Genomic DNA, 144,179 nt, shown 5'->3' with positions numbered 1-144,179 from the left:
GGAAGGTAGGCCTAGCTACATGACATTTTAATACCACTTACACAGGGCCCTACTATATGTAAACAATACACCTACCTCCTCCTTGTCATCGCAATGGAGCACGCTCTCCAAATTATCCTCCATTCTTGTCACGCGATCCTAATGGTCACCTTTGACAGTTAGCTAAAACACAAGAGGTTTTTTTAAAAAAAACTATAGATTTAGCAAGTGAACAAGAATCATAGCTAGCGTTAGCTGACAAACTAGCTAGTTAGCTAACTAGTGTTAGCTGACAAACTACTGTAACGTTAACTACCTCACATTTTCAGAATAGTAGCTAGTAGCTAACTATTTCATAAAACGTACCATTCAAAGCCTTTTGTTTCTTTATTTATCGGCGTCAATATGCTAGCTAGTCACGTTTTTTTGGGGGGGGGGACAGGAAAAATTCCAATCCAGTCGCTGTTTCTTCTGGTTCAATCAATGAACAAAGCAGACCAGACCCAGCTGCTATCGCATTGGTGTCTATGGGAGCGCCACCCTTTTAAGCAGACCGTAAATTGATACCTTTTTTTAAACGGTCTGAGTGAACTCCATTTATTTATCCACCATTTTTGTCCAAACTCTCCCGCGACTTCACCGTCCAGACAAGACCAATGGATAACCGAAAATGCAACAGCCGGTTGACTGACTGCTTCCAGAAGGGAGGGTGGAGTATATCTTCTTCTTTGGTATCATGGCGTTCACACATTTTGTTTGTGCATACCGCCACCTACTGTGCGATAGTGTGTGTTCAATCACGTTACATTTGTGATACAAACAGAGGGAGAAAAAAGTTGGCCACCAACCAACCAGACACCTGTATAGCACAGAGGAGGCTGGTGGGAGGAGCTATAGGAGGACGGGCTCATTGTAATGGCTGGAATGGAATAAATGGGACGTTATCAAACATATAGAAACCACAGCTTGTTTGAATACTACACAATGAGTACATACTATTAGTTAATTTTAGGATACTGTAAACGAACGATACTAGTACTTCGCCTGTCTACTGGAAGTTGATGCTGTTGCTATGCAACTTCTTGCTAGCATAACAAATAACTAGCTGACATTTTACGATTTTGGGTGTGTTTGTAAATTCAATCTGGAGTGCCAGAGTGCGCTCTGGGCCTTTTCGTAAATCAGGAGTACGGTGAGTTCTGACCTCACAATGGCAGTCAAGCACCCAAGCTAACTGGCTAGCTATTTCCAGACACAAATGAGAGAACACCTCACTCTGGCCATTTTACTCTCCCTAGCAGAGCTGGTTAGGCTGTTTTCATGTTATCCTGAGCGTTGGTGAATGTAACTGTGCTGCTGGCAACAATTTAATTACGCTTTTTTTTTGCCTACTTTTACTAACACCGGCCATATATTCAATTATTCAATATATTCAAGGTGTTGAGCGGCACACTCAAACGAGAGTGCTCTGAAATCGGAGTAGATAGCCAGAATTTTGTATTCGATGTATTAGTAGCCAACTAACTTTAGGGAACTAGCTAACATACCGGTACGTACTGATGTAATGCTATGCGGTTCGTAAGGATAGTGTAGCTAAGAAATTGTCAGCCAACATAACGTGTAACTTATTTGACAAGTCATTACTTTATTACATTCATCAACATTTTGCATTTACTTTTACGTCATTTAGCAGATGCTCTTATCCAGAGCGACTTACAAATTGGATTTTCTTAACATTTGTCATAATTGGTTAAAGCAATGAATTTGTATCCACTCTCATCGGACTTTGGCTGCATATTTAATTTAATTTTCTTAAAATCTGAAAACATTGAAGCCACGCCCATTTTCGGAAGAATTGCATTATGGGCCCTAAAAGCACGGAAATAGTGTCCACTGCTTGTATAGTTCGTATTTTGGCGAATTTAGTACGACATCTGGGAACTTTTAGCATACTAACTATATCCATACTATGACCAAAAAACATACTACATACTCAATTTACATCGCAAATAGTATGGTTAGTGCGGTTAGTATGAGTATTCAAACAAAGCTCACGTTTGACTCCGTTCCATTGATTCCAGTCCAGCCATTACAATGAGCCCGTCCTCCTATAGCTCCTCCCAGCAGCCTCCACTGGTATCCCACAATTTCATATATATAACTCTTCTTTAGTAAAATGTCATACACCCATGTAATTCCCTGCAGCTTCCACTTACACTCATTAAAAACCTACTAGCCCATTCAACTACTTTGACAATATCTGCTCCTGCACCATGCCAACGGCCTGGGAGGACGGGACACTACCTCTCAACACACCCTGTAACTCTTTGGAAGTCAAATCTCATTCACTCCCTCTCTCTAGACTGACACCCCTCCCTCCCTCCCTCCCTCCCTCCCTCCCTCCCTCCTCCCTCCCTCCCTCCCTCTCTCTAGACCGACACCCCTCCCTCCCTCTCTCTAGACTGACACCCCTCCCTCCCTCCCTCTCTCTCTCACTAGACTGACACCTCTCCCTCCATCTCTCTCTCTAGACTGACACCCCTCCCTCCATCGCTCACTAGACTGACACCTCTCCCTCCATCTCTCTCTCTCTCGACTGACACCCCTCCCTCTCTCACTAGACTGACACACCTCCCTCCATCTCTCTATCTAGACTGACACCCCTCCCTCTTTCTCTCTCACTAGACTGACACCCATCCTTCCCTCTTGCTCTCTCGACTGACACCCCTCCCTCCCTCTCTCTCTCTCTCTCTAGACTGACACCCCTCCCTCTCTCTCACTAGACTGACACCCCTCCCTCCCTCTCACTAGACTGACACCCCTCCCTCCCTCTCTCTCTCTCTAGATTGACACCCCTCCCTCCCTCTCTCTCTCTCTCTAGACTGACACCCCTCTCGCCGTCTCTCACTAGACTGACACCCCTCTCTCCATCTCTCTCTAGACTGACACCCCTCCCTCCCTCTCTCGACTGACACCCCTCCCTCCCTCTCTCTCTAGACTGACACCCCTCCCTCTCTCTCTCGACTGACACCCTTCCCTCTCTCTAGACTGACACCCCTCTCTCCCTAGACTGACACCCCTCCCTCTGTCTCTCTCTAGACCGACCGAAACCCACCCCTCCCTCTCTCGAACAAAACCCACCCCTCCCTCCCTCCCTCTCAAGACTGACACCCCTCCCTCTCTCTAGACTGACACCCCTCCCTCCCTCTCTCTAGACTGACACCCCTCCCTCCCTCTCTCAAGACTGACACCCCTCCCTCTCTCTCTCTCTCTCGACAACAAAGTCCTTTCCCATTATTGATGTGTATTCTATTAACTATCTGTGTTGATTGTTGTATGTGTTATCTTGTCCACAGACTTATTACAGTGTAAGGAAACCAGTATGTCATTTTGTTATTAGGGTGAACTAACTTTCTTAAAACTACGTCTTTGTTGATTGTAATTGTGTTATCATAATCTGATGGCTCGTAGAAATTGTTACTTTGTTACTTTTTTAAATTGTTATAAATTGTGTCTTTTCCACAGCAGTACAAGTGAAAAAGAAAAAAATCTGTACTCACAGAAATATCCTTTATAATAATAATAATGTTAATAATATATAATTATAATTATATTATAATAATATAATAATAATATGTTATTATTATCTATAGTGTGTGTCTAATGGCAGGGTATTCCAGAAAGGGGAAGCTCTTAAACTGAAAGCAGATTGACTAAAGGTGGTTGTCCTTAAGGGAACTATACAGTCATCTCTCATGGCGGACCTTGTGGATCTGCGGCTATAAGGTTTGGATTTTCCGTCTAACAAAAGTTCTGAGTGGAGGGGAGCCTGGACATTTAGAATCATGTATACAAGACATGCGTCAGTGTATTGCCTAAGATTTTTTTTCAATTCAGGAGCTCATGATTTTTGAGAATGTAACAGTGATGAGGGCTATGGGACTTCCTATCAAGCACTTTGAGAGACTGTTTGCAGATTGAATGGGTTTTAATGTTGTAAAGCAAGCTTGGGCCAAATTAGTCAAGTAGTATGTTAAGTAGGGGAGTTTAATAGATTTGAAGTACAGTATTGTATCCAAGGGTAGCGCATGTTCAATTAAGTACACATAACCATTGAGGAAGTTTAAAACTAATGATTGGAGGGAGTACAGTGAAATTATCATTATTATTAGGTTTTGTTTGTAGTCAACTTTTGGGGTTCTGAATCAGTGTAGTATAATGAATGCTGACCAAGTGTTTGTGTTGTTTTTGGGGGGGGGGGGGGGGGGGAGTGTTTCATTGTCTCTCTTTGGAATGTTTTCTGGGGCTATAATCTTGGAGGGAGCGAGGGTGTCACAGTTGTCGTAGTGATGAGACCAAAATGCAGCAGGTATGTTTATGCTCATCTTGACGTTTGATAAATTCAAAATGAACACCAAAATAACAAAAGAACGAACGATCAACAAAACAGTCTGGCTAGGCCCAAGGCTAAACACAGAACAATCTCCCACAAATGACAAACACAAACACACCCTAATATATGGGACTCTCAATCAAAGGCAAATAGATAACACCTGCCTTCAACTGAGAGTCCCAACCCCAATTAACCAAACATAGAAACAGACTCACTAGACTAAACATAGAATACATGAATATCAAACAGTGCCCAAACACCCCGGAATACTTAAATCAAATGCCCCTTCAACAGACACACCACCCCGAACCACATAAAACGAATACCCTCTGCCACGTCCTGACCAAACTACAATGACAATTAACCCTTATACTGGCCAGGACGTGACAGTACCCCCCCCCCCCCCCCCCCCCCCCCCTAAAGGTGCTAACCCCGGAATCACCTCAAGAAAAACAAAAACCCCGAACAACAACAAAAATCCCCGTAAACTAAAGGGAGGGAAGGGAGGGTGGCTGCCGTCACCGACGGCACTTGTGCTACACCCCCCCTCCCCAACCCACCTATGCAGGTGGTGGTTCAGGCTCCGGCCTATTGTCCTCCAGAGTGCCGACCGACCCGATCAGCCTCGGACCGTAGGCAGACTCCCCCTGCTCCGGATCATGGGCAGACCTCCACCTCTCCATCCTGTATGCAGACTCAGAAATTAAACACTTAATCTCTTTAAGTTCTGAATTGTCAGGCTTACTCAGTTCAAGGTTGCTGCTAGACTCCCTTGGGTTTTGGTCATCGGCAGACTCTGGGCAGATGGGCCACTCTGGCTGATCCTGGCCGCTGGGGCAGTCTGGCAGCTCCGGGCAGTCTGGCCGCTCTGGCGCTCCGGGAAGTCTGGCCGCTCTGGCGGCTCCGGGAAGTCTGGCCGCTCTGGCGGCTCCGAGCAGTCTGGCCGCTCTGGCGGCTCCTGACTAGTGGGCGGCTCTGGCGGCTCCTGACTGACGGGCGGCTCGGGCGGCTCCTGACTGACGGGCGGCTCGGGCGGCTCCTGACTGACGGGCGGCTCGGGCGGCTCCTGACTGACGGGCGGCTCGGGCGGCTCCTGACTGACGGGCGGCTCGGGCGACTCCTGACTGACGGGCGGCTCGGGCGACTCCTGACTGACGGGCGGCTCGGGCGACTCCTGACTGACGGGCGGCTCGGGCGACTCCTGACTGACGGGCGGCTCGGGCGACTCCTGACTGACGGGCGGCTCGGGCGACTCCTGACTGACGGGCGGCTCGGGCGACTCCTGACTGACGGGCGGCTCGGGCGACTCCTGACTGGGATGACGCACTTGAAGCCTGGTGCGTGGTGCTGGTACTGGACGTACCAGACTGGGAACACGCACCTCCAGGCTAGTGCGGGGAGCGGGAACAGGACGAGTCAGACTGGGCTGACGCACTAAAAGCCCGATGTGTGGCGCTGGTACTGGAGGTATCGGCTTGGGAACACGCACCTCCAGGCTAGTGCGGGGAGCGGGAACAGGATGAGTCGGACTGGGCTGACGAACTGGATGCCTGGTGCGTGGTGCTGGTATTATCTTCACCAGACAGCTAGCACGCACCTCAGGACTATTAATAAACGCTACTCCAGGTGATAACATTAGGACACGCTCTGTAGGGCGAATGTCGTGCCTAAAACCCCAACACAGTAGCTCTCTCATCCTTTTCTCCTCCAATTTTCCCATCAACTCCCTTATAGTCTCTGTTTCTCTTTCCTCCACTTTTCCCCTCACTAGCTCTGGTTCCCTCCTCGGCTCCGCCGATCTGTCCGTGTGCCCCCCCCAAAAAAAATTATTGGGGCTGCCTCTCCGGTTTAAACGCCAGTCACGTTCCTCGGTAGCGTTCCCGGTCCTCACCGAATTCCCCTTGCTCCTTCCTCTGCTGCTTGGTCCATTTTTGGTGGGAGATTCTGTCACGGTTGTCGTAGACATGAGGCCAAAATGCAGCAGGTACGTTTATGCTCATCTTGGCGTTTGATAAATTCAAAATGAACACCAAAATAACAAAAGAACGAACGATCAACAAAACAGTCTGGCAAGGCACAAGGCTAAACACAGAACAATCTCCCACAAATGACAAACACAAACACACCCTAATATATGGGACTTTCAATCAAAGGCAAATAGACAACACCTGCCTTCAACTGAGAGTCCCAACCCCAATTAACCAAACATAGAAACAGACTCACTAGACTAAACATAGAATACATGAATATCAAACAGTGCCCAAACACCCCGGAATACTTAAATCAAATGCCCCTTCAACAGACACACCACCCCGAACCACATAAAACGAACACCCTCTGCCACGTCCTGACCAAACTACAATGACAATTAACCCTTATACTGTCAGGACGTGACAGTACCCCCCCCCCCCCCCTAAAGGTGCTAACCCCGGAATCACCTCAAGAAAAACAAAAACCCCAAACAACAACAAAAATCCCCCTAAACTAAAGAGAGGGAAGGGAGGGTGGCTGCCGTCACCGACGGCACTTGTGCTACACCCCCCCTCCCCAACCCACCTATGCAGGTGGTGGTTCAGGACGTGACAGAGGGAGATAGAGGCATATTTCTACCAAATTGAAAAAGACCTGGAAATGTTTTGTTTGTTTTTAACTAGGGTTAGCAAATACTCACACACAACAAATAGTGTATAACTATTTGTTGGTGTTTTTAAAATACTATGTTTGGGTTTGTGTGTACTATTTCTTTTGGGTTTGGTGAGATTTCCATTTGCTGAAGGGCCATATGGAATTTTAGAATTTTATTTTCTGAGTTTCAATTAAATACGTGAATGTTCTGGGAAACTGGGATCCAACATGTAGAAAATGTGATGTTTTTTTCTTTAATTTGTCTAATATAATAAGAAACATTGTTTTGAAAGGGTGGTAAGACTTTTGACCTCTATCATGGCTCTCCTTTGTGATCTGATCAGCCTCATGGGAGGGCCATTTGGATAGTGAATTTAAGGTCATTTGTAATACTGGTTTTAAGGTAATTTGTGTAAATGATAATTATGATGGAGTTTATAGTTCTTTGACATATTTGTAATTTGAACCAATGAGAAGAAAATGATAGAGCCATAGAGAAAGCAGAAAGAAACTTTCAAGCTAGACACAGGGATACCGGAAATGTTATGGTTAAAAGGAGTGACAGATGTGGGATTTATTAAAGCAGTTTTACCTGTAACTGTTACTCCTAAATATATTTGACACTGACTGTTATGGGAAAGAAAAGATACGTAAGAAAGATAGAGAGAAAGGCAGAAGGAGAAGGGCTCCCCCGCACTAGTAGGAAGAGGAGAGGGGGCCAGGAGGAGAGCAAGATAGAGAGCAGAAGGTAAGAATCTCATAATAAGCCAGGATTGAGAGAAGATAGAAGTGATACAGAATGGTTAGATAACAGTTACTGATTGGAGAGCAGCATAGTTAAGTTATAGGCAGGTATAGATGAAAACTGAATTGTAGAAGCGAGAACTTAACCTGGGGTCCACTTAGACGTGGGCCCCAATTAATGACAGGATGATTTGTTTTTAACTTAGGAACAGGAAAAAGAGTTAGAAGCGGTACCCTCCGTGTTATGGTCCCAAGGACCCGTCGATGTGGGGTTAATTAAAGGAGTTATTTTAGGATAAGTAATCCTGAAGTCAAATTATAGATTTTATTAAAAGTAATTATTAGTAATTTAGGAAAATTTGAGCCCCCAGAGGGAAGCTAAATTTTGATTTATGAAAATGATATTTTAGTGACGAATCCTTCTCAGGAGGGCTGTAAGGCAGATACGTTAGGACTATTAATGTTTTTGGCAGAACAGGGACACAAAGTTAGAAAGATGAAGTTGCGACTATGGAAAAGGGAAGTTATCTATTTAGGACATACCATAGCACAGGAAGGGAGAACACTTAACTCTAACAGAAAAAGCTGCCATTTTAGAAGTACCTAAACCACTTACTAAGAAGCAGATGATGAGTTTTCTTGGAATGATTAACCTCTCTTGGGCAGGTGGGATGCTAGCGTCCCACCCACGGTTCACACTATTCAACAGCCAGAGAAAAATCAGACCGCCAAATTCAAAAACAACAAAATGTCATAATTCAATGTTCTCAAACATACGACTATTTTACACCATTTTAAAGGTACACTTCTCCTTAACCTGTTTAGGATAGGGGGCAGTATTTTCACGGCCGGATAAAAAACGTACCCGATATAATCTGGTTACTACTCCTGCCCAGAAACTAGAATATGCATATAATTAGTAGATTTGGATAGAAAACACTCTAAAGCTTCTAAAACTGTTTGAATGGTGTCTGTGAGTATAACAGAACTCATATGGCAGGCCAAAACCTGAGAAGATTCCATACAGGAAGTGCCCTATCTGACAATTTGTCCTTCTGTAGCATCTCTATCGAAAATACAGCATCTGTGCTGTAACATGACATTTTCTATTGGCTCTCAGAAGGTGCCAGAAAGTTTAATGGGGTGTCTGCAGTCTCTGGGCGAAAAACAGCAGGAGTATTTGTGAGTGGTCAGGCTGGGAACAGTGACACTGGAGATGCGCGTCCACGAGACTACTCCATTTTTTTCTTTCAGCCTTTGAATGAATACAACGTTGCCCGGTTGGAATATTATCGGTATTTTACGAGAAAAATAGCATACATTTATTTTAAACAGCGTTTGACATGCTTCTAAGTACGGTAATGGAATATTCTGAATTTTTTTGTCACGAAATGCGCTCGCGCGTCACCCTTCGGATTGTGACCTGAACGCACGAACAAAACGGAGGTATTTGAATATAACTATGGATTATTTGGAACCAAAACAACATTTGTTGTTGAAGTAGAAGTCCTGGGAATACATTCTGACGAAGAACAGCAAAGGTAATCCAATTTTTCTTATAGTAAATTTGAGTTTGGTGAGGGCCAAACTTGGTGGGTGTCAAATTAGCTAGCCGTGATGGCCGGGCTATGTACTCAGAATATTGCAAAATGTGCTTTCGCCAAAAAGCTATTTTAAAATCTGACACCGCGATTGCATAAAGGAGTTATGTATCTATAATTCTTAAAATAATTGTTATGTTTTTTGTCAACGTTTATCATGAGTAATTTAGTAAATTCACCGGAAGTTTGCGGTGGGTATGCTAGTTCTGAACACAACATGCTAATGTAAAAAGCTGGTTTTTGATATAAATATGAACTTGATTGAACAAAACATGCATGTATTGTATAACATAATGTCCTAGGAGTGTCATCTGATGAAGATCATCAAAGGTTAGTGCTGCATTTAGCTGTGGTTTTGGTTTTTGTGACATATATGCTTGCTTTGAAAATGGCTGTGTGATTATTTTTGGCAGGGTACTCTCCTGACATAATCTAATGTTTTGCTTTCGCTGTAAAGCCTTTTTGATATCGGACAATGTGGTTAGATTAACGAGAGTCTTGTCTTTAAAATGGTGTAAAATAGTCATATGTTTGAGAAATTGAAGTTATAGCATTTGAGGTATTTGTATTTCGCACCACGCTTTACCATTGGATATTGGTGAGGCGTTCTGTCCCTAACAGGTTTAATGTAACCAAATTGTCCGATTTCAAAAAGGCTTTACGGCGTAAGCATAAAGTTAGATTATGTTAGGACAGGTACAACACAAGAAAAACCACACAGCCATTTTCCAAGCAGGAGAGGGGTCACAAATACCAGAAATTCAGCTAAAATGAAGCACTAACCTTTGACGATCTTCATCAGATGACACTCCTAGGACTCAATGTTACACAATACATGTATGTTTTGTTCGATAACGTTCATATTTATATCCAAAAACAACCTTTTACATTGGCGCGTGATGTTCAGAAAATATTTTGCCGTTGATAAAATATTAAACTGTTATTCAAAGAATTATAGATAACCATCTCCTTATTGCAACCGCTGTGACAGATTTCAAAAAAGCTTCACGGGGAAAGCACACTTTGCAATAATCTGAGTACGGTGCTCAGAAACATACACCAGGCAATACAGATACCCGCCATTTTGGAGTCATCTAAAATCATAAATAGCATTATAAATATTCACTTACCTTTGATGATCTTCAGCAGAAGGCACTTCCAGGAATCCCAGGTCCACAATAAATGTTGTTTTGTTCGATAAAGTCCATAATTTATGTCCAAATACCTCCTTGTTGTTTGTGCGTTCAGTAAGCTACTCCAAATGTAGGAAGCGCGCCCAAAATTTCACGACGAAAAGTTAAAAAAAAGTTATATTTACGTTCGTTGAAACATGTCAAACGTTGTATAGCATCAATCTTTAGGGCCTTTTTAACATAACTTCAATAATATTCCAACCGGACGATTCCAATGTCTTGAAAAACGTTTTGGAACACAGATACCTCATCACGTGAATGCGCGCCACAAAACTCATGTCATTTTCTGAGTCACCAACTTCCCAGCCTTCTTGTTTGCTCTGTTCACTGCAAAAGCCTGAAACTAGGTTCTAAAGACTGTTGACATCTAAGTGGAAGCCTTAGGAAGTGCAAAATTAACCCTAAGTCACTGTGTGTTAGATCGGCAATGACTTGAAAAGACTACAAGAACCAGATTTCCCACTTCCTGGTTGGATTTTTCTCAGGTTTTTGCCTGCCATATGAGTTCTGTTATACTCACAGACATCATTCAAACAGTTTTAGAAACTTCTGAGTGTTTTCTATCCAAATCTACTAATAATATGCATATTCTAGTTCCTGGGCCCGAGTAGTAGGCCGTTTAATTTGGGTACGTTTTTCATCTGGCCGTGAAAATACTGCCCCCTACCCTAGAGAAGTAAACCAAACCCGTATGTCCGAGGTTGTGTCCAACAGGTGAATTACAGGAGAAGGTGATTCACTCAATCCAATCAGGAGACTGGGTGTGGATCCAGTCCCTGAGGAGAAAAGACTGGAAGCAGCCACGGTGGTAGGGGCCATACCAAGTACTTCTGGTGACAGCCTTCGCGGTGAGAATAGCTGAAAGAGCTACCTGGGTGCATATCACACTTTGTAAGAGGGTAAGACACACTGACACTGTCGAACAATCACAGAGTTAGGAGAAAAACCGAATACCAATAAGGTTCGGGGGTTACCTCTCTAACGAAGATTCCCTAACCCGCCCGATCCTCACTGTGTGCGTTCATAGAAGTGAAAGTATGGGTTGGCCTCTAGCCAGTGATATGTTCTCCGGGAGGGAGTGGGGCTTTACAGGGGTACTGGTCAGTCTAAGCTGTCTGATTGTGGGAGCCATATTCCTAATACACCATGAGCCACTCAAGAAGTCAGAAAGTGGTAACTTGACCCGTAGTGTAGAAGAGGAGGATTTTGTATTACCTAAGTACAAAAGGTTACTCGATCTGGATAAAAAGGAAGTGAGAGTAGAGTTAGGGAAGGATGTCTCAATAGAGTTATATGCAGACCAAATGGGGTCCCTAACCTCCTGGCAGTCTAGGACTCTGACTTCATGGGGAAGATATGTGTAAATCCCCATGTAACTCATGGAATCAGGTCATAGCTCACACAGAAAGAGAGGGCTATGTCAATCCACACACCCAATATAGAAACAGATGGAGCATAGTAAAGGTCAGGGTTTTTGACTGCAATCCAGAGCAAGGGAAGTATTGCTTAAAGGTAGGAATTACCATTAAAAGTGTAAAGAAAGAGGATTTAGGGTTATGGTATGTTGGCCTTGACCAGACCAGTGTCGACACTACGGTACCATTCCGAGTAGTAGAGGTTAGGACAGGAGATAGTTCTACCGCCAGCCAGAATACCAGTAGTACCCCTGATTAAACGGACATTACCCGTGTAGTCATCCAGAGCCAAGGACCGGTGAGGATAGTTCAGACAAACAATCTTAAGGAAGTGATTGAGGTGGAGACTGGGTTTGGGGATTCCAACCTATGGCTGGAATGGATTCAGTATACAGCTAGATCAGTAGCTAAAGAAGAATGTTATGCCTGCGCAACAGCCAAACCTCAGTTGACAACTATCCCCTTTCCAATCGATGGAATTAATTTACCAAGGGGAATGGCCTGAATGGTAAAGCTGTTATTGAAGGCAGGGAAGCCAGACAATAACAGTTGCACTGATCTGCATTATCTGTATCCTATGTGCCCATTAGATCCAGACTTCCCCCTTTCACAGTCGCAGGAGAAGACTATTATTGTATGGCTCGACACAACACACACGGACGGGACGTAGGGGAAGTAAGAACATGCAATAGGACAGAGAATGTTACAACTGATGAGACAATGAGGGACCTGACTGGGTGGTTGAGTTCTGAGGACTTTAGTAAGATAAAAAGGCCGAGAGCGGATGTCTGGTGGTTGTGTGGAGGTATGAAGCTGTGGCCTAACCTGCCTGCAAATTGGACTGGTATTTGTGCATTGGTACAGTTAGGCATGCAATTCACCCTTATACAACACAAAGACCTAGTGCCAGGTAAAAGAGAGTGGAGGAGTGCTCCGTCAGGGTCCTTTGACGATAGAGTTTACATTGATAGCATTGGGGTTCCAAGGGGGGTGCCTGATGAGTTTAAAGCTAGGAATCAGATATGGGCTGGATTGGAATCAAGCATCTTCTGGTGGTCAACCCTCAATAAGAATGTGGATTGGATCAGCAACTATACCAGAGATGCGATAAAAGGATTAGCGGAAAAGACAGAGGCAACTAGTTTGATGGCTTGGCAGAATAGAATAGCATTGTATAGGTTACTGGCTGAGGTGGTGTGTGTGATATTCGGATCAATGTGCTGTACTTTCATCCCAAATAACACAGCTCCAGATGGATCAGTGACCAAGGCCCTGGCAGGTTTAACCACATTGGCTAATGAGTTAGCAGAGAATTCAGTGTTATAATCACTGTGTTGTGGGCTTCTTTCACCTGTATGAGTGTGTTGGTGTTATGTGGATGTTGTTTGATCCCTTGTGCGAGAGGTCTCATTTCCAGGGCTCTGGAGAGATCGATGGCGGAGCAGATGGTGAGGTACGGACCGATCCCAAGTTCAGACCAGTGGGACGATAAATACATGCCGCCGAGTCTGGTGGAGGATTCATTCAATTACGAGGAGCCCATGTTAGATGAGACCATATTTTAATGTTTAGGAAGACTTTCTTTAAATGAAGATCATAGCAAAAATCCTAATCCGAAGAGTTATGACTGGATACAGGCCTAGAACAGTCATTGATAAGTATGTGATGAAAGTACATGTATTTGTTTTCTTTGATCTAGTTTGATTTTGTGACATTTCTGAATCCAATAAAAATAGATGTGTTATAGTGTATGTGAAATATTTAGCCAATAGGGTGGATTGTAATGGAAATTATATGATTAAAGGTTTGACTAAATGATTTCACCCTGAAAATGTATAACCGAGTGATTATAAGATGAATGTACTAATGTGTGTGTGTAGGAAAAGTTTAAGCTTAATGATTTAGCAATGTAAGCAAGACATTCAAGGAAAAGGGTAACTGTTAACAGACAGCAGACAACTTGTGACTACTGTGAAACTGATAAACAGGAAGGTCTTAGGCTTGCAGTAGATTATGTAACATGGGGCAGGATATGATAAGCAATGTATGTGTTGGAGAAGACTTGTAAATAAGCATTGACAGTGTTAAAGAAGAGTTTTAGTGTTATCTTGTCCACAGACTTATTACAGTGTAAGGAAACCAGTATGTCATTTTCTTATTAGGGTGAACTAACTTTCTTAAAACTACGTCTTTGTTGATTGTAATTGTGTGTTATCATAATCTGATGGCTCGTAGAAACTGTTACTTTGTTACTTTTTTTAAATGGTTATAAATTGTGTCTATTCCACAGCAGTACAAGTGAAAAATAAAATCTGTACTCACAGAAATATCCTTTATGTTTGAAGGTCTTTTTAAGCAGCAGCGGTCATAGGAAACGGCTGTGTTTCTGCGACAGCCTTCGTCAGACATGAAAACTTAAACAGCCTTTCCAGTATATATATGCCTTTTAAACCCAGCAGCCGAAGACATTTTGTTACTGTATAGTTTTGAGTTGAGCACGCCAGTTCCTCATTCTAGTACAAGTGATGTGCAATGTGATGGATGCTGCCTCTCATAGCTACAGTAATATTGGTTTACACCTCAAATGTTAACATTGATATCGACTGTATGCAGATATGACCTGTATTTACGGTTTGTCTGATGTTCCCGTTCATACAGGAGAGAGACGTGACTATTGTGGGTCCTCTGGGGAGCCTCAACAACATCATGAAGCCGACAAGGCAGAGAAGAGTCTCTCGATTCCCACCTGGGACCTGTATGAAATATTGTGAAAAATGTATGTACTCACTACTGTAAGTCACTTTGGATAAGAGCGTCTGCTAAATGACTTAAATGTAAATTGTAAGCCTGACCTCTGCTCTGTCTGTGGGGAAATTATTTGCTCAATCAACCCATTTTTAAGTACACCAGCGCACACAAGAGAGAAGACATAAGGTTGCCATAGACACCATTGAAAACACACGTGAATTTTGTAATGATTTGGGGGTGAAGGGGGTCACTGGGTACTTACACATCCATAAATCACTTACAGTCCTCATCTTATTTAATGTAAGCCTACTGAAATGTATACATATACACAATGTCAGTCCGGAGTTCACACCAGTCAAACTCAATCAAGCCCAGATAAAGTATTTGAAATGATTTCAGTCACAATGTACACAATGTAATACTAAGTATGTTTAAGCAATGTAAAAAAAACAAATAAAAGCTTGTACATCACAGAATTGTTATCAGTAATTATGAGCTGTCTTTTGCCATGTGCTTTCATTCTTTAATTGAGTCTGCATGTACGTGTGTGCATACATGCATGTTTATGTGTGTGGTTGCGTGTACATGCATGTGTGGTGCAATGCATACATGTGTGCGTGTTCTCTGATATATACAGGTAACTGCCAAAATAAAGGAAACACTAAATGAGGCAAGATATATAGAAAGCAGGTGCTTCCACAGGTGTGTTTTTTTGAGTTAATTATCATATAAAAATGACCATCATTTTGGCTACAAGAGATCTCCGTGACTGTGATAGAGGGGTCTCCAAGGAGCACGGGGGGGGGGGGGGGGGGGGGTTAAAGTGTGTGTGTCAGTCATCAGATCACAACCGAATTTAACACTTACAGTGGGGCAAAAATGTATTTAGTCAGCCACCAATTGTGCAAGTTCTCCCACTTAAAAAGATGAGAGAGGCCTGTAATTTTCATCATAGGTACACGTCAACTATGACAGACAAAATGAGGGGAAAAAAATCCAGAAAATCACATTGTAGGATTTTTTATGAATTTATTTGCAAATTATGGTGGAAAATAAGTATTTGGTCACCTACAAACAAGCAAGATTTCTGGCTCTCACAGACCTATAACTTCTTCTTTAAGAGGCTCCTCTGTCCTCCACTCGTTACCTGTATTAATGGCACCTGTTTGAACTTGTTATCAGTATAAAAGACAACTGTCCACAACCTCAAACAGTCACACTCCAAACTCCACTATGGCCAAGACCAAAGAGCTGTCAAAGGACACCAGAAACAAAATAGTAGACCTGCACCAGGCTGGGAAGACTGAATCTGCAATAGGTAAGCAGCTTGGTTTGAAGAAATCAACTGTGGGAGCCATTATTAGGAAATGGAAGACATACAAGACCACTGATAATCTCCCTCGATCTGGGGCTCCACGCAAGATCTCACCCCGTGGGGTCAAAATGATCACAAGAACGGTGAGCAAAAATCCCAGAACCACACGGGGGGACCTAGTGAATGACCTGCAGAGAGCTGGGACCAAAGTAACAAAGCCTACCATCAGTAACACACTACGCCGCCAGGGACTCAAATCCTGCAGTGCCAGACGTGTCCCCCTGCTTAAGCCAGTACATGTCCAGGCCCGTCTGAAGTTTGCTAGAGAGCATTTGGATGATCCAGAAGAGGATTGGGAGAATGTCATATGGTCAGATGAAACCAAAATATAACTTTTTGGTAAAAACTCAACTCGTCGTGTTTGGAGGACAAAGAATGCTGAGTTGCATCCAAAGAACACCATACCTACTGTGAAGCATGGGGGTGGAAACATCATGCTTTGGGGCTGTTTTTCTGCAAAGGGACCAGGACGACTGATCCATGTAAAGGAAAGAATGAATGGGGCCATGTATCGTGAGATTTTGAGTGAAAACCTCCTTCCATCAGCAAGGGCATTGAAGATGAAACGTGGCTGGGTCTTTCAGCATGACAATGATCCCAAACACACCACCCGGGCAATGAAGGAGTGGCTTCGTAAGAAGCATTTCAAGGTCCTGGAGTGGCCTAGCCAGTCTCCAGATCTCAACCCCATAGAAAATCTTTGGAGGGAGTTGAAAGTCCGTGTTGCCCAGCGACAGCCCCAAAACATCACTGCTCTAGAGGAGATCTGCATGGAGGAATGGGCCAAAATACCAGCAACAGTGTGTGAAAACCTTGTGAAGACTTACAGAAAACGTTTGACCTGTGTCATTGCCAACAAAGGGTATATAACAAAGTATTGAGATAAGTATTTGGTCAATAACAAAAGTTTATTTTCCACCATAATTTGCAAATAAATTCATGAAAAATCCTACAATGTGATTTTCTGGATTTTGTTTTCTCATTTTGTCTGTCATAGTTGAAGTGTACCTATGATGAAAATTACAGGCCTCTCATCTTTTTAAGTGGGAGAACTTGCACAATTGGTGGCTGACTAAATACTTTTTTGCCCCACTGTTTGAGAGATTCTGTAGTGGCGCCTGAGAAAGCATTTTCCACCACCATCAACAAAACCCAAATGATGGAATTTCTCGTGAAAGAACGGTGTCACATCCCTCCAATAGAGTTCCAGACATTTGTAGAATCTATGCCAAGGAGCAGTGAAGATGTTCTGGTTGCTGCAAAGCCTTATGTTAGTGTTTCCTCAATTATACCTGTATATGTACTACTACTACTACTACTACTGTTCTCTACATACATAAACAATGTATATAACAACATATTTATACAACCATATAGAATTAAGAGGACTGGAGCCTAGGGCTTTAACATGCCATAGACCTAGGCTACACAGGTTACCTATAACATAATTCCACTTGTGACCTATAAAACAGATTCCAGATAAGACATGTATTTTCATTTAATTACACCTTTAAACTTCACATTTTATCCTGGTTAGTTTCATTGATAAAGATTTATGTCTTGCAATAAAGGAATTTATCTCAAATGTTCACATGAAATCTGCATGAAGATTTAAGTTACCATGGAAACATATTTAGTCCTAAATATTCTGAAATAACTTAACCATACTGGTAAAAGAATATAAGGACTTGAAATTGGCATGGTGGAATTGACTCTTGCGTTACTGTGACTGGGAGCAGCGGGGAGTTCCAGAGACCAGATCCTTAAAACCATTTGATCTCTTAAATCAGGGGTTTATTTTGAAAGCTAAACATGAACATGTGTTGCTGGTTTCAAGTTAATGACACCATGCCAATTTCAAGTCTATATTTGTCTAAAAAAATATGATACTTCAGAATATTTAGTAGAGTAACTCAATGAATCTGCCATCTGGAACAGCCCCCAGGGAAGGGGAAAGTGTTGGGTGAAGTTGCCCCTAGATGCTGATCTTGTAGCATTTTTGCCACTAATGCTTAATAATAGGATTTGCGGAGGAGAACCTGATCCTATACCTGTCAGGTGTGTATGCATAAAACACAACACTGTGATTTCAGATAATTTAAAAGCCACAAATCCTTGTTTTGTGATTCAGTCCAATGCGGAGGAAACATAGTAACTACTCTCAAAAACCGTAGTAACCACTCTCAAAAACCACTCTGTGCTCCCAATTCCTCTGGGTGGAAAATAAATTAGGGATAACTAGCCAGTTGCACAACTAAATGCCTTCAACCTTCCGTATCTGAACCCTCTGAATCAAAGAGGTGTGGCGGGCTGCCTTAATCCACTTCATATGTTCCCGGGGAGGAGTTGTCGGGGGCTAACTGGCTTGCTCAAGGCCAGAACAGCACATTTTTCTTCTAACCTTTGCCGGCTCGGGGATTCGAACCAGCGATCTTTCGGTTACCGGCCAAACGCTCTTAATTGCAAGGCTACCTGCCGCCCTCTGGGTTTGTCTGCGTGTGAGAGTGTTTGTGTCTCTCTCTCTCTGGGGGTTAGATTGTAAGTAAAACGACAAATTGATGAGGTCTTCTGCAAGTTACAACACAAAGTTCTCTCTATTCATAAACAGAGCTAGAATCATCCTGAGGCCATTCTGCACAGAGTACATCACCTGCAGGATGTCCATGTCCTTTCTTATGTTTCAACATGGCTACTAAATAGGTGAACCTCTCCTTGCATATATCACAGCTGTAAGGCTTCTCTCCAGTGTGAGTGCGCTTGTGTACAGCCAGTGCGTCAGTTCGGGAAAACCTCTTCCCGCACTGATCACAGGCGTGAGGCTTCTCTCCAGTATGAGTTCTCTTGTGTGCAGCCAGGTTTTGTGACCGACTGAAGCTCTTCCCACAGACAAAGCATGGGTAAGGTTTCTCCCCAGTGTGTGTTCGCTGGTGAATCACCAAAGAATTGTACTGAGAAAACCTCTTTCCACATTGATCACAGACGTAAGGCAGCTCTCCGGTGTGCACACGCTGGTGTGTTGTTAAACCTTGGCGGAATACAAAGCTCCTGCCACAGTCGGAGCAGTGGTACGGTTTCACTCCTTGGTGTATCTTCATGTGTGTTCTGAAGTTGCTTGGATGGTTGAAGGTCTTCCCGCAGAGGTCGCAGACAATGGACTTCTCTTTACTGTGCCTTTTCTGGTGTTTCTTCAGATATATCGGATGAGAGAAACAATGCCCACACTCAGAACAGCGGTAAGTTCTCTCTCCCCGGTCGTGGGTCAGCTGGTGAAATTTAAGATTACCTTTTGTAGTAAAACATGCCCCACATTTAGAGCAGTGGAAGGGCCTTTCGGCAGAGGGTTTGTGTTTATGTTTGTGTGCTTTCAGTAAACTGGCGTGAATGAACCGCATTCCGCAGACGGAACATTGGAATGGTTTTTCTTCAGTATGCATTCTCATATGGAAATTAAAGGATGCCGAAATACAAAACTTCTTCTCACAGAATAGGCATTGGTAAGGCCTTTCTGCAGCAGGCATGTGTGTTTGCTCGTGGGCTTTTAGAGTGGATTTCTGAGCAAAACTTTTCTCGCACTTGGAGCATTGGAATGGTTTCTCTCCTGTGTGTTTTCTTTGATGGTTTTTGAAGGTTGATAAAAAACTGTAGCTCTTCCCGCAGTCAGAGCAGTGGTAAGACCTTTCTGCGGGAGGCTCATGTACCGTTTTCTCATGTATTTTTCGATAGTGGTTGTTTGCAAAACCTTTCCCACACTTGGAGCATTGGAATAGTTTATTTTCAGTGTGGGTGCTTTGATGGATTTTCAAGCTTGATAAAACACTGAAACTCATTCCGCAGTCAGAGCAGTGGTGAGGTTTCTTCCCAGTGTGCATCTGCTGGTGAATCTTAAGAGTAATTTTTTGACTGAAAGTCTCCCCACACTGTGAGCAGCGGTAAGGTTTCTCTCTTGTATGGATTCTTCTGTGCATTTTGAGAGTCGCTGGACAGCCGAAAGTCTTCCCACACTCAGAGCAGCAGTGGTGTGGTTTCTTCCCTGTATGTCTCTGCAGTTGTTTATTGAGGTGTTTTGATGTGGGGAGACTCCAGTCTGTGTTGTCAGCATGAGGTTGTTGTTGAGGCTCCCCAGAAGATCCACGGTTGCCACGTCTCTCTCCTGTGTGAAAGAGACAAACAAACAGTGAATACAGTTTGTCCAACAGAAGAAAGTGACATATTGAGGTATTAGTCCCTTCCAAAAGTATTCCCACCCCTTGATTTTTTCCCACATGTTGTTATGTTACAGCCTGAATTTACACACATATTACGCCATAATATCAGTGGAATCATCTTTTTAGAGATTTTTACAAATTAATAAAAACAAGAAAAGGTGAAATGTCTTCAGTCAATAAGTATTCAACCCATTTGTTATGGCAAGCCTAAATAAGTTCAGGAGTATAATTATTATTTTTTAACATAAAACAGACCTTGAATAACCCTTGGAGCCTGGTGAAGTTATTAAATACACTTTGGATGGTGCATCAATACACCCAGTCACTACAAATATACAGGCGTCTTTCCTAACGCTGTTGCCGGAGAGGAAGGAAACTGCTCGGGAATTGAAGACTTTAATGGCTGTGATAGGAGAAAACAGAGTGAAAAATAGGGACACTGTACAAGGCTCTGCATCTGTCCTCGTGCTCCTAGACCTTATTGCCGCTTTTGACACCGATCACCAGATTATTTTGGAGAGATTGGAAACCCTAATTGGTCTAACATGGACAAGTTCTTGCTTGGTTGTCAGAAAGATATCATTTTGTCTCTGTGGATGGTTTGTCCAATTGACAAATCAATTGTAAGTTTCGGGGTGTTACTGAAGGTTTTGTTTTAGGACCATTATTTATTCTACTTCTTGGTGATGTCATTGGGAAACACAATGGCAACTTTCACTGCTATGCGGACAACACATAGCTATAAATTTCAACGAAACATGTTGAAGCATGAAAATTGCTTACCCTGGAAGCGGATGGTGGCAAATTTTTTTACTTTTAAACTGTGACAAAACGAAGATGCTAGTTCTAGGTCCCAAGAAACAAAGAGATCTGCTGTTTGATCTGACAATTAATCTTGACGGTTGTACAGTCATCTCAAATAAAACGGCAGGACCTCAGCGTTACTCTAGACTCTGACATTTCTTTTGACGAACACATAAAAAATATTTCAAGGGCAGCTTTTTTCCCCCCCATCTTTGTAACATTGCCACCCAGATAAGCACTAAATGCACTTCAATTAGTGCTGTTAATCACTGTGGTGGAAATGTAATATTCATTATATACTATACTGTTTAATTAGACATACTATGCTGTTTTACTTAGAGATTTGTCCATTGTTATATGTTAATATTTTTACCGATACAGGCTAGTCTTGTGTGACTTCGTCATTAATCTGAGCGTACAGCTTAATTAGCTGCTTGGGTGCAACCGCATTATGCAACCTCCTGTGTTTACGATCGGCAGGAATTTAGCTATGTGGGAAGTGCAGGGAGGAACAGAGAATGGTGGCGATATCAGCCATCTTGATCTACACAGACAAGCTAAATTACTTTTTACAACTCTGTTCCCAGGGCCTGATTCTGCACATCTGCTAACTGTCACAAAGATAAAAGGATGTACTTTCTTTAAGAGGAGAGAGACAACTTTGTTCATTGAGCTTTCAACTCTTAACTATTCTTAGTGATGGTTGATTGCTTCATTTTTGCAAATCTTATACTAAATATTTTTTTAAGAATCTGCAGTATCTCTTCCAATAGAATGTCTGCGACACCACAGCTGCTAGAATCTTGACTAGAACCAAAAAAATAACTATCATATTACTCCAGTGATAGCCTCTACACTGGCTTCCTGTTAAGGCTAGGTAATGGAGTGACGTGAGACAGAGAGGATAGACAGAGAGATGGGACAGAGGCAGAGAGAGAGGTAATGGAGCGACGTGAGAGAGCGAGGATAGACAGAGAGATGGCACAGAGGCAAAGAGAGAGGTAATGGAGTGATGTTAGAGAGGATAGACAGAGAGATGGGGCAGAGGCAGAGAGAGGTAATGGAGTGATGTGAGAGGGCAGAGGGGTGCATTGCAAGTCGCTGTGCTCTATGTTTAACGATTCTACAATGAAAAAAGGTATTGATGCAACTTACAAAACGTTGATATCAGACTGCACTGTAATGTTAGACAACAACACCTCACACTTCTGATCCCTCCTGTCTCAGCCTCCAGTATTTATGCTGCAGTAGTTTATGTGTCGGGGGGCTAGGGTCAGTCTGTTACATCTGGAGTATTTCTCTTGTCTTATCCGGTGTCCTGTGTGTATTTAAATATGCTCTCTCTAATTCTCTCTTTCTCTCTTTCTGTCTTTCTCTCGGAGGACCTGAGCCCTAGGACCATGCCTCAGGACTACCTGGTATGATGACTCCTTGCTGTCCCCAGTCCACCTGGCCGTGCTGCTGCTCCAGTTTCAACTGTTCTGCCTGCGGCTATGGAACCCTGACCTGTTCACCGGACGTGCTTGTTGCACCCTCGACAACTACTATGATTATTATTATTTGACCATGCTGGTCATTTATGAACATTTTAACATTTTAACATCTTGACCATGTTGTTATAATATCCACCCTGCACAGCCAGAAGAGGACTGGCCACCCCTCATAGCCTGGTTCCTCTCTAGGTTTCTTCCTAGGTTTTTGGCCTTTCTAGGGAGTTTTTCCTAGGGAGTTTTTCCTAGCCACCGTGCTTCTTTCACATGCTTTGCTTGCTGTTTGGGGTTTTAGGCTGGGTTTCTGTACAGCACTTTGAGAATATCAGCTGATGTACGAAGGGCTATATAAAAATAAATTTGATTTGAATGGTACATAGAACCAAAAGGTATCCTGCTGCACTTACTTTGATGAATCACGTCTCCTTCCTCCTCCTCATCTCCTCCAGCAGTTCCTCTCAACCCTGGTGTTTTCCTGCAGTCGACCAGCTGCACAGACACCCTCTTCAGACCCAGCAGTAAGGCATTACCAGGAGAGGACAGAGAGGGGGACCCACTCACGCTCTCCTCCCTCTGCTCTGGTGTGTGTCTCTCTGGTGCTGGTTCTGCCTCCAGCCCTTTGCTAGGCAACAAATCCCTGTCCTTCACACATTCTTCATCGCAGTCAACAGCATCCTCGTCATCAAAGGATTGGCTGGGACTCATGGGTTCCCCCTCCAACCTTTTGCTAGGTAACCAATCCATGTCCTTCTGGTTCCCTTCTTCATCACAGTCTACAGCATTATCATCAATGGATTGGCTGGGACTCAAAGGTGCACCGATACAATCCTCCTGTATCTTTCTGATGTCCTCTTTCAGTCGGAGTAACCAAGACATTCCCTGCTCCTCCGATTCCATTGAAGCTGCATTTTTCCCAAGTTCCTCCAGGATTTTACGGCACAATGAGTGATGGTGATTCTTTCCTTGAACATCAGAGCCATCCTTGCCACCTATTCCACTGCGTTCACACAGGCAGCGTAAACTGTCGTTGGTTAAAGTGTATAAACTCTGTTCCATTTCCTCCATCAACGTTTCCCTCTCTCCACTCATATTGTCCTGCTCACGTGGCAACAACAGCAATGAAGTCAATGTCAAGACAGATATAGTTCAGTTAGATGACCTGTAATGAAAATAAAATGAAAAATTAGAACACATTAGCGATTGCATCTGTCATTTCACCCTAAAATGTTGTTTCTTTTTACTTTGAGTGTTAAATTGGTTTAGGAATATTCAGGCATCTTTAAAATTAAATATTCACGTGGGTATAGTCACAAAATGACATGAAAAGGCTATGCATGTCAAGATGAAATGGTGGTTTACGTCTATTGTGTTTTGCCTTAGTTTGATTAATACCTAGGAACTAAGATGACATCATATAGGGAGATCTGTGGAAGGGAGCCATTTCAATTACGGCGGGCATGGGGTCCCTACTTGCAGATCTTCACAGAGGAACCCAGGCAGTGGGAGAGCAGGGTTTGGGATACATGTTCCCCGGTTTCAGATACACCAGGGGAGGCAGATGTCTGATACAGTTTCAGTCTTCTCTGCTGTGTTTTTGGCACTAGTGTGGGCATTGGGGTGGGTGGATGAAGTGGGGCCTAAAAGGGTTACTTTGTGTTCAGACTGCCGCTGCCCTGGTCACGCTGAGAGAAGGGAAGTCTAGAGCACAACCAGACTTGTTAATCGAGCTGTTGATGGCGCTTAATAGGGTGGAAAGCTTCTCTGTCAAATGGCACCTCCCGCTCTCTGCTGCAGCAGATATTTGAAAGGTCCATTGGATTTACTCATATTTTCATCATGGACAACATGCAACGTGTAGCTACAGCTTTCAATACCAGTGTTGTCCTGAATACAGCTGCTGGTATCGACGCAGCTCTGTCTTTTGTGGCTAAAGCAGTCTGGACTGGTTGAAGCCGAGTGGGAAGGATTATTCTGAAAGTGTTTCAGTCTGCCGTGAATCATCATTATCCATAGTTCGCTATATAGCTAGTTAGATAGACAGTTGCATACAGGTAAAGTTATAGCCAACTAGCTAGCTGAGCTGGCCAGCCGCATTCTGCTGTTAAGGTTGATAGCTGATGTGCTATAGCTGCTGTGCTAAGCCCTGCATGACGATCCTCTTTTTCATGTTTGTCATTTTCAACTAGCTAACTACTGAAAATAGCCACTGTGGTGCGAATGCTAATCGATTAGCAAGCTAATCAAACCCCATTTTAAGTGATTACGGACACATGCTAAGTTGATTAGTTAGCGAGCCACAATGAAATGATCGCTAAATAGCTAGCTAGCTATTGGACAATAGATTTCAAGGTCATTTTTCCTTGCATGTTCAACTAGCTAGATGAATACCACTTACATCTAGCCAGCTGGTAATTATGAAGCTAAATGTTTGCTAAATCTAGCTTGTAATCTTGTTTCTGCACTGCCATTGTTGGACTGGAAGCAGGTTAAGTGTGTACAGGACGTTTTAGTACAGCTGTAGAGGTCAACAGGAAATAACAATCTATAAGAGATTAATTCACTGATGTTTCAACACCCTTTTCTGTAATTTGTCTTTCAGCATAAACCTGCTCTCCACCATCAGTACAAGGAGATGATCGAGGGTGAACAAGAAACACTTCAGCTATTTTGTCTTTGTACTTCCCTCTTAGGCCTCCCTCCCCCCATCTGAGATATCTACCCTCATCCTCCACATACAACACCCGTTCTGCCAGTCACATTCTGTTAAAGGTCCCCAAAGCGCACACATTCATGGGTCGCTCTTGTTTTAAGTTTGCTGTGCCTAGCAACTAGAACGAACTGCAACAAACACTCAAACTGGACAGTTTTATCTCAATGTCTTCATTCAAAGACTCAATCATGGACACTCTTACTAACAGTTGTGGCTGCTTTGCGTGATGTATTGTTGTCTCTACCTTCTTGCCCTTTGTGCTGTTGTCTATGCCCAATAATGTTTGTACCATGTTTTGTGCTGCTACCATGTTGTGTTGCTACCATGTTGTGTCGTCATGTGTTGCTGCCTTGCTATGTTGTCGTCTTAGGTCTCTCTTGTCGTGATGTGTTTTGTCCTATATTTAAATGTTATTTATTTTTAATCCCAGCCCCCGTCCTCGCAGGTCTTTTGCCTTTTGATAGGCCGTCATTGTAAATAAGAATTTGTTCTTAACTGACCTGCCTAGTTAAATAAAGGTTCAATTAAAAAACATATTGCTTGGACTTGGGGGTTAATTAATGTTATTTCTGGTATGCAAGGTTTGAATGTCTTGTCTATTTCGTCTGCTTTCGTCCTTTACAGCTTTAATTGTCTGGAGCCTGGTGTTGTTGTGGCCAAGGAGCTTTCACTCAGATGGAACCAGGTTTCAGCTGCTGTGCAATGTTGACGTCCTTCCTCCCAGAGATGTGAAAACATCCCCAGGACTGGACACAACCCGGCAAACATTTGAGAAGATCAGGACTTTTGCAATGAAAATGCCATGGACATTACATGTCCTGCTCCAAAAGGGCAGGACAGAAATATGCTCTCAGGCTAGATTCCTTTGTCCATATCATAACCTTTAGTACTTGAAGTTCATACAGGAAGGCTGTATAGTTTAACACCATCTGTTCTAATTTGCTCACAAAACAGTAATTCAATCAGATCTAAATGCATATGTAAATGCTGCCAAATGGTTTTATTCATGTAGGCTACACTGTTCCACAATTTACCTGCAAAATCATCCTGTTGTCCTGCATGTGGGTATTTTAAATGTGGTCACCCTAGGCATGTGGGTATTTTAAATGTGGTCACCCTAGGCATGTGTCTGTACAGTTTCGCTCAGACACATGAAAGCAATTGAAGTTAAATTCATCGATGGGAGCGGATCAGGCTGTAATTTCATAAAGTAGATGACTCAACTGTTGACTCATTTATACTCGCTTGGGTAACCGATTAGTAGTAATTTATACCCGCGTGTGAATTTTTGATAACCAACATTACCTTTTCTGTAGGCTACAGCAATAACTCGATGGAACCGAAACTTGGAAATTTAAACTTTCTGTCCGGTAGAAGATTTGGTCAGTGCCATTAGTATTGATATGATACAGTGCACTCGTATGTGGGCAATGCACTGCCTTTTGACGTGAGGCAGGTTGGCAGTGCTTGCTGTGACTTGCAGTGCAGCGCATCGCAGCCTAATGGGGGAACTTGAGATAATGTTCAGAGAATCAATTTTGGCAAAAGTATTCATTTTCTCATTTTTTTTACCCACCTTTTTCTCCACAATTTCGTTTATATCCAATTACGATCGAGTCATGAATGCTCCGAAACATGACCCGCCAAACAGCGCTCCTAAACACGCCAGCCACACCAATGTGACGGAGGAAACACTGTTTAGCTGACAACCGAAGTGGTGGGCCACAAAGAGCCACTAGAGCGCGATGAGACCCGGGTTTGAGCCAAGTAACAGCTTTGTATCAACATTAAATCTTATTAAAATCTGTTCATATACAGTCGTGGTCAAAAGTTTTGAGAATGACACAAATATTAATTTTCACAAAGTCTGCTGCATCAGTGTCTTTAGATATTTTTGTCAGATGTTACTATGGAATACTGAAGTATAATTACAAGCATTTCATAAGTGTCAAAGGCTTTTATTGACAATTACATGAAGTTGATGCAAAGAGTCAATATTTGCGATGTTGACCCTTCTTTTTCAAGACCTCTGCAATCCGCCCTGGCATGCTGTCAATTAACTTCTGGGCCACATCCTAACTGATGGCAGCCCATTCTTGCATAATCAATGCTTGAAGTTTGTCAGAATTTGTGGGTTTTTGTTTGTCCACTCGCCTCTTGAGGATTGACCACAAGTTCTCAAGGGGATTAAGGTCTGGGGAGTTTCCTGGCCATGGACCCAAAATATTGATGTTTTGTTCCCCGAGCCACTTAGTTATCACTTTTGCCTTATGGCAAGGTGCTCCATCATGATGAAAAAGGCATTGTTCATCACCAAACTGTTCCTGGATGGTTGGGAGAAGTTGCTCTCGGAGGATGTGTTGGTACCATTCTTTATTCATGGCTGAGTTCTTAGGCAAAATTGTGAGTGAGCCCACTCCCTTGGCTGAGAAGCAACCCCACACATGAATGGTCTCAGGATGCTTTACTGTTGGCATGACACAGAACTGATGGTAGAGCTCACCTTGTCTTCTCCGGAAAAGCTTTTTTCCCGGATGCCCCAAACAATCAGAAAGGGGATTCATCAGAGAAAATGACTTTACCCCAGTCCTCAGCAGTCCAATCCCTGTACCTTTTGCAGAATATCAGTCTGTCCCTGATGTTTTTCCTGGAGAGAAGTGGCTTCTTTGCTGCACTTGACACCAGGCCATCCTCCAAAAGTCTTTGCTTCACTGTGCGTGCAGATGCATTCACACCTGCCTGCTGCCATTCCTGAGCAAGCTCTGTAATGGTGGTGCCCCGATCCAGCAGCTGAATCAACTTTAGGAGACGGTCCTGGTGCTTGCTGGATTTCTTGGGTGGCCTGAAGCCTTCTTCACAACAATTGAACCGCTTTCCTTGAAGTTCTTGATGATCCAATAAATGGTTGATTTAGGTGCAATCTTACTGGCAGCAATATCCTTGCCTGTGAAGCCCTTTTTGTGCAAAGCAATGATGACGGCATGTGTTTCCTTGCAGGTAACCATGGTAGACAGAGGAAGAACAATGATTCCAAGCACCATCCTCCTTTTGAAGCTTCCAGTCTGTTATTTGAACTCAATCAGCATGACAGAGTGATCTCCAGCCTTGTCCTCGTCAACACTCACACCTGTGTTAACGAGAGAATCACCGAAGTGATGTTAGCTGGTCCTTTTGTGGCAGGGCTGAAATGCAGTGGAAATGTTTTTTGGGGGTTCAGTTCATTTGGATGGCAAAGAGGGACTTTGCAATTAATTGCAATTCATCTGATCACTCTTCATAACATTCTGGAGTATATGCAAATTGCCATTATACAAACTGAGGCAGCAGATTGTGAAAATTAATATTTGTGTCATTCTCAATTTTTGGCCATGACTGTACACCCCCAGGAAGAATGACACTTTTTCAATTACAATTCTGACAAGCGAGCACTTTGATATGATCATTTTCATTGCCTGGTTCACCAACTACTTCGCAGACAGATCAGTGTGTCAAATCGGAGGGCCTGTTGTCCGGACCTCTGGCAGTCTCTATGGGGGTACCACAGGGTTCAATTCTCGGGCCGACTCTTTTCTCTGTATATATCAACGATGTCGCACTTGCTGCGGGTGATTCCCTGATCCACCTCTACGCAGACGACACCATTCTGTATACATCTGGCCCTTCTTTGGACACAGTGTTAACTAACCTCCAAACGAGCTTCAATGCCATACAACACTCCTTCCGTGACCTCCAACTGCTCTTAAACGCTAGTAAAACCAAATGCATGCTTTTCAACCGTTCGCTGCCTGTACGCGCCCGCCCGACCAGCATCACTACTCTGGATGGTTCTGACCTAGAATATGTGGACACCTACAAATACCTAGATGTCTGGCTAGACTGTAAACTCTCCTATCAAACATCTCCAATCCAAAATCAAATCTAGAATTGGCTTTCTATTTCGCAACAAAGCCTCCTTCACTCACGCCGCCAAACTTACCCTAGTAAAACTGACTATACTACCGATCCTCGACTTCGGCGATGTCATCTACAGAATAGCTTCCAATACTCTACTCAGCAAACTGGATGCAGTCCATCACAGTGTCATCCGTTTTGTTACCAAAGCCCCTTATACCACCCACCACTGCGACCTGTATGCTCTAGTCGCCAGACCCACTGGCTCCAGGTCATCTATAAGTCTATGCTAGGTAAAGCTCCGTCTTACCTCAGCTCACTGGTCACGATAACAACACCCACCCGTAGCACGCGCTCCAGCAGGTATATCTCACTGGTCGTCCCCAAAGCCAGCACCTCCTTTGGGCGCCTTTCCTTCCAGTTTTCTGCTGCCAGTGACTGGAACGAATTGCAAAAATCGCTGAAGCTAGAGACTTACATTTCCCTCACTAACTTTAAACATCAGCTATCTGAGCAGCTAACCGATCGCTACAGTTGTACATAGTCCATCTGTAAATAGCCCACCCAATCTACCTACCTCATCCCCATATTGTTTTTATTTACTTTTCTGCTCTTTTGCACACCAGTATCACTACTTGCACATCAGCCTCTGCTCATCTATCACTCCAGTGTTAATCTGCTAACTTGTAATTACTTCGCTAATTTGGCCTATTTATTGGCTTACCTCCTCACGCCATTTGCACACATTGTATATAGACTTCCTTTTTTCTATTGTGTTATTGCTTGTTTATTCCATGTGCAACTCTAAGTTGTTGTTTGTGTCGCACTGCTTTGCTTTATCTTGGCCAGGTCGCAGTTGTAAATGAGAACTTGTTCTCAACTAGCTTACCTGGTTAAATAAAGGTGAAATAAAAAATAAATAAAAAATAGAATGTTTGGGAATGATGTAGAATAAGGCATATGTGAACATTCCTAAGCAATATATTCAGCTGGTGTTGCGTGTTGGTAAAGCCATCAACTATTCTGCATCAGGCGCACACACACCAGAGTGCTCTGAAATCCAAGTAGATAGCCAGAGTGACTTTTACGACCGCAAGAGATATGCTAACTGGATAACAGTCGTTCAAGTTCAGCATAGCTAACTAGCAAAGCGAATCACATTTCTTGCTAGCTAACCAAATGACACCTGGATCTAGTTGTAGCCACCGAAAAACGATATGAGGAGTTAAAAATCACTCGCCCACTCCTCCAATGACATGTCATCCTCCCAGCAGCTAGCTAATATGAGGCGCCGTGCTTTCAGCTTGCCACACAAACAGAAGCGCTAGACTATTAGCCACGTCATAACTGATTTGTGATCATTGCCCTTGCTAGTTTGATTGTATTGACATTCCCAGCCTTAGTTACATTCGTCCGTTTTTGTCCAAAATATAGAGTAATTGAAACTGAAACGGTGCATTTCGAATAAAGGCAGCAAACAATGTACCAGGCCAGCTGTGATTTACAGAACATTTGCTAACTACCAGGTACAGTAGAAAGGCTAGCTAGCTAACAGGCTAGCACGTCTCTGTCCAACATGACCAAGTGGGAAAGAAGTATACCTCGCTTGATGTTCCTTCGATAACGTTGTTTTGAGATCAGTTTTACGCTGTATTTTGGAGATTGAATGTAGAAATTCCGACAATGTTGGAAGACTAATCTAGTTAGGGCTAGCTCCTCATTCTTTGCTTGCTTCCAATGTATGCTATGCCCGTCATCACAGACAGACCAGACCAATCGAGTATCGATATATCAATGGTAAACTCTATTGCTAGAGCAGTTGTGGCTGATGATGCTTCGCGTAATCTCACTTCAGGATACATTTTTGGTGCATTTAGAATGTTCTCAGGCAAATGTAAATTGTGATGAAGTTCAGATGAGCTTTTTCTGTGATTTTATTAACATACAGGCTTAGTTGTCTAAGGCTTACTACGCACTTCTTAACATGAAAAAAAGGCGTGCACAGTTAAAAAATGTAATCAAAACACTAACATATTACTCAATTATACCTTATAGATGTTTTCTATTGAACCTTTATTTAGAGATCTGGAACCCACCACTAGTTGTTTTCTGTCAGGTGGATGGATTATCTTGGCAAAGGAGAAATGCTCACTAACAGGGATGTAAAAAAAAAAAGTTGTGAATAACATTTTAGAGAAATAAGCTTTTTGTGTTTGGAACGTTTCTGGGATCTTTTATTTCAGCCCATGAAACATGGGACCAACACTTTACAAGTTAAGTTTATATTTTTGTTCAGTGTAGATCACAGCTATAAGGTTTCTCTCCAGTGTGTACACGCTTGTGTTAAATCAGCACTCTTGTATGAGCAAAGTTCTTCCCACAATCAAGGTGGGCTAAGGCCTCTATCCCCTGTATGAAGTCTCTCAGATTAGATTTTATGGTGTTAGATGCAGCGAAACTATTCCTTTGCTGAGAGAGTCTAAGGTTTCTCTCCTGTATGGATTATTCGTTGTACTTCAAGATCCGCTGGGCTGGAAAAATAACCCCTCTCCACAGTCAGAGCAGCAGTGAGGGTCCTTCCCTATACGTCTCCGCAGATGCTTCTTTGGGTGTCTCTGACCACATCGTTATGTTGAGGCTCCCCAGAGGGTAAGCCCCTCCCACTGAGAGAGCGAAGGCTAGAGCTGTCTCCTATGACACAAAGACAAAGACTTCTGCAAATATGGGCCCATGAACAAAACATGATGGTCAGTCTCGTTGAGATAAAAAATATTTTTTTAATAGAGACCTGGACCTAGTAGGATCTTATTGTGAAGGACAATAAATCTAGAAAATTAATACATTTCTACTGTCCAACCATTTAAAATTGGGCGCAGAGAGCAATCAAGCATTGATCCTGTTGTCTGCTATCATCTACTTTTACCTGACAGCTATACTGAACAAAAATATAAACGCAACATGTAGTTGTATTGGTCCCATGTTTCATGAGCTGAAATCAAATGTCCCATAGATTTTAGACACACAATAAGCTAATTTAAAATATTGTGCACAAATTTGTTTACATCCCTGTAAGTGAGCATTTCTTCTTTGCCAAGATAATCCATCTTCCTGACAGGTGTGGCATATCAAGAAGCTGATTAAACAGCATGATCATTACACAGGTGCACCTTGTGCTGGTGACAATAAAAAGGCCACACTAAAATGTGCAGTTGTGTCACACAACACAATGCCACAGATATCTAAAGTTTTGAGGGAGCGTGGAATTGGCATGCTGACTGCAGGAATGTTCACTAGAGCTGTTGCCAGAGAATTGAATGTTCATTTCTCCACCATAAGCCGCCTCCAACGTCGTTTTAGAGAATTTGGCAGTATGTTCAACCAGCCTCACAACCGCTGACCATGTGTAACCACGCCAGCTCAGACCCTCCACACCCGGCTTCTTCACCTGCGGGAGCGTCTGAGACACTTCAAAACTGTTTTGACATTGGGCAATTTACCAAAAGTTATTGTCAATGGGAAGCACCAACAGCATCATTTTCAAATTATGTTAGAGGAATATAAATGGATCTTTCAACATTAATTTCCAATAGAATTCTACTTAATTAGGTAAAAACTACTGAATGAGTCCAAAAACATGTTGTAATTTATTTATTTTGATGATCTATCAGGAATCATAAAAACGGGTTGGACTTGCCTATAATAAAAGGCAGATATATTTAGCGATAACAAATAAGATAAACATTTGTCATCTGCAATAACAATAGTGACAAAAAAATAAACTCAAATGGCTATAACTTAGCTAGCTAGTCAGCTGACAGGCAACATGTGTCTAACAGTAGTTTCTTAGTTAGCTAGCCTATCCGCTGACTGGCAACGTGTCTACCAGTAGCTGACTAGCTAGCTAAGAACCTGACAGGCAACATGTGTCAAACAGTAGTTTCTTAGCTAGCATAAACACTAGTGCATAAAATGCTATACAATGACGAAAATTTGACAAATCAAATTATATTTGTCACATGTGTAACAGTATAGCTTCCGTCCCTCTCCTCGCCCCTACCTGGGCTCGAACCAGGGACCCTCTGCACACATCAACAACTGCCTCCCACGAAGCATCATTACCCATCGCTCCACAAAAGCTGCAGCCCTTGCAGAGCAAGGGGAACAACTACTTCAAGGCGAGTGACGTCACCGATTGAAACGCTATTAGCGTGCAAATAGTCTGGGTAGCCATTTGATTAGCTGTTCAGGAGTCTTATGGCTTGGGGGTAGAAGCTATTTAGGAAGCTCTTGGATCTAGACTTGGCGCTCCGGTACTGCTTGCCGTGCGGTAGCAGAGAGAACAGTCTATGACTAGGATGGCTGAAGTCTTTGACAATTTGTAGGGCCTTCCTCTGACACCGCCTGGTATAGAGGTCCTGGATGGCAGGAAGCTTGGCCCTGGTGATGTACTGAGCCGTATAAACTACACTCTGAAGTGCCTTTCGGTCGGAGGCTGAGCAGTTGCCATACCAGGCAGTGATGCAACCCGTCAGGATGCTGTCAACAGTGCAGCTGTAAAACCTTTGAGGATCTGAGGACCCATGCCAAATCTTTTCAGTCTCCTGAGGGGGAATAGGTTTTGTCGTGCCCTCTTCACGACTGTCTTGGTGTGCTTGGACCATGTTATTTTGTTGGGGATGTGGACACCAAGGAACTTGACGCTCTCAACCTGCTCCACTACAGCCCCGTTAATGAGAATGGGGGCGTGCTCAGTCCTCCTTTCCTGTATTCCACAATCATCTCCTTTGTCTTGATCACGTTGAGGGAGAGGTTGTTGTCCTTGCACCACACGGTCAGGTCTCTGACCTCCTCCCTGTAGGCTGTCTCCTCGTTGTCGGTGATCAGGCCTACCACTGTTGTGTCATCAGCAAACTTAATGATGGTGTTGGGAGTCGTGCCTGGCTATGCAGTCATGAGTGAACAAGGAGTACAGGAAGGGGCTGAGCACGCACCCTTGAGGGGCCACTGTGTTGAGGATCAGCGTGGCAGATGTGTTGTTGCCTACCCTTACCACCTGGGGGCAGCCGTCAGGAAGTCCAGGATCCAGTTGCAGAGGGAGGTATTTAGTCCCAGGGTCCTTAGCTTAGTGATGAGATTTGAGGGCACAATGGTGTTGAACCCTGAGCTGTAGTCAATGAATAGCATTCTAACGTTGGTGTTCCTTTTGTCCAGGTGGGAAAGGGCAGTGTGGAGTGCAATAGAGATTGCATCATCTGTGGATCCGTTGGTGTGGTATGCAAATTGGAGTGGGTCTAGGGTTTCTGAGATAATGGTGTTGATGTGAGCCATGATCAGCCTTTCAAAGCATTTCATGGCTACAGATGTGAGTGCTATGGGTCGGGAGTCATTTAGGCAGGTTACCTTAGCATTCTTTGGCACAGGGACTATGGTGGTCTGCTTGAAACATGTTGGTATTACAGACTCAGACAGGGAGAGGTTGAAAATGTCAGTGAAGACACTTGCCAGTTGGTCAGCGCATGCTCAGAGTATCCATCTGGCCCTGCAGTCTTGTGAATGTTAACCTGTTTGAAGGTCTTACATGCTGACCACACCACAAAATAAATGTAAACGTACATTTTATTCAATTATTGCGTGCCAACGAGCGTCTGCGTTGCCAAGAGCTAAAATAGAAGTCAGTTCTATTTGTGACGTCGAACACGGTGCAAGTCCTGCCTCTCCCATCTCCTCATTTGTTTATAGAAGCAGATACCCACGTGCCATCTCCTCATTGGTTATACCCACGTGGGTGACTGAAAGATTAACTGAGTTTGGTCGGTGGTCGTGGTAACACCAATCACCATATAAAGTCCAAAGAAGAAAAGCCTGGAAGGAGGAGAGATGACTAGAAACGATTCGGTTGACCGTTTCATGTGTGGATTAATTGTCGGAGTAGAGGACCTTGTGCATTTCATGTAAAATAACAACTCAACGTTTTTAACCCAGGACAAATTAGCTAGCAACAGCAAGCTAGCTAAATAGGACAAATTAGCTAGCAACTGCAAGCTAGCGAGCTAAATTGCCATACATTTTTAATGCTTTTCGACCTGTCCCCAAATTAATATAATTTGTTTAGAGTTTGTTTTGATATTTTAACCTGCGTGTTGTGATTGCGTTTGATTTTGTCCCCCAACACCAATTTGTGCACAATGGTGCACACGCACGGCTGGTTTGGGTAAGATGTTCCTCACATCGGCTGCAGAGAGCGTGATCACACAGTCGTCTGGAACAACTGATGCTCTCATGCATGTTTCAGTGTTACTTGCATATAATTTATTTAGCTCGTCTGGTAGGCACGTGTCACTGGGCAGCTCTCGGCTGTGCTTCCCTTTGTTGTCTGTAATAGTTTGCAAGCCCTGCCACATCCAACGAGCGTCGGAGCCAGTGTAGTATGATTCGATCTTAGTCCTGCATTGATGCTTTGCCTGTTTGATGGTTCGTCGGAGGGCATAGCGGGATATCTTATAAGCTTCCGGGTTAGAGTCTCGCTCCTTGAAAGCAGCAGCTCTACCCTTTAGCTCAGTGCGAATGTTGCCTTAATCCATGGCTTCTGGTTGGTGTATGTACGTACAGTCACTGTGGAGACGACGTCCTCGATGCTCTTATTGATAAAGCCAGTGACTGATGTGGTGTACTCCGATGCCATCAGAAGAATTCCGGAACATATTCCAGTCTGTGCTAGCAAACTTTTCTATAGACCCAGTCACTGGTGCTTCCTGCTTTAACTTTTGCTTGTAAGCAGGAATCAGGAGGATAAAATTTTTGACAACTTCGTCAGGAAACAAAAGCTGTATTCACAGTTCTTGCATTCACGCACAGTGAAGGATAAAACACTTATAAAACCAGAGATTCTCTGTACAGCCACAGATAGCTAGCTGAACTTGGGGGTCAATTAACACTGCAAGCCTGTGCCAGCTGTGACTCTTAAAGAGACAGGCTTTTTTACAGGTGAATAAAACAGAAATTAATATAGGACTATTGTTTCCGATCAACAAAAATGCTGTTATTCATGTTGTTGTATTGTACTGGAATTTATGACAAAAATATATAATTGAATGGGTTCAATTTTTATTTATTTTCCCTTTATTTAACTAGGCAAGTCAGTTAAGAACAAATTCTTATTTTCAATGACGGCCTAGGAACAGTGGATTAACTGCCTTGTTCAGGGACAGGACGACAGATCTTTACCTTATCAGCTCAGGGATTCGATCTTGCAACTTTTTGATTACTAGTCCAACGCTCTAACCACTAGGCTACCTGCCACCCCCCAATTAAGAAACAATATTTATAGGATTCTGATTGCGGTGACTTATCAAAAACATAAGATCCAATTGAATTACTTTTGATTCGCAATAAGAAAAAAGTAGTCTAATAGGATTCTGATAGGGGTGACACAAAATCCTATAGAATTGTGAGAATCCAATTGGAAAAATCACTAATCCTATACAATATTTTGACTAAGGCAATTGAATACATTCCTACTATTGTTAAAACATAATCTACATTAACCCTATTTAATTAATAATAGGAGAATATGAAAGAAGATAGTGCTGAACAACTTGAACTTCCCTACACTGTTACAGTAATCTTCCATCATGTTGTGTGCCAGACCAGACAATGACCCTCACACGGGTGTGAATATGCAGCTGCTTACACAGGATAGAAGGCAGAGAACATAACATATTGACCATATAAGGCAGACATCTGAGCTCCTGTAACAAGAAGTTCATGTTTTATGACAGAAAGATTGATACACCACCCCAGGCCATAGAGATCGAGGAAACTTCACTTTGTACTAGTCTTTGCATCCTAATGTGACGGTTTGTACCCACTGTGAACGCACCTTGGATCCTTAACAGCTTCTATCCCCAAGCCATTAGACTGCTAAACAGTTAATCAAATGGCTACCCTGACTATTTGCATTGACCCCCTTTTTTACGTTGCTGCTACTCGCTGATAATTATCTATGCAGTTACTTTACCCCTACCTCCATGTACATATTACCTCAATTACCTTCACTAAACTGTAACCCCACAAATTGACTCAGTACCGGTACTCCCTGTATATAGCCTCGTTATTGTTATTTTATTGTGTTAATTTGTAGCAATTTAAAAAAACAATTTTTATTCTGCCTTGTTGGTTAAGGGCATGTAAGTAAACATTTCATGGTAAGGTCTACATCTGATTTGATTCACGTCCCATCCTTTAGTCAAAGTCAACTGGAAAATTGTGGTCTTCAGGTAAGCTATGTACTGAAAATTGGTGCTCGATTACTCAGGTCTACAGGACAGTACCCAATCACAGAAGAGACAAAACATTAGTACCATTAGGCAACTTCATCTGAACATAGCAGAGCAGTAGCCTCTAACGGAGGAGTGCGATATCTTCTGTCACACGGTCGAAGAAGGTTGAATTCAATCACTTTTTGACAGCACTCTTTTAGATTTGAACAAAATCTTCCATACATATACTAATGTTCAAAGTTTGGGGTCACTTAGAAACTTCCTTGTTTTTGAAACAAAAGCACATTTTTTGTCCTTTAAAATAACATCAAATTGATCAGAAATACAGTGTAGACATTATTAATGTTGACTATTGTAGCTGGAAATGGCAGATTTTTGGGGGAAACAGACACCTCACAAGTCCTCAACTGGCAGCTTCATTAAATAGTACCCGCAAAAAAAACTGTCTCAATGTCGACGGTAAAGAGGCAACTCCGGGATGCTGGCCATCTGGGCAGAGTTCCTCCAGTGTCTGTGTTCTTTTGCCCATCTTAATCTTTTTTTTTTTTTTGGCCAGTCAGATATGGCTTTTTCTTTGCAACTCTGCCTAGAAGGTCAGGATCCCAGAGTCGCCTGTCCACTGTTGACGTTGAGACTGGTGTTTTGCGGGTACTATTTAATTAAGCTGCCAGTTGAGGACTTGTGAGGCGTCTGTTTCTCAAACTGGACACTCTAATGTACTTGTCCTCTTGCTCAGTTGTGCACCGGGGCCTCCCACTCCTCTTTCTATTCTGGTTTGGGCCAGTTTGTGCTGTTCTGTAAAGGTAGTAGTACACAGCGTTGTACGAGATCTTCAGTTTCTTGGCAATTTCTCGCATGGAATAGCCTTCCTTTCTCAGAACAAGAATAGACTGACGAGTTTCAGAAGAAAGTTCTTTGTTTCTGGCCATGTTAAGCCTGTAATCGAACCCACAAATGATGATGTTCCAGATACTCAACTAATCTAAAAGCCAGTTTTATTGCTTCTTTAATCAGAACAACAGTTTTCAGCTGTGCTAAATCAATTGCAAAGGGGTTTTCTAATGATCAATTAGCCTTTTAAAATGATAAACTTGGATTAGCTAACACAACTTGCCATTGGAACACAGAAGTGATGGTTGCTGATAATGGGCCTCTGTACGCCTATTAAAAATCATTCATTTCCAGCTACAATAGTCATTTACAACATTAACAATGTCTACACTGTATTTCTAATGAATTTGATGTTATTTTAATGGACAAAAAAGTGTTTTTCTTTAAAAAACAAGGCAATTTCTAAGTGACCCCAAACTTTTGAACGGTAGTGTATATATGCATAGGAGGTAATGACAAGAGAATCGTTGACGATGCATACAAAGTAATAAAGGAGATTACAGAGTGTGTTTGGGAATAGTACTGAGTGAATGTGGACGTGAGTATTGTGTGATTGTGGGACTGACTAATATACTGAACAGACGTTTAGTCACGGTGTGAGAGTTCTGTGAGTGTGATATGATGTGTTAAGGTGGACGTTTTTTTATGAGTTCAACAAAGGATTTAGTATGGGCAAGGGAAATAGTAAGAGTAGGATGGAGGATCCGTGCTGGGAATCAAAAGGGCCATGTAGTCTAATGGCAACAAAACAAATTGGTAGGGAGGTACTGAACCAAACAGAAGACTGGAAAAGATGGAGATTTCCCTGCTGATGGGACACTTAGCACAGAAAAACTGGAGTCCGTGAGAGGCCAACTTGAAAGAAAATACAAAAAAGTTAAAGTGAAGTGGGACAATTTCAGGAAGTGGGAGAGAAGGACAAAAGAAGCAGCAGCCTGGCTGGCCTTTCTCCCTGTGGAACCCTTTCATGGGACCCCCCTTTGTATTCGCCACTGCCAGATCCTCCACCAGCAGTCGGAGATGGTGGGCTCCCACCCCCTCATAACCCACTTGGGGGTGGGCCTGTGCCAGGTGGAGGCAGCGTGGGATTAGGGGCTCGTGGAGGGGCTGGAGCAAAAGACGGAAGGCAACTAGCAAAGGCAAGGACCAGAGCAGACAAACAGAGAGAAAAAGAGGAGAGAGAACGTGAAGAAGAAGATGCAGAGGAAGAGATAGATGCAAAGGGGCCTCTGCTGGAGCTGACGGAGGGAGACACAGGAGCTGCTACAAAAGTGGGAAGTTAGGGAATTTCTCAAGACATTGTCCTGGAGCAGAAGGCCAAGGGAGAGTAGCCGTCCCCACCTGTTGGCACCTGTTGGCACCCATTTGGAAGAGGAGGTGGATGAGGGGCTATGAAACATAGGAGGCGAAAACAAAAGAAAAAAACGAATGAATAAAACAATGATGAAAAACCAGAAGAAACCTATCAAATGCTACAATTGACCACCTTGTCAACCCAAAACCCCCTTATTGACATTTTTTGTTTCTAAACATAGAATTCCATAATTGGTGGACACTGGTCACAGTGTTGAAAATATTTGACCCGTTTGTCTCCCCCCAAAGAAAACGCACACAGTTGCAGCATCTGGAATTCCCTCTGAAGAATGTTTTTTTTTTTACCTTTTCCCTGGACGTGGAGTGGGGAGAGGGCAAACGGAAACACCAATTCCTATACTCCTCTGCCTGCCCAGTGAATTTATTAGGAACAAATTTGATGTAAAATTAATTTCTGTTGCCTGTACTGAAGGACTGTCATTGGGATCGAGAGAAAATGGAATCTTCCCGTACCTGATGAACTGTTACTATTGTTGGATTCGGGGTGAAACTTTGAACATTGCTATACTACAGACATTGTTATACTCAGAAGCATAATATATAAAGGAGAGAAGGAGACTGGTTTTTACATCAGAAGTTAATGGTTATCTGTAGGAGACAGATGGCTGTGGAATGTGTTGGTGGAGATCTTTGGATTAGGCCTCAAGGTGGTTGAGGTCAGGTCAGTTTCCCTTAAGGGAGAAACAATGGTTTATTATCCTATCACTTGGTCTTCCTGTCAGACCATAACAGATGTAAGGATTGGAGAGAAGGAGGAGTGTCTAAATTGGAGTACATATACTTGTGGTGGTGGAAACGTGATGTCTGAATACAGCTGCGTCGACCCTTTGGGAAGAATTAAACTTGGTTAAGCTTCTCTAGTGTCCGTCGAGTTATTTACTCTAAAAATTAGAACCTAACTGATGGCGTTGTCGGCAGGATTCACCACGATTTGTAGTCAAACCAGAGAGTCCAGATCAGTGGAGCAGGAGCTGGCAACAAACAAGGTAGGCGAAGTTCCTATACCCGTTTCCACTCATTTTGACATCTTGAGGAGATGAGAATCGTAGGCTGAACAATTATAGGATACAGACCTGGAGAGCCTGAGTTCAATTTGGTAGGCCCATTGTGTAATGACCGGTCAAAAATATCTGGTATAGGGTGGGTTCCATAAGGATAGGTCCTGAGTGGAGGTTTTTCTCTGCGAGATCCAGGAGTGACAATGCAGTTGAGGGTAGGTTCCGTATTAGCATAGGTCCCTAGTGGGGGTATTCCCCTGCGAGATCTGTAAAAGGGACAAAAGTCCCAGTTGCAGAGTTTTTGTAAGATGAGAGTTCTAGAAGCTAGTGAGTTAAAAAAACAAAAAGGAAAAATAAGATATTCGAACACTGTTTGATTTACGTGTAGTCGCAGTATCAATACGGAGAGAGTTGGTTTATGCCCTATGGGGAGGGGGGAACCATGAAAGATTATGTGGAAATAGGAAGACAAGTGTGAATACTTTTGGTATTGTGGGTTATCAATAATAGTGATATTTGAAGAATACTGGAATAAGACATTTAGTCATCCGTATTCTCCGGTAATACATTTGCAGACGCTATAGGATAGGTTCTAATACAAGGTATTAAGTGCCGTGACCAATTAATTATTATCCGGGGAATTGGGTAGTGCTACCTTGGAAAATAGTTAATAGATGTTGTGTATTATAGACAGGAGTGAAGAAATCTAAAATACCCTGAACACCGTCGGGAGAGGTTAGGGAATAATAACTGTTGATATGGCGACAGACGGCCCTGATTCTCCCTGTAAAATGGAGCTAGAGGTTCAATGGCCAAGGTAAACCAAAGAAATGTAGCGGAAAAACATCAAAGCGTAGGGAGACAGTCCTGTTTTAGGTGTGGGGCTATTGGTCATTGGAAAAGGGAGTGTAAAGTGGGTATGGTGCCTGCTGTATTCGGAGGAAATGTTGCTAGGAAAGCGTTTGTATCTTGTTCAAAAGAGCAACAACAAATCCTTTTGAGATGAGCAGGAGAGGAAATGTCACATATTGGTGTATAGCCTCGGTTTGATCGATAGTGGTTCATAGAGATTACAGTTTCTGTGTGAAGGAAGATGTATGTGATCACATCTTACCTAATTTTTTAGTAGAGGCCAGGGATCAAATATCGTGGATTCCTTACTATGAGAAATTGGCTAAATCTGCCACAGGAAAACTTATTTTGGGTTGAATAATCTAGGCAAAAAGCCAGGGGAATGTATTCTAAAGTTAACAAATTTAAATGACATGGCCAAACACTCGAAAACTCAGAAAGCCTTGTTTTATTTTTGATCTCATGAAACATTTTATGTCGTCTTATTCTGAAATGGATTTCTAAAATGGACGAAAGGGTGGAGGGGTCACGAGGAATTAGTATAGGGGTTACCAAACTTTAAAAAAAAATGTATGTGGTGCGGTGGTTACTTACTCTAAAAATTAGAACCTAACACTATGCTTGGCACCTGCATAACCAACATGTTGAGGGACAGCTGAGAGAGCAATCGCTTCCTTCCCTGTTGTATGTGTCATGACATTGGCCTGTGGGTAAGGTTTATGACCCCCCCCCCCCATAAATACCTTTCTCCCTTCCCCTCTCTGACCCTACTGAAGGACTTGAATAGCCTGTGTTAAATATAGAGAGTCTGGGAACATCAAACAAATGGGGAAAGGAACCATATTTTGGTAATAAAAACAGTTGGAAATATGCTTTCACGTAATGAGTATGTATGTCAGGTTCGGTTGTCATCTGAGACATTATGACTGATGACAGGACGACATAAACTGTACCTGAGAAAGTATACACCCTCTAGTTATCAGAGTAACATGGAATTGTTATGCAATTGAAATGTTTGATATTGAAATTGTTTGTTAGGAGATTAAATGTAATTTTAGCTTCCAAATGAGAGAATTGGGTTTTCATAAGGAAAGTGCCCTGCTTGATCAGTGGCCCACCCCTGTGAAGAGGAGGGGTTATAAACGATGAAACACATCCTTCCCCCCTCTCCACTATATAAGCCTTTGACGAAAAGATAACCAGGTTGTTCCAGTACGTGAGGTCTGCAGCCTCTACATTAGAAGGACACACATGTCAACTAAGCCAACCTCGGCGTGAGCTATGGTATGAACTGGTATGAACTTTGAGCTTATTCACTACAGAAGTGCTACTTCCTAGCCGTTGAGTTAGCAGCGGCCGCTGTAGACGTGGGCTAGGAAAGGACGGACGACGGATCCAGTCTAACAGATGGACGAAGATACCACCACGTATCCAATTTACCACCAGAGACATTCTTCCGAGTACAGGAAGATCTGTTGGCCAACCCGGCCAGCATCTACGACCAATCTACCGAAGCGCAGCTCAGAGTAAATATTTATTGCATTTTCCTTTTCCAAATGGGCGGTAATTTAGAATGCATAAGATAATGTATTTACGATAGCATAGCTGCTGTTTCTTTGTTCCTAAATCTTCCCGCTCTTTCATTCAAGCCCAACCCCCTTTCCTTTGTGTAACCAGCCATGATACAGGTTCCGTCCACCAGGACGTTTTTGTATGACATCATATGTATTCGGTGTATTTGTAATTCTGTGTGATAAGTTTAGGTATTTAGTAAATAAATAATTAAACCCAATTTTGTATTGCTGATTCAACTTGTTAGCCAGGGTTCGTGAAGATAGCCAAGAATTTACAACTTTCATTATGAGACTGAAAATAAGATATGGGTTAATATTGACTGCTACCGATGTAAAGTATTACTAAGTATTTTAAGAGTTTATTCGGAAGATAACGGCTCTATAAACGTTCTTCCGTGGTGCCCCGACTTTCTAGTTAATTACATTTACATGATTAGCTTAATCAGGTAATATTAATTAGAGAAAGAATTTTATAGGTTAGCATGTCATATCACTTAATCCGGCATAGCCAAAGACACGACATATGGTAACTGGGAAGTGTCTGAATACCTACATTGTACTGCTGCTGTTCCCTCATGCGAAGAGGAGCCTGAATACCAACAGAAATGGTCAATACAAAAAGAGAAAGTTGAGATAACCATGAATGGGATAAGGAGACTTCGTAGCAGTTGGAGTGTCGTCTGTTCCCCATTGTCGCTTATAAGAAGCTCCTGGAACACAATGGAAAGATGTGGGTGTTTGGATGAAGAAAGTGATGGAAGCAACTGATTGGGTGACCTGGGAGGGGAGAGGGAAAGTGGTCAACTTCCACAGCAACTTTCTATTCCCCATACTGGGCTACTGCAATGACAATACCAAGAAAATAACCAATTCCCGTTGAAACCATGCCTGTGTTATTACAAGATAATTCACACATTGATTGTCTAACAGATATACCTGAATAACTGTGGGCTAGATCAAAAACCGACAATGGACGTATGAAAGGAGCTGCGCCTGTTGTGGTCGTTCCAAAAAAGCACCCACAGACCTTTACGAAGCTCAGTACCCTCTTAGCAAAGAAGCTGAAAAGGGTATCATTCCCATTCATAGTGCGTTAGTTGAAAGAGGCGTTCTGGTTCCCTGCCCTGTAACACACCAATTTCACCTGTTAGGAAATCATCTGGTGATTAGCGTTTTGTGCAAGACCTTAGAATAGTAAACGATGCTGTAGATGCTAAAGCACCCCTGGTGCCTAACACTGTTAGCATGTCATCCCAGGTGCCTCCAGTTAGTTGGTGCCAAACACTGTTAGCATGTCATCCCAGGTGCCTCCAGTTAGTTGGTGCCAAACACTGTTAGCATGTCATCCCAGGTGCCTCCAGTTAGTTGGTGCCAAACACTGTTAGCATGTCATCCCAGGTGCCTCCAGTTAGTTGGTGCCTAACACTGTTAGCATGTCATCCCAGGTGCCTCCAGTTAGTTGGTGCCTAACACTGTTAGCATGTCATCCCAGGTGCCTCCAGTTAGTTGGTGCCAAACACTGTTAGCATGTCATCCCAGGTGCCTCCAGTTAGTTGGTGCCAAACACTGTTAGCATGTCATCCCAGGTGCCTCCAGTTAGTTGGTGCCAAACACTGTTAGCATGTCATCCCAGGTGCCTCCAGTTAGTTGGTGCCTAACACTGTTAGCATGTCATCCCAGGTGCCTCCAGTTAGTTGGTGCCAAACACTGTTAGCATGTCATCCCAGGTGCCTCCAGTTAGTTGGTGCCAAACACTGTTAGCATGTCATCCCAGGTGCCTCCAGTTAGTTGGTGCCAAACACTGTTAGCATGTCATCCCAGTTGCCTCCAGTTAGTTGGTGCCTAACACTGTTAGCATGTCATCCCAGGTGCCTCCAGTTAGTTGGTGCCAAACACTGTTAGCATGTCATCCCAGGTGCCTCCAGTTAGTTGGTGCCAAACACTGTTAGCATGTCATCCCAGGTGCCTCCAGTTAGTTGGTGCCTAACACTGTTAGCATGTTATCCCAGGTGCCTCCAGTTAGTTGGTGCCAAACACTGTTAGCATGTTATCCCAGGTGCCTCCAGTTAGTTGGTGCCTAACACTGTTAGCATGTTATCCCAGGTGCCTCCAGTTAGTTGGTGCCAAACACTGTTAGCATGTTATCCCAGGTGCCTCCAGTTAGTTGGTGCCTAACACTGTTAGCATGTTATCCCAGGTGCCTCCAGTTAGTTGGTGCCTAACACTGTTAGCATGTTATCCCAGGTGCCTCCAGTTAGTTGGTGCCTAACACTGTTAGCATGTTATCCCAGGTGCCTCCAGTTAGTTGGTGCCAAACACTGTTAGCATGTTATCCCAGGTGCCTCCAGTTAGTTGGTGCCTAACACTGTTAGCATGTTATCCCAGGTGCCTCCAGTTAGTTGGTGCCTAACACTGTTAGCATGTTATCCCAGGTGCCTCCAGTTAGTTGGTGCCAAACACTGTTAGCATGTTATCCCAGGTGCCTCCAGTTAGTTGGTGCCAAACACTGTTAGCATGTTATCCCAGGTGCCTCCAGTTAGTTGGTGCCAAACACTGTTAGCATGTTATCCCAGGTGCCTCCAGTTAGTTGGTGCCAAACACTGTTAGCATGTTATCCCAGGGGCCTCCAGTTAGTTGGTGCCTAACACTGTTAGCATGTTATCCCAGGTGCCTCCAGGTAGTGGTTGTTGATTTAGCGCATGCTTCCTTTGTTTTCTCTTCTCTTCTTCTGTTGCTCCTGGAGGGAGTATTTTGGTTCAGTATGTTGACCATTTGTTGGTTTGCTCACAATCAGAGGAGATATGTCACGAGGACGCTTGGGCATTGTTGATTTTTTTGTCATAAAGTCTCCCCAGTTTCATCAAATCTAATTTTATTTTTCACATGCTCAGAATTCAAGTTGTAGACCTTACAGCAAAATGCTTACTTACAAGCCCTTAACCAACAATGCTGTTTTAAGAAAAATAGTGTTAAGAAAGTATTTACTTTAATTGCGTCTAATTTATTTTTGGAGAGGGCATAACAGGTTTAGGGAAAGCTTTAATTGTCTGTAATCTATTTTTGTAATCTATCAAAATGCAATTCTGCCGGAGCGCCGTTAAATATTTGGGTCATGACATTACTTCTGAGGGTCGAGCCCTCTCCAAAGATAGATTTAGAGGCAATTAATTAGTTCAATCGCTGCTGGACTGTGTTTATGGGAGAAAGATGGAGACGAGTGAAGTTGTGGTCTGGACTGTTTGACCATGTTCTAATATTGTGGCAATGTCTCCTCTGACCGTACATGTGCCTCATGCTGTGCACACAATTATTACACAGGCAAAAACCTGCAAGACTGCAAGATTATCCTGTTGACAATGTCCCATGTTACTCTGAAACGATGTACAATTCTTAACCCTTCAACTCTTCTCCCTACAGTAGATGCCGGTGAAGACCATGACTTTAGTTGACTGTAGCCATAGGTTGGACTCGAGAGACACCCCTTTAGACAATCCAGACTTAATTTCTTTGGTCGATTGCACAGGCAGCAGAACTATTTGGCTTGACTAGAGCTTGTGTATTTTGGCCAAGGACAGCTCTGTTAACATTTACACTGACAGCAGATACAGCTCTGTTAACATTTACACTGACAGTAGATATACATTTGGTATGTATAGTGCATTAGTTTGAAACATTGTGGAAGAATAGAGGGTTTTTGACCTCGTCTAGAAAACAGATTGCACACAGTAATCTTGTTTCGTCTCTCTTACAGTCTGTCCAGCTGCCGTCCTCTGTTTCTATAATCAAGCCAGGCACATTCTTCCTCTAACGTTAACCTTTCTCTGAGGAACGCTAAGGCTGACTGCACAGCTAAAATGGCTGCTTCATCTTCTACTCCCCTCCGACAGATGGCAGCAGTTCCTGCTTCCACTAATGACGTCATTGCTTTGCAGGCAACGACCGATGCATCAGAGAAGGACGCCTCGGGTGTATGGCTAGACCACTGGAGCAGACCATCCATGCCATGTTGTACTTTCCAATTACTTGCCCCATGGTCAAGACCATGTGTCAAAAGGAGGGATGGTGGATCTTGTAAATAGATATTTATGTACAGTACGTTTTACTGTGTTTGCAGAACATTTCCCTGGTGGGGGGGTTGTACATGACTAAGAACGTTGAACCAAATGCTTAAAATAAAATAGATTCAACTAATTGGTGAAACATGCCTGACATGGGTAAAGGTGCTTCCATTGACACTGATGAGTATGAGAGGCAGATTCCACACAGTCCTGAGCCAAAGGGACCAAAGCAGGCCCTGAGTAGTGGCCCAGAAGTGCATTGTCATCGGAGGAGAGCCCTGCTGGGCCCTCATAACCAAGAGGACTGATGGAATGGAACGTTTTCTAACGAGTATGACCGTCTACAGGGTCTGGGGGAAAAGCCTCAGAGAAAGATTGGCACATTTTCTGTGCTTTTAAAACAGCTTCCAATGCAAAATATCATTGCCACATTAAATCAGAGGCGTTTATGGTATTTCCTCCACCCCAGTAATACAGTGAGGGAAGAAATTTGATCCCCTGCTGATTTTGTACGTTTGCCCACTGACAAAGAAATGATCAGTCTATAATTTTAATGGTAGGTTTATTTGAACAGTGAGAGACAGAATAACAACAAAAAAATCCAGAAAAACGCATGTCAAAAAGGTTATAAATTGATTTGCATTTTAATGAGGGAAATAAGTATTTGACCCCCTCTCAATCAGAAAGATTTCTGGCTCCCAGGTGTCTTTTATACAGGTAACGAGCTGAGATTAGGAGCACACTCTTAAAGGGAGGGCTCCTAATCTAAGCTTGTTACCTATATAAAAGACACCTGTCCACAGAAGCAATCAATCAATCAGATTCCAAACTCTCCACCATGGCCAAGAGCAAATAGCTCTCCAAGGATGTCAGGGACAAGATTGTAGACCTACACAAGGCTGGAATGGGCTACAAGACCATCGCCAAGCAGCTTGGTGAGAAGGTGACAACATTTGGTGCGATTATTCGCAAATGGAAGAAACACAAAAGAACTGTCAATCTCCCTCGGCCTGGGGCTCCATGCAAGATCTCACCTCGTGGAGTTGCAATGATCATGAGAACGGTGAGGAATCAGCCCAGAACTACACGGGAGGATCTTGTCAAGGATCTCAAGGCAGCTGGGACCAAAGTCACCAAGAAAACAATTGGTAACACACTACGCCGTGAAGGACTGAAATCCTGCAGCGCCCGCAAGGTCCCCCTGCTCAAGAAAGCACATATACATGCCCATCTGAAGTTTGCCACTGAACATCTGAATGATTCAGAGGACAACTGGGTGAAAGTGTTGTGGTCAGATGAGACCAAAATGGAGCTATTTGGCATCAACTCAACTCGCCGCGTTTGGAGGAGGAGGAATGCTGCCTATGACCCCAAGAACACCATCCCCACCGTCAAACATGGAGGTGGAAACATTATGCTTTGGGGGTGTTTTTCTGCTAAGGGGACAGGACAACTTCACCGCATCAAATGGATGATGGACGGGGCCATGTACTGTCAAATCTTGGGTGAGAACCTCCTTCCCTCAACCAGGGCATTGAAAATGGGTCGTGGATGGGTATTCCAGCATGACAATGACCCAAAACACACGGCCAAGGCAACAGAGGAGTGGCTCAAGAAGAAGCACATTAAGGTCCTGGAGTGGCCTAGCCAGTCTCCAGACCTTAATCCCATAGAAAATCTGTGGAGGGAGCCGAAGGTTCGAGTTGCCAAACGTCAGCCTCGAAACCTTAATGACTTGGAGAAGATCTGCAAAGAGGAGTGGGACAAAAATCCCTCCTGAGATGTGTGCAAACCTGGTGGCCAACTACAAGAAACGTCTGACCTCTGTGATTGCCAACAAGGGTTTTGCCACCAAGTACTAAGTCATGTTTTGCAGAGGGGTCAAATACTTATTTCCCTCATTAAAATGCAAATCGTTTTATAACATTTTTGACATGCGTTTTTCTGGATTTTTTGTTGTTGTTATTCTGTCTCTCACTGTTCAAATAAACCTACCATTAAGATTATAGACTGATCATTTCTTTGTCAGTGGGCAAAAGTACAAAATCAGCAGGGGATTAAATACTTTTTTCCCCTCACTGTATATTGTGAAACAAAACCTATGCCCTATTCCATAGGCTCAAAGAATGTTTAAAATGCTTTTCTGTATTCACCCACCCAACTGTAATTTGTTAGGTAGAGACTTGTTAACTAAACTTAATGCTACAATTTAATGCTACAATTTACTGTATCCCAGGTGGAGTTTTCATTGATATCCCAAACGATGAGATATTAAACCAATGAGTAAGCAGGCAAATTGAATCACTCCCCCAGGAGGAGTGGGGACTGTTTCCCAGTCTATTCTGTCTCAGGTGCCAGACTCATTATGGACAGAGCCCTCCAATGACAGCGGACTGATAGGCAGTGCTAGCCCAGTTATAATAACTGTTGATCCCAGAAAGAAACTCTAGTCCCGAGAGTTACCTTAAAAAGGAAGCTCCCTCCAAAGTTCTGAATTGGCAGGTGTATTTTATAATTTCGGTACATTACATATCAATCTCAAAATAAGACATTTAATGAGTGCGAATCAGAAAGTAACATTGTTAGGTTAGACTAAAATGCAAACAATGCCTTCCAATAAGGAGAAAGTTATGTTTGTTTTGAAACCATACAATAGGGGTAAAAGCAGAACATAGTTTGAGTGTGATCTATGTGCATTAGCAGTAGTGATTGAGAGGGTCTTTCCTATTGGGAAGAAAGGGAGGGTCCTAGTTGAAGGAAAAATATATGGAGACTAGTGACTACTCGGATGGTATTGCGCCGTCCCAACCTTCGCTCTCTCTCTCCCGCTACTCTCTCCTCTTCCATCCTATCATCTCTTCCCTCTGCTCAAACCTTCTCCAACCTATCTCCTGATTCTGCCTCCTCAACCCTCCTCTTCTCCCTTTCTGCATCCTTTGATTTTCTCTGTCCCCTATCCTCCAGGCCGGCTCGGTCCTCCCCTCCTGCTCCGTGGCTCGACGACTCACTACGAGCTCACGGAACAGGGCTCCGGGCAGCCGAGCGGAAATGGAGGAAAACTCGCCTCCCTGCGGACCTGGCATCCTTTCACTCCCTCCTCTCTACATTCTCCTCTTCTGTCTCTGCTGCTAAAGCCACTTTCTACCACTCTAAATTCCAAGCATCTGCCTCTAACCCTAGGAAGCTCTTTGCTACCTTCTCCTCCCTCCTGAATCCTCCTCCCCCTCTCCCCCCATCTCCTCCCTCTCTGCGGATGACTTCGTCAACCATTTTGAAAAGAAGGTTGACGATATCCGATCCTCGTTTGCTAAGTCAAACGACACCGCTGGTCCTGCTCACACTGCCCTACCCTGTGCTTTGACCTCTTTCTCCCCTCTCTCTCCAGATGAAATCTCGCGTCTTGTGACGGCCGGCCGCCCAACAACCTGCCCACTTGACCCTATCCCCTCCTCTCTTCTCCAGACCATTTCCGGAGACCTTCTCCCCTACCTCACCTCGCTCATCAACTCATCCTTGACCGCTGGCTACGTCCCTTCCGTCTTCAAGAGAGCGAGAGTTGCACCCCTTCTGAAAAAACCTACACTCGATCCCTCCGATGTCAACAACTACAGACCAGTATCCCTTCTTTCTTTTCTCTCCAAAACTCTTGAACGTGCCGTCCTTGGCCAGCTCTCCTGCTATCTCTCTCAGAATGACCTTCTTGATCCAATCAGTCAGGTTTTAAGACTGGGCATTCAACTGAGACTGCTCTTCTCTGTGTCACAGAGGCTCTCCGCACTGCTAAAGCTAACTCTCTCTCCTCTGCTCTCATCCTTCTAGACCTATCTGCTGCCTTTGATACTGTGAACCATCAGATCCTCCTCTCCACCCTCTCCGAGTTGGGCATCTCCGGCGCGGCCCACGCTTGGATTGCGTCCTACCTGACAGGTCGCTCCTACCAGGTGGCGTGGCGAGAATCTGTCTCCGCACCATGCGCTCTCACCACTGGTGTCCCCCAGGGCTCTGTTCTAGGCCCTCTCCTATTCTCGCTATACACCAAGTCACTTGGCTCTGTCATATCCTCACATGGTCTGTCCTATCATTGCTATGCAGACGACACACAATTAATCTTCTCCTTTCCCCCTTCTGATAACCAAGGAGGACTGCCCGTTCCATGATCTCGCCATCACGGTTGACAACTCCCTTTTGTCCTCCTCCCAGAGTGCTAAGAACCTTGGCGTGATCCTGGACAACACCCTGTCGTTATCCACTAACATCAAGGCGGTGACCCGATCCTGTAGGTTCATGCTCTACAACATTCGCAGAGTACGACCCTGCCTCACACAGGAAGCGGCGCAGGTCCTAATCCAGGCACTTGTCATCTCCCGTCTGGATTACTGCAACTCGCTGTTGGCTGGGCTCCCTGCTTGTGCCATTAAACCCCTACAACTCATCCAGAACGCCGCAGCCCGTCTGGTGTTCAACCTTCCCAAGTTCTCTCACGTCACCCCGCTCCTCCGCTCTCTCCACTGGCTTCCAGTTGAAGCTCGCATCCGCTACAAGACCATGGTGATTGCCTACGGAGCTGTGAAGGGAACGGCACCTCCATACCTTCAGGCTCTGATCAGGCCCTACACCCAAACAAGGGCACTGCGTTCATCCACCTCTGGCCTGCTGGCCCCCCTACCTCTGAGGAAGCACAGTTCCCGCTCAGCCCAGTCAAAACTGTTCGCTGCTCTGGCACCCCAATGGTGGAACAAGCTCCCTCACGATGCCAGGACAGCGGAGTCAATCACCACCTTCCGGAGACACCTGAAACCCCACCTCTTTAAGGAATACCTAGGATAGGATAAAGTAATCCTTCTAACCCCCCCCCCCCCCCCTTAAAAGATTTAGATGCACTATTGTAAAGTGGTTGTTCCACTGGATATCATAAGGTGAATGCACCAATTGTAAGTCGCTCTGGATAAGAGCGTCTGCTAAATGACTTAAATGTAATGTAAATGTAAATTTAGTGAAAGTAACAAAGTGAATGGTAATATTAGCGGCTTTCAGATCGCACTCTAATAATGCAATATCTTACTAATTTTAATAAGTAAATGTTTCAATAGAAGGTCACATGACAAACAGAGGGATTGAGCGTTGGGACTGATATTACACTAGAGGCTGCCATCTGGTGTTTGGGTTAAAGATAAGCTTCCTGTGGACAAATAGATAAGCCGCCAGTGAAAGTGAATGGTACTTACTGAACTCAAACAGGCTGTAAGGAACAGTGGGAAAATTTGGGGCAGATAAAAGATACGTTTTTGACCATTTCCAATTATTATTATTCAATTTGATAGTTTGAATATACTAGTGATTTAAATAAGAAGGTAACGTCATCTAAAACAAGAATCTGTTTCCGTTACATGGAACAGTGTCCAGAACTGGAGTAGATCCAAGTAAATGTTTTAGTACCGAATACTGAGCTGATAAGTCAGCACCAACTTTTTGAAGGCCCAATTTTATTTGGTAAACAACAGGTTTTACATTTTGACTAGTTGACGTCACAGGGAGTTAAGTACAGAAGAGTTCAATGCAAACCCGATTGTGGTAAGAGCTATGGAAACAAGACATTCCCTGCTCCTCCGATTCCATTGAATCGGCATTTTCCCCAAATTTCTCCAGGATTTTACAGCGCAATGAGCGATGGTGATTATTTCCTTGAACATCGGAGCCTATCTTGCCACCTACTTACACATCCATAATCACTTGCAGTCCTTATCTTATTTTACAACTATACATACACCAGTCAAACTCAATCAAGTCCAGATAAAGTATTTGAAATGATTTTAGTCACAATGTCCACAATGTTAACAATGTAATACTAGGTATGTTTAAGCAATGTAAAAACAAAAATAAAAAGTTTGCTCATCAATTAATTGTTATCAGTAGTTATGAGCCAGCTTTTGCCATGTGCTTTCATTGTTTAATTGTGTGTGAATGTACAGTGCATTCGGAAAGTATTCAGACCCCTTGATTTTTTCACATTTGTTATGTCACAGCCTTACTCTAAAATGGATTAAATAAAATATATATCAACCCACACACAATACCCCATAATGACAAAGCGATAACAGGTTTTAGAAATCTTTGCAAATGTATAAAAAAATGTTTTAAAACAGAAATACCTTATTTACATAAGTATTCAGACCCACTGCTATGAGACTCGAAATTGAGCTCAGGTGCATCCTGTTTCCATTGATCATCCTTGAGATGTTTCTACAACTTGATTGGAGTCCACCTGTGGTAAAATCAATTGATTGGACATGATTTGGAAAGGCACACACCTACCTATGTAAGGTCCCACAGTTGACAGTGCATGTCAGAGCAAAAACCAAGCCATGAGGTCAAAGGAATTGTCCGTAGAGCTCATAGACAGGATTGTGTGGAGGCACAGATCTGGGGAAGGGTACCACAAAATGTCTGCAGTATTGAAGATCCCCAAGAACACATTGGCCTCCATCATTCTTAAATGGAAGAAATTTGGAACCACCAAGACACTTCCTAGAGCTGGCCACCTGAACAAACTGAGGTCGGGGCAGACTGGCGTTGGTTTCGGAAGTGACCAAGAACCTGATAGTCACGCTGACAGAGCTCCAGAGTTCCTCTGTGGTGATGGGAGAACCTTCCAGAAGGACAACCATCTCTGCAGCACTCCTTTATTTTAGAGTGGCCAGATGGAAGCCACTCCTTCCGGTATATGTACTACTACTACTACTACTCCAATTTCAAGTCTATATTTGTCAAAAAAATTATGATAGTTGAGAATATTTAGGACAGTACCTCAATGAATCTGCTATTTGGAACAGCCCCCAGGGAAGGGGCAAGTGTAGGGTGAAGTTGCCCCTAGATGCTGATCTTGTGTCAGTTTAGCATTTTCACCACTAATGCTAGAAGACGGGATTTGGGGGAGAGGAACTTGATCCTACACCTGTCAGGTGTGTATGTATACAACACAACACTATGATTTCAGACTATTTAAAGCCACAATCCTTGCTTTCAAAAACTACAGTAACCACTCTCAAAGACAATAGTAACTACTCTAAAAAATCATAGTAACCACTCTCAAAAATCACTCTGTGCTCCCAATTCCTCTGGGTGGAAAGGAAATTAGGGATAACTAGCCAGTTGCACAACTAAATGCCTTCAACCTTCCGCATTTAACCCCTCTGAATTATAGAGGTGCGGGGGGCTGCCTTAATCCACATCCACATCATCAGTGCTCAGGGAGCAGTTTTGGTCGGGCTTGCTCAAGGGCAGAACAGCAGATTTTCGTCTAACCTTTGCCGACTCAGGGATTCGAATGAGCGATCTTTCAGTTACTGGTCGAACGCTCTTAACCGCTAGGCTACCTGCCGCCCTCTGGGTTCTTCTGCATGTGTGTGAGTGTTTGTGTCTCTCTCTCTCTGGGGGTTAGATTGTAAGTAAAACAACAAATTGATGTCTTCTGCAAGTTAAAGTTTTCTCTATTCATAGACAGAGCTGGAATCGTCCTGAGGCCATTCAGCACAGATAACGTCACCTGCAGGATGTCCATGTCCTTTCTTATGTTTCAACATGGCTACTAAATAGGTGAATGTCTCCCTGCATATATCACAGCTGTAAGGCTTCTCTCCAGTGTGGGTGCGCTTGTGTACAGCCAGTGCGTCGGTTCGGGAAAACCTCTTCCCGCACTGATCACAGGCGTGAGGCTTCTCTCCAGTATGAGTTCTCTTGTGTGCAGCCAGGTTTTGTGACCGACTGAAGCTCTTTCCACAGACAAAGCATGGGTAAGGTTTCTCCCCAGTGTGTGTTCGCTGGTGAGTCACCAAAGAATTGGACTGAGAAAACCTCCTCCCACATTGATCGCAGACGTAAGGCATCTCTCCTGTGTGCACACGCTGGTGTGTTGTTAAACCTTGGCGGAATATGAAGCTCCTGCCGCATTCGGAGCAGTGGTACGGTTTCACTCCTCGGTGTATCTTCATGTGAGTTCTGAAGTTGCTTGGATGGTTGAAGGTCTTCCCGCACAGCTCACAGACAATGGACTTGTCTTTACTGTGCCTCTTCTGGTGTTTCTTCAGATATATCGGATGAGAGAAACAATGACCACACTCAGAACAGCAGTATGGTCTCTCTCCCGGGTTGTGCATCAGCTGGTGAAATTTGAGACTACCTTTCGTGGCAAAACCCGTCCCACATTCTGAGCAGCTGAAGGGCTTTTCTTCGGTGAGCTTGTGTTTAAATTTGTGTGATTTCAGTAAGTAGGCTTGAATGAACCGCATTCCACAGACGGAACATTGGAATGGTTTCTCTTCAGTATGCATTCTCATATGGAAATTAAAGGACGCCGAAATACAAAACTTCTTCTCGCAGTAGGAACATTGGTAAGGCCTTTCTGCGGCAGGCATGTGCGTTTGCACGTGTGCTTTTAGAGTGGATTTCTGAGCAAAACTTTTCTTGCACTTGGAGCATTGGAATGGTTTCTCTCCTGTGTGTATCCTTTGATGATTTTTGAATGTTGATAAAAAACTGTAGCTCTTCCCGCATTTAGAGCAGTGGTAAGACCTTTCTGTGGGAGGCTCATGTACTGTTTTCTCATGTATTTTTCGATAGTGGTTGTTTGCAAAACCTTTCCCACATTTGGAGCATTGGAATGGTTTATTTTCGGTGTGGGTGCTTTGATGGATTTTCAAGCCTGATAAAACACTGAAACTCTTTCCGCAGTCATAGCAGTGGTGAGGTTTCTTCCCTGTATGTCTCTGTGGTTGTTTGTTGAGGTGTTTTGATGTGGTGAGACTCCAGTCTGGGTCGTCAGCATGATGAGGTTGTTGTTGAGGCTCCCCAGAAGATCCACGGTTTCCACGTCTCTCTCCTGTGTGAAAGAGACAATTAAAAACAAACAGTGAATACAGTTTGTCCAAACATAAGTGACATCATATTGAGGTATTACAGTGCCTTCGGAAAATATTCAGACCCCTTGACCTTTTCCACATTTTGTTACGGTACCGCAATATTCTAAAATAGATTCAATAAATAAACAATCCTCAGCAATCTACACACACAATACCCCATAATGACCAAGCGAAAACAGGTTGGCATTTTTGCACATTTATCTTACTTACATAAGTATTCAGACCCTTTGCTATGAGACTTCAAATTGAGCTCAGGTGCATCCTGTTTCCATTGATCATCCTTGAGCTGTTTCTACAACTTGAAGTCCACTTGTGGCAAATTCAATTGATTGGACATGATTTGGAAAGGCACACATCGGTCTATATAAGGTCCCACAGTTGACAGTGCATGTCAGAGCAAAAACCAAGCCATGAAGTCGAAGGAATTGTCCGTAGAGCTCCGAGACAGGATTGTGTCGAGGCACAGATCTGGGGAAGGGTACCAAAAAATGTCTGCAGCATTGAAGGTCCCCAAGAATACAGTGGCCTCCATTCTTAAATTGAAAAAGTTTGGAACCACCAAGACTCTTCCTAGAGCTGGACGCCCGACCAAACTGAGTAATCGGGGCAGAAGCGCCTTGGTCAGGGAGGTGACCAAGAACCCAATGGTCACTGACAGAGCTCTAGAGTTCCTCTGTGGAGATGGGAGAACATTCCAGAAGGACAACCATCTCTGCAGCACTCCTCAGTAAAAGGCACATGACAGCTTGCTTGGAGTTTGCCAAAAGGCACCTAAAGACTCTCAGACCATGAGAAACAAGATTATCTGGTCTGATGAAACTCTTTGGCCTGAATGCCAAGTGCCACGTCTGGAGGAAACCTAGCCACATCCCACGGTAAAGCATGGTGGTGGCAGCATCATGCTGTGGGGGGGATGTTTTTCAGCGGCAGGGACTGGGAGACTAGTCAGGATCGAGGAAAAGTACAGAGAGATCCTTGATGACAACCTGCTCCAGAGCTCTCAGGATCTCAGACTGGGGTGAAGGTTCACCTTACAACAGGACAACGACCCTAAGCACACAGCCAAGACAATGCAGGAGTGGCTTCGGGACAATTATCTGAATGTCCTTGAGTGGCCCAGCCAGAGCCCGGACTTAAAAAAATAAATTTGCCAACATTTCTAATAAGCTGTTTTGCTTTGTCATTATGGGGTATTGTGATGTCAGTATGGGGTATTGTGTGTAGATTGATGAGGGGAAAAATGATTTAATCAATTTCAGAATAAGGCTGTAACCAAACAAAATGTGGAAAAAGTTGAGGGGTCTGAATACCTTCAGAAAGTATTCACACCCTTTATCTTTTCCACATTTTTTGTGTTACAGCATGAATTTACACACAATACCCCATAATGACATCACAATACCCCATAATGTCAAAGTGGAATTATCTTTTTAGAGTTTTTTACAAATGAATTTAAAATGAAAAGCTTAAAATGTCTTCAGTCAATAAGTATTCAACCAATTTGTTATGGCAAGCCTAAATAATTTTAAGAATAAAAATAAATAAATAATACCAGTAATTGAATATCCCTTTGAGCCTGGTGAAGTTATTAATTACACTTTGGATGGTGTATCAATACACCCAGTCACTACAACTATCAGTGGTGGAAAAAGTACCCAATTGTCATTCTTGAGTAAAAGTAAAAGATACCTTAATAGAAAATGACTCAAGTAAAAGTCACCCAGTAAATTACCACTTCAGTAAAAGTCAAAAAGTATTTTGTTTTAAATATACTTAAGTATCAAGAGTAAAAGTATGAGTAATTTAAAATTCCTTATTTTAAGCAAACCAGACGGCACAATGTTTTTTTTTTTTTTAATTTACGGATAGCCAGGGGCACACTCCAACAGTCAGACTTTACAAACGATGCATTTGTGTTTAGAGAGTCCGCCAGATCAGAGGCAGTAGGTATGACCAGGGATGTGTGAATTGGACCATTTCCTGTCCTACTAAGCATTCAAAATGTAACAAGTACTTTTGGGCGTCAGGGAAAATGTAAGGAGTAAAAAGTACATTATTTTCTTTAGGAATGTAGTGAAGTAAAAGTTGTCAAAAATATAAAATAGTAAAGTACAGATACCCCCAAAAAACGACTTAAGTAGTACCTCAAAGTATTTTTACTTAAGTACGTTACACCACTGACAAATATACAGGTGTCCTTCCTAACGCGGTTGCCTGAGAGGAAGGAAACCGCTCAGGGATTTCACCATGAGGCCAATGGTGATTTTAAAACAATGGCTGTGATAGGAGAAAACTGAGGATGGATCAACAACATTGTAGTTACTCCATAATACTAACCTAAATGACAGAGCGAAAAGAATGAAGCCTGCACAAGTCCTCGTGCTCCTAGACCTTATTGCTGCTTTTGACACCATCGATCACCAGATTATTTTGGAGAGATTGGAAACCCTAATTTGTCTACATGGACAAGATCTTGCTTGGTTGTCGGAAAGAATTGTAATTTTCGTTGTTCCTCAAGGTTCCGTTTTAGGACCACTATTTTTTTCACTATATATTCTATTTCTTGGCGATGTCATTCGCAAACACAATGTCAACTTTCACTGCTATGCGGACGACACACAGCTGTACATTTCGATGAAACATGTTGAAGCTTTATGTAGTACTGTGCGCCTCCCATAGTCTGTTCTGGACTTAGGGACTGTTAAGAGACCTCTGTTGGCATGTCGAGGGGTATGCATGGGATGTCCGAGCTGTGTGCTACTAGTTTAACCTGTTAGGGCTAGGGGGCAGCATTTGCACGTCTGGATAAAAAAATGTACCCGATTTAATCTGGTTACTAATCCTACCCAGTAACTAGAATATGCATATACTTATTATATATGGATAGAAAACACTCTAAAGTTTCTAAAACTGTTTGAATGGTGTCTGTGAGTATAACAGAACTCATTTGGCAGGCAAAACCCTGAGACATTTTCTGACAGGAAGTGGATACCTGATGTGTTGTATTGACTTTAAACCTATCCCATTGAAAAACACAGGGGCTGAGGAATATTTTGGCACTTCCTATTGCTTCCACTAGATGTCACCAGCCTTTACAAAGTGTTTTGAGTCTTCTGGAGGGAGATCTGACCGAACAAGAGCCATGGAACGATGATGTCCCATTAGACACCTGGCGCGCGAGTTCATGTTGGGTACCCTCGTTCCAATACGTTATAAAAGAGTATGCATTCGTCCACCTTGAATATTATTCATGTTCTGGTTAAAAAAGGCCCTAATGATTTATGCTATACAACGTTTGACATGTTTGAACGAACGTAAATATATTTTTTCCCCTCGTTCATGACGAGAAGTCCGGCTGGCTTAGATCATGTGCTAACAAGACGGAGATTTTTGGACATAAATGATGAGCTTTTTTGAACAAAACTACATTCGTTATGGACCTGTGATACCTGGAAGTGACATCTGATGAAGAGAATCAAAGGTAATGGATTATTTACATAGTATTTTCGATTTTAGATCTCCCCAACATGACGTCTAGTCTGTATCGCAACGCGTATTTTTCTGGGCGCAGTGCTCAGATTATTGCAAAGTGTGATTTCCCAGTAAGGTTATTTTTAAATCTGGCAAGTTGATTGCGTTCAAGAGATGTAAATCTATAATTCTTTAAATGACAATATAATATTTTACCAATGTTTTCTAATTTTAATTATTTAATTTGTGACGCTGACTTGACTGCCGGTTATTGGAGGGAAACGATTTCCTCAACATCAATGCCATAGTAAAACGCTGTTTTTGGATATAAATATGAACTTGATAGAACTAAAAATGCATGCATTGTCTAACATAATGTCCTAGGAGTGTCATCTGATGGAGATTGTAAAAGGTTAGTGCATCATTTTAGCTGGTTTTATGGTTTTGGTGACCCTGTCTTTGACTTGACAAAACATTACACACAACTCGTAAATGTACTGTCCTAACATACTCTAAATTTATGCTTTCGCCGTAAAACCTTTTTGAAATCGTAAAACGTGGTTAGATTAAGGAGATGTTTATCTTTCAAATGGTGTAAAATAGTTGTATTTTTGAAAAATTTGAATTTTGACATTTATTTGGATTCAAATTTGCCGCTCTTGAAATGCACCTGCTGTTGATGGAGTGCACCACGGGTGGCACGCTAGCGTCCCACCTAGCCCATAGAGGTTAAAAATAGACACCTCAGTGCATTCAGCACGTCACCAATTCTTACAAAAACAAGTAGTGATGAAGTCAATCTCTGTGAACAGTAGTCCAGGTGCCTTACCAGGAGGGGGGGGCAGTGGCAGAAAGGGAGGGCAGACCGAGTCACGGTAGAGATATAGAAAGTGGGAGACAATGGAGCAAACGTGAGGGAGGATAGACAGAGAGATGGGGCAGAGGCAAAGAGAGAGAGGTAATGGAGTGATTTGAGAGAGGGAGGATAGACAGAGATGGGCAGAGCCAAAGAGAGAGGTAATGGAGTTATTGAGAAAGGGAGGATAGACAGAGAGAAGGGGCAGAGGCAGAGAGAGAGGTAATGGAGTGATGTTAGAGAGAGGTAATGGAGTGATGTGAGAGAGGGTAATGGAGTGATGTGAGAGAGGGTAATGGAGTGATGTCAGAGAGAGAGGGGTAATAGAGTGATGTCAGAGAGAGAGGGGTAATAGAGTGATGTCAGAGAGAGAGGGGTAATAGAGTGATGTCAGAGAGAGAGGGGTAATAGAGTGATGTCAGAGAGAGAGAGAGAGAGAGGTTGTCACGTAGAGTAGGCCAGAAGGCTAAACTGGAAAACCTAACCTCTATAAAAAATAAAAAGATGGCGGAGCCGCAAAAGTTCTTCTGTGCAACGGTGTTTATTTACATAGTGATTCCGGAACAAAACAACAGTACTGCCATCAAACGTATACCTTATGGGACAGCTTAAAAACAAAGCTGCCCCACCCACAGCTCAATCCAAAATGCCTCTCCTTGAACTGAAAGAGAGGCTCCTTTTGTAGGGGTAGCCCCTCCCCTCAGAACAATTAACACTAATTAATTAAGCAATTACCTATTCAACATACAGTTTCCATTTATCTAAACATACCAAAATATTTACATTGCAACACGTTTATGAAACAACATCACAATATAACATTTACAAAATTACATCACTACTGACAGTGTCTTCCAATATGCCCGTTTACATTAATGAGCCATTCCGGACAGGCACTACAAAGTAAGCCCAATTCCCTTAGCTCGGGTCCTTATCCAGCATACCTGGAAGCTACAGAGATGGAGAGAGAGAGGAACAGAACAAACAACCGCGCTCATCCATAACATCGATAAGTATACTAAATATTGCTTATATTAAATATGAACACCTGTCTTTATTTCTTTATACCCTAAATGGTTACTGAAGTAAGTGTGAAATGTATGTACTAAGATAGAGACGTTAACTTGTGTGTCGACCCACATTGTTAACTTATCTGATAACGGAGCAGGGAGGAGTGATGAATGTGTGCGTGCGTTAAAGTACCAAATGCTGCCCGCGGCCAGTGACGGACTTCTACGTCACAGAGGTAATGGAGTGATGTCAGAGAGAGAGCGAGAGAGAGGTAATGGAGTGATGTCAGATAGAGAGAGGTAATGGAGTGATGTCAGAGAGAGAGGGGTAATGGAGTGATGTCAGAGAGAGAGAGGGGTAATGGATTGATGTCAGAGAGAGAGAGGGGTAATGGATTGATGTCAGAGAGAGAGAGGGGTAATGGATTGATGTCAGAGAGAGAGAGGGGTAATGGATTGATGTCAGAGAGAGAGAGAGGTAATGATTGATGTCAGAGAGCGAGGTAATGGAGTGATGTCAGAGAGAGAGCGAGAGAGAGGTAATGGAGTGATGTCAGAGAGAGAGAGGTAATGGAGTGATGTCAGAGAGAGAGAGAGGGGTAATGGAGTGATGTCAGAGAGAGAGAGGGCTAATGGATTGATGTCAGAGAGAGAGAGGGGTAATGGATTGATGTCAGAGAGAGAGAGAGGTAATGATTGATGTCAGAGAGAGAGAGAGAGAGAGAGAGAGAGAGAGAGGTAATGGATTGATGTCAGAGAGAGAGAGAGAGAGAGGTAATGGATTGATGTCAGAAAGAGAGAGGGGTAATGGAGTGATGTCAGAGAGAGAGGTAATGGAGTGTTGTCAGAGAGAGAGAGAGAGGTAATGGAGTGATGTCAGAGAGAGAGAGGTAATGGAGTGTTGTCAGAGAGAGAGCGATGTAATGGAGTGATGTCAGAGAGAGAGAGAGAGAGAGAGAGAGAGAGAGAGGTAATGGAGTGATGTCAGAGAGAGAGAAAGGTAATGGAGTGATGTCAGAGAGAGAGAAAGGTAATGGAGTGATGTTAGAGAGAGAGAAAGGTAATGGAGTGATGTTAGAGAGAGAGAAAGGTAATGGAGTGATGTTAGAGAAAGAGAGAAAGGTAATGGAGTGATGTTAGAGAGAGAGAAAGGTAATGGAGTGATGTTAGAGAGAGAAAAAGGTAATGGAGTGATGTTAGAGAGAGAGAGAGAGAGGTAATGGAGTGATGTTAGAGAGAGAGAGGTAATGGAGTGATGTGAGAGAGAGAGAGGTAATGGAGTGATGTTAGAGAGGTAATGAAGTGATGTTAGAGAGAGAGAGGTAATGGAGTGATGTGAGAGAGGTAATGGAGTGATGTGAGAGAGAGAGGTAATGGAGTGATGTTAGAGAGGTAATGAAGTGATGTTAGTTTGCAGGGGGAGTGCATTACATGTCGCTGTCCTCTATGTTTTACGATTCTACAATGAAGGCATTAAATGAAAACCATTGCATTTTAAGTAAGCATTTCACAGTAATACCTGTTGTATTCGGCGTGTGTGAAAAATACATTTGATATGTCACTGTCCTCTTAAAGATTCTACAATGTTACACACAAAGGTATTGATGCAACTTACAAAACGTTGATATCAGAGGCCCCTGGACTGCACTGTAATGTTAGATAACAACAACTAAACCTCACAATGGTACTTAGAACCAAAACAAAAGGTATCCTGCTGCACTTACTTTGATGAATCACATCTCCTTCCTCCTCCTCATCTCCTCCAGCAGTTCCTCTCAACCCTGGTGTTTTCCTGCAGTCGACCAGCTGCACAGACACCCTCTTCAGACCCAGCAGTAAGGCATTACCAGGAGAGGACAGAGAGGGGGACCCACTCACGCTCTCCTCCCTCTGCTCTGGTGTGTGTCTCTCTGGAGCTGGCTCCACCTCCAGCCCTTTGCTACGCAACAAATCCCTGTCCTCCTCATCCCATTCTTCATCACAGTCTGCAGCGTCGTCATCAAATGATTGGCTGGGACTCATGGGTTCCCCCTCCAACCTTTTGCTAGGTAACCAATCCATGTCCTTCTGGTTCCCTTCTTCATCACAGTCTACAGCATCATCATCGATGGATTGGCTGGGACTCAAAGGTGCACCGATACAATCCTCCTGTATCTTTCTGATGTCCTCTTTCAGTCGGAGTAACCAAGACATTCCCTGCTCCTCCGATTCCATTGAATCTGCATTTTTCCCAAGTTCCTCCAGGATTTTACGGCACAATGAGTGATGGTGATTCTTTCCTTGAACATCAGAGCCATCCTTGCCACCTATTCCACTGCGTTCACACAGGCAGCGTAAACTGTAGTTGGTTAAAGTGTATAAACTCTGTTCCATTTCCTCCATCAACGTTTCCCTCTCTCCACTCATATTGTCCTGCTCACGTGGCAACAACAGCAATGAAGTCAATGTCAAGACAGATATAGTTCAGTTAGATGACCTGTAATGAAAATAAAATGAAAGATTAGAACACATTAGTGCTGACCCCATTTAGTCGACTGGTCCATTGTTTGGCTGTTGGTCAACAGAGATTTCTTTAGTTGAGCAGTAGCAAAAAAATTATAATCATGGTGTATAAGACACCTTTCTGATTGGCTCCTGTCTGAGTGGACTGATCTATTGATTGTGGGGGCCGTGAGGATGGTACAGTCCATCAGTCTAAGACATGTGCTACTGTAATTGTATATGGTTATATTGTCAGAACAACGGAACACTAAAAAAAATGTTATTTTATAACAAATGCGGTCGCTCTCCGCGGTTCTGAATCAAATCAGTGCGGTGTTGAATTGGCTCCTTTTCTTTTAACCAGCATTTTTCAAGCAGCCATTTTGGTGTTGAGAACAATGCGGTGGAGTTAGATGAGAAAACAGCCCTTTCGTTAATGCTTTAAGAACAGTGACGAAACCCCAACTTAATTAGGTCTATAATCAACAGCCTAAATGTTAAATGTGCCTGGCTTTATACATCATACATATACTTTACCAGTCAAAAAGTTTGGACACACCTACTCATTCAAGGGTTTTCTTTATTTTTATTATTTCCTACACTGTACAACAATAGTAAAGATATCAAAACTATGTAATAACACATATGGAATCATGTAGTAACCAAAAAAAGTGTTCAACAAATCAAAATAGATGTTATATTTGAGATTCTTCTAAGTAGCCACCCTTTACCTCATAAAGCTGGTTGAGAGAATTCCAATAGTGTGCAAAGCTGTCATCAAGGCTGTCACCTGGAATGCATTTCAATTAACATGTGTGCCTTGTTAAAAGTTAATTTGTGGAATTTATTTCCATCTTAATGCGTTTGAGCCAATCAGTTGTGTTGTGACAAAGTAAGGGTGGTATACAGAAGATTTGGTAAAAGATCAAGTCCATATTATGGCAAGAACAACTCAGATAAGCAAAGAGAAACAACAGTCCATCATTACTTTAAGACATGAAGGTCAGTCAATTCCGGAAAATGTCAAAACCTTTGAAAGTTTCTTCAAGTGCAGTCGCAAAAACCATCAAGCGCGATGATGAAACTGGTTCTCATGAAGACCGCCACAGGAAAGGATGACCCAGAGTTACCACTGCTGCAGAGGATAAGTTCATTTAGAGTTACCAGCCTCAGAAATTGCAGCCCAAATAAATGCTTCAGAGTTCAAGTAACAGACACATCTCAACATCAACTGTTCAGAGGAGACTGCGTGAATCCGGCCTTCATGGTTGAATTGCTGCAAAGAAACCACTACTAAAGGACACCAATAATAAGAAGAGACTTGCTTGGGCCAAGAAACAATAGCAATGGATATTAGACTGGTGGAAATCTGTCCTTTGGTCTGATGAGTTCAAATTTGAGATAATTTTTGTTGTTATTCGGCTCGCAAGCATCCCCCTTTTTCCTCCAAACATAACAATGGTCATTATGGCCAAACAGTTCTATTTTTGTTTCATCAGACCAGAGGACATTTCTCCAAAAAGTACGATCATTGTCCCCATGTGCAGTTGCAAACCGTAGTATGGCTTTTTATGGCGCTTTTGGAGCAGTGGCTTCTTCCTTGCTGAGTGTCCATTCAGGTTATGTCGATATAGGACTCGTTTTACTGTGGATATAGATAATTTTGTACCTGTTTCCTCCAGCATCTTCTCAAGGTCCTTTGCTGTTGTTCTGGGATTGATTGGCACTTTTCTCACCAAAGTACATTCATCTATTGGAGACAGAACGCGTACCCTTCCTGAGTGGTATGACGGCAGCGTGGTCCCATGGTGTTTATACTTGCGTACTATTGTTTGTACAGATGAACGTGGTACCTTCAGACGTTTGGAAATTGCTCCCAAGGATGAACCAGACTTGGCTAATATATTTTGATTTTCCCATTATGTCAAGCAAAGAGGCACTGAGTTTGAAGGTAAGCCTTGAATAAGCCTTGAAATAGATCCACAGGTACACCTCCAATTGACTCAAATGATGTCAATTAGCCTATCAGAAGCTTCTAAAGCCATGACATAATTTTCTGGAATTTTCCAAGCTGTTTAAAGGCACAGTCAATTTAGTGTATGTAAACATCTGACCCTCTGGAATTGTGATACAGTGAATTATATGTGAAATAATCTGTCTGTAAACTGCTGTAAAAATGTGTTGTGTCATGCACAAAGTAAATCTCTTAACCGACTTGCCAAAACTATAATTTGTTAACAAGAAATGTGTGGAGTGGTTGAAAAATGAGTTTAAATGACTCCAACCTAAGTGTATGTAAACTTCTGACTTCAACTCTATACTCTGGTCATTATTTGAACTGGCTAGCCAGCTAGTAACGAACCTGGCTGACATTGACTGAATTAGTTTTTAAACGGATGGTTTTATTGGTGTTAAAATAGAGAAAGTATGTTATTTGGAGCACAGGGCTGCTGATGTCATGCAGAGGCTGTCGTTTTGTGTTTACACTTTTTCAGAACGAAAAGTTTGATGTCGGACGACAATAGAATGTTCATGATGTTGCTACGACAATTGTCTACACAGACATGTCGATAGACGGACTGTAATCCAGCCTTTATGCTTTTGGCAGATTTCATAACATAGCGTTCAACAATGTAATGTCGACATGAAAATAAAAGTTATTCGTTTCAGCGTAAAAGTTTAAATAGAGAATTTTCCAATCTTCTAGAGTTATTTGGATAGTTATCTACGTTAGCTAGCAACTTTCAACAATACTTTTCGGGTGATTGTCGGCACCTCACAAACCGGGAATTAAACAAGTTATCAAATGAAAGCCCTGAACATTAGCTAATCGTAAAAGGGGTTAATAATATGATTCGTGGTGTACAAAAACATAAACTCGGCTGCAGTATAACTGTGACCGTAACCTTTGCTACCTACCTGATACAGTAGCTAGCTAGCGGGTTAGCACGTCTCTGTCCACGTGGGAAAGAAGTATATCTCCTGACTTTCGTTTGATGTTCCTTTGACAACGTTGTTCTAATGTCAGTTTTACGTTGTAGTTTGAAAGTAAAGTAGAATATCCAGCTATGCTTGAAGACTAATCTAGATAGCTAGCTTTTCCTTGTCTAACGTTACTTCCAATTTAATCACACACAGACCAGAGTAGTCGAGTATCGATAGCTATAACCATGATTAAAAGCTTCTTCTTTGGGTTTTACGACGAACTACATGCAAAAAGGTGTGTTTTTGCCACAAACTGGATGAAAATAAAATTTCACAAAATTGATATGGATAAAATCATACTGACTACCCAAAAATCACTCATTAACATACTCCTTGCTTTATCTGTTAAATCATTCCTACCATATGGTTGCTTTTGGACCTCATAGAATATATATATGTATGTGTTATCTGAAAAAAAGACCTTTGACTTTCAGAAAAACATATTGGTCAAGCTCAGGCACTTTTTATTATTTTTATTTACTTATTATGTGCATAATACTAACAGGCTGGAAATTTGGAGCCCAAATTAGCCATAGCACTGAGTAAGCAAGATTGAGCTAGCATAATGGTGAACACTTGAACATGATTTTAACTTCTCTATCAAACATTTGGTTAATTTTCTCTATAATTGAGAGTAACAGGGTGAAAACATATGAGTTGGATGTACAGACTAACATCATGAAACATGGACAAATACATACAACTGAGTGTTTATATTTATTTAGTTTTGCACCATTGTTTTCCCACCAAAGAAATAATAACACTTTCTGAATGTAGTGTCATTTTAGGAAGGGTTTGCTTTCTTAAAGGAGAATTACAACACTTCCTGAATGTGGTGTCATTGTAGGAAGGGGTTGTTTTACATTTACATTTTACATTTAAGTAATTTAGCAGACGCTCTTATCCAGAGCGACTTACAAATTGGTGCATTCACCTTATGATATCCAGTGGAACAACCACTTTACAATAGTGCATCTAAATCTTTTTTGGGGGGGGTTAGAAGGATTACTTTATCCTATCCCAGGTATTCCTTAAAGAGGTGGGGTTTCAGATGTCTCCGGAAGGTGGTGATTGACTCCGCTGTCCTGGCGTCGTGAGGGAGCTTGTTCCACCATAGGGGTGCCAGAGCAGCGAACAGTTTTGACTGGGCTGAGCGGGAACTGTGCTTCCTCAGAGGTAGGGGGGCCAGCAGGCCAGAGGTGGATGAGCGCAGTGCCCTCGTTTGGGTGTAGGGACTGATCAGAGCCTGAAGGTACGGAGGTGCCGTTCCCCTCACGGCTCCGTAGGCAATCACCATGATCTTGTAGCGGATGCGAGCTTCAACTGGAAGCCAGTGGAGAGAGCGGAGGAGCGGGGTGACGTGAGAGAACTTGGGAAGGTTGAACACCAGACGGGCTGCGGCGTTCTGGATGAGTTGTAGGGGTTTAATGGCACAGGCAGGGAGCCCAGCCAACAGCGAGTTGCAGTAATCCAGACGGGAGATGACAAGTGCCTGGATTAGGACCTGCGCCGCTTCCTGTGTGAGGCAGGGTCGTACTCTGCGAATGTTGTAGAGCATGAACCTACAGGATCGGGTCACCGCCTTGATGTTAGTGGAGAACGACAGGGTGTTGTCCAGGGTCACGCCATGGTTCTTAGCACTCTGGGAGGAGGACACAATGGAGTTGTCAACCGTGATGGCGGAATTACAACACTTCTTGAATGTGGTGTCATTTTAGAAAAGGGTTGTTTTCTTTAATGAAGAATTACAACACTTCCTGAATGTGGTGTCATTGTAGGAAGGGGTTGTTTTCTTAAATAGAGAATTACAAAAAAACTAACAGCGTGGAAAGTGATATCAGGGACACATAGAACATCTTAAATAAAATGATAATAAATACAATAATTATGATTAAAATAACTATTGATGAGCGAGAATTTAACTAGCACTATAAAATAATGAAGAAAGATTTTAAGTATGTTATTATTTTAAGGCTTATATTTCTCGTGGAAGTTGATTAATAACACCGGTGGCAAAAACACCTACGTCCACTGAAAAAACGTTTTCAAAATGCATAAAATTCACTTTTAAGGTCCATATTTTTGTGTTTTTAAGGTAAAGGACACCTGACCTTATATTTAAAGCCTTTTGGAATCCTAATTTTACACTAAATAAGAAGTGATATTTCCTGAGGACAGAAAAGGCACTGCATTGTAGGAATGACCTTATCCATGTCTGATCCCTAAACAGGCTCAGGAGCCTGCGAGGGAGGCACATCTTCCATCACCTATAATCCTTGTAAATGTTCCGATGTGAATTCCTGAAGCCCCAGATACTTTCCTGCTGCAGCCACAATGAAGTCCAATTTCTTTGATTTCCTTTCTACTTGAGCCATGCAGTTTATCACAGTTGCAATGAACACCACTAAATCCACTTTCTTTACATACAGCATATCCGGTTCTCTTGGTTGACAAATAGGGCTATTCACTATGGGCATTCACTACCATTTCTTCAATTTCACCTGTTCTTCTTTTGATTGCTTCAGCATAGGATATATCCAATGGACCGCCCTCACTTTTGCCCACTCAACCTCCTTCACCCTTACAGGGCACTCCAGGAACTCTGGGTCATGATCCCCACCACAATTGCAACATGGCCGTTCTTCAATCCGATCTTCTGTATACTCCACCCGTCTACACACACTTGAAACACGGCCAAATCCTTTAAAAGTTGTACACTGTAATGGTTTGGTTTCTGCGTACCTCATACCTCAGCTTGACATGTGTAGGGAAGTGCTCATCATTAAAAAAAAAACAATAGAACCACATTTTTTGTTTTCCTTTCTTCCTTCTACCATGCAGGTCAAACGATGGGCACTAACCACACCAGGGATTCCTGTCGAAAGGTTTTCCTCCTTAACTTCCATTGACACCCCGGAGATGACTCCCTTATCAGGTGCCCTACTCCGGAGCTCAAAGCACGATACTTCAGTTGACTCGATTATAATCGCGATGATGTTTTACAGGCTCCTAACCAAATGTGCTTTTTTTTCACGTTGTTTGTAACTTTTTTTAAAACTTATTTTGTAGATAATGTTGCTGCTACCGTCTCCTATGACTGAAAAGAGCTTCTGGACATTTTTTGTTTAACGAATCCGACGCGAAGGATATACTGCTTTCTAGAGACCGGGTCCAAGAAAAGACAGAGAAAAAGGGGTAGGAGGTCAGGCTGCCTTCTAAGAATTCGTAGGCGAGTGAGTGAACCTCCACCACCACGCGAACTATTGGCCAACATGCAATCATTGGAAAATAAAATGGATGATCGACGATTAAGACTATCCTACCAACAGGATATTAAAAACTGTAATATCTTATGTTTCACAGAGTCGTGGCTGAACGACGACACAGATACTATAGAGCTGGCTGGGTATTCAGTGCATCGGCAGGACAGAGAAGCTACGTCTGGTAAGGGGTGTGTGTCTACTTGTAAATAACAGCTGGTGCGCAATTTCTAATATTAAAGAAGTCTCGAGGTATTGCTCACCTGAGGTAGAGTACCTCATGATAAGCTGTAGACCACACAATTGTTTTATTTAACTAGGCAAGTCAGTTAAAAACAAAATCTTATTTACAATGATGGCCTACCCCAACCAAACCTGGACGACCCTGGGCCAATTGTGCGCCGCCCTATGGGACTCCCAATCACGGCTGGACGTGATACAGCCAGAATTCGAACCAGGTACTGTAGTGACGCCTCTTGCACTGAGATTCTGTGCCTTAGACCACTGCACCACTAGGGAGGCCAATCTATCTATCAAGAGAGTTCTCATCTATATTATTCGCAGCCGTCTATTTACCACCACAAGTCGATGCTGGCACTAAGACCACACTCAACGAGCTGTACAAGGCCATAAGCAAACAAGAAAATGCTCATCCAGAAGCTGCGCTCCTTGTGGCCCGAGGACTTTAATGCAGGCAAACTTAAATCCATTTCACCAAATTTCTATCAGCTTGTCACATGTGCAACCAGAGGGGGAAAAAAACTCTAGACCACATTTACTCCACGCACAGAAACGCATACAAAGCTCTCCCTACATTTGGCAAATATGACTATAATTCTATCGTCCTGATTCCTGCTTACAAGCAAAAACTAAAGCAGGAAGTACCAGTGACTCGCTCAATACGGAAGTGGTCAGATGACGCGGATGCTACGCTACAGGACTGTTTTGCTAGCACAGACTGGAATATGTTCCGGGATTCATCCAATGGCATTGAGGAGTATACCACTTCAGTCACCGGCTTAATCAATAAATGCATCAACGACTTCATCCCCACAGTGACCGTACGTACATATCCCAACCAGAAGCCATGGATTACAGGGAACATCCGCATCAAACTAAAGGCTAGAGCTGCCGCTTTCAAGGAGTGGGACACTAATCCGGACGCTTATAAGAAATCTCACTATGCCCTCAGACAAACCATCAAACAGGCAAAGCGTCAATACAGGACTAAGATTGAATCCTACTACACCGGCTCTGATGCTTGTCAGATGTGGCAGGGCTTGAAAACTATTACGGACTACAAAGAGAAACCCAGCCGCGAGCTGCCCAGTGAAGCGAGTCTACCAAACGAGCTAAATGTCTTTTATGCATGCTTCGAGGCAAGCAACACTGAAGCATGTATGAGAGCACCAGCTGTTCCGGATGACTGTGTGATCATGCTCTCGGTAGCCGATGTGAGCAAGACCTTTAAACAGGTCAACATTCACAAAGCCACGGGGCCAGACGGATTACCAGGACGTGTTCTCAAAGCATGCGCAGACCAACTGGTGAGTGTCTTCACTGACATTTATAAACCTCTCCCTGACCGAGTATGTAATACCTACATGTTTCAAGCAGACCACCATAGTCCCTGTGCTCAAGGAAGCGAAGGTAACCTGCCTAAATGATTCCCGCCCCGTAGCACTCACGTCGGTAGCCGTGGTAGCCATGAAAGGCCAATCCTTATTGTGGCTAGCTACGCATAGGTTGGGCGTTCTAAGTTACACTAGCTAGCTACAACAACAAGAGCTGTCAACTTTCAAAATCAAATGTTAAGGTAAACTCAAGCATTTAACATATTATACAACGGGTGGGTGTAATCCTGAATGCTCATTGGTTGAAACCGCATACCAGCCGGTGCTATTCCACAAGTTACCACCGGCTAAATCTATGACTCTATGACGTTACAATTTTCTCTGTTCCATCTGACTGCGCAATCCACTGTCTCATCAGCCCAGCCAGGCAATTTATAAACTTGATCTCCACTATAAATAGCATCTAGACGTTACCTCACATTTCTTTTAGCCTAACATTTCGTTTTCAATAGCTGAGATTTGTATAAACATTGCTGTCTGTCTCTCTGACATTTGCAACATTGTTTTTATATTCAAATTCGTTCTCCAGCTGTTGCATAGTAATCTTGAAGTGTCAGGCAGGAGTCGGGATGAGACAGACAGGCAGGCAGCTTTTCTCACCCAGTAAAAATCCTGAATCAGTGTAATTTATATTGAGATATATACAAAGAAATATCAATAGAACACGGTAAAATGAAACGAAGTCCAGCTAGCTTGCAGCCTTTCCAGCTTCAGTTTGAAGTTATTGTGTTAGTTGTGTTGTTGGCTAGCTCCTCTGAACAACAGTGTCCTGCCGAGAGAGCTCTTTTTCAATGCCAGGTGAAATCGCGCATCATTAGCTCATTGTCATGGATGTATCCAAATACATTTCACTAGAAAACAGCTTAAACAAATGCAAATGCAGCTACTTTGCTCTTATTCTGGCTGCACTGTTTGACTTGACTGTAAGTTAGCCGAAGTTGGCTAGCTAGCAAGCAAGAGATAAGAACCTTTCCAGCCAGTATGGCAATAGAACATTCACACCAACCTCAAATCACACCAACAGACACACAAAAGAAAGAAGAATACCAACCTTTATTTAACTAGGCAAGTCAGTTAAGAACACATTCTTATTTACAATGCCGGCCAACCAATGCTCCCAGTATGGTTATGCTTTTAGTCAGTTATTAACTCGGAAGATACATCAGCTATCTCACACAGGAGAGAAGCATTTCCACTGCTCCCAATGTGGGGAGAGTTTCAGGCAGTCATCAGCTCTGAAGAAACGCTAGGGAACTCACAACAATGTTCCCCAAACACTGAAGTAAGACGTTATAATCATTCAGTATCCTGTAATAAACCCTGGATGTCTGGTAATAAATAGTGGTAGTGAAAGAAGAATTTCCGTTAAAATCATGTATATTTTATAGGGTGACAACCTTCTAAAATTGCTATCATGTAGCTATTATAAAATAAAAATGATGGTGGTGAAAGAAGAGTCAAAGTCATGCTCTGGAGTTGTGTTTGAATGTTCTTTATTTAAATAAAGTTGGCACAGCTATCGCATGGCCCGTGGGGCAAAAGCGGTATGAGAGGAGTACCCTTCTCAATCGAACAGTAATCTGTGCCACATGTTGTCATCAAGGCATCATGATGCATCGTTCAGAAACATACATCTCTTTTCCATGAAATGTGTTTGGATTTTCAAACTAGTTTTCATTGGGAAGGCAGACAAAGCCTTTTATCAAAAGTAATCACTTTTGCATGTGAAAACCCGGAATCCTACTCATTACTCCACTTTCTTATCCTACCTCACTTTTGTTTTGAGCAGACTTCACCCTCGGCCAAAACCGGGCACCCGGCTTACTCCCGGGAGGCAACCCGGTTCAAAAACGAATGCAATCAACGCTAACCTGGTTCATCCAGGTGCATTAATCAAATCCCCTCATTGTTAGTGCTCTTGCCCTATGTCTAGGATTTTCCGAGACTAGTTTAGCACCGCAGCAAGCAAAACAAAAGCCCCGCACCTATGCTAAAACTGTCATTTTCATAGAGTAAAGCTATTTTGTTATCTAGTGTTCTGGTAGTGGCAGGAATGCTTGGCTGAACAATGTATCAAGTATATATCACTTTCAATTGCTTTATATATTTTCTTTATTGGTAAAACGTTGCGTTGCTAGCTACATAGCTAGCTCACTGATGGCAGCACAAAAATGTCACTTCTGGTTTTAGAACGCGGGCAGAAGTTTATATTACAGATGTTTTTTCCTGGAGCATCCTTTACGCAGTCAAACAACTGACGAGAAGGACTTTTATTTGAAACTTTTAAAGGTGAGTTTATGGTCTCGTTAACTACTTGTTAGGGTGACCAAAGGCATGACTTCCATTGTCAATTTTCAGGGATTCACACAAAAACAGTCTCGAAATAAAGAAGACTTACCCGTGAGGTCAATGTGGGAAGATTTTTTTAGACACCAAGAAAATGAAATAGACACAAGGTTACTCTTACAGGAGAGAAGCCTTTCCACTGCTGTTTGTGGGATGAGTTTTTCTCTTTTACAAACCTTAAATAGACACCAGTTTACTCACAAAGAAGCCTTACCACTGCTGTCAGTGTTGGAAGAGCTTCAGCCTGTTACATAAACTAAAGACTCACCAGCTAACTTCTACAGGCAACAAGCCTTACCATTGCTCTCTGCATGTGGTTAGTTTCAGTGATGTTTGAAACTTAAGATATGTTCTGGAACTTTTTAGCCAATAGTTATGAAAGTAGCTCTTGAGCCAAAAGTGGTCCCCAAAAATTGCATACTACGTCACATATGTGCACAAAGTAATTTCGCTCTCTCGCTTTGCTGTGTGTGCATCTTGCTAGCTGTCACTCAAATGGCGAGGGACAGAAGCGTATTGGCTGGAACTCGAATTGCTAGGGGGCTGGTCCACATGGGGGGAAATGTAGAGAAAACAGTTTCTTTCCAACTAGGACAGTAATTATTCTCATAGATTAAGCATGTATGAACTACACATCCAGCCCATAGTGGGATGTTTAATAAATACTTATGTTGTCGCCAAAGTTCCGGAGCATGTCTTTAATGGCTCACCAGAGAACTCACATAGGAGAGAAGCCTTTTCACTGATTCCAGTGTGGGGAGCGCTTCAGTCATACTGAAGACCTAAAGAAACATCAGCTAATTCAGCAGAGAAGCTTTACAACTGCTCTTAGTGTGGGAAGAGTTTTAAATTACTGAAAGAACATCAAAAGGCAATACACAGTGCAGTGCCACATACTGGGACCGTATCCACAATGTGTATCAGAGTAGAAAATGTGTCGTAAGTGCTGAAAATAGAGACATTTTACTCCTACTCTTATGGGTAAAAATCATATCTATGCATGAAGCCTCTTTAGTCATGAGTTCCACCTAGTGGACAGATATTTAGGAGACCTCATGAGCTGTCCTGACCAGTTAAGAGTTACCAGCAGGTGTCTTGGTAATAGAAAAAGGCAGTGGGTCAGTGGTTCCTGCACCACATGCAATTGGTTTGGAGTTGTTCAAAGAATGTTTTGATATTTCTATATGATCAATCCAGAAATAATCTAGACCTACATGCAACAGTATTTCTTGCTCTTTATACAATGATTTCACAAGGCCTATTTCTTTGTTTTTGTAAATTTCACATGATATGCCTAAATATTTATAACCACTAGGCTAATTAAACATGGTTTTCTTTCGATCATTGAATTACCTACATCATGTTATTTATTCCAAGTAATCCCTTTGGAGCACAATATCACATTATTTAAAAATATATGCCTATAAATTGGGCAATTGAAGGCATCTAGGGTTTATGTTAAAGACGCAATATGAGTTGATTTTGTATCCACAATGTGTATGAGTTGATTTTACTCTGGGCTCAGTTTGACTGGGCAGTGTCCTAACATCATCCTAAAACTTCCTCTGAGCTGGGAGTTTTTAATAGTCTTAACAGGTTTTAAAAGGATTCCTAGGACATTTTCTGAGATGTCTTGTGGATACAGACCCTGATCTCATAATGGTGTTTGTTGCCAAGCTGGTCAATTATGTGCGTATCTAACTAATGTTGACAGACCATTTTTTTCCTCTTCATGAAACCTGAAGTACCTTTTTTTTTCTCTAATATGAAAATGTACTAAAAAGAGTGAATTACGACGAGGGTCACATTTGAATTAAATTGTCTTATTCCTCCAGAAATCCATTCACTTTCTATCTGCATAAATCAACACTTTCTAAACCAAACTTCAATTGTCGCAATTTAACCAGCCAGACACGCTCCTCTTGGAAACATTTTATTTATGCATATTGCTGTCCATTTCACCAGGGTTGTGGGTTAACTTGTCAGTAACATAATGTGGTACAATAATATTATTACTTGAATCAGTAACAAGGTATCATAACTAATTACACTTTGTATTTGAGTAACAATAACTATAGTTAGCAATGCGTTACTTTCAGAATATACAGTGCATTCAGAAAGTATTCAGACCCTTTCCCTTTATGCAGATTCTGTTATGTTACAGCCTTATTCTAAAATTGATTAAATGTCCTGTTTTTCCTCACCAATCTACACACAATACCCCATAATGACAAAGCAAAAACAGTGTTTATAGATTTTTGCAAAATCTGAAAAAAATAAACTGAAATACCTTATTCAGACCCTTTGCTATGAGACTTGAAATTGAGCACAGGTAAATCCTGTTTCCATTTATCATCCTTGAGATGTTTCTACAACTTGATTGGAGTCCACCTGTGGTAAACTCAAATGATTGGACATGATTTGGAAAGGCACACACCTGTCTATATGAAGGTCCCACAGTTGATAGTGCATGTCAGAGCAAAAAACAAACCGCGAGGTTGAAGGAATTGTACGTAGAGCTCCGAGACAGGATTGTGTCAAGGCACAGATCTGGGGAAGGGTACCAAAAACATGCCTGCAGCATTGACGGTCCCCAAGAACACAGTGGCCTCCATCAATCTTAAATGGAAGAAGTTTGGAACCCTCAAGACTCTTCCTAGAGCTGGCCACCCCGGCCAAACTGAGCAATCGGGGGAGAAAGGCCTTGGTCAGGGAGGTGACCAAGAACCCGATTGTCACTCTGACAGAGTTCCTCTGTGGAGAACCTTCCAGAAGGACAACTATCTCTGCAGCACTAGACCAATCAGGCCTTTATGGTAGAGTGGCCAGACGGAAGCCACTCCTCAGTTAAAGGCACATGACAGCCCACTTGGAGTTTGCCAAAAGGCACCTAAAGGACTCTCAGACCATGAAAAACAAGATTATCTGGTCTGATGAAACCAAGCGTCACGTCTGGAGGAAACCTGGCACCATCCCTACGGTGAAGCATGGTGGTGGCAGCATCAAGCTGTGGGGATGTTTTTCAGCAGCAGGACTGTGAGACAGGCCTTTTTGCTTTGTCATTATGGGGTATTGTGTATAGATTGAGGGGGAACAATTTATTCAATTTTAGAATAAGGCTGTAACATAACAAAATGTGGAAAAAGTCGTGCTTAAATGATCTGAAGAGACTTTGCTTACCAGGAGAGGCCGAAACTGTGGTTTACAGGTAACTAACTACATTAGAAACCTTACTTACCAGAGCTCTCACATTATGAAAACAACCCAAAAAGTTCAGGACAAAGACACACAACATATATACATACACACACACACACACACACACAACAACCTGCCAAATAAATTCTATACAATGTTTTGATTAAAACAGTGGAACAGGCCAATGGGCACCCTCTGCTCTATGTAGGTTTGACCTTTGACCCGGTAGTGCACCATATAGGGAACAGGTAGTCATTTGGAACAAAGTATGGAAAGAGGAGTGTTGAGGGCGGAGCTTCACGGGGGAGCTTCCCTTACCCTCACTCACTCAGGACTTTTACCATGTCTTTTATTTTTTGTTCTTCAGCCGTTTCATTGTAGTTCATGATTATATGCAAATTAAATATACTTCAGTAAGCTCATGAGTGTGTCCCGTGTGTGTTATCCTAAGTGTTGTTTTTTGGTATGTGTGTTTTCTGGTGTCTTCCGAGGTGCCCGGATAGAATAAACCTCTTGCCACAGACGGGGCAAGGGAAGGGTCTCTCTCCCGTGTGAATGCGCCGGTGTATCTTTAAATAGTTAGAATGGGCGAAGTTGGCCCCGCAGTCAGCACAGCTGTAAGGCCTTTCCCCCGAGTGAGACCGTTCATGAGCCCTCATGTTCCCCCTCTGCGCGAAACCCTTCCCGCACACGGAGCAGCAGTGTGGTTTCTCTCCGGTATGGGTCAAGTGGTGGACTTTCAGGTCCCCAGAGCTGAAGAAGCTTTTCCCACAGTCGGAGCAGAGGTATGGTCTCTCTCCCGTGTGGCTTAGCCAGTGAGTCTTTAGGCCTCCTGATCGAGCAAAGGTCTTCCCACATTCGGTGCAGCAGTACGGTTTCTCACCTGTGTGTGTGCGTTGGTGCCGTTGCAGCTTGGACTGGTTGAAGAAGCCTATCCCGCAGTCATCGCAGGTGTACGGTCTCTCTTCATTGTGCGTCAGCTCATGGCTCTTCCGGTGTCCCGGCTCGGCGAAGCACTTCCCACACTTGCAGCAAGAGTAGGGTTTCTCTCCGGTGTGTCCTCGCTCGTGCCGAGCCAGCTTTGACGGTTTAGCGAAGATCTTGCCACAGTAAGAACAAGTGTAGTCGGGGGCCAGCTTCTTGATTCTGGTGTGGGTATTCTCATGTCTCTCTAGGTGTGATGGTCTGTCAAATGTCTTCCCACAGTCAGGACATGGATGAAGCTTCTTTGCGGCCTTCTTCTTCTGGTGTTGTGGTTTCCCTGTTGCCACGGTCACTTTTGGAAGATAGTCTGGGTCCGACTTTATCCTCTCTCCTATACAGATTGAATAAGACAGAGAAATAGATAAATACTTCATTTTTATTGAAGACCGTTCAGCAAGAGGAGACAGACAAGCACCTGGGGAGAACACTGAGAAAGGATTGTCGCGGGTGGGGATTAAACCCTGGTCTCCATTGGGGAGAACAGGGAGAGAGAGGGGATTAAACCCTGGTCTCCATTGGGGAGAACAGGGAGAGGGGATTAAACCCTGTTCTGGAGAGGGGATTAAACCCCGGTCTCCATTGGGGAGAATTTTAGAAAGGGGATTTAACCCTGGTCTCCAGTGGGGAGAATTTAGAAAGGGGATTAAACCCTGGTCTCCAGTGGGGAGAATTTAGAAAGGGGATTAAACCCTGCTATCCAGGGGGGAGAACAGTGAAAGGGGATTAAACCCTGGTCTCGAGTGGGGAGTCATACATGTGAGGTCCCGGGAGTTTTGCCACTCAATCACGGCTATGCACAGATTATTACTTTATTGTTCCTAGAGGAGGGTAATGTTGTACGGTGTACAGAAACTTCTGTACTATATGAAAAACGGTTCGTTACTAGAATTTTTTGACCTTTCGGTACTTTTGCCATGTGTTTCATGTGTGTACTGATTGAGAGGGTTGAGTAGTAATGTGTCTGAATCTTCTCACGGCCTCAGTAGCTAGCTAGGCTACTTGCGCATGTGATGGGGAGTCACCTAACACCGCGCAAGCCACTTTTGAGAAGCGGAGAGAGAGAATGCCAACAGCATGGCTTCTTTTAACAAAACGGTATCTCCACGCCCACAACTTGTTGACAAAACTGACTCTGGACTCAAACTATGGGAATCCTTTGTTTACACAGCAGATGAGGGCCAGCCCAATGAAACATCTAAGCAAAAAGTGTTTACTTCCAAAATGACCAGGGGTTGAATTGGGCTGGGTCCCACCTATGATCCAAATGAGAGCCAGATGGAGCTGAGACCCTTGGGTACCAGGGGACAACTGGCCACCTGGGGTAACTGGCCCCGCCCCCTGTAATTCACATTAAGACCCTAAGATGTCAGCAAATTATTTTCCCACTGCTCTTGCTCAACAAAAAATGTCCTCTGTCATCACAACTTTGAGATACTTAAACAAAAATGATTTTGTGGTAAGTTGATCTATTTTTTTTTTTTAAGTTGCAGATATATTCCAATGTTAGATCTATAATTAAAAAAATAAAAAATACAAGTAGGAAAGCCTAGAGATATAGTGCCCTCCACTAATATTGGCACCCTTGGTAAATATGAGAAAAACGGGCTGTGAAAAAGAAAGGAATTGTTTATCCTCTTGGTCTTTCATTCAAATTATTCACAAATCTAACCTTTAAAGTAAAATAATTGAAAGAAAAAATACAATTCTTATCATAAAACAAATATTCTCAAATATGTGTGCCACAATTATTGCCACCATTTCATTCAATACTTTGTGCAACCTCCCTGTGCCAAGATAACAGCTCTGAGTCTTCTCCTATAATGTGTAATGAGGTTGAAGAACACATGGCAAGGCATCTGAGATCATTCCTCCATATAGAATCTCTCCAGATCATTCAGATTCGAGGTCCACGCTCATGGACTCTCCTCTTCAGCTCATCCTACAGGTTTTCTATGGGGTTTAGGTCAGGAGACTGGTATGGCCATGGTAAAACCTTGATTCTGTGGTCAGTGAACAATTTGTGTTGATTTTGAGTTGTGCTTTCGATCATTGTCCTGTTGGAAGATCCAACCACGGCCCAGTTTAAGCTTCCTAGCAGAGGCAGTCAGGTTTTTATTTAATATCTGCTGGTACTTGATGGAGTCCATGATAATATGTATCCTAACAAGTGGTCCAAGGCCTTTGGAAGAAAACCAGCCACACAACATCAAAGATCCACCACCATACTTCACAGTGGGATGAGGTACTTTTCTGCATGGATATCTTTCTGTCTACGCCAAACCCATAGAACTCAGTCCCACTGAAAGTTCCAGTAACTTTTAGCAAATTGTAGGCACTTGAGTTTGTTTGATGACAGCAAAGGCTTTTTTATGGCAACTCTCTCAAACAACTTGTGGTTATGTACAGTGAGGGGAAAAAGTATTTGATCCCCTGCTGATTTTGTACCTTTGCCCACTGACAAAGAAATGATCAGTCTATAATTTTAATGGTAGGTTTATTTGAACAGTGAGAGACAGAATAACAACAAAAAAATCCAGAAAAACGCATGTCAAAAATGTTATAAAATGATTTGCATTTTAATGAGGGAAATAAGTATTTGACCCCCTCTGCAAAACATGACTTAGTACTTGGTGGCAAAATCCTTGTTGGCAATCACAGAGGTCAGACGTTTCTTGTAGTTGGCCACCAGGTTTGCACACATCTCAGGAGGGATTTTGTCCCGCTCCTCTTTGCAGATCTTCTCCAAGTCATTAAGGTTTCGAGGCTGACGTTTGGCAACTCGAACCTTCAGCTCCCTCCACAGATTTTCTATGGGATTAAGGTCTGGAGACAGGCTAGGCTACTCCAGGACCTTAATGTGCTTCTTCTTGAGCCACTCCTTTGTTGCCTTGGCCGTGTGTTTTGGGTCATTGTCATGCTGGAATACCCATCCACGACCCATTTTCAATGCCCGGGCTGAGGGAAGGAGGTTCTCACCCAAGATTTGACGGTACATACCCATCCATCGTCCCTTTGATGCGGTGAAGTTGTCCTGTCCCCTTTGCAGAAATACACCCCCAAAGCATGTTTCCACCTCCACGTTTGACGGTGGGCATGGTGTTCTTAGGGTCATAGGCAGCATTCCTCCTCCTCCAAACACGGCGAGTTGAGTTGATGTCAAAGAGCTCCATTTTGGTCTCATCTGACCACAACACTTTCACCCAGTTGTCCTTTGAATCATTCAGATGTTCATTGGCAAACTTCAGATGGGCATGTATATGTGCTTTCTTGAGCAGGGGGACCTTGCGGCGCTGCAGGATTTCAGTACTTCACAGCGTAGTGTGTTACCAATTGTTTTCTTGGTGACTATGGTCCCAGCTGTCTTGAGATCTTTGACAAGATCCTCCCGTGTAGTTCTGGGATGATTCCTCACCGTTCTCATGATCATTGCAACTCCACGAGGTGAGATCTTGCATGGAGCCCCAGGCCAAGGGAGATTGAGAGTTCTTTTGTGTTTCTTCCATTTGCGAATAATCGCACCAACTGTTGTCACCTTCTCACCAAGCTGCTTGGCGATGGAAGCCCATTCCAGCCTTGTGTAGGTCTACAATCTTGTCCCTGACATCCTTGGAGAGCTCTTTGGTCTTGGCCATGGTGGAGAGTTTGGAATCTGATTGATTGATGGCTTCTGTGTACAGGTGTCTTTTATACAGGTAACAAACTGAGATTAGGAGCACTCCCTTTAAGAGTGTGCTCCTAATCTCAGCTCGTTACCTGTATAAAAGACACCTGGGAGCCAGAAATCTTTCTGATTGAGAGGGGGGTCAAATACTTATTTCCCTCATTAAAATGCAAATCAATTTATAACATTTTTGACATGCGTTTTTCAGGATTTTTTTTGTTATTCTGTCTCTCACTGTTCAAATAAACCTACCATTAAAATTATAGACTGATCATTTCTTTGTCAGTGGGCAAACGTACAAAATCAGCAGGGGATCAAATACTTTTTCCCCCTCACTGTAGGTGGTGTCTGATCGTAATTTGAGACTTTCTGACCCCAAAACCAAATTAAGGTCTGCAATTCTCCAGCTGTGATCATTGGAAATTTTTGGGCCACTCGAACCATCCTCCTCACTGTGCGTCGGGTCAATTTAGAAACACGTCCTCTTCCAGGCCGATTTGTTAACATTTCCAGTTGCTTTAAACTTCTTAATTATTGCCCTGATAGTGGAAATTGCCATGTTCAACCGTTGAGCTATTTTCTTATAGCCATTTCCTGATTTGTGCAGCTCAACAACCTTTTGTCGCACATCATTACTGTATTCTCGGGTCTTTCCCATAAGTGGTGGATGACTATGGGGACTTGGCCGGTGTGTCACCTCCTCATATTTATACCCCAGTGAAACAGGAAGTCATGGCTTACCACTTAAGTGTTCCTAATCACTCAGGTTAACTTAAATGTAACATATGAATGGCAATATACTTCTGTTAGATTTTACTCATAAGAATTTCTAGGGGTGCCAATAATTGTGGCACACGTTTCGGAGCAAAATATTAATTTCACATTTGAATTTTTATTATTTTACTTCAATTAAAGGTTTTTGTGAATAATTTGAATGAAAGACCAAGAGGAAAACCGCAAATAAATGTTTCTCAAAGCCCTTTTTGCTCATATTTACCCAGAGTGCCAATATTAGTGTAGGACACTGTAAATAATCCACTTGTTAAAGAGAGAAAAATGTAGATAATAACAAAAACTGTTGCGTTAAATAGCAAATGTGTCTACTCTGGAATTGGCATGTGCGCTCTAGCCAACAGCTAGATACAGTGCGGGTAAACTGTGTGAGTAGGGTAGTCTACAAGATTAAATTATTATGGATAAGAGCGAGAATATTTGTATTTGTCAAACGGCAGTCAAGTATTCACCAGGATAAGACCCTCTACATGTATTGGAAAGGAGCATCAAGCTCATCACCGTGCACTTTCACCACCCTGTTCATAACATACCTAGCCTAATAAATTGCATGGTTTCCTGAGTCATAGTGAGAGGACCACACACCATATCATCACGTGACTCCAAGTTTACTACGATATGGTTATTATATAAATATTTGCGCATAAAGGCGTTTCCATTGCCATTTATCACATAATTAACCTCTCTGGGCCAGTGGGACGTTAGCGTCCCACTCTATTCAACAGCCAGTGGAATCGCGTGGCGCGAAATACAAATACCTCAAAAATGCTATAACTTCAATTTCTCAAACATATGACTATTTTACACCATTTTAAAGACAAGACTCTCGTTAATCTAACCACATTGTCCGATTTCAAAAAGGCTTTACAGCGAAAGCAAAACATTAGATTGTCAGGAGAGTACACTGCCAAAAATAATCACACAGCCATTTTCAAAGCAAGCATATATGTCACAAAAACCAAAACCACAGCTAAATGCAGCACTAACATTTGATGATCTTCATCAGATGACACTCCTAGGACATTATGTTATACAATACATGCATGCTTTGTTCAATGAAGTTCATATTTATATCAAAAAACAGCTTTTTACATTAGCATGTGATGTTCAGAACTAGCATACCCACCGCAAACTTCCGGTGAATTGACTAAATTACTCATGATAAACATTGACAAAATACATAATTATTTTAAGAATTATAGATACAGAACTCCTTTATGCAAACGCTATGTCAGATTTTAAAATAGCTTTTCGGCGAAAGCACATTTTGCAATATTCTGAGTACATAGCTCGGCCATCACAGGCTAGCTAATTTGACACCCACCAAGTTTGGGGCAACCTAAACTCAGAATTACTATTAGAAAAATTGGATTACCTTTGCTGTTCTTCATCAGAATGCATAATATTCCAACCGGACAACGTTGTATTCATTCAAAGACTGAACGAAAAAAATGGAGAAGTCTCGTGAACTCGCATCTCAGTCTCACTGTCCCCAGGCAGGCCACTTACAAACTCTGCTGCTATACTTTGCCCAGAGACAGGAGAGACGTCATTCCGCTTTCTGAACGCTTTAGAGAGCCAATGGAAGCCTTAGAAAGTGTCACGTAACAGCACAGATGCTGTAATATCGATAGAGATACAACAGAAGGACAACAAATTGTTAGACAGGGCACTTCCTGCATGGAATCTTTTCAGGTTTTGGCCTGCCATATGAGTTCTGATATACTCAAAGACACCATTCAAACAGTTTTAGAAACTTTCAAATGTTTTCTATCCAAATCTACTATATGCATATTCTCGTTTCTGGGCAAGAGTAGTAACCAGTTTAAATGGGGTACGTTTTTTATCCGGCCGTGAAAATACTGCCCCCTAGCCCCAACAGGTTAACTTTACCGACACAAAAAGATCCCACCATGTCGAAAGAACAAATTATCTGTCTGCATTTATAAAATTGTAACAAAACTTCCTGTTTCCATCAGAGCTGTCGTGGGGCTAAATGTAACGAGGGTCAGGTGTAACAGGTAGAAGGGTCAGGTGTAACAGATAGGTCTATATTATATTCACTGTCCTTGGTTGGCTGAGTGCCAGTGGACATTTTTGGGGGGGACATTCAAGTCATCAATATTTATTTATTTTTATTTTACCTTTATTTAACTAGGCAAGTCAGTTAAGAATAAATTCTTATTTACAATGATGGCCCAGGCAAAAGGCCTCCTACGGGGACCTAGGCTGGGATTAAACATTAAAAAAAATATAGGTCAAAACACACCAAGACACCACAACTCTACATAAAGAGAGACCTAAGACAACACAGCATGGCAGCAACACATGGCAACACAACATGACAACAACATGGTAGCAACACAACATGGTAGCAGCACAAAACATGGAACAAACATTATTGGGCACAGACAATACATCACATGTAGCAACAAGACCCCTTGACTTTTTCCACATTTTGTTATGTTACAGCCTTATCTTAAAATTGATCAAATAAATAAAAACCTCAGCAATCTACACACAATGCCCCATAGTGACAAAGCGAAAACAGGGTTATACATTTTTGCAAATGTATTAAATAAAAAACAGAAATACATTATTTACATAAGTATTCAGACCCTTTGCTATGAGACTTGAAATTGAGCTCAGGTGCATCCTGTTTCCATTGATCATCCTTGAGATGCTTCTACATCTTGATTGGAGTCCACCTGTGGTAAATTCAATTGATTGGACATGATTTGGACAGGCACACACCTGTCTGTATAATGTCCCACAGTTGACAGTGCATGTCAGAGCAAAAACCAAGCCATGAGGTCAAAGGAATTGTCCGTAGAGCTCCGAGACTGTGTCGAGGCACAGATCTGGGGAAGGGTACCAAAAAATGTCTGCAGAAGTAAAGGTCCCCAAGAACACAGTAGCCTCAATCATTCTTAAATTGAAGAAGTTTGGAACCACCAAGACTCTAACTAGAGCTGGCCACCCGGCCAAACTGAACAATCAGGGGAGAAGGGCCACTCTGACAGAGCTCTATAGTTCCTCTGTGGAGATGGAAGAACCTTCCAGAAGGACAACCATCTCTGCAGCACTCCACCAATCCGGCCTTTATAGTAGAGTGGCCAGACGGAAGCCACTCTTCAGTAAAAGGCACATGACAGCTCTCTTGGAGTTTGCCAAAAGGCCCCTAAAGACTCTTAGACCATGAGAAACAAGATTCTATGGCCTGATGAAACCAAGATTGAACTCTTTGGCCTGAATGCCAAGCAACACGTCTGGAGGAAACCTGGCACCATCCTTACGGTGAAGCATGGTGGTGGCAGCATCATGCTATGGGGATGTTTTTCAGTGGCAGAGACTGGGAGACTAGTCAGGATCGAGGCAAAGATGAACAGTGCTAAGTACAGAGAGATCCTTAATGAAAACCTGCTCCAGAGCGCTCAGGACCTCAGACTGGGGCGAAGTTTCACCTTCCAGCAGGACAACGACCCTAAGCACACAGCCAAGACAACGGAGGAGTGGCTTCGGGACAAGTCTCTGAATGTCCTTGAGTGGGCCAACCAGAGCCCAGACTTGAACCCGATCAAACATCTCTGGAGAGACCGGAAAATAGCTGTGCAGCAATGCTCCCCATCCAATCTGACAGAGCTTGAGAAGATCTGCAGAGAAGAATGGGAGAAACTCCCCAAATACAGGTGTGCTAAGCTTGTAGCGTCATACCCAAGAACACTTAAGGCTGTAAATCGCTGCCAAAGGTGCTTCAACAAAGTACTGAGTGAAGGGTTTAAATAATTATGTAAATATGATATCATTATTTAAATTTTTTACATTTTTAAACAGTTTTTTCTTTGTCATTATGGGGCATTGTGTGTAGATTGATGAGGGGAAAAAATAGTTTAATACATTTTATAATAAGGCTGTAACCTAACAAAATTTGGAAAAAGTCAAGGGGTCTGAATACTTTCCGAAGGCATTGTATGTGCTTTTGTCAGTATTATATTGTTTAGGCTAGTATATTATATCATGAAAATAAAGGAGAGCCGCACACTCTAGGAGCTCAGATGCAAAAATTGAATTACCAACGTTTCGACAGCCAAGCTGTCTTCATCAGGGTATAGTGCATGCTCTTCAACCGATTGCTGCCTGCACCTGCCTGCCCGTCCAGCCTCACTACTCTGGACGGTTCTGACTTAGAATATGTGGACAACTACAAATACCTAGGTGTCTGATTAGACTGTAAACTCTCCTTCCAGACTCGCATCAAACATCTCCAATCCAAAGTTAAATCTAGAATTGGCTTCCTATTTCGCAACAAAGCATCTTTCACTCATGCTGCCAAACATACCCTCGTAAAACTGAACATCCTACCGATCCTCGACTTCGGCCATGTCATTTACAAAATAGCCTCCAGTACCCTACTCAATCAATTGGATGCAGTCTATCACATTGCCATCCGTTTTGTCACCAAAGCCCCATATACTACCCACCACTGCGACCTGTACGCTCTTGTTGGCTGGCCCTCGCTTCATACTCGTCACCAAACCCACTGGCTCCAGGTCATCTACAAGACCCTGCTAGGTAAAGTTCCCCCTTATCTCAGCTCGCTGGTCACCATAGCAGCACCCATCTGTAGCACGCGCTCCAGCAGGTATATCTCTCTGGTCACCCCCAAAGCCAATTCCTCCTTTGGCCGCCTCTCCTTCCAGTTCTCTGCTGCCAATGACTGGAACGAACTACAAAAATCTCTGAAACTGGAAACACTTATCTCCCTCACTAGCTTTAAGCACCAGCTGTCAGAGCAGCTCATAGATTACTGCACCTGTACATAGCCCATCTATAATTTAGGCCAAACAACTACCTCTTCCCCTACTGTATTTATTTATTTATTTTGCTCCTTTGCACCCCATTATTTATATTTCTACTTTGCACTTTCTTCCACTGCAAATCTACCATTCCAGTGTTTTCCTTGCTATATTGTATTTACTTCGCCACCATGGCCTTTTTTGCCTTTACCTGCCTTATCTCACCACATTTGCTCACTTTGTATATAGACTTATTTTTCTACCATATTATTGACTGTATGTTTGTTTTACTCCATGTGTAACTCTGTGTTGTTGTATGTGTCAAACTGCTTTGCTTTATCTTGGCCAGGTCGCAATTGTAAATGAGAACTTGTTCTCAACTTGCCTCCCTGGTTAAATAAAGATTAAATAAATAAAATAAATAAAAATTATCACAAACACTGCGGGATGACTCGTTTTTATAGTGTCAAAAGACACACAGGTGTCTGTAATCATGGCCAAGTGTGGCCTAATATCATTGGTTAATTCTCAAATATTAAAATGGCATACAAACAACAGCATAAAAAAACAAATGGATAGCATACGATCATAGATTCATTTTAGACTACACAAGCTTACAAACAATTACAATGGCAAAGTGACAATAATCATAAGAATGGCTTCAGATCAAAGTCTACGTTGAGACCCAAGGGAGCAAGGGTCTTTAAATTAAAGATCCAGGCAGCCTCTCGTTTTAACAATAAATTATCAAGGTCACCCCCTCTCCTAGGGAGGGTGACATGTTCGATGCCAATATAATGCAGAGGCGAAATCGAGTGGTTTGCTTCCAAAAAGTGGGCCGCAACTGGGTAAGTCGAGTTTTTTGCACCTAATGGTGCTACGATGCTCTGAGATACGTACTTTTAATTCGCGCTTTGTTTTACCCACATAATTTTTACCACAAGGACAAGTTATAAGATAAATAACTGCCTTAGTGGAGCACGTAATAACACCTTTGACAGGGATCGATTTCCCTGTTTGTGAGTGTTTGAAGGATCTACATTTATAAGTGCCATTTGTAATGGCATCCAGTAGGGGCGCAAATAGACGTTGTTCTGGAATATCTTGGGGTGGTAAATCAGAGTGTACCAATTGGTCTCTGAGATTTCTGCCCCGTGAGAATACGACCAAGAGAAGGTCCGAAAACACATTACCGAGACTATCATCGGATTTTAGAATGTGCCAATGTTTGTGAACGATTCCCTTAATTTGTTCAGAGCACTTTGAATATCGGGTAGTTAGAACTCAAGAATGCGTCTTTTTGCGAGACTGACCTTAAAAGGTCATGTTTTGTTTAGAATTTTCTCAATGGCAATATTAATCTGATCATTTTTGTACCCCCTCTACTTGAATTTTCTTTGCGTCTCAGCCATATTTCTGCCGAAATCTGATTGTTTAATGCAAATTCTTTTGATTCGACAGAATTGGCTGTAGGGCAAACAATTTTTCAAGGGAAGTGGGTGACAACTGTCAGCCCTCAACAAACTGTTAGGATCAGTAAGTTTCCTGTAAAGATTAGTGTATAGAACATTGTCTTCACACAAGATCAGAAGATCAAGAAAACTGATTTGACGTGTATCAGATTGCATAGTAAATCTCAAATGTTCAGAATAGGAGTTAAGAAAAGCATAAAACGCCTGGAACTGTTTTGCATCACCCCTCCATAGAACAAAAATATCATCAATATACCGTTTCCAAATAATGATGTTAGGCAAGAAAACATTTGAGAGGATTAAAAATAGACTGTTTCTCCATGTAACCCACATACAAATTAGCATAGTTAGGAGCCATGGGGGATCCCATAGCAGTACCCTTTGTCTGAATAAAGAAGTCATTTAGAAACATTAAATAGTTATGTGTGAGTACTATTTCAGCCAATGTTATAATGCAGGCACTGGAAGGTAGTTCATTCGGGTCACGTTGCAGAAGAAAATGTTCCATAGCTTCAATACCGCCCTCGTGTGGAATATTTGTGTATAATGACTCAACATCAAAAGTAACTAACAAAGTATTCTCAGGGAGAGGATCAAGAGATTCAATGATAGAGATCATACTGCTGGTGTCCTTTACAAAGGAGGGGAGCTGTTCTGAGATCATACTGCTGGTGTCCTTTACAAAGGAGGGGAGCTGTTCTGAGATCATACTGCTGGTGTCCTTTACAAAGGAGGGGAGCTGTTCTGAGATCATACTGCTGGTGTCCTTTACAAAGGAGGGGAGCTGTTCTGAGATCATACTGCTGGTGTCCTTTACAAAGGAGGGGAGCTGTTCTGAGACCATACTGCTGGTGTCCTTTACAAAGGAGGGGAGCTGTTCTGAGATCATACTGCTGGTGTCCTTTACAAAGGAGGGGAGCTGTTCTGAGATCATACTGCTGGTGTCCTTTACAAAGGAGGGGAGTTGTTCTGAGATCATACTGCTGTTGTCCTTTACAAAGGAGGGGAGTTGTTCTGAGATCATACTGCTGTTGTCCTTTACAAAGGAGGGGAGCTTTCGGGCAAAGTATAGAAAGTGGCAATTTTGGGGTGTTGAATAGCCAAAAAGTTGTGTTCTTTTTGGTTGTCTGACCAGAACTTACATACCCGTCTAGGACAGTAAAGATAGTATTCTGAAATTGGGAAGTGGGATCACTTCTGAGTTTCTTGTAAAAGCTGTTGTCAAGTAGTTGTCCATGACACTCATTTACATAAGCTGTCCTATCCATGAGTACAACCGACCCACCCTTATCAGCAGGACGAATAAGGACTGACGTATCGTACTCTCTTTTGGAAGAAGCTAGCTAGCTAACGAAGAACAACAAAGAATATCTAGTTAACAGAAGAAAAGAAAGAGAAAATCAGGACAGAAGAAAAAGGATATCAAAGTGAAACAGTTCTCTAAAGACACAAGAGACAATAATACAAGAAACAACACTTCTGTAGCTTGTCAACTATATGTCTGTCTATCCCTGTTCTCTCCTCTCTGCACAGGCCATACAAACGCTTCACACCGCGTGGCCGCTGCCACTCTAACCTGGTGGTCCCAGCGCGCACGACCCACGTGGAGTTCCAGGTCTCCGGCAGCCTCTGGAACTGCCGGTCTGCAGCCAACAAGGCTGAGTTCATCTCAGCCTATGCTACCCTCCAGTCCCTAGACTTCCTGGCGCTGACGGAAACATGGATTACCACAGATAACACTGCTACTCCTACTGCTCTCTCTTCGTCTGCCCACGTGTTCTCGCATACCCCTAGAGCATCGAGCCAGCGGGGTGGTGGCACTGGAATCCTCATCTCTCCCAAGTGGACATTCTCTCTTTCTCCCCTGACCCATCTGTCTATCTCCTCATTTGAATTCCATGCTGTCACAGTTACCAGACCTTTCAAGCTTAACATCCTTATCATTTATCGCCCTCCAGGTTCCCTTGGAGAGATCATCAATGAGCTTGACGCCTTGATAAGTTCCTTTCCTGAGGATGGCTCACCTCTCACAGTTCTGGGTGACTTTAACCTCCCCACGTCTACCTTTGACTCATTCCTCTCTGCCTCCTTCTTTCCACTCCACTCCTCTTTTGACCTCACCCTCTCACCTTCCCCCCCTACTCACAAGGCATGCAATACGCTTGACCTCATCTTTACTAGATGCTGTTCTTCCACTAATCTCATTGCAACTCCCCTCCAAATCTCCGACCACTACCTTGTATCCTTTTCCCTCTTGCTCTCATCCAACACTTCTCACTCTGCCCCTACTCGGATGGTATTGCGCCGTCCCAACCTTCGCTCTCTCTCTCCCGCTACTCTCTCCTCTTCCATCCTATCATCTCTTCCCTCTGCTCAAACCTTCTCCAACCTATCTCCTGATTCTGCCTCCTCAACCCTCCTCTCCTCCCTTTCTGCATCCTTTGATTTTCTCTGGCCCCTATCCTCCAGGCCGGCTCGGTCCTCCCCTCCTGCTCCGTGGCTCGACGACTCACTACGAGCTCACAGAACAAGGCTCCGGGCAGCCGAGCGGAAATGGAGGAAAACTCGCCTCCCTGCGGACCTGGCATCCTTTCACTCACTCCTCTCTACATTCTCCTCTTCTGTCTCTGCTGCTAAAGCCACTTTCTACCACTCTAAATTCCAAGCATCTGCCTCTAACCCTAGGAAGCTCTTTGCTACCTTCTCCTCCCTCCTGAATCCTCCTCCCCCTCCCCCCCCTCCTCCCTCTCTGCGGATGACTTCGTCAACCATTTTGAAAAGAAGGTTGACGATATCCGATCCTCGTTTGCTAAGTCAAACGACACCGCTGGTCCTGCTCACACTGCCCTACCCTGTGCTTTGACCTCTTTCTCCCCTCTCTCTCCAGATGAAATCTCGCGTCTTGTGACGGCCGGCCGCCCAACAACCTGCCCACTTGACCCTATCCCCTCCTCTCTTCTCCAGACCATTTCCGGAGACCTTCTCCCCTTCCTCACCTCGCTCATCAACTCATCCTTGACCGCTGGCTACGTCCCTTCCGTCTTCAAGAGAGCGAGAGTTGCACCCCTTCTGAAAAAACCTACACTCGATCCCTCCGATGTCAACAACTACAGACCAGTATCCCTTCTTTCTTTTCTCTCCAAAACTCTTGAACGTGCCGTCCTTGGCCAGCTCTCCTGCTATCTCTCTCAGAATGACCTTCTTGATCCTAATCAGTCAGGTTTCAAGACTGGGCATTCAACTGAGACTGCTCTTCTCTGTGTCACGGAGGCTCTCCGCACTGCTAAAGCTAACTCTCTCTCCTCTGCTCTCATCCTTCTAGACCTATCTGCTGCCTTTGATACTGTGAACCATCAGATCCTCCTCTCCACCCTCTCCGAGTTGGGCATCTCCGGCGCGGCCCACGCTTGGATTGCGTCCTACCTGACAGGTCGCTCCTACCAGGTGGCGTGGCGAGAATCTGTCTCCGCACCATGCGCTCTCACCACTGGTGTCCCCCAGGGCTCTGTTCTAGGCCCTCTCCTATTCTCGCTATACACCAAGTCACTTGGCTCTGTCATAGCCTCACATGGTCTCTCCTATCATTGCTATGCAGACGACACACAATTAATCTTCTCCTTTCCGCCTTCTGATAACCAGGCGGCGAATCGCATCTCTGCATGTCTGTCAGACATATCAGTGTGGATGACGGATCACCAGCTCAAGCTGAACCTCGGCAAGACGGAGCTGCTCTTCCTCCCGGGGAAGGACTGCCCGTTCCATGATCTCGCCATCACGGTTGACAACTCCCTTGTGTCCTCCTCCCAGAGTGCTAAGAACCTTGGCGTGATCCTGGACAACACCCTGTCGTTCTCCACTAACATCAAGGCGGTGACCCGATCCTGTAGGTTCATGCTCTACAACATTCGCAGAGTACGACCCTGCCTCACACAGGAAGCGGCGCAGGTCCTAATCCAGGCACTTGTCATCTCCCGTCTGGATTACTGCAACTCGCTGTTGGCTGGGCTCCCTGCCTGTGCCATTAAACCCCTACAACTCATCCAGAACGCCGCAGCCCGTCTGGTGTTCAACCTTCCCAAGTTCTCTCACGTCACCCCGCTCCTCCGCTCTCTCCACTGGCTTCCAGTTGAAGCTCGCATCCGCTACAAGACCATGGTGATTGCCTACGGAGCTGTGAAGGGAACGGCACCTCCATACCTTCAGGCTCTGATCAGGCCCTACACCCAAACAAGGGCACTGCGTTCATCCACCACTGGCCTACTGGCCCCCCTACCTCTGAGGAAGCACAGTTCCCGCTCAGCCCAGTCAAAACTGTTCGCTGCTCTGGCACCCCAATGTTGGAACAAGCTCCCTCACGACGCCAGGACAGGATAAAGTAATCCTTCTAACCCCCCCCCCCCCCCCTTAAAAGATTTAGATGCACTATTGTAAAGTGGTTGTTCCACTGGATATCATAAGGTGAATGCACCATTTTGTAAGTCGCTCTGGATAAGAGCGTCTGCTAAATGACTTAAATGTAATGTAATGTAAATGTATCGGATTGTACAACCGACCCACCCTTATCAGCAGGACGAATAAGGACTGACGTATCGGATTGTACAACCGACCCACCCTTATCAGCAGGACGAATAAGGACTGACGTATCGGATTGTAAATCAAGCAAACTTGTTTTTCATCCTGAGGTAAATGATGGAAAGATGTGGACTCCTGTTTGTTAAGGAGATGAGCAACATCTTTTCAACAAGTCTGCAATACGTTTCAATAGAGTGACTGTGATTGGCTGGAGGTACAAAATAACTCTTGCTTCTAAAAGGAGTCGGAGTATGTGCAGGTAAGTAACCTACTGGTTCAATAGAAGTGTCAGGATTAGGGGAGCTAAAGTATTCCCTTAAACGGATGTTTCTAAAAAACTTAAACATGTCTACCTTAACATCAAAATCGTTGCACTGGGTTGTAGGCACAAAAGATAACCCTTTATTAAGCAAAGAGACATGGGCAGGGCTCAATATCTTGCTTGATAAATTAAAGACACTCAGTCCCGTGGGTTCTGGGACCGTGTGAACGGTCTCCTCTGTCTCTGATAGTCTTTTCTTCTTACCCCGTTGGGTGCGGCATCTCGTCGATGCGCGTGCCTGCAGCCACCACCGCCCTTCCGTCGGCCCAGTCTCTCGTTGAATAAAAAAACTGCCACTGGAAGCCGATGAGGCGCTGGTTGTAGACTGTTGGACAGACGGGGGTGGATGGAAGTAAGCGTCATCCCTCCTGCGTCTGCCATGGAGAGGAGGAGCAGGACCTCCTCTGTCAGGGTTTCTCCAGAAGTAGACTTTATCCTCGGCCTTGTCTTTTTTGTCTTGGTTGAATTTCTTGATTTTAAGTTCCTTTATTTCTGTAGACAACTTGTCCTGGAGCCCTTGGTTAGTTTTCATCAGTTCATTGAATATGCCATCATCATTAACAGCTATTTGTACAGCTGTGCGTTTGTCTTTAATCGTGTTATCCATTTCAATAAAATCCACCAGTTTTTTTTTTTTATTGCAGACAGCACCTTGCTGTTTGTATTTCAACGAACATTGCATGGAAAATATGGGAAAATCTAACTGACGAATCCCACTGTCATTCAGTGGAGGCTGCTGATGGGAGTACGGCTCATAATAATGGCTGGAACTGAGCCAATGGAATAGCATCAAACACATAGAAGCCATGTGTTTGATGTATTTGATACCATTCCACTGATTCTGCTCCAGCAATTACCATGAGCCCATCCTCCCCAATTAAGGTGGCACCAACCTCCTGTGCTGTCATCGTATCTTTGGACTCCCTGACGATGGCCATGCTGCCGAAACACGCCAAGGTTTTACATCTTTGTTCTATTGAACATGCCGTAACAATAAATGCATTTTAATGATATAAAGAGTGCCTTGGTCCTTCTTGTTTCTTTGATGACAAATGATCCGCTCTACCAAAGAGCGCCTATCTAACCGCTCTACCAAAGAGCGCCTATCTAACCGCTCTACCAAAGAGCGCCTATCTAACCGCTCTACCAAAGAGCGCCTATCTAACCGCTCTACCAAAGAGCGCCTATCTAAAAGAGCGCCTATCTAACCGCTCTACCAAAGAGCGCCTATCTATAGAAACCTACTATTGCGTATCCTAGCAACCCTTCCTTCCTTCGTCACAAATCACACTGTATCGGGCAGATCATGATGTTGTTGTGATATGAACATTATTATGACACTAACTTTCTCCCGACACCCCACAGGCCCACCTACAACGGGTGGATTCAGTGACATAAAACAATCTGAACATTGCAGATAGAAATGGAATGAAAGGAGCTGACGTGATTCCCTATTCCCTCTCAAGGTCAACTCTGGACCTCGAAGCCAGTTCAACTGCTTGTTTTCATTTCCCCCCTCTAACCAGGGCTGCTGAATTATCCGGTAGAACAGAAGACCAGCAGGCTCCGGACCTCGTAGGGTAAGAGTTGAATACCCCTGCTTATTCAATCTGACAGGCAATCATTTCTGTTCGACACCATAGATTTCTACCTGATCCGAACTTACATCCTCTGAACAGGCCTCTGGACTTACCTGGGTAAACCATTTCATCTTCTTCTGCTTCATCATCTTCCTCCTCCTCTTCTTTGATAATCATATTAAATCTGGGTCTTTCTGCCACGGTGAGACCTGGGAGGTGGTCTGAAATAACCAAACCAATATAATTAATTGCCAGCTAATACTGTAATGGTGGAGATGCACCGTTGGGGCCCTATGTTCCAATAGGAACTGAAGAGAATAAGTAAGGGAGAATCTCAGTTTAATTTGCTTGATTCCTTGTGTCCTCCTTGCTTCTTTCTCAAAACCCATTGGATGAGGTCAGAGGTCCCTCCCCTCTGACCTTTACATCCGATAATTTTTCAGAAGGAGAGAGGATGTGAGGAATCAAGGAAATGCAATTGAGATTCTCCCTAAGTCAACATAATGCTCTGGTTAGGCCTACCTCTAGGTGGGATTCTCCCTAAGGCAACATAATAATCTGGTTAGGCCTACCTCTAGTTGGGATTCTCCCTAAGTCAACATAATGCGCTGATTATTTAAGTCAGTTATGAACAAATTCTTATTTACAATGACGGCCTACACCGGCCAAACCCAGACGAAGCTGGGCCAATTGTCTGCCGCCCAATGGGAATCCCAATCACGGCCGGTTGTGATACAGCCTGGATTCAAACCAGGGTGTCTGTAGTGACGCCTCTAGCACTGAGATGCAGTGCCTTAGATCGCTGCGCCACTCGGGAGGCCAAGTGGTTAGGTTTACCTCTAGGTGCCTCTACTGTTATCTTTGATCAGTCCCGGATCCAACTCTTTTTTTCATAGTATTCCATTCATAATCATTTTGTTCACTGCTTTATATTTTTTACACTACTAACCTCTCTCTCCCATAGGTACAGATCTAGGATTAGCCTAATCTCCCCCAAGCCTCTCTCATTGGTGGGAGAAATGCAAAACTGACCCAAGATCAGCGTCTAGGGCCAACTTCACGCAACATGGACTCACCTGGGTCAGCCATGTCACTATCTCCCTCCTCTTCCTTCACAGTCACACTGGGTTCAGGTTCTGGGGCAGTGGGACTAGGAAGGTAGTCTGATTCTGACTCAGACCCGGGATTCTCGACAAAATCCATTTCTGAATCCTGCTCTGCTTTTGGGCTTGTAATTGTGTATTCTAGTGTAGATCCATGATTATCTGTGGGTTCAATGACACGTACACACAATGATGTGAGGTTATTTAACACAGGCTTTCCCAACTGGGTCCCCCATGGGGACACGTTTTGATTTTTTTGCCCTGGCACTACACAGCTGATTCAAGTATTTGTGCTAGGGCAAAACCAAAACCTGCACCCGGGGGGCCCCAGGACCCAGTTTGGGACAACACTCTTAAACCACAGCCTCATTGCCACAGGTGTGCCTTATTGTTAATTAAGGGCGTGGCATCAGGTATAAATGTTTGGCCATCAGTTCAGTCAGGGGATCCCCTTGCTGGTGTAGGTTGGTGTGCCCTGGAAGGATGGGAGTGGTGATGGCATGCATTCAGTTGTTTTATAGCAATGCTCTTATTCCACCTAGAACCGGTCTTCTGTGGACACGGCCTGGACACTGTCAAGGCTGCTAATAAGGACTACTTGCATTGACTGTGTTTTTTTTTTTTTTTTAACTAACTCCCTTTCACTGACTATACACATGTAACCGATGTGAAATGGCTAGCTCGTTAGCGGTGGTGCGCGCTAATAGCGTTTCAATCGGTGACGCCACTCACTCTGAGACCTTGAAGTAGTTGTTCCCCTTGCGTTGCAAGGACCGCGGCTTTTGTGGCACGATGGGTAACGATGCTTCGTGGGGTGTCAGTTGTTGATGTGTGCAGAGGGTCCCTGGTTCAAGCCCAGGTTGGGGGGAAGGAGAGGGACGGAAGCTATACTGTTACACACGCCACATAAGCAGCTCAATCTTATGTATCTTGATGCCTAGTCATTTAACCCCCTAACCGATATGTACATAATTTACATGGTATCCCTGCACATCGACTTGGTACTGGTACTCCCTGTATATAGCCATGTTAATGTTATTCACTGTATTTATTCCTTGTGTCACTATTTTTATAGGACCCCGTAAGTAAGCATTTCACTGTTAGAGACCGGTGACGAATCACATTAGGATGTCTTGTTTGTTGATTAAAGCAAATTGTCAGCAACTGTCTCTAACCTTGGTCATTGTCTTATAGGCATACTACAAAAAAAATTTTATTTTTATTTTACCTGGTAAATTGAGTGAGAACACATTCTCATTTACAGCAACAACCCGGGGAATAGTTATAGGGGAGAGGAGATGAATGAGCCAACTGTAAGCTGGGGGTGATTATTGTGCATTTGAGAATGCACAAAAAACGAAAATAAATTGTTTTTGCAGCATGAATTCTCATGATCCACCCCTGATGAGAACCTGTTGTGCAATTGCTTAGTGCTAGTTATTTACCAGAGGACCTCGCCTCATTAAACAGGGGGCGTAGATCGGCTAGTCTCAAAGATTCACAGTGTTATAAATGCAGGTTTTTGACCGTCACACTCTAGTTTACATGTGATTGTATTATCATAGACACAAGGAGAGAAAAGACGCTAAACAAGATTTATAGTGGTGATGCTACACAATATTAGCTAACTGAGCTAGCTCTCGCCGAAACTGACCCGTCCTTTTCGTAGCATTAGCCACCTAGCGTTCTGGTATATAGTGCTAGCTTGGGTGAGCACCTTTTCAATATAGCTGCGTACATTTAATTGCCCGTTAAAACAAAATGAGTTAACTAGCCAGCTAGCTGTTACTCACCTCGACTTCTATAGCGGATGTTTAGACTGGAGATCTACGTCGACATTCGATTGCTCTGGCCTGAGAGCGCAGACAAACAGGAAGTTGTTGCCTTATCGTCGATTCATCAAGACTGCAACTGTATTTTTCTCTCAATATACAATGTAAAACGCAAAAACTTGAGCAACAAGACAACTTTATTTGGACGCACAGAAGAACCACTAAGCGAAAATAAGGTGATAATATTTTAATGCCACGCAATATAGTCGTAGAGATAATTGCTAGCTAGGCTGGCTAGCTATCCAGCTAACGTTACCTAGCTAGTTATAACTACCGACAATGGGTCCGGGTAGCTATAGCTACCAACGTTTATAACCGATATCTAGCTCGAACCCTACATTGAATCCCGAATGAACCCATAGCTCCTTATGCACTTAGCTATGTAGCTAGAACTGAGAGGATTGGATAGGAGTCTGTTTGCAATGCAGCAATAATTCCACCAGCCTGGCCTTTCGAAGGGCGAGATAGAGTACAGTAGTAGAGCTACTAGGCTATATTGCTTAGCTTTAAGATCAGATCAACACACGTCTAAGGGGTATCTTGTCTAACAATCACCTGCAGTTGAGCCCTTGACAAAGTATTTATTTAATGGTAATTAAAGGAGTATCAAATTATTTTATTCTTCAGGAACAGAGGACAACGAGTGAAAGACCTTGGAGTAGCTTACTAGAGAGCACCGAACGAATTTCAGCTGTTCAACAACTTCATCGTTTCTGATACCGCGTGAGCAGGACAATATGAATCGTGAAAGAGAAACGTTGATGGATGAAATCGAAGAGAGTTTATGGACTTTAACAGAGGACAATTTACGCTCCCTTTGTGAACGCAGTGGAATAGGTGGCAAGGATGGATCCGAAATGAAAGGAAAGAATCAAAGAGCACTACGGCGTAAAATCATGGAGGAAACATGGGAAAATGAGGATTTAATGAAATCTGAGGATCGGGGAATGTCATGGTTACTCCAACTGAAAGAGGACATCAAAAGGATACAGGATGCCGGGGTTGTGGCCTCCAGACAATCAGCGTCAGCGCATGTGGACGACGGGGCACAAGGAAGCTGCGATGCAGAACGTAAAGAGGATGGAGGGAATCTTTATAGTTACCAGAACAACCCTCGCCTGTCCCCCTTCCCAGAGTCCCCGGGTAGTGCTTCACTTGGACTCGAAAGCAGGAAAACACCGGGGCTGAGTGGAACGGTGAAAGGAGGAGAAGAGGAGGAGGAGGAAGAAGAAGATTTGATTGAGGCAGCAGAGAAGAATGTTAAAAAACGCCAGCCGAAACGCACAGTGAAGAAACCCCACTGCTGCTCAGACTGTGGCAAAAGCTTCAGTCACAAAAGTCATTTGACTGTCCATCAGCACACGCACACCGGAGAGAAGCCTTACCACTGTACGCAGTGCGAGAACAGTTTCTACTGCTCGTCTTATCTGATATCACACATGCGAACGCACACCGGTGAAAAGCCCTACCGCTGTTCCGACTGTGGGAAGAGGTTTGGCCAATCGAACGCCCTGAAGCTACACCGCATGCGAAGGCACACTGGCGAGCTGCCATTCTCTTGTTTGGAGTGTCCGAAACGTTTCGTCACGTCGGCACACTTGAAATCCCACCAGAGAGTCCACACGGGAGAGAAGCCCTACCACTGCTCAGACTGCGGGAAGAATTTCTCCCACTCGAGCGCCCTGAGACTCCACCAGAAAACCCACAGCGGAGAGAAACCTTTCATCTGCGAATGTGGAAAGAGCTTCATTAACTGGGCCCACTTAAACTCCCATCAAAGATCCCACACCGGTGAGAAGCCTTACTGTTGCGAGCAGTGTGGCAAGTGTTTCTCTGAATCTGGCACCCTGTCAAATCATCAGAGAACCCATACTGGGGAGAAGCCTTACAGCTGTGATCAGTGTGGGGAGAGGTTCGCTCAGTCGGGATCTCTGACGATCCACCAGAGGACACACACAGGAGAGAAGCCCTACGCCTGCGATCAGTGTGAGAAGAGGTTCATTACCTCTAGCCACCTGAGACGCCACCAGAGGACTCACACTGGAGAGAAGCCTCACCTCTGTGATGAATGTGGCAAGAGCTTCACGCGGGCCGGAGCCCTGGCGAGCCACCGCAAAACACACACCGGAGAGAAACCCTACAGCTGTGATCTGTGCGGGAAGAGTTTTGTTCAGTCTGGACAGCTGACGAGCCACCAGCGCACACACACAGGAGCCAAACCGTATGGCTGCGATCAGTGTAGCGAAAGATTCACTCAATCAGCCACCCTGGCCAATCATCAACGAACACACACGGGAGAGAAGCCCTACAGATGTAATCTATGCGAGAAGAGCTTCGCTCAATCAGGGCACCTAAAAAGTCACCAGAAAGCCCACGCCAGAGGAGGAATGTGTCCTCTTCCAACCCTCTCCTCTCCGGCGTCTGTTCCGGTACCTTCTGTAAGTTCTAAATGGTCCAAAACTCAGCTGCCGGACTCCTCAGCCACACCAAGTTCTGAAACCACACCACCAGTGTTCTATGTGAACACTGGCTACCCGCTACACACAGCACCTTCTACTACTAAACCCCCTTATTGACCTGTTTTCTGCACCAGTGGTTGTCAAACCTCTCCTCAGGGACGTTTCGTGTATTTGATCTATTCCAGAACTAGTACATCTGATTCAACTAGTCAACTAATCATCAAGCCTTTGACTAGGTGAATCAGGTGAGCTAGTTCAGGAATACAACAAAGTTGTGAAACGTCTGGGAGTGTCCAAGGAGAGGTTTGAAAAACACTGCTCAACACTGTGGACACTATGGGGCAGTTTCCCGGACACAGATTATAATTTAAAAAATAATTTAATAGAGATTCTCCATTGAGCTTGTTTTTTTAGTTTAGGGCTAGTGTAGTGGGGTAATATTTATCATATATGCATATATTATATATACCTCACATGCGACTCGTAATAAGACCACAACAACAACAAAACATTAAATTAGTTATCTGACTCCATAAGATAAATGGCAATATGCAAGAGACTATAGTTAGTGTTACAAGACATTCTTCTAGGCATGGTCAGAGAGAGAAAGAGGGAGACAAAGAAACCATGGCCCATAGCTCATGGGAGAGAGAAAGAAATTGAGAGAGTATCTCACCACAGCAGTTCAGGAACCAAAAAAGAGAGAGGCAATGAATGTAAGACCTTTTATAATGTCAGAGTTGTTTGAATTCAAAATCTGAGTTGTTCACCATTAAAGGAAACTTATTCACTTCCTCAATGCTCTTTATTAAAGAGTGTTTCTTTTAGCTTTTTGTAAAGCTAACCTCCAATCGGATATCATATCTACAGACCTGTAAAGACAACAGAACCTCTGCTTGTCAGAGGTCTGACAATGGGGTTGGAGAATAACACAGAAGGTAACACAGAGGACATTCTGGCTTACAGTTGATAAGAAGGGTCTCTTCTGGGGCTGGCCTGCCCTGAACTAGTATTAAGCGTTGTCTCGGAAACCGGCTGTATGGGCTCATCAACATCATACTGACCTGTTTCAATGTCATAGACCATGTCATAGTGAACTGTGTGTGTGGAGTGGGGGTTATTTGGGTGAGTGAGTGGGGAGGGAGGGGGTTGTATCTTTCATGTACTCCCATTATCAATTAATTTGTTATAATGTAGAATGTTTTAACAATAGTAGGTATGTATTCAATTGATCAATAAATTCAACCCATTATCTTCTCAACAATGTCAGCTTATCACCTTAATTGTTTAGTATACTTAAAAAATATATCTGTTTTAATATAAGTGCATTGAGTGTGGGAAATGTGCTCTACAAAATATCATTATTATAAAAAAATTATGAATCGACTCGTAAAACTGGAATAAAGGATACATCTCATAATTACATACAAGGTCAAGCACTTTTCATGCTTTATCTTCACCCGATAAAAACGTCAGGACTCTGAGACGTTCGTGTTCCAAGTGGGTGTCAGGTAAAAGTAGATGATGGCAGACAACAGGATTCTTAGTGAAAGGGCTGTTGTTGAATGTGTTCTTGACTTATAGATCCGGTAAAATCTTATCCAGGATCTTTCTGAAGTAAGATTAGCCTTTATGAGACACTTATTTGTCACAACTTTAATCAAGTTTTTATATCTAAATCAACGTTTGATTGCTCTGCTATTTGAGCGCATCAGACTTGAGATCATGGAATTATTTCCCAGAAACCCCCTAATCTTTATCTAAAGGCTGTGACTAACAAAGTAAATGTAGCCTACTTACTTCTTTGTCATGTGAATAAACTCTGAAGAAACAATATCTTCCACAATGGATCAGGTGAGTTTGTATGCTTTTCAACAGCATAGGCATGCTGTTCTGTATAAAATATTGTTTCAAATATGTTTATTTGTAGAGCAGAGGAAAAATGGATACAAATGTACATTTTGTTGTGAGCAATTATTTGTACATAAATTACATGAACATACAAAACATCAGTATAATACAGCTGGAGATCAAAGTTAACACATTTAAACAAAATGGATACATCAAAAACGGAATGAAGAGAAAAGGAAAAACTGAGACAAGACAAAGTCACTGAAAAGAAACCTCTTGCACCTTGTTCTGTGGACAATAAAAGGCCACTCTACAATGTGCAGTTTTCACACGCAACACAATGCCACAGATGTCTCATGTTGAGGGAACGTGCAATTGGCATGCTGACTGCAGGAATGTCCACCAGAGCTGTTACCAGATCATTTAATGTTAATTTCTCTACCATAAGCCATGGTAGAGATTGTTTTATCTTTTTGTTCAGTATTCAATAACATTTTCGGTAACAGTTACAGAAATATTTTTTTCTTGTTAACTGTGATGCTGTTTATCTACATTAGTTGAATGCGCTGACTATGTCACTCTGGATAAGAGCTCCTGCTGAATGACCAAACTGTAAAAGTAAAAACAAACATGTTCAAAGCGTGCTGGGTATTATTCTAATGTACTCCGCCCCCCCCAAAAAATCTAAACATTTGTTCGGTCTGGACCAGACCAAATCTGAACGAATTATAGACGTCTTGGCTATGTTTCACAAGTTTCAACAGCACAGTTCAGGACGGTAGAGTTTGAGCCAGTAGAGTACAGTACGGTACAGTAGAGTTTAATTCATTTGTGTACATTAGAGTAAAGTAGTGTACAATACAGTACATTATACTGGACTATTCTACTCTACTGTACTGAACTATACTTTACTTTCATGTACTGTGCTGCTCTCTACTGGACTGTGCAGTACTGTGCTGTCCAAACTTGTGAAACATAGACGTCTATGTTTGGGTCAAATCAAGGCCGGACCGCACCAAAAACACATGGCCGGAAGACATTGGCGTCGGTCCGTGCTTAGTGGAATAATCTATCCAGCCTTGTCTAGCGTATTTTGTTTTGTTGACATTTGGAAAGTCTACTGACAAATGTTCTGTTTCCATCAGGGTTGTTATTACATGCATTTTATTCGCATAAGGTTAGATAGGAACCTGGTTACTGACTTGCAGTGGCAACCCATCATTCAGGGCGGAGCCCCACATTTTTAGCAACATTTAATTATATTTTGGGGGCTTGCCTATTTTTCATGTTGTTTTTCCATTAATATGTGTTACATATCTGTTTGCAAACAATGTTAAAAAAATATATATATAATTGAGTTAATAAAACCTCATACAAACATGGTCTCTTTTGTTTTCTTGAGTAAGGCAGCTCCAAAATGCAGGAGTTTCAGCCTAGCTCAGTGCTTTCTGTGGTGGTGGCGCAAGTGTTCTGTCGCTCAGTGTTCTGTCACTCATTGGGACACTACGTCACCACCAAGTCTAAGGGTAGAGCTAGAAAATTCAAGCCCCTTGGAGGCTGCCATAGAGTTACATTAGAAGTGGCCATCCAAGAAGGCTCAAGGTCATTGACCACAGAGATAATGACGTTAAATCACATTATATCTATAGTAGCTTTGATTGGACTGATCATGTCAACATCATACTTTCGAAATCTTAGCTAGCAGTCATCATCATGTATCAAGTCGACAATCTACTGGCAAATCCTTTTTAATCCTTGTCATATGAAGAGAAATAATGAAGAGAAATTATAGATAAAACGTATTGGTTCTCATCGGCTATTGGACATAAACATTACACAACAAGTTGGAAATCGCAAATTCAACAATGAGTGCTTTGGAAGGAATAAGTGGCTAACTGCAAGCATTACAAAGCAATCATTAGCCTGCTATTTAGTGGAGTGGCTGTGTGGTCCCAAGTCTAAGATTAAGGGTCTCTTTTCCTAGTTTAAAATGATAAACATTCAACATTGGCCATGCTGTCAATGAAGCATGATTTGTGCCACGCTCAAAACAACTGTTAACTCGGAACTACAAAATCTGACTTTAGTGAGCTCAAGACAACTGGGAACTCGGGGGAAAATGAGCTACGACTGGGAAAATACGTTTTGAACTTTCATCACCTCGGAATTGTAAATCGGGAACTCGGGCCTCTTTCTAGCGCTACGACCTGAAGATCAGTGACGTCATTATGATTCAACCTTTTTTTCTTTCTTCGAGTTCCCAGTTGTCTTGAAAGCACCATAAACCCAGAGAATGCCAGACTTTGATTACAAAGTTTGATGACAAAATTTGCCCACGAAGGACCGCCGCGCCACCTTCCTGTTCAAGTGAGCACAGCACAAGGTGAGTCCAAAAATGGATTGTATGCTGCTGCATAAATGATGTAATATGCCAGGGAGATATGTATACTGTAGCTATGTTGGGTTGCGTCAATCGAATCTGGTATTAGGATATAAACAAACCATGCAACTTAGTTTTGCAATGATTATTTAATTCATCTTTAAGTAAGTAGAATGATAGTACAAATGGTAAGTATGATGTTCGTATATACGGGCTCACTGCACCACCTCGCAGGGTATTCAGAGAACTCACTGTTTAAGCACAAAGTTCTTCTTTAATACTCTGACAGAGATAGTTCCCGCTCAGAGCGGGCCTATCAGAGTAGAGGCTGAGCGTGGTTTAGACTTACTTACAGGCTAGTCCAAGCCTCCTGGCGCATCACATGTTGCCAGGCGTTGGATCTTATCTTCTTAGTGTATACTCAAGAGGCAGCAACCATTCAATTTCCAGTGATTTACTTATACAGTTGTTTCTCCACTCTCTGTTCCTCACATTCTCCCCTTGTGATGGGTTTCACAACCTCCTATCACTAAGTCAGCTGCCTACACCTTGTTACACAATGTTCTCTTTGTCTACCCATTATGCTGTCCTGTTTAAGTTCTGATATATTATAAACCATAATTATAGTTGCACATTCAATATCTGCAGAAGCATAAAACCGAAAAATAACCCCACAGCTAAGAAAGTAATACTAAGTGTATGTTGTGTAGTAAGCTGTTAGTAGACCATGTGCCTCACCCTAATTTGGTCTATCTTCACCTCTTAATTTTGCCTACTGTTCTGACTTGGTGGTGCACATGTAGCCTATAACCTGTTTTTGAGAAATGTAATCATTGAATATTGTAAGAGCTTTCATTGTCTGCTTATGTGCCCCCTTTATTTATCCTACGATTCTGACTTAGTGTACAGGGAGAACACTGTAACAACGGCCCATGTTCTGAATTCTGTCACTGTACATTTCAAAAGTGCTGAACAAATTGTTATATTGACTATGTCCGTCCTAGCTCACTCAGTATTGTCTAAATTGAAATTACGGATTGCCTCTTATCCACTTGTCATCCGCTTATGCCATAGTTTGTACATCTCAATTGCCTGTTTAACCCACATTTGTTTAAGCAAGTCAGCCATATCAGCTATGTTTTTTTAAAAGGCAGTAAATGAGGCTGAATGTTTTGCTGCCAGACAAGGCTCTGCTGATAGCCAGGTGTAGCAGTGGTAAGGTGTTGGGACTGCTGTTGGGACTCTGTTGTTGGGACAACTTTATGTAGGCCCTAACAGTTTGTGGGAACAATTTGTCACCGTTATAGTGCAATTAATGTATTGTTTAGTGTTGTATTGTGTAGTGCCCCACCAAGATGTACATGCTAAAATCGCCACTGCTGGAAAGGTAATGATTGGTATTTAAAATAAAAAATTAAAACTCCCACTAGCCCATGTCTCCACCAATCCAATGATTTTAGATTTGTGGGAAGTAGAATGATTGCACACTTAAGGAGATATTATAACAATGCACCCAATCAAGCAGAGGTTTGAATTCTTCCTGTGGTCACCAATCTTCACCCAATGATAACATCTGTACTCTCAATGAGAACTTTGTAGTCCAAGTATACGGAAATATAAACGCAACATGTAAAGTGTTGGTCCCATGTTTCATGAGCTGAAATAAAAGATCCCATACATTTTCTAGACCCAAAAAGCTTATTTCTCCAAAATGTTGTTCACAACTTTTTTTACATCCTTGTTAGTGAGCATTTCTCCTTTGCCAAGATAATCCATCCACCTGACAGAAACACCTAGTGGTCGGTTCCAGATCTCTAAATAAAGGTTCTATAGAAAACATCTAGTGAAGAGGTTCCAGATCTCTAAATTAAGGTTCTATAGAAAACATCTAGTGAAGAGGTTCCAGATCTCTAAATTAAGGTTCTATAGAAAACATCTAGTGAAGAGGTTCCAGATCTCTAAATAAAGGTTCTATAGAAAACATCTAGTGAAGAGGTTCCAGATCTCTAAATTAAGGTTCTATAGAAAACATCTAGTGAAGAGGTTCCAGATCCCTAAATAAAGGTTCAATGCACTGGTTTACAGGACACGTTGAAAGGGGTTGGTGCTCCCGATGGGTTATCTTCTTTCATATACTTTCCCATACGTAAAAATAATATATTGACATATTTTATATGTTGAATTCAATTTTATTGAAATATATTCCAATATATAATTTTTCCATATGGGTTTATCATTTGATGTATGCTATAAAGTTGAATTTAGTAATATATGTTAGTGTTTTGATTACATTTTTTACCTATGCACGCCTTTTTTCATGTTAAGAAGTACGTAGTAAGCCTTAGACAAGTAAGCCTGTATGTTAAAATCACAGAAAAAGCTCTCTCCTCTGAACTTCAAAATTCATTCTTTTCACACTTTATATTTGTCTGAGAACATTCTAAACGCAGCAAAAATGTCTCCTGAAGTGAGATTACACGAAGCATCATCAGTCATATCTGCTCTAGCCATAGAGTTTAGCATTGGTGGGGAGAAAGAGAGAGCGGTCCCAGCTAATGGTGGATGACGTACAGAGCTGGTGGAAGGAAGTCAAAATTGGAAAGTGTCGCAGTAGCTTAAAATAAAAATTAACATCAAGACTAAGCAGCTGCATTATAAGTGGGATGCGCTGTTGAGCGCTACATCCCGAGGGGTTCGTGCTGATTGTACGGAGATTGTGACAGTTGGTTAAATGGCGTCCCTTGAGAAAGCAAGAACTAGATGTATGTCAGGAGAAGTGCAGTATTATCATAAGGAGACTTATACTTGGAATAAGGAGGAGGAATGGAGGGAAATAGAGAGGCAAAGGAGGTCTAAGAAAGAGAGAGGGAGGAAGATGGTGAGCTTGAGTCGGTTAAAAATGGCGGGAAAAAGGGAGATTCTTTGTTAAAGAAGAATGGTAGAAAGTGTAAGCAGAGGGAGCTGAAGACAGGGGCAGAATTGGAAGTGAATGAGGGCGAAGTATCGGAGGTGGTAGGTGTGGTGAAGTTCTCAGGCGCCCGAGGCTTGAACCGAGGGTCAGGATGAAGATGAGTCTATGACAGTAGGAGTGAAGTTTTTGGAGAAAGTGGACCCTTGCCTTTTTGCTGATCCATTTGTGGTTTCATTGTGGGTGAAAACAGAGTTGGGTGCCTTGAAATCGGTGAGGGTAACGAGAAGTGGTCTTGTGATAATTGTTTGTGTTTCTGCTGGTCAGAGGGAGAAGGCGCTCGTAGTTAAACGAATGGGGGCAAGAAATTGGAATTGTTTTGCTCTCAAGAGAAGGGTGCCATTGAAAGGAGTGATTACTGGGGTAGCAGTAAATGTAAAAGTTTACCAACTGAAGAGGAAGATTCCCGGTGTTTGTGATGCTCGTTGTTTGCTGCGAGGCAGAGTGGTGAAACAGAAGAGTCATTGTCTGTTCTTTTGAGTTTTAATGTTGAGTCTTTGCCCGATAAAGTGATGTTAGGATATATAAGTTAACCTGTGCAAGCTTTTGTACCGAATACATTATGTTATTACAGGTGTCAAGCTTATGGGCATGTGGCAGCAGTGCGTAGGAGGGAGGTTCCTAGGTATGAGAAGTGTGCAGACGGGCATGAGACAAAGGAATGTGTAACATTGGGGAAAGTAGTGGTATGTGTTAATTGTAGGTGTCCCCATGGGGCTGAGGATCAGAAATGTCCCATGCGAGAGAAATATTTATATTTTATTTATTTGTAGATTTTTTTTTCGTGAGTCTAGTGTTAGATGGTAGGGTATTTGAAAATATTATTTTCAAAAAATTAAAAAATCAAGCAAAGTATAAAGAAGTTGTACTCCAGTCTAGTAAGTTGCGGTAATGCAACATATTGGATGCCAACCGCCGTTAAATCTCATCGATTAAGAAGTTTACCATTGATATATCGATACTCGATTGGTCTGGTCTGTGTGTGATGACGGCATAGCATACATTGGAACCAAGCAAAGAATGAGGAGCTAGCATTTACATTTACATTTTAGTCATTTAGCAGACGCTCTTATCCAGAGCGACTTACAAATTGGTGCATTCACCTTATGATATCCAGTGGAACAACCACTTTACAATAATGCATCTAAATCTTTTAAGGGGGGGGGGGGGGGGGGGGGTTAGAAGGATTACTTTATCCTATCCCAGGTATTCCTTAAAGAGGTGGGGTTTCAGGTGTCTCCGGAAGGTGGTGATTGACTCCGCTGTCCTGGCGTCGTGAGGGAGCTTGTTCCACCATTGGGGTGCCAGAGCAGCGAACAGTTTTGACTGGGCTGAGCGGGAACTGTGCTTCCTCAGAGGTAGGGGGGCCAGCAGGCCAGAGGTGGATGAACGCAGTGCCCTTGTTTGGGTGTAGGGCCTGATCAGAGCCTGAAGGTATGGAGGTGCCGTTCCCCTCACAGCTCCGTAGGCAAGCACCATGGTCTTGTAGCGGATGCGAGCTTCAACTGGAAGCCAGTGGAGAGAGCGGAGGAGCGGGGTGACGTGAGAGAACTTGGGAAGGTTGAACACCAGACGGGCTGCGGCGTTCTGGATGAGTTGTAGGGGTTTAATGGCACAGGCAGGGAGCCCAGCCAACAGCGAGTTGCAGTAATCCAGACGGGAGATGACAAGTGCCTGGATTAGGACCTGCGCCGCTTCCTGTGTGAGGCAGGGTCGTACTCTGCGAATGTTGTAGAGCATGAACCTACAGGATCGGGTCACCGCCTTGATGTTAGTGGAGAACGACAGGGTGTTATCCAGGATCACGCCAAGGTTCTTAGCACTCTGGGAGGAGGACACAAGGGAGTTGTCTAGCCCGGAGGATGTGATGTCATGTCATTGAAGGAGTGGGGGAGTGACCGACTTTTCCCCCCTCATATCGTTTTTCGGTGGCTACAACTAGAAGCAGGTGTCATTTGGTTAGCTAGAAATAAATTGGAATCGCTTTGCTAGCTAGCTATGCTGAACTTGAACGGCTCTTATCCAGTTAGCATGTCTCTTGCGGTCGTAAAAGTCATTCTTGCAATCTACTCCGATTTCAGAGTACTCTGGTCTGTGTGCGCGTGATGCAGAATAAGTGAATTTACCAACACGCAACACCAGCTGAATATATTACTTTTGAATTTTCACAAATGCCTTATTCTACATCAGGAGTCGCCAACGCGTCGATCGTGGTCGACCAGTCGATATTGGAAGCATTCCAAGTCGATCGGGAGGAGTTTTCAAAATCAGAGAAAGAAAATCATAAATGTTTTAATTAATTCATTATTTTTTAAGGAGGCTTTTATCACCTTGTTACTATTAAAAGGGAGGACAAGAGGTGAGAACATTTACAACGAGTTTAAACGTTAGGTGCATGATAACAGCATTCCCATTCATAAGCTGGTAGCGAGATCACTACAGACGGGGCACCAGCAATGCGTGGGGTTCATTCGGGCTTCGTTGCAGTGTGCCGTAGTGATCCCGATTTCTCCGAGTTTTTGAACTATCACTGTGTGATCCATCAGCAAGCACTAGCTAGTAAAGTAGTGGACTTGTCTCATGTCATGACACTTGTTGTTATGATTGTTAATTCGATTTGTGCAAATGGACTTCAGCACTGCTTGTTTAACCTGTTATGGCTAGGGGGCAGTATTTTCACGGCCGGATAAAAAAACGTACCCAATTTAATCTGATTATTACTCCTGCCCAGAAACTAGAATATGCATATAATTATTAGCTTTGGATAGAACACACTCCAAAGTTTCTAAAACTGTTTGAATGGTGTCTGAGTATAACAGAACTCATTTGGCAGGGCAAAACCTGAGAAGATTCTGTACAGGAAGTACCCTGTCTGACCATTTCTTGGCCTTCTTGATTATCTCTATCTTCCTACGGCTCCCATGGGCTCACAGAAGGCGGCAAAAAGCTGAATGATATCGAGGCAGCCCCTGGCTGAAAAACATTAGCGCGTTTGGATAGTGGCCAGTCACAGTACTATGAGACTCAGGCTCATGCACGAGGGGATCCCATGCTTTTATTTTCTCTCTCTTTTGTACGTAAACACACTTTCCCGGTCGGAATATTATCGCTTTTTTACGAGAAAAATGGCATAAAAATTGATTTTAAACAGCGGTTGACATGCTTCGAAGTACGGTAAAGGAATATTTAGAATTGTTTTGTCACGAAATGCGTTGTGCGCGTGACCCTTATTTACACTTCGGATAGTGTCTTGAACGCACGAACAAAACGCCGCTATTTGGATATAACTATGGATTATTTTGAACCAAACCAAAATTTGTTATTGAAGTAGCAGTCCTGGGAGTGCATTCTGACGAAGAACACCAAAGGTAATCAAACTTTTCTAATAGTAAATCGGAGTTTGGTCAGGGCTAAACTTGGTGGGTGTCTAAATAGCTAGCCGTGATGGCTGGGCTATCTACTCAGAATATTGCAAAATGTGCTTTCACCGAAAAGCTATTTTAAAATCGGACACCTCGATTGCACAAAGGAGTTCTGTATCTATAATTCTTTAAATAATTGTTATGTTTTTTCTGAACGTTTATCGTGAGTAATTTAGTAAATTCACCGGAGGTTTGCGGGGGGTATGCTAGTTCTGAACGTCACATGCTAATGTAAAAAGCTGCTTTTTGATATAAATATGAACTTGATTGAACAAAACATGCATGTATTGTATAACATAATGTCCTAGGTGTGTCATCTGATGAAGATCATCAAAGGTTAGTGCTGCATTTAGCTGTGGTTTTGTTTTTTGTGACATTATATGCTAGCTTGAAAAATGGGTGTCTGATTATTTCTGGCTGGGTACTCTGCTGACATAATCTAATGTTTTGCTTTCGCTGTAAAGCCTTTTTGAAATCGGACAGTGTGGTTAGATAAAGGAGAGTCTTGTCTTTAAAATGCTGTAAAATAGTCATATGTTTGAAAAATTGAAGTTTTTGTATTTTTGAGGAATTTGTAATTCGCGCCAAGCCTATCATTGGATATTGGAGCAGGTGTTCCGCTAGCGGAACGTCTAGATGTAAGAGGTTAATCAGGTAATATTAATTACAGAGAAAGAATTTTATAGGTTAGCATGTCGTATCACTTAATCCGGCATAGCCAACTTTATTATGCATATTATTTGATTATTGTGGAAATAAATTAAGATATGCAAGATGTTTTAATAAATATGCATATTTTTAAATAACTATCTAACTCAACCGAGGGGAGTGCGTTGGAAATGCTTTTGTCAGTTAATCTGTTTCTGTTCTGTAGGTGGCACTGTGTGCTCTTTATAAAGGATGGGTGGGCCATGTCCTAAACACACACTATATCAAATTAAAACGTTTATTTGTCACATGCACAGCATACAGCAGGTGTAAACGGTACAGTGAAATGGTTACTTGCATAGTAGCAATATCAAAAACAGTAAGTGTCCAGATAAAAATATTTTGTAATTGTTAGATGACGCTTACCCGACACATTTATCTAAATTGACGGGTCATGTGAAAGAAATGCTAAACCACTCCCCAGCCACATCTAGCTAAGTGGATGGGTCACTTTTGTCTAGACATGTACACATGTTTATGAAATACAATAGATGGCCATAATCACCCCCAGACACACCTGGCTAATTTGATGGGTCGTGTAATAATCCGGCTGAAGTGGAGTCTTTTGTTCAGACATGTAGCTAGCTGTGGTATGAATCGGCAGGAAGCTAAAGCTAACAAACTAGGTTCAATGTTAGCTAGGTAGCATTAGGCTATACCTAGCAATGCAAATGGTTTTCTGATTCGAATAATGTTACTTCACAGATCATACACGTAACGTTAGCTAGAGAGCCAGCAAGCTATCGTTCGCTAGCGAACTAACGGTACGCTTTAACTTGCTATAAAGCAACTTTCTGACAAAATTAGAAACTTGTGTCTGAAAATGGAGCTAGACTCTTACCCGTATACATAGACGCTTCACGGCCGACTGGAACCATTTAACTCCCTTTTATTTGTAACTACATCCTGTTTGGCCAGCGTTGTGTCAAGATAAACTCACGATAAACGTTCACAAAAAGCATAACAATTATTTTAAGAATTATAGATACAGAACTCCTCTATGCACTCGATATGTCCGATTTTAAAATAGCTTTTTGGTGAAAGCACATTTTGCAATATTCTAAGTACATAGCCCAGGCATCACGGGCTAGCTATTTAGACACCCGGCAAGTTTAGCACTCACCAATATCAGATTTACTATTATAAAAGTTTGATTACCTTTTGTTGTCTTCGTCAGAATGCACTCCCAGGACTGCTACTTCAATAACAAATGTTGGTTTGGTCCAAAATAATCCATCGTTATATCCGAATAGCGGCGTTTTGTTTGTGCGTCCCAGACACTATCCGAATGGTAAAGAAGGGTCACGCGCATGGCGCAATTCGTGACAAAAAAAATCTAAATATTCCATTACCGTACTTCGAAGCATGTCAACCGCTGTTTAAAATCAATTTTTATGCAATTTATCTCGTAAAAAAGCGATAATATTCCGACCGGGAATCTCCTTTTCGGCAAACAGAGGAAAAATCACAAAGACTGGGGCGGCCAGGGCATGCGCCTAAGCCCACAGTCCCTTGATCGGCCACTTGAGAAAGGCGATAATGTGTTTCAGCCTGGGGCTGGAATGACGACATTCGGTTTTTTCCCGGGCTCTGAGCGCCCATGGAAGACGTAGGAAGTGTCACGTTAGAGCAGAGATCCTTTGTAAAAGATAGAGATGGCAAAGAAGTTCAAGAAATGGTCAGACAGGCCACTTCCTGTAAAGGAATCTCTCAGGTTTTGACCTGCCATTTGAGTTCTGTTATACTCACAGACACCATTCAAACAGTTTTAGAAACTTTGGAGTGTTTTCTATCCAAAGCCAATAATTATATGCATATTCTAGTTACTGGGCAGGAGTAGTAACCAGATTAAATCGGATACGTTTTTTATCCAGCCGTGAAAATACTGCCCCCTAGCCATAACAGGTTAACTGACTAGCCTAGTTAAAGGTTAAGTAAGGAACAGCAGGGACTGTGAAGCAACACAAAAAAGGCACAAACACATGCATACACATGTAACCCTCTCACCAGGCTCGAATATGACTCTCACAATATTAACTTATGCAGAGTATCTCAGCAGCATGGGATGTTAGGTGAGAAGGACATCTCCAATAAGAATTCCTATTGTAAACTATCTAGGGTTATGACAATAGGGTATTAACTTCAGAATAAATGATTATAGGTTTCTGTTATTGAATCAGGATAGACCATCCCATGCATTAAATTAAATTGAGACAATCAATGACTCCACCAACTCAATATACATAACGTTCCATATGTGTATTAAAACATTTTCAAACACAAATACATTTTCAGACACAACAAAAGAAATAGAAAATAATAAACCCCAATGAGTCCAAATTATTTCAAGTTCGCTTAAATAAACCGTTGGCGCGCGTTGGAGCTCAAAAAATGATGACACCCAAAAATATCCTGAAGCACCTCACGTTGTGGTTACTCACTGCTTGGTAGATATTCCCTCAGCGAAGTATGGCAGTTCCATGCAGGTTTCCTCACAAAGTCCAAGGCAAGCACAGCTACCCATGCAGACAACACTCCTTAGCCGTAACTGATATCCCATGGGAACACGAACTCGTTAAGCTTCCCAAGCAATTATCTCCCAGTGTCCCACGATGCTAGGCTAACCTCAATGCTGACAAATACCTCCACGACGAGACGGTAGCTTCAGTCTTTACTAAGTTTTAACAAAATTATAACAACTCTTTTATAAAATAAAACATGTATTTCCCTTCATATCCTAGTAGTTATGGGTTTTGTTCTAGTTCTGTTGTCTTCTTTTATAATTTCTTTACCAACCATCCTAAGGTAAATACGTCCATTCTTTTCATCAACGTCTTTTTCCCTCTCTTTTTTCCCAGGCCTCCTGTTAACCAGGTCAACTCCCATTGGCCACAACTTAACAAGCGACCTTATTGGTCAAAACTTACAATTCAAAGTAAAACAAACTATTCACTTATACATTAAATAAATATTTCTTCAAAAGCATAATGCATTAACAACATTACAGTTTAGGGGCAATTCAATTATCTTTTAAATATATAACCAATTAATTATAACAAATAAACTCAATACCTGGTTCAAACAAGGGTATTACACTCTCCCCCCACCAAAATTAGGCATGTCCTCATGACTTGTAAACACACAGTTGAAAAGTAATAAGTAACCGTGTCAACTCTTAACCTCTTGGGGCTAGGTGGGACGCTAGCGTGCCACCCGTGGTGCACTCCATCAACAGCAGGTGCATTTCAAGAGCGGCAAATTTGAATCCAAATAAATGTCAAAATTCAAATTTTTCAAAAATACAACTATTTTACACCATTTGAAAGATAAACATCTCCTTAATCTAACCACGTTTTACGATTTCAAAAAGGTTTTACGGCAAAAGCATAAATTTAGAGTATGTTAGGACAGTACATTTACAAGAGTTGTGTGTAATGTTTTGTCAAGTCAAAGACAGGGTCACCAAAACCATAAAACCAGCTAAAATGATGCACTAACCTTTTACAATCTCCATCAGATGACACTCCTAGGACATTATGTTAGACAATGCATGCATTTTTAGTTCTATCAAGTTCATATTTATATCCAAAAACAGCGTTTTACTATGGCATTGATGTTGAGGAAATCGTTTCCCTCCAATAACCGGCAGTCAAGTCAGCGTCACAAATTAAATAATTAAAATTAGAAAACATTGGTAAAATATTATATTGTCATTTAAAGAATTATAGATTTACATCTCTTGAACTCAATCAACTTGCCAGATTTAAAAATAACCTTACTGGGAAATCACACTTTGCAATAATCTGAGCACTGCGCCCAGAAAAATACGCGTTGCGATACAGACTAGACGTCATGTTGGGGAGATCTAAAATCGAAAATACTATGTAAATAATCCATTACCTTTGATTCTCTTCATCAGATGTCACTTCCAGGTATCACAGGTCCATAACGAATGTAGTTTTGTTCAAAAAAGCTCATCATTTATGTCCAAAAATCTCCGTCTCGTTAGCACATGATGTAAGCCAGCCGGACTTCTCGTCATGAACGAGGGGAAAAAATATATTTCCGTTCGTTCAAACATGTCAAACGTTGTATAGCATAAATCATTAGGGCCTTTTTTAACCAGAACATGAATAATATTCAAGGTGGACGAATGCATACTCTTTTATAACGTATTGGAACGAGGGTACCCAACATGAACTCGCGCGCCAGGTGTCTAATGGGACATCATCGTTCCATGGCTCTTGTTCGGTCAGATCTCCCTCCAGAAGACTCAAAACACTTTGTAAAGGCTGGTGACATCTAGTGGAAGCAATAGGAAGTGCCAAAATATTCCTAAACCCCTGTGTTTTTCAATGGGATAGGTTTAAAGTCAATACAACACATCAGGTATCCACTTCCTGTCAGAAAATGTCTCAGGGTTTTGCATGCCAAATGAGTTCTGTTATACTCACAGACACCATTCAAACAGTTTTAGAAACTTTAGAGTGTTTTCTATCCATATATAATAAGTATATGCATATTCTAGTTACTGGGTAGGATTAGTAACCAGATTAAATCGGGTACATTTTTTTTATCCAGACGTGCAAATGCTGCCCCCTAGACCCAACAGGTTAACTGTCTACAGCCTACAACTTTTAGATAATTGAAAAGGAGATACATTTGTATTTCCCTTATCCAATCCACTTGTATAGTGTGGAACAATATCTGACAACTGGGGCTAGACTTGGAACTCCAGGTTTATCATAGGTAAGTAGTACAGGAGCTTTCTTTATTCTCTGAGATCTTCGTATCCCTGGTCCTATTTCCTCTGAAATTTCCACTTCTCCCTGAACTTCTTGTTCCTCTTCTTGAATCTCCTCCATTGAATTAGATGTCTCATTATCATCTGCTTCAACTCCAGTTGCGACCTTAGCTTCTTGACTGGACTCTATTGCTTCTCCAACTTGTTCTGTTCTTTCAGATTCCCCTGTCATTTGATTCCAGACTATGTCTAGGTCCATGCTAAACGGTTCCGACATCTCTTCCACTTCTCGGCTCATACAATTTGTATTAGGCACGTCATACCATACTCCGATGTCCTCATCTTCTGAGTCAAAATCCTTCTCATCTTTTGGATTCTTAACCTCTTCAACTTTCTCATCATTCTGAGGAGTACATTTCCCAGGCAACTTTGCATTTCCCTTTCTCTTCCTCCTCCTTTGCAGGGTCCTTCTACTAGGAGTTAGTTCTATGTTAACCACAGGTTCTAGGCGCACTTTCTGCCCCAGTGGTAGCAGGTGATTCCGATGAAGAATCTTATTGGGTCCATCTCCACTTTCAGGCTTCAAACGAAACACAGGTACGTTTGACATCTGACTCTCCACCACATATGGCGTAGAAACCCAGCGATCTGCCAGCTTATGTTTTCCATGCAGTCCTAGATTCTGTATAAGAACTCTGTCTCCAGGCATAAGTTGCGTGTAGCGAATCTTCTTATCATATCGCTGTTTGTTTTCATGGTTTTGCTTTCCAGCAGTGCTCTCAGCAACTTTGTAAGCAGCTTGTAACTGTTTCTTCATATCAGATACATACTTGAGGTATGTTCTCTCTGATGAGCTATCACTCGAGTCTCCAAAACAGATATCAACGGGCAATCTAGCTTCACGTCCAAACATCAGAAAATAGGGCGAGTAGCCAGTCGCTTCATTCCGAGTACAGTTATACGAGTGCACTAGATGACCAATATACTGACTCCATTTTTTATTTTGAGTAGGATCAAGAGTTCCAAGCATGTTCAACAAGGTTCGGTTGAATCTCTCGGGTTGTGGATCTCCTTGAGGGTGATATGGTGTTGTCCTTGACTTCTCCACTCCAAGCATATTCAGTAGCTCACGGATGAGTCGACTTTCAAAATCTCTACCTTGATCGCTATGCATCCTCTTCGGAAGACCATAATGGATGAAGAACCTTTCCCACAATACTTTGGCGACAGTGGATGCTTTCTGATCCTTCGTAGGAAAAGCTTGAGCGTATCTCGTGTAATGATCCGTAATGACCAGGACATTCTCTATGTTACTTGAGTCAGGCTCAATGGACAGGAAATCCATACACACAAGGTCCATAGGTCCATCACTTTGCATATGACCAAGTGGAGCAACAATCTTTGGAAGTGTTTTCCTCTGTACACAGCGAGCACAGGACTTACAGTAGTCCTCTACTTCCATCTTCATGCGTGGCCAGTAGAACCGGTCTCTGACAAGTCCATAAGTCTTGTCAAATCCTAAATGACCTGAGTCATCATGCAGCGACTTGAGAACAATAGTTCTGAACTTCTCTGGAAGTAGTAACTGAGCACGACGAGTTTCGTTTGGCGGATGCGTGATCCTGTACATAACTCCATCTTCCATCTTTAGCTTCTCCCACTCTCTCAGGACCAAAGAGATTAATGGGTGTTTGGTCTTTGTCACCCTGGTAACATCATGTTTATTAACCTGTTAGGGCTAGGGGGCAGTATTTGCACGGCTGGATAAAAAAAATGTACCCGATTTAATCTGGTTACTAATCCTACCCAGTAACTAGAATATGCATATACGTATTATATATGGATAGAAAACACTCTAAAGTTTCTAAAACTGTTTGAATGGTGTCTGTGAGTATAACAGAACTCATTTGGCAGGCAAAACCCTGAGACATTTTCTGACAGGAAGTGGATACCTGATGTGTTGTATTACCTTTAAACCTATGCCATTGAAAAACACAGGGGCTGAGGAATATTTTGGCACTTCCTATTGCTTCCACTAGATGTCCCCAGCCTTTAAAAAGTGTTTTGAGTCTTCTGGAGGGAGATCTGACCGAACAAGAGCCATGGAACGATGATGGCCCATTAGACACCTGGCGCGCGAGTTCATGTTGGGTACCCTCGTTCCAATACGTTATAAAAGAGTATGCATTCGTCCACCTTGAATATTATTCATGTTCTGGTTAAAAAAGGCCCTAATGATTTATGCTATACAACGTTTGAACGAACGTAAATATATTTTTTCCCCTCGTTCATGAAGTGAAGTCCGGCAGGCTTAGATCATGTGCTAACAAGACGGAGATTTTTGGACATAAATGATGAGCTTTTTTGAACAAAACTACATTCGTTATGGACCTGTGATACCTGGAAGTGACATCTGATGAAGAGAATCAAAGGTAATGGATTATTTACATAGTATTTTCGATTTTAGATCTCCCCAACATGACGACTAGTCTGTATCGCAACGCGTATTTTTCTGGGCGCAGTGCTCAGATTATTGCAAAGTGTGATTTCCCAGTAAGGTTATTTTTAAATCTGGCAAGTTGATTGAGTTCAAGAGATGTAAATCTATAATTCTTTAAATGACAATATAATATTTTACCAATGTTTTCTAATTTTAATTATTTAATTTGTGATGCTGACTTGACTGCCGGTTATTGGAGGGAAACGATTTCCTCAACATCAATGCCATAGTAAAACGCTGTTTTTGGATATAAATATGAACTTGATAGAACTAAAAATGCATGCATTGTCTAACATAATGTCCTAGGAGTGTCATCTGATGGAGATTGTAAAAGGTTAGTGCATCATTTTAGCTGGTTTTATGGTTTTGGTGACCCTGTCTTTGAATTGACAAAACATTACACACAACTCTTGTAAATGTACTGTCCTAACATACTCTAAATTTATTAATGCTTTCGCCGTAAAACCTTTTTGAAATCGTAAAACGTGGTTAGATTAAGGAGATGTTTATCTTTCAAAGGGTGTAAAATAGTTGTATGTTTGAAAAATTTGAATTTTGACATTTATTTGGATTCAAATTTGCCGCTCTTGAAATGCACCTGCTGTTGATGGAGTGCACCACGGGTGGGACGCCTGCGTCCCACCTAGCCCATAGAGGTTAAGAGCAACCCACATCTCTCCCAACCAAGGGTCTTCTTGTTGCGATGCAGAAAGTTCCACAGTGCTCAATCTGGGCATTTGAGACTTCAACATGCTCAGGTTACAGTATGCTTGAGGCACAGCATGCATAGAGGCTCCCAACTGATCAATCACTCTACTAGATGATCCAGGAGTTACTCTAACAACATTAGACATCTGGCACATGGCTCGGACACCAGATGCAGGAATGTCTCTCCAATCTTGTTCCACTGCAGATTGCTGATGAGAGCGGCGAGATTAAGCATCGGCATCTATGTTCTGGCTGCCGGGCCTGTACTTGAGACTAAAGTCATAGGTAGACAACGCAGCTAGCCAACGATGACCAGTGGCATCCAATTTTGCGGACGTGAGGACATATGTCAATGGGTTGTTGTCTGTTCTAACCTCAAACTTGGCCCCATACAGGTAATCGTGTAGTTTGTCAACCACGGCCCACTTCAACGCAAGAAACTCTAACTTGTGAGCTGGTAGTTCCGTTCAGAAGCGGTTAGGCTTCGACTCACAAATGCCACGGGACGCGACCCTCACCTTGATCTTGGTACAGTACTCCTCCTAACCCTTCGCGGCTAGCATCTACATGGAGAACGTATGACAACTGAGGATCAGCAAAACCCAACACAGGAGCTTTTGTGAGGCTTTCCTTCAGTGTCTCGAATGCTAATTCACACTTCGCATCCCACCTTGATCCAAATGGTTCTGAGGGGTTAAGGTAGGCCTTCTCTTCCTTAGACTTTCTTCCTTTCTTGGCAGAGGGAAGATATCCACATAAGAGCTGATTTTGGGGGTGACTGACTTTAGAATAGTCTTTCACAAATCTTCTGTAATATCCACAGAATCCTAGGAAAGAACGCAGAGCAGTCACAGTTTCAGGCTTTGGCCACGTGGTGACAGCTTCAATCTTTGAGGGGTCTGTAGCCACTCCATTCTGGGATATGATATGTCCAACATAGTTGACAGATGTGCGGCAAAACTGACACTTGTCAAGGGACAGTTTTAGACCTTCACGTTTCAAGCGGTCTAACACCTTCAGTAACCTCTGCTCGTGTTCCTCCAGCGTCCTTCCAAACACGATTAAGTCATCGAGGTACACAAGAACTTTGAGTAGGTTCATGTCTCCAACTGTCTTTTCCATGACACGTTGAAATGTTGCAGGTGCTCCAGACACACCCTGTGGCATCCTCTCAAATTGGTAAAATCCAACTGGACAGATAAATGCAGTCTTCTCTTTATCTGTATCGCCCATCGGAATCTGATAGTATCCACTTCTGAGATCTAACACACTGAACCATTTGCTTCCACTCAAACATGTCAGAGCGTCCTCCACACGTGGGACTGTGTACTGATCTGGAACAGTGCGCTTGTTGAGAGTCCGATAATCAACACACATACGTATGGTGCCATTTTTTTCCTCACCACCACAATAGGAGACGCATAGGGGCTTCTCGACTCAGATATGATCCCAGAACTTTTGAAGTTATTAAGGTGCTTCCTCACATCTTCAACATCAGCTGGGGCCAAGCGGCGAGATCTCTCCCTAAACGGTTTGTCTTCAGTAACTCTGATGGTGTGGTGAGTACTCTTTGAACAACCCACATCAAACTCATGTGTTGAGAACACTTCTTTCCGTTCCATCATCTTTTCACATAACCTCTTCTTCCATCCTTCAGGCACTGAAGAATCTCCAAAGTTGAATGAAGAAGACGTCAGTCTCTCAGATGAATCCTGCTTACTTTTCAATGGGACACCTGGAGCAACATCTACAGGAAACAGATGAGCAATAGGCGTACCTCGTTTCAGGGTGATCTTTGTCGAGACATTCCTGACAGTAAGAGTGATTCTTCTAGATGACACAACTGCAACTGTCTGGATTTCAGGCCTCACTAGAAGTTCGTCGGGGAACCGGGGTTCTTCAAGCCTCTCTACCAGAATGGCTTGAGTAGAAGGTATCCCAGGAAACTTTGGAATTCCAGTAACTCTCATCTGCCCACCAGGTGGCAGGGTGACAGGTTTTGTCTGTGCGAACCAGACCGTTCCTCTTTTCTCTTCATCATCAGTTGAGCTTTCTATCAGCCTCTCATATGCCTCTTTGATAGCAGGATGAACTTGTAGTGTGCTAAGGAAACCTTCACCTTCCTTTTCTTTGCAAGCAGTCATAAGTCTCCTCACTACAGATGTATTGGTGCCGACCAGAATAGAAACGTCACCTTTCATGGCCGGATCTGGACATACCAACACAAGTGCTTCCATGGTCTCTGCTACACCCACAACCGATCCTGAGAACTCAAGCTTGAGTGACAAATAGCCATCATATGGATACTGATCAGAGCTAAGGCCCCATATCTCTAAGTTTCCTATAGGAATCAATGGCAAATGCGTCAAGTACTTGTCATAAAAGGATCTGTACAGTAGAGTAATCTGAGAACCACTATCTAGTAAAGCTTTAGCATAGATACCTTCAATCTGTACAGGAACGACAGAACTTGGACCAACTAAACCTGTAGGTAGCATGTCTTTCATGTCTTCATACTTGTGGCACTTGGTGGAACGTATCTTCACCGGGACGTCAGGCCGCTCCTTTACTGGGTCCCTCTGTAGTTCCCCATAGACCGCTTTTGTTTGATTAGGCGTGTGTTGACTTTCCTCAAGTTCTCCTCACCTTCACAGTTTCTCTTGAAATGGCCATCTTCTCCACATCTATAACAGAACACTCCGGGGTTGCTGTCGGCTTGTGTCTGTTCTTGTGATGGATTTATTCTCTTCTTTTTGCTTTTAAATGCCACATCTGACCTTGGTATGTCAGATTGAGCTGTTGTGACGTTAGCAGACATGAGACGTGTCATTTCAGTTTTTAAACCATTCAGCTCTTTCCTCAGCACTTCTATCTCAGAATTAGCTTCTTTGCAAACTGTGGCAACAGGAGCAACAGCTGATGACTTCACAACACTATTTGTTGTGTTCCTGTCTTGAATCATGTCCTCCTCCTCCCTTACTTCTTGCAGTAGTTCAGTAAAGGTTGGTGGTTCACGCAGTTTATAGGTCATGCGAATACGAAGCGCAACCATGTCATGTGAGGATGCACCTCTCACTATTTGACCAATGCGTGTGCGATTCATTTCTGACAGCTCAATGCCTCCTTTTCGATAAACAGCATGCAGCAATTTGTCAAGTCTCAACAGGTAAGCTGAAAGCTTCTCTCCTTCATTTTGGAATGTGTTCCTGAACCTTACCATGAGATCAGGTGCACTTTCGGTGGTACCGAATGCCGTTTCTAGAGCCTTCATGTATTCGATCGCTGTAGCATGGGGGTTTCCTGTCATGAAGAACCTCACAATGTCAGCAGCAGGCCCTTTAAGACTTTCTATTATTCTCTGTTTTTTCACATTGTCGGCGCACTGCCATTCCTCTAGAAAATGGGTGGTTTTTTCAGCCCATGCATCATACTCTTCCTCTCCACTAGGAGTGGGTTTCACACCTGAGAACATACGCAGCTTACGGTAACTCAGTCTCAGATGGCACATTGTTGCATTTCTCTACCAGTGAACTTATGGCAATAACCAGTTCAGTGTTGAGGTCAGCACCAGAGGGACTTACCAGGCCTTTAACATCAGCTACAGTCTTCCCTTCATGTCTTAGAAAGGATAATAGCTTCGCCTGAAAATCTTCACCCTCTCTCAACAGGAGATGTGACTTGTGAAACTACATGTACAGGCCAGGGACCCAACTCTCCAGGTATCCCAACCACACTTGGCACAGCTATTTCATTAAGGTTGTTTGATATCTCCACCAAAACATACTGCTTTTTATCAGCTTAATAAGAACAACGACCATGCAGTCTAATTTTACCAAAAGCCTTAACATAAGTCAGCGTTTCCAGCAAAACCTCATCAGACATATCCTCTGTCACATTGCTAAGGACAAATGCACGATTAATAGCTAGTTGTTTCTCTCTACACCAGGTAACAATCTCTTCAGCATCCATGTTGTAAGTCTATACCTATACAGCAATGTTAGATAGAAATTCAAAATTTCAATTAAAACATTCAAATGGTGAGTCAGTGTAGAATCTTAGCATAGATGTCAGCAGTGAAAATAGTGGACAAAGAAATCTGCAACAGAGTCATTTCTGAAATATCCATCAACAATAACAGAAATCCCGGACGAGCCCCCAAAAATGTAACCCTCTCACCAGGCTCGAATATGACTCTCACAATATTAACTTATGCAGAGTATCTCAGCAGCATGGGATGTTAGGTGAGAAGGACATCTCCAATAAGAATTCCTATTGTAAACTATCTAGAGTTATGACAATAGGGTATTAACTTCAGAATAAATGATTATAGGTTTCTGTTATTGAATCAGGATAGACCATCCCATGCATTAAATTAAATTGAGACAATCAATGACTCCACCAACTCAATATACATAACGTTCCATATGTGTATTAAAACATTTTCAAACACAAATACATTTTCAGACACAACAAAAGAAATAGAAAATAATAAACCCCAATGAGTCCAAATTATTTCAAGTTCGCTTAAATAAACCGTTGGCGCGCGTTGGAGCTCAAAAAATGATGACACCCAAAAATATCCTGAAGCACCTCACGTTGTGGTTACTCACTGCTTGGTAGATATTCCCTCAGCGAAGTATGGCAGTTCCATGCAGGTTTCCTCACAAAGTCCAAGGCAAGCACAGCTACCCATGCAGACAACACTCCTTAGCCGTAACCGATATCCCATGGGAACACGATCTCGTTATGCTTCCCAAGCAATTATCTCCCAGTGTCCCACGATGCTAGGCTAATCTCAATGCTGACAAATACCTCCACGACGAGACGGTAGCTTCAGTCTTTACTAAGTTTTAACACAATTATAACAACTCTTTTATAAAATAAAACATGTATTTCCCTTCATATCCTAGTAGTTATGGGGTTTGTTCTAGTTCTGTCGTCTTCTTTTATAATTTCTTTACCAACCATCCTAAGGTAAAAACGTCCATTCTTTTCATCAACGTCTTTTTCCCTCTCTTTTTTCCCAGGCCTCCTGTTAACCAGGTCAACTCCCATTGGCCACAACTTAACGAGCGACCTTATTGGTCAAAACTTACAATTCAAAGTAAAACAAACTATTCACTTATACATTAAATAAATATTTCTTCAAAAGCATAATGCATTAACAACATTACAGTTCAATTATTCAATTATCTTTTAAATATATAACCAATTAATTATAACAAATAAACTCAATACCTGGTTCAAACAAGGGTATTACACACACATGATAACAGATTTTGTGTCGGAGATATGTGGTAGTAGAGTAGGGGTCTGAGGGCACACACTTAGTGTGTTGGGAAATCTGTTATGAATGTATTGTAATGTTTTTTAAATTGTATAACTGTCTTAATTTTTGCCAGACCCCAGGAAGATTGGCTGCTGCCTGGGCAGGAACTACAAAATAAACGGCTGGGGGTAAGGCTCAAAATTGACATGCATATTTAGCCAGTGTCAGATTTTTACACACTAGAGTCATTATTTCCAATGGCAATCTACCAGCATTACCTTGTATAAAGAAGCAGCTTAAATGCCGAGGCTGGCTGAACTACATTGAATTCAATAAGTGTGACTAAGCAAGAACAAAGTTGCAGTCCTTGCATCCATACCTCAGTCTGATAATTCGAGAGTGGTTCGATTTTTCCAGCCTCATCCCTCAGCCTTTTACACAAAAAACGGACTGCTTTTTCGGGGTGACCACTTTTGCTGTTGGAATCCCAGATTGCTCCATTATTTAAAGTACAATATTTTATGGTATGAAACATCTGTTTGCTGAGAAAGAAGTCCACAGTCACAAAGGAAGTGTATGTAGATCCACATGTTTTTAATCAATGCTCAACATTTCACCATGAAAATCATATTTTATGCAACACAGGAAAATGGTAAGACTTTGATCTTCAATACTTTGGTCTTGTTTATTCAGCAACTTCTTTTCCCTGTAAGAAGAATATAATGGGTCAGTAATAATAATGAACATGATAAATATATGGATAGAATATAATGAATCAGTAATAATAATGAACATGATAAATATATGGATAGACTTGAAGAGAATATAATGGATCAAGTCTTTTATGCTCAGTGCTCAGCTTGGATTTTAATGTTGAAGTACTAACTGAATTACTCTTATTAGATTGTTTAGCCCTTCCTGAAATGTTCTTCTTAGAGATCTTCAATACAGTTGAGTGTAAAAGGTCAGTATTGACCTCTGTGAAGACTGAATCATAGGTGGTGTTGATGTGGTCATATCTGAACATGAGTCAGGTACAGGTTTAGCAGCAGTTCTGTACCTTTCCAGAGTCACGGGTCTTGGCTCTGAGCTTGTTGACCTGAGTCTCAGCGATGTCAGCACGCTCCTCAGCCTCCTCCAGCTCATGCTGAACCTTCCTGAACTTAGACATGTGCTGGTTTGCTGCTTCCTCCTGGGTGAGGAAAAGAGAGGGAGAGCAGAACATCAGCATTTAAAGTTTGAAGCTTCAGGTAGCAAATTAATATTCTGTTTTTAAAGGTATTTAAAAAAATAAATACAAAAAAAGGCAGCTTTAGGATAGCAATGTATACAGGGAGATAGATGATACAGCAGAGGAAGTGAGTTAGCGGAAACGGGTGATCAAACCGCTGCCTCCAGCACTACCACTAGACCAGCCCCCAGCGCAGCAAACACTCAGAAATGTTGAGAATTTCTTAAGCAATTACTTGTAATATCAATTGAGTCATTGCTGACTGGTGTGCTCTAGCAACACTTCAACTAAACCACATGGACATTACACTTTGTAGGGGAACAAATATTTTTTTCAGAGTATTTGACTATGTCTGTGACTCACCGCTTCCTCAGAATGCCTCTTGTAGGCCTTCACTTTCATCTGCAGCTTATCTACCAGGTCCTGAAGTCTGCCAATGTTCTTCTTATCCTCCTCAGTCTGTGGGAGAAGATCAAAGAATCAATGTCAGTATAGTTTTATACACAAACCTGTCTGTGTTAGTGTCAAGTGTGTGAAGATAACACTTTCTCTATCTCTTACCTGGTAAGTGAGCTCCTTGACTCTGCGCTCATACTTGCGGACTCCCTTGACTGCGTCTACACCTCTTCTCTGCTCGGCCTCCACCTCAGTCTCGAGCTCACGCACCTTTGAGGAGAAATACATGTAGGCATTTGTTTGAAGTGGTGAAATCAGACGTAACGTCTATTTGTAAAACAGAGGAATAGTCTTCTACTCAGTCAAGTCATTTTATTATTTTATTTGAAGGGGGCTGTAATAATAACATCAACTTTTCATTATCTGGGTCAGTGGTTCCCAAAGTGGAATTTACATTTCAATTTGTTTATGTATATTTCTAGCAAGAATAGATTAAACAGCCAGGGATCTTTTGGGAAAAGTTTAGAGGGTGCAATACAGTACAATGTAATATTATTCATCCACAATTTATGTTATTAACTCTTAGATAAACAACGGGTCTGGGAGGCTCACAACTCAATTCTTCTTGTGTTAGTAATATGACTGTCGATGTTGTCATGCGTTTAGTGGTGTATGGTGCAGTACCAGTATGGCCAGTAGAGGCCGCCACTCGCATATTTTAATGATGTGACATTTCTTCTATTATGGAGCTCGCGCTATGACAGTTGAGAGAAGTTCGCCAAATGAGCTAACAGCAGAGAGAAGCACCGACATAAATACATTTCTATATCTTTATTTTGAAGGTAAGCAAGTGGAAAAGCACCATATTTAAGACGGCAATGTTTCTGGAGTGTGTACATATGTTTGTTAAGATGTTATGTTGTGTTTTTAGGTTTTATGAACTTATTAAAGTCCCCTAGCCAACAAGCTAATTCAGCCATTAGCCCGCTAGCTGGTAGCCCCGCATAGCAACGCTAGCTTCCCTAGCAACGGCCAGTGAACGAGAGGTAACAAGAGAGATAAATTATTACTATGACATTAATCGGATTAATGTATATTATATTGTGTGTTGATATTTATTGTGAATTATTATTATGAATGAAATGGCAGATTAGAAGAAGTCTGCTGAGACAACAGTTTAAGCCTGAAGGAAGCAACTAGATTTTTTAAAGGTCTTTGATCAACTCCACTAAATAAGTGTAAAATTGTTATAATTGGTTTTGTTGTGATCATAAATGCACTGTAATGTAAGCTTTAAAACTGCAACATTTTCTCTCTGATGCAAAGAGGGGGGACTTAAAATGTTTATTTCCCAGGGCCTGAGACTTGATTAGTCCAGTCATGCACTACAGAAGTCATAGTAAATCTGAGTGGATGCTATTTTTATCGCACTTTAAAGTAGGAGTTGTGTTCTGATATTAATAAGAGGGGCGTCCCTGATGAATTCACTGTCACAAAAGGGGTGGTCCCCGATGCAAAGAAGTTTGGGAACCCCTGATCTAGGTGGGTTATTGAGATAAAAAGTAATTACAAAATGCTCCTGTGTATTTTCACATGATGAAATACATTTCCAGCAATCCGTCTTTCAATCCACCCTAATCCCCCCTGCTGATAACTCACCCTGGACTCCAGTTTCTGGAGCTGCTTCTTGCCTCCCTTCATGGCCAGATTCTCAGCCTCATCCAGGCGGTGCTGCAGGTCCTTGACTGTGACCTCCAGGTTCTTCTTCATCCTCTCCAGGTGAGAGCTGGTGTCCTGCTCCTTCTTCAGCTCCTCAGCCATCATGGCCGCCTGGAATAGTAGTTTCTTTAATTTATGCACCAACTGGCACCGATCATAACGTTCCTCTGAGATCTTTGTTGTTCGTAACCAGTCCAGCTACCATTGGCCCTTAGGGACAAATCAAGATGATGTAATTCAAGGACTCACGTCAGTGATGGCCTTCTTGGCCTTCTCTTCTGCATTCCTGGCCTCCTGGACGATGTCATCCACCTCTCCCTGCACCTGCACCAGATCAGTCTCCAGCTTCTTCTTGGTGTTTAGAAGGCTGGTGTTCTGAAGAAGGAAACAAGATAATTTGTTTGACTCTCAAGAGAACTTGCAAGTCACAAGACTGAAAATATGAAAATCTAAGGCAAATTCCAGGTGTGTTTAAACTGTATGCTTGGTTGAGTGTCATAAGAAATGGCTTTTGACCCATACCTGGGAGTGCAGCAGTCCAACACGCTCGCTGGCGTCTACCAGCTCAGTCTCAGCCACTTTGCGGCCTCTCTCTGTCTGCTCCAGAGCAACTCTGAGCTCCTCAATTTCAGCCACCATCAGACCGTTTCTGCGCTCCACCATGGCTGCCTGCTCCTTCATGTCTTCTGCGACACGGACGGCGTCATCAAGGTGCAATTGGGCATCCTGTGGTTCACAATGACATACGTTCATTAGGACTTGTGGAAGTAGGGGCTATTCACAAACAAATTCCTCTTCATGTTAAGGTGTTTGAACCTGATGTCCCAGTCCCTTTACCTTGAGCTGTCCCTGGACGTTCCTCAGCTGTTTCTGGGCCTCAGCGGCCTGCCTGTTGGAGTGGCTCAGCTGGATCTCCATCTCATTCAGGTCTCCCTCCATCTTCTTCTTCACCCTCAGGGCATCATTCCTGCTCCTGACCTCAGAGTCCAGGGTGCTCTGCATGGAGTCAACCACCCTCTGGCTGTTCCTCTTGATCTGCTCCATCTCCTCGTCCTTCTCAGCGATCTTCCTGTCCACCTCACCCTTGATCTGGTTCAGCTCCAGCTGCACACGCAGAATCTTGGATTCCTCGTGCTCCAGTGTTCCCTGGACAAACAGAAGGGGTCAGGAAAGTTTTGTTCAGTACATTTGGATGTAGGAATTAAATATATATGACTACAATAAACACCAATACAGAGAGCCTTTCACTGTAGCTGGCATTGGTTAGTTAACACTGCTTTTCCCATCAGACAGCTGTAGTTTGTACCTCAGCCTCCTCCAGAGCGGTCTGGATCTCAGACTTCTCTGTCTCCACGGTCTTCTTGGCCTTCTCCAGCTCATGGATGCTCTTGCCAGTCTCTCCGATCTGCTCAGTCAGGTCAGAGATCTCCTCTGCACACACACACAAGAGCAGTTTAGACCTGGGGGATTTTAAGTGGATATGTCAATGTACTGAAGTTGATATTGAATCAGGATAACACTTAATTAATTAACAGCAATTCATCTTGCTAATCAAACATAAGCCAAATAGAATCGCTGTCAAATAATCACGTTGCAGGTTCTTGTTCTCTCTCTTCAGAGTCTCCAGATGATCCAGAGCCTCCTCGTAGGAGTTCTTCATCTTGAAGAGTTCAGTGCTCATAGAGCGAGCCTCCTTCTGAGCTCCTTCCAGCTCAGCCTGGCCCTCCTCATACTTCTGCTTCCACTCTGCCAGAACCTAGGGGAATCCATGGGATTTTTATCAGAAGTCTTTGGTAAAGAGTTTTGAATTATAAATATGCAACAATTATAAAATTGATAAAAGATATAGCTTTATTCATTTTCACCTTGTCAAAGTTTCTCTGCTTCTTGTCGAGGTTGGCGGCCAATGCGTTGGCTCTCTCAACATCAATCATGAGGTCCTCCACCTCTCCCTGCAGCCTCTGCTTGGTCTTCTCCAGGGAGGCGCACTTGGAGTTGGTCGCCTCAATGGTCTCCTCAGCCTCCTGCAGACGCTGGGCCAGCTTCTTCCTATTGGACAATAGAGGGAGGTTTTATGGAGTGAAAGATATGTTACAATACATATTGATGTAACATTTTCTCAGAGCCCCCTACCACCCTCATCATCCACACCATATCTGAGTTTTTTCTGTTGCGTGTGACTCACTTGGCCTCCTCCAGCTCCTCTGTGCGCTGGATAGCATCAGTTTCATACTTAGTCCTCCACTGAGCCACCTCACTGTTGGCCTTGGACATGCCGCGTTGCAGCTCTGCCTTGGCCTCCTGCTCCTCCTCAAACTGCTCCCTCAGGAGGTCACAGTCATGGCGGGCAGACTGGACACCGTGGGCCAGTGCGTTTTTAGCCTGTGAGAAAGAAAGACAAAGAGAGATTAGAGAGATAGTCAAACAAATTATGGTCGAAGTCTCTGAGGGTGGAGAGACAGTAGGAGTCTCTGACAGTGGATAGACATTAGGAGTCTCAGAGGGTGGCGTAGTTACCATCTACATGAAGATATAGCTCTAAACTCTGTGGACGTGGAGTCCATTTTGGGTCCCTTACCTTGACCTCCTCCTCAATCGCCCTCTTCAGCTCCTCCACCTGCTGGGTGAAGGCCTGTTTTCCTCTAGTCAGCTGAGACACCAGGGCTTCCTTCTCCTCCAGCTGGCGACCAAACTCACCTGCAGGGACAGAGGGACATTTTGTTAATAGGGTCTCTGTTCTCTAAGATTGAAAATCTATTTTGAGGTATTGTAGGGCAATTGGGCAGCAAATAGTACAGTAGAATCTGTGTGGATACAGCCCACAACAAGTTTTGTTTTCTACTAAAGGAAAGCATTGGCTTGTTGTTCATTGTTGATGGTACCATTTTCTGTCAGGAGTCTGGCTCTCTGTCCGCTGATGTCGTTGACCTGGCGAACATTCTCATCATTCTTAGTCTTGAGCTCACTCAGTTGGTCCTCAAGAGTACGGCACATCTTCTCCAGATTGCCCTGTTAGTGTAACATGTTCCATCATTACTTTATATATATGTGACTGCTGTCAACTTCAGTTGACTTGAATGGTAATGTAGTTGACCACCCTCAACACTGCTTGATCAAAACGTTACTACTCACCTTAGCCTTGGCGACGGCCTCCATGTTGCTGGAGAGGTCATCAATCTCCATCTTGTATTCGCTCTTCTCCTTCTCCAGCTTCTGCTTGACGCGCTGCAGGTTGTCGATCTGCTCCCCAAGCTCAGCCACACTGTCGGCCTGCTTCTTGCGCAGAGCGGCGGCTGTGGCCTCATGCTGCAGGGTGGACTCTTCAAGATCACGACGCAGCTTCTGGAACTCAGCCTCACGCTTCTTGTTCATCTCAATCTGAGCAGCAGTGGCGCCTCCGGCCTCCTCCAGCCTCTCGCTGATCTCCTCAAGTTCCCTGGAGAGATCGGCCCTCTGCTTCTCAACCTTAGCCCTGGCAGCACGCTCAGCCTCAATTTCCTCCTCCAGCTCCTCAATACGGGCCTAGAACAGGGGTAGGAGCAGGGGGGATGAACACTACAATATAGTTGAAACAATTGAACTTCACAAAATAATAATAGTATGTATATTTTGCATAAATGTGTTTAATACGAAGCCAGTTACACTAATATATTCAGTAGACAGTGTCCCATGCAGGAGCCAAAACCACAATGTTAAGAAGCACCATCTTCCAACCTACTCAGCTATCAGAAGCCACCTGGAAAAATGTGTGGTACCAGAATAATGTTTTTCAAGAAATGATTCAAGTCTGTGCTTTTCTTTACTGGAGCTTATATCCTCTACTGTACCTGGAGTTCCTTGATCTTCTTCTGCAGCTGAGCTCCCAGAGACTGCTCATCCTCAACCTTGCTGAGGAGCTGGGTGGTCTCAAACTCCTTCCTAAGAAACACAAACACGTTCATTGCAGAGTTGGTTTTGCTTTGATGTGTAAAGGGAGAGGATCATACCATTCACTTTGCTTGTAAGAATCTCCATGTAAATGCTAATTCATAATTACAAGAATTAGTCAAGAACAACCATTATAGCAGGTAATACTGTAGTCATTTGTGTTTACTTCTTGATTTTCTCATCAGCTTGCTGCTTGTCATTCTCCAGGTCCATTATGGACTCCTGGGCCAGTTTCAGATCTCCCTCCAGCTTTCTCTTGGATCGCTCAAGGTCCATACGAAGCTTCTTCTCTTGCTCCAGAGAACCCTCAAGCTAGAAGATAAAAACACATATATTGTTAAAATCTAAACAACTGAAGATATCGTTTTACATACTTTCATGGCCAAAATGTCAAACTCCACTCACGTCGTCCACTTGCTGTTCCAGCTTGGTCTTGGCCTTGGTCAGAGTGTTGACTTTGTCCTCCTCTGCCTGCAGGTCATCCAGTGTCTGCTGGTGGGCCTCTTGGAGGGCTTTCTTCTCCTTGGTCAGCTTGGCAACACTCTCATCCATAGATGCCATCTCCTCAGTCAGGTTTTTAACCTGAAAACGGCAACATCAAAATTAGTCTTTGGTCACTTAAAGGGGAGATTTAGTTTGTTATATATTGCATTCATTTCATTTAGATTCGCACTGCATCAACAATTACTATACTATATATTCAACACTAGATGTCAGTGTTCATCATGCCAGTGTACTTAATGGCAGTCATAAATGAGGGGGAGCAGAACATGCAATGAATGTTGGGAGTACCCCACAACTGAAATTCTACTATTGTACAAGTGAATTCCATTTCTGTTAAGCTATGTTTTGAGTTGATTATTGTTTGGTTAGACTGTCTATGGTAAAACACAAGACCTTGTTTTCAGTGGCATGCTTCTCCTTCTCCACTTTGGCCAGGGTGAGCTCCAGGTCATCAATGTCCTTCTTCAGCTCAGAGCACTCATCCTCCAGCTTCCTCTTCTTGGCAGTCAACTCAGCATTGATCTCCTCCTCATCCTCCAGCCTCTCGGTCGTCTCTTTGAGCTTGGCCTCCAGCTGGATCTTGCTCTTGATGAGCCCCTCGCACCTTTCCTCAGCATCGTTCAGACTCTCTCCTTCCTGGTTTCAGAACAGGGGGAAAAAAAATCTGAGGCCTCACTTTGTATATTGAAGGTCAGAGTAAATCAATCAAAATTCATGAGATATATAAAGTATATAACATTGGCAATAAAAAGGTGTGTACATATATACGTTTATTCATGTGAATGTAAATTTGACAGTAATGAAGGTTGTTTTTTCACTCACAGATGCGACTTGGAGCGCCAGGTCATTCTTCTCCTGCATCAGGGCCACCAATTTCTCCTCCATTTGCTTCTTCGTGGACAGAGCCTTGGCCAGGTCTGCTGTCATCTTATCATAGTTCTCCTTCATGTTGGCCAGCTCCTTCTCAGTCTCAGCGCTCTGCAGCAGGGGCTTGATCTTGAAGTACAACTTCATCCATGGCCACGTTTTCACATTCATGAATGAGCGGATGTTGTACTGGATGGCGTAAACTGATTCTCTGGTCGACAGAAAGGATAGAATGGCATGGTGAGTGACATGCTTAAAGCTACAGTCTGTGACTCGAAGAACAACAAAATGGTCCCCCCACCACTGTTTGTTTACAGCTGAGGCATGGGGCTGGGGAAATGTAACCCCTCTTAAATTCATATACAGCTCTCTAGATGCAAGTACTGACAGGTCGTGCGTGCTAAGCTCATGAGGCATTTTATATACTTCAAGAATGAATGTGTAAATTCCACACGTTTAAATGACAATTGAACAGCCAAATCCCAAACTGCAGCTATAAAGCTAGAATCCTTAGTTGCTACATCCATTTCTGGACTAAATGAATTAACCCAAAAGCTTTAGTAGACCATTATAAGATGTACTTTTTCATTCTGAACATCTCACAGCATATACAGTATGTAATCATAATCCATTAGATACAGGTGGTTGACAGAAAGCTTTGCCAAGATGTCTACTATTCCTCACCTCCTCTCCATCATCTTGCTAAACTCTCTCCTCATGAGGAATCCACGGCTGAGAGCCTGGACCATGCCGACTAGAGAGGCCAGCTTCTCATCTCTCATCTCCTCCAGGACACCCAGCAGACCGGCTTTGAAGAACACCTGAGAACAGGTTAACATGGTCAATGGAACCACAGATGGTGACAGATAGAAAGGGTTGAATCAAAAGAGGGGAACAACACCACTAGATTGATTTAAACAACATTAACTTTGCAATGGTTACAAACAAACCATGGGATAGGTTGTTTCTAAGTTGTTAGTTATTGTACAGTTGTAGATTAATAATGTACACGTATACAGATAACTGCAGCCATACCACTCTAACACAATGTACATGATAATGAGTTTAGTTTCTCTTCTATACTTGTGATGAATGACTTTGAAGAAAAAAACAGTACAATGTTTTTCCAGCTTTTCCATTAGTGAAATGAAGAAGAAAGAACAAAAGGATGGATAGATCACCTGGAGAGATTTTATATGGTACGGGTTTAAATTATCATTCAAGTTGTGTTTTGTCACCTTTTATTGGGGGTATTTGACTGACCTTGGTGTGTCCAAACTTGTAATCCTCATGATTCACATCAATGGACCCAAGCAGCTTCTCAGAAGCCTTCTTGTTGTCCATGAACTGGCCCTCAGGGATGACACTGGCATTCAGTACTTTGTACCTGAATGAGGAGACATTTTTAACATGTCAAGTTGTAATATGTTGGTTATATTTCGTAAATGGTAAGCCTATTCTAATGCTGGGAAAACCCTTGTAGCAGATCTTTTCTGTGGTGTGTGTGTGTGTGTGTGTGTGTGTGTGCGTGCGTGTACCTCTGCTTGAAGTCAGCATAGATGATTCTGCTGGGGAAGCCCTTTCTGCAGATCCTGATACCCTCCAGTACACCATTACACCTGAGCTGGTGGATAACCAGGAAGTTCTCCATCAGACCTGGTAAAACAAACCAAGTCTATTTAATACTCATAAACAGGTTAAAGATTGGAATGGTTGAGGTTACTGATACTGTACTGATTAGATTACATATTTAACTCAGTATTTATTGTACCTGGAGTCTTTGACTCGTTGGGGATCAGGCAGCGCACAAAGTGAGGATGAGTGCTCCTCAAGTTGGTCATCAGCTTATGTAAGTTCTCCTGTGAGAGTGTTACAAACCATTTTCTCAGAAATCATTTATGATAATCAATGCACCTTTTGAAGGACTGAATATACACATTTCAATAGCTCACCCTGAACTGGGAGGACACAGTCTGCATGGAACCACCCTTCTTCTTGCCTCCTTTCTTGGCTTTATCTGTTAAAATGGGGAAAAGTAAAAGATAACTAGAAAAGTACATTTCCTAGAGCGGGTGGAATAAATAGAATAATAACACGATTACGTAAGAAATCTAGAGTGGTCTTGTCTTCAGCAAGCACACTAATTATAAACCAGAGAATCTCTGGTTATGTCATGACTTCCGCCGAAATCGGCTCCTCTCCTTGTTCGGGCGGCGATCAACGTCATCGGCTTTCTAGCCATCGCCGCTCCATTTTTCATATTCCCATTTGTTTTGTCTTGTTCCATACACACCTGGTTTTCATTCCCTAGTCACACTGAATGTATTTAGTCCTCTGTTCCCCTCCATGTCTTTGTGTTAAATTGTTTTGATGTTATGTGGGTATTGTTATGCGCCAGACTTTTGTCTATGTTCCGTGTTTTGGACACGTTAAATGTACTTATGTGCTTTCGTTTGGACCGGAATAAAAAGTGTGCCTGTTAACTACACTCTGCTCTCCTGCACCTGACTTCGCCTCCAGTACACACCCTTAACATGTTAACTTCACACTTATCTAGAGGCAAATGCTGCCAATGTCATTGTGTGAAATAACACATATTGTATGATTTGAAAAAAACAAGTGTATGAATAAATTAACCTGGTGAAAACACCCTGAGAAATTGTTATACATTCAAAGACTTTAAAGAACATTCGGTCTAAGTTATAAGTAGTACTTAATTAAATCATTTGACGCTATTCTATTCTTACCCTCAGGTGGGGGAGCAGGATACAGGGCAGCCAGAATTTTGACTCCAGACTTCTGGTACAGCTGACAAACTGAGTCGTTCAGGGGATCCTTGTTCTTCTCCAGCCAGCCAGTGATGTTGTAGTCCACAGTTCCGGCGTAGTGCACCAGGGAGAAGTGGGCCTCTGCCTTGCCTTTGGCAGGCTTGGGCTTTTCAAATGCATTTGTTTTGCCAAGATGCTGGGCGTACAGCTTGTCCTTGAAGGTAGTGTCTGAAGACTTGGGGAACATGCACTCCTCTTCAAGGATGGAGAAGATGCCCAATGGCTTTACGAAAAGAGATGTATATGAAATTAGTGATATTTCCATTTAGGATCACATTTAATCCTTTAGTAAACATGCTATTATAGGATTATATTCATTTAGAGGCACATAATAGGAAACATATTGTGTTCTCAACAGTCAGATAACTTGTCAGTGGCATGTATTCATGGGTGCCAAGGGAAGCCAGGCTTCCCCCCCAAAAATGACACATTATTTTATATCTTTCGTCTCGCTTAGCAAGAGCCTGAATGTATTTCACCAGGTAAAACAAAACTGCGCCCCTCTTTCTCTGTATGTGTAGCTCTTCTATCTGATGCTTTCTGTCAAAACTAATATGATATTGTAACATTGAATGCATGGGAAGAAGACGATGAGCATTTGGCCTCCATTGATATTTTATTATACAATAACAGCAAATCAAAGTTGAGCTAAACTGAGTGAGCTTATCTGTGAATGGTCCTGGTGCACCAAAAAATGTGTGAAATGAAGCCAGTTTGAATTTGGCTTCACAACAATCCAAACATCATTGACAGAAAGAAAAACTTAAATTGTTGCATCTCATTGTTGTTGTCCTCCGGTGGATAGCTAGCTAGCTAAAATGGGCCCTTTCCTAAATTAGTAATGGATAGAGATAGGGATTTGTACTCGAAGTATTACTTAATTTGCCGTCCTGGCCAATGATTCTAACAGCAATTCTGATTCAACCATAAATTCATACATTGTTCTTTTGGTCTGAGAGTATGGAAGTTCAATATGTAGCAAGGTGTAGAAGGCGAATGTTAACTAACTGGCTAATCGTTGGTCCATTATAATCCCCACAGACAGCTTACCTTCTCAATAAGCTCAATGCAGGCAGCCAAGTCCATGCCGAAGTCAATGAAGGCCCAAACGATTCCCTCCTTCTTGTACTCCTCTTGCTCCAGGACGAACATGGTGTGGTTGAAAAACTGTTGCAGTTTCTCATTGGTGAAGTTGATGCACAGCTGCTCCATGCTGTTGTACTGTTGATGGAGTTTTAAAAGGGATCATTTCATCATACAAGACTGTAATCCATCTCAATCACAACTAATTGTCTTGTTCTGTTCTCATACTCACATCAAAGATCTCAAACCCGGCAATGTCAAGCACACCGATATAGAACTGCCTTGGATTCTTGGTGTCCAACATCTCATTGATACGGATGACCATCCACAAGAACATCCTCTCATAGATAGACTTGGCCAGAGCACTGACTGAGTTATTAACCTGTAATGATAATACCTCAAATTAATATGTGAGATATTGACCATGTCTAGTGATAAGGTGATACAAGCTTTGGAAAATCAAAAGTAATGCACTCGTACCCAAAATATTCCAGTGCTCAGAAAATGGTAGATTCTGTGTTTGGCCGCCTTACCTGAGGCACAGTCTGTCCCTTGGTCACATACTCATTGCCGACCTTCACTCTTGGGTAGCACAGAGCCTTCAACATCTCAGCTGAGTTCAGGCCCAGCAGGTAGGCGATTTTATCAGCCACTGGAGAGAGAACCAACAACAACAGACTCAGGGACACAAGATCACTTGTTTCTGATTTCACACTGACACAATAGTTTGGTTAACTTCTTTGTGAGCTAGGTTTTGATTCACCCACATTTGTGGAGGTTGTAATTTGTTCTCCAAAAATTATCTCCTGCCTGACTTTCATGTGTCTGTCTTAGGTGTTCTATTTCTATGTTGGGGACTGGGAATGTGACTAATGCTCTACATATTGTGTATCTATGAGTGGGACTCACCCTCTGTGCCGTCTGGCTCGGCCTGCTCCTCACGCTGCTTCTGCTTGAATTTCAAGTTTCCATGGTGCAATACAGCTCCTGTCAGCTTGTAGATGCCAATCTTCTCTTCATTAGTGAAGCCCAGGATGGTAATGGCATCCTGGCATTAAAGAGGAAGTACAACAGTGAACTGAACTGAATGGTAGTTTGGTCAGTTACACTACATTTCTGTGCTGCTCACTGCAGAACAAATGGGATAGATAGCATTGACTTGCTTCTCTGTTCCACATGATAACGCTTGGCCACACATTAGTAGATGGCAGCACAGTTACACAGTTCCACAGGGCACTTAGTGGTGCTCTCTTGTGGAAGGCATGAAGAGTTCCTTGAGGCACATGCCTAACTAACACAAGGCATTTAGAATCAAACAAAAACATAGATGAAAATTCTCAGCTGCCACCAAGTTGGAATTTCACAGTACATTCAGTGTGTATGGTGGTCCTATCAATTCCATATGTAGAGTTTGGTTAACCCTTTGTTTGACTCACATCTGTGGCATCCAGCTCTTCATTGTCATTGATGCTGGCCACAGTGATCTGACCCTGGCTGCACATGGGGAAGTCGTAAGGGTTGGTGGTGATGAGCGCCATTTCTGTGGACAACGGAGAACAGCTTGTCAGTTAAATCTCTTAGAATTCTGCTGTCCTACCTTTACAGTATCTCTCCCTCCTTTACTCATCAGATAGACTCAATGATACATGTAGTATATAATAAATAGCATCAAAAGAGGAGACTGAGACTTGTGGACTAGTGCATCACAGTGCATTACTTGATAGATATTTCCCAGAGACCTTCCAAATGTCTAAATGCCTTGTTACCTTGGATGTACTCATTGTAATATTATTATTAGTGTGTACTATGAATATTCGATATATATTCCATAGATGGGGATGGCAATAATTTCCTCTGGCGTACCAACTAGCTCAGGTTTGTGGCCTGTCATCATCTGGAAGAAGATGTGGTAGCCTCTCTCATCGGGCAACTGGAAGGACACTCTGGACTTCTCCAGCAGGTCTGAGGGAGAGGGAGAGAGAGTGAATGACACAAAGAGAAAGAGTAGAGAGAATGACACAAAGAGAAAGAGTAGAGAGAATGACACAAAGAGAAAGTAGAGAGAGAATGACACAAAGAGAAAGAGTAGAGAGAGAGAATGACACAAATAGAAAGTAGAGAGAGAGAGAGAGAATGACACAGCGAGAGAGAATGACAAAGAGAAAGAGTGGAGAGAGAGCGAGAGAATGACACAAAGAGAAAGAGTAGAGAGAGAGAGAGAATGAGAACATCTGTTGGATATCATTACATTTAAATGTAACTGTGAATTTAGGAAAGCATTGAGACACAATCAAAACCAACTCACAGGTCTCAATGTCAGCTTTAGCCAGTTTGCCAGCTTGGAAGTGAATCCTGATGAATTTACCCTAGAGTTGAGCATGGGGGTTAGAAATAGGTCAACAAATAAATCTAACATTTTACTTTGATAGACCCCTTTAAATGTTACAGTTTGTTGGACAGATGTTGGATCTATTGATACAGATGTAGGATATTGATGTAGGATCCAGTTTGCTACAGCAGGAAAACAATTCCTGCAGCAACAGGAAATGTGAATTATTATGTGGATTATAAATAATGGATTTGATGATTTTTTTTTTTTCTTTTGTAGGGGTTGATGAAACAAAAATAATACAGCAAATCAAATCTGACATTTTAAAGAGGAAATTGCAAACTTTAGAACCTTGAAAACACGACAAGTTTGAATTTCAAATTTTCAGCAATGGAAAATATCTTAAATGTGTATAACAAAAGGGAACTACTGAATTAAAATGTTTCAATATAAGGTAACTTCCACAGTATGCCCTTCATACTTACAAAGCGAGACGAATTGTCGTTCCTCACTGTCTTGGCATTACCATAAGACTCCAGCAGAGGGTTAGCTGCAATGATCTGATCCTCAAGAGACCCCTGATTGAGACAAACACAAGTTGCTCAAAAACTGGTAACATGGTCAAGTTAGTTTTTCTCAATTGCTTGAAACAGGATTCACCACTGGAAAAAAAGTTTACACAACCAACCAAACTGAAATGTGATTTAAAGGCAAACATAACAACAACCTACCTGCATTTTGCCAGGTTCTGCTTCCTTCTTGGCACCAGACACTGCAATGGTGGCAAAGTACTGGATGACACGCTTGGTGTTGACAGTCTTTCCTGCACCGGATTCTCCACTGGTTTATATGACAGAGAAAGAGGGGTTTTAGTTACATGTTTGAGTGTCAGATTGGCTTTAACTAAGAAATAGCATAGAAAAATACACTGTTAACCTGTCTTTAACAAATACTCCTTCTCATCAACTCGTTATTACACATAGCCTAATGCTCTAATCCATTCATATTGTCATGTATTTCATCACACCAAGTGACCCAATTTATTACAATAGAAACACTTTCTCAAGTGACATTTTAGTAAACAACTTACGTAATCAGGACGGACTGGTTCTCCTTATCTGGAACCCAAAAACACATTGCTTATCATACTCAAAACACATGGGGACATTATTTAATTCATAGCCTCATCATGAATTTCACTTTGGAAAATTTTCCATTCAAGGGTAGTGAGATCAGATTTTCCCAGTAAACTGTTCTAACCTAGACTAGAAAACAGTAGATAACTCTCTAAAGCATATTTGAAATCCTATTGATAGATCCATCCATCCATCCATCTATAAGCACTTATGGACTTTGAGATCCATGCGCATTTATGAACATCCCTCCCTCCCTCCCTCCCTCCCTCCCTCCCTCCCTCCCTCCCTCCCTCCCTCCCTCCCTCCCTCCCTCCCTCCCTCCCTCCCTCCCTCCCTCCCTCCCTCCCTCCCTCCCTCCCTCCCTCCATCCCTCCAATCATCTGTCCCTCCCTCCATCCAACCAACCAACCATTTATCCATCCATCCATGAGAGCTCGTACCAATCATCATGAACTGAAAGGCGTTGTCAGAGACGGAGAAGATATGGGGTGGAGCCTCCACCCTCTTCTTCCCTCTGTAGGCGTTGACAACCTCTGCGTCGTACACTGGGAGCCATTTGTAGGGGTTCACCGTGGCACAGAAGAGCCCAGAGTAGGTCTGGATGAAAGAATAATTATATTAGGGGATTAGTAAAGTCAGATTGACATTTACCTGGATTTATGTGAGGATGTGGGTGTACTTTGGTATACTGATGTGGGTCTACTGTATTGATATGTTTTGGTTTCTACCATTCATTTATGTTTAGTACTGTATGTGTGTATTTCTTATGTTCATGTATGTGTGTGTTTGTATGTGCAGGTTTCTTACATAGATCATCCATGCTGCATAACGCTCTTTGAGGTTATACAACACAGAGGCTTCATTCAGGTAGGTCATCATGGCCATGTCCTCAATCTTGTCGTACTTAGGGGGGTTCATCTCATAGATGTCTGCATCTTTGAACTCTTTTCCTTCCTGAAACAGTCAGAAATGTAGTTTACACGCAGATCAAACTGGACATGACAGAATGCTTTTTGCTCATTAAATACAAGTTGAATCATTTAAAAAATGCATATCCACATCAAATCCAACTACTTTGTTATCACCCACTGACACACAACTGGTGGTTCTTGACTAGTCAACATTCTATGTCATTTTTAATTAGCAGCAATAATGTGTTTGTGTTTGAAGGTTATATAATGTCTGCAAAAAATAATGAAATGCTTCTTTATATATTTTCTGTTAGGGATTTCCTATTGCCTATAGACATTGTTTGGATCATTTCAATGATTTTTCAAGAATTAGAGTAATTGCACAAACTTGAAACTTTTCAGATCAGGCTTACCTCCTTAGTGCCGTCAGGTTTCGTGACTGTTACAGTACACTTCCCGTCGGCCCTGGCAGTGACCAAACCCTTAAGGTACAGCTCCACCTTGTCTGCCACATAGCAGGCGTTCTTTGAATCAAAGGGTGCGGCTTGTGCCTCCATCCTCTCCTTCTCAGATTTACGGAGGTATATGGCAGCCTTGCCGTAGACTTGCATCTCAGCGTCCGTACTCATGGTGACGGATAACTAGGAAAGAGATGAAACAAGAAACATGATTGACTCTGTGGTGCTTCCTCCCCAGTCAACAGAGTTAGGTGAGCGGTATCTCTCAGAATAATCTCATCACTTTTTATGTGGAGACTCAAACCATGTCTCACCTTCTTTTTCCCCTCCTACAGATGAATGTGTACTTCTTGGAGGACCCTGTGAAACATGAGAGTGTTGTGAAAACACACAAGTCTAAAGCCTTATCATTTATCCCCTAAAGGGCTAGAAAACATTGAACTAAATAATTACAGCCATGTCAAATTCAACTACAGGTGTAACTGATAACCTTCATTTTCCAAGTGGCAACTCACTTTACTACACATTCTGTAAATAATTCAAATAAATACCCCTGAAAACCCAGTTACATTCCAGAACACCACCTCAATTTACAAACAAGTGCAGGAGCACCACTTTTGACTGTAAATGGAAGTCACAGATTTAAGGTAAAAAATATGTCATTTTTATTTATTTTTTACTTATTAAACCAATGCCACTTGATTGCATATTGTCAAATCTTACAAGAGACATGCAGAAGTCAATTCAAACAGTGCAGTTAGCTGCTGCCTCAGTTGCTGAGTGCAAAGATGAGACAAATATACAACTTTAAGGAGGTGGAGAGGTCTTACCACAGAGGAAGAAGGTATCTGACTTATGGATGCTGGGGCCTCAGCCTCCTTATATCTGGTTGGAAGTGCCAACCAAGCAAAAGTTAATTATGGACCACTCTGGGTAAGGAAATAAATTGGATGAGAGACCTGTTTATTTCTGTGTCTCACTAGCACCTCCCACTTCCAGGAGCACCACACTCCATTACTTTTTAATGTCATATTTGTCTCTGAATTGAATTTCACTGAACTTTACGTAAATGAGAGATGTCATTACTAATAATTATGACAATATCAAAAGTTTTATTCATCCCAATGCTACTTCTACTGAACCTCATATACTGTGATGAAGTGAGTCCATGTTGCCCCACTACAACTAAAATAGTTTTCATTAAATCTAATCTGACTTTATTTAGTTCCATTTTAGTGGCATTAATCCTCATCAACAACTTTATATATATGGTCACCAGTTATTTCTATTATTTAGCTTGTAAACACATCTG

The 144,179-nt window shown here is 42.7% G+C and overlaps 5 protein-coding genes, 1 long non-coding RNA gene and 1 other non-coding gene across 9 annotated transcripts in view; 2 read left to right on the top strand and 5 right to left on the bottom strand.

The window, feature by feature from the left end:
• LOC106564178 (uncharacterized) overlaps positions 1-698 on the bottom strand; it is a 16,695-nt gene extending 15,997 nt beyond the window's left edge. The window contains exons 1-2 of one of the 2 annotated variants that reach the window (XR_006757862.2): positions 346-698; positions 76-162 (exon numbers count right to left, since the gene is read on the bottom strand). Coding sequence is in view for 1 of the 2 variants with exons in the window: in XM_045690692.2 (XP_045546648.1) it covers positions 76-123 (48 nt within the window). In the remaining variant the exon portion in view is untranslated. The remainder of the gene's footprint in view (positions 1-75; positions 163-345) is intronic. The other variant, XM_045690692.2, reaches the window with a different exon arrangement.
• Positions 699-18,874: 18,176 nt separating this feature from the next.
• Positions 18,875-30,944, bottom strand: LOC106564179 (uncharacterized). The gene is made up of 3 exons (XR_014379597.1): positions 30,775-30,944; positions 22,980-23,731; positions 18,875-20,223 (listed from the first exon to the last, which is right to left on the bottom strand). It is a non-coding gene; the product is annotated as an uncharacterized LOC106564179 (transcript).
• Positions 30,945-52,992: 22,048 nt separating this feature from the next.
• Positions 52,993-67,091, bottom strand: LOC106564181 (uncharacterized). The gene is made up of 3 exons (XM_014130219.3): positions 66,852-67,091; positions 63,176-63,927; positions 52,993-56,074 (listed from the first exon to the last, which is right to left on the bottom strand). The coding sequence occupies exons 2-3, from the start codon at positions 63,855-63,857 to the stop codon at positions 54,687-54,689; spliced, it is 2,070 nt and encodes a 689-aa protein (XP_013985694.2). The 5' UTR covers positions 63,858-63,927; positions 66,852-67,091; the 3' UTR covers positions 52,993-54,686.
• Positions 67,092-76,077: 8,986 nt separating this feature from the next.
• LOC106593468 (uncharacterized) lies at positions 76,078-98,491 on the bottom strand. Of its 2 annotated transcripts, none has more exons than XM_082958579.1 (4): positions 98,431-98,491; positions 96,611-96,799; positions 95,648-95,755; positions 76,078-78,670 (listed from the first exon to the last, which is right to left on the bottom strand). In XM_082958579.1, exons 2-4 carry the CDS (start codon positions 96,735-96,737, stop codon positions 77,802-77,804), a joined length of 1,104 nt encoding a protein of 367 aa, XP_082814705.1. In that variant the 5' UTR covers positions 96,738-96,799; positions 98,431-98,491; the 3' UTR covers positions 76,078-77,801. The 2 variants fall into 2 exon arrangements, with proteins under 2 accessions (XP_082814705.1, XP_082814706.1); XM_082958580.1 differs by lacking the exon at positions 98,431-98,491 and adding an exon at positions 97,370-98,413.
• Positions 98,491-104,151, top strand: LOC106593438 (uncharacterized). The gene is made up of 2 exons (XM_014184774.3): positions 98,491-98,645; positions 99,097-104,151. Exon 2 carries the CDS (start codon positions 99,207-99,209, stop codon positions 101,043-101,045), a length of 1,839 nt encoding a protein of 612 aa, XP_014040249.3. The 5' UTR covers positions 98,491-98,645; positions 99,097-99,206; the 3' UTR covers positions 101,046-104,151.
• Positions 104,152-126,051: 21,900 nt separating this feature from the next.
• Positions 126,052-143,050, bottom strand: LOC123725408 (myosin heavy chain, fast skeletal muscle). Its single transcript, XM_082958577.1, is given in 38 exon segments — positions 126,052-126,184; positions 126,539-126,670; positions 127,073-127,375; positions 128,765-128,935; positions 129,074-129,199; positions 129,347-129,550; positions 129,662-129,970; positions 130,131-130,255; positions 130,415-130,580; positions 130,690-130,873; positions 131,010-131,206; positions 131,403-131,521; positions 131,707-131,833; positions 131,957-132,346; positions 132,652-132,742; positions 132,918-133,063; positions 133,157-133,333; positions 133,649-133,891; positions 134,078-134,333; positions 134,807-134,943; positions 135,386-135,509; positions 135,661-135,778; positions 135,894-135,981; positions 136,075-136,139; positions 136,870-137,173; positions 138,001-138,171; positions 138,266-138,415; positions 138,567-138,685; positions 138,943-139,081; positions 139,470-139,573; positions 139,897-139,995; positions 140,339-140,399; positions 140,848-140,940; positions 141,094-141,202; positions 141,453-141,480; positions 141,939-142,095; positions 142,306-142,452; positions 142,823-143,050. Coding segments are annotated over 38 exon segments (5,916 nt in total). The 5' UTR covers positions 143,039-143,050; the 3' UTR covers positions 126,052-126,163.
• Positions 134,277-136,961, top strand: LOC145859399 (uncharacterized). The gene is made up of 5 exons (XR_014379595.1): positions 134,277-134,362; positions 134,845-134,953; positions 135,253-135,321; positions 135,673-135,781; positions 136,876-136,961. It is a non-coding gene; the product is annotated as an uncharacterized LOC145859399 (long non-coding RNA).
• Positions 143,051-144,179: the final 1,129 nt, after the last annotated feature.

The sequence above is a fragment of the Salmo salar genome, chromosome 12 (genome assembly GCF_965601325.2).
Source record: "Salmo salar chromosome 12, fSalSal1, whole genome shotgun sequence".
NCBI lineage: Eukaryota > Metazoa > Chordata > Actinopteri > Salmoniformes > Salmonidae > Salmo > Salmo salar.
This window is presented reverse-complemented; position numbering and strand designations above follow the sequence as displayed.

Coding starts and splice junctions, on each gene's coding strand:
- LOC106564181 (XM_014130219.3), bottom strand. CDS start 63,857: ATGAGTGGAGAGAGGGAAACGTTGATGGAGGAAATGGAACAGAGTTTA. Junction 56,075..63,175: donor AGGAGATGTGATTCATCAAA/GTAAGTGCAGCA, acceptor TCTTTCACACAG/GAGAGAGACGTGGAAACCGT.
- LOC106593468 (XM_082958579.1), bottom strand. CDS start 96,737: ATGGATTTTGTCGAGAATCCCGGGTCTGAGTCAGAATCAGACTACCTT. Junction 95,756..96,610: donor TAGTGACATGGCTGACCCAG/GTGAGTCCATGT, acceptor TGGTTATTTCAG/ACCACCTCCCAGGTCTCACC. Junction 78,671..95,647: donor AGATGAAATGGTTTACCCAG/GTAAGTCCAGAG, acceptor CAATCTGTATAG/GAGAGAGGATAAAGTCGGAC.
- LOC106593438 (XM_014184774.3), top strand. CDS start 99,207: ATGAATCGTGAAAGAGAAACGTTGATGGATGAAATCGAAGAGAGTTTA.